General features: G+C 47.0%; 2 protein-coding genes across 2 annotated transcripts; one reads left to right on the forward strand and one right to left on the reverse strand.

The window, feature by feature from the left end:
* Nucleotides 1-29,426: 29,426 nt before the first annotated feature.
* Nucleotides 29,427-80,547, reverse strand: ANKRA2 (ankyrin repeat family A member 2). Its single transcript, XM_073584067.1, has 9 exons — nucleotides 80,408-80,547; nucleotides 69,871-70,224; nucleotides 63,067-63,225; nucleotides 62,807-62,872; nucleotides 55,053-55,150; nucleotides 54,832-54,957; nucleotides 54,674-54,740; nucleotides 49,382-49,462; nucleotides 29,427-32,183 (listed from the first exon to the last, which is right to left on the reverse strand). The coding sequence occupies exons 2-9, from the start codon at nucleotides 70,154-70,156 to the stop codon at nucleotides 32,128-32,130; spliced, it is 939 nt and encodes a 312-aa protein (XP_073440168.1). The 5' UTR covers nucleotides 70,157-70,224; nucleotides 80,408-80,547; the 3' UTR covers nucleotides 29,427-32,127.
* A 23-nt stretch (nucleotides 80,548-80,570) lies between these two features.
* On the forward strand, nucleotides 80,571-121,629 carry UTP15 (UTP15 small subunit processome component). Its single transcript, XM_073584066.1, has 13 exons — nucleotides 80,571-80,748; nucleotides 82,583-82,728; nucleotides 84,201-84,293; nucleotides 86,836-87,020; nucleotides 88,312-88,490; nucleotides 90,744-90,869; nucleotides 92,576-92,711; nucleotides 102,197-102,281; nucleotides 104,750-104,902; nucleotides 105,029-105,130; nucleotides 106,839-106,960; nucleotides 107,400-107,458; nucleotides 121,166-121,629. Exons 2-13 carry the CDS (start codon nucleotides 82,639-82,641, stop codon nucleotides 121,396-121,398), a joined length of 1,563 nt encoding a protein of 520 aa, XP_073440167.1. The 5' UTR covers nucleotides 80,571-80,748; nucleotides 82,583-82,638; the 3' UTR covers nucleotides 121,399-121,629.
* Nucleotides 121,630-128,891: the final 7,262 nt, after the last annotated feature.

Consider the following 128,891-nt stretch of genomic DNA (forward strand, 5'->3'; position numbering starts at 1 on the left):
TCAGAAATGTCTACAACTGAAAATCTGTTCTGCATATCTGTATGAGATTCTTCTTGCAGTGACAAGCATTCAGATGCTCACCTAGTAAAGTTGTGCAATTCAGACACGACACTGGTATGAGCCTATATAAATATGTTTACACGTGGAGCAGCTGACTGCAGTAGGAGAAAGCTGCAGAAAAATGTAACACTAGAAAAAAATGGTTCTTCATTGAGATGAGGCTGTTCAGTATCCCATATTAGAGATCAGTATGGCTCACAGCAGTCGGACCCTCAGCAGTTAGAAGGTTATCCTATGAAGAGGATAAAACTTTGAAACTTGGTACAAACCCTTTAAAGGGAACCTGTCACCCCCCGAGGGCATTTTTAAGTAAAAGAGCCATCTTCAGCAGCATTAAGGCTGCATTCTGTGAAGGTGACTCTTCTGTTTCTGACCCCTAGTAACACCAAAATATTGACTTTTATAACTAGATCCCCATACCTGTATTGCGTCCCATAGGTATGGTGTGTCCCCCTGTATCAGCCGCCTCCCAGCCGTCCATCATGCCCCTGTCTTGCGTCAGGGCGCCGCCTCCCATCCGTCCATCATGCCCCTGTCTTGCGTCTGATTTCCAGCCCCGCAATGCGAATACTTCATTACACACTGCGGGGCGGGATCAGGGGACTCCAAAACACGCAGGCTTGATGGCCTGAAGTCAGTTCCTGGGCAGCGCGCACTGCGCATGCCTGAGAACTGTTGTCACAGCGCAGGTGCCGGCATACAACACAGGAGGAGGTGGCGGCGCACAGGGGCATGATGGACGGATGGCAGGCGGCGCCCAGACGCAAGACAGGAGCATGGTGGATGGATGGAAGGCGGCGCCCAGACGCAAGACAGGGGCATGATGGACGGATGGGAGGCGGCTGATACAGGGGGACACACCATACCTATGGGACACAATACAGGTATGGGGATCTAGTTATAAAAGTCAATATTTTGGCGTTACTAGGGGTCAGAAACAGAAGAGTCACCTTCACAGAATGCAGCCTTAGTGCTGCTGAAGATGGCTCTTTTACTTAAAAACGCCCTGGGGAGGTGACAGGTTCCCTTTAATTTGTGATCCTACTCTAGCCCCCAAAGTAGCTATGTCGTAAAATTACTGTAATGTTCAGTTCATGACATTGGGGAAAAGTATTGCCCGATGTGCCCCTAAAGCTCTGATGTATGCTAAAGTTTAGGTATAAAAGAAAACACACAGTAAGTCAACTACACCTTTTTATACTGCAAAAAGCAAAAACATGGCTAGTTTCACACTAGCGTATGGCCGAGCTGCGGAGGGATGCGGCCTTCCTCCGTGAAGCTACGCCCACGGCCGCACCTCCTCCGGTCAGCTCCGCGCATGCGATGCATGCGTCCTGCGTCCCCTATCTTTATCACAGGCCGTCGCTGCGCTCAAAAATGCAAATGTGAAACTAGCCTTAGATCAGGGTAGAACAGTCAAGTAGTTAGAAGGTACCTGCCTGTTAGGTCTTAGGCCCATAGTAAAAAAAAATAAAAAATCAAATAGTCACTGCTGATCCATTTAGACTGGATTTCCACATTCAGGTTTTTTATACATTTTTTGAAACCAAAGCAAATTGTCACGGTTTTTATCTGTTCTGATGTTCCAAATTTAAGATTCTGTTCACATTGATGGCATCATTACTTTGTGATCCATAATGAACAAGGTGGATCCATTCCTGTTCTAAAATTAATTATAGAGTTACTGTACACTATTTGAGTAGAGAATATAGGCTAAAATTAACTTTTAAAGGGAACCTGATATCTGATACATGCTACCCGATCCGCAGGCTGCATATATCAGATACTGGCTGCATTATTTCAGCCAGGTATGTTTAACTCTGAATCCCTGCAGCATTTTCATAAAAACATAATTTAATAGCAGCTTTTCCTCCCCAGTTGTCTGAGTGACAGATCTCTCCTTGTGCATGTGTATATAGAAAAGAACCGAAAGAAGAGTGCCGAATCTGTGATCTAATTAATGTGGGACTGAGAAGATAAATATATAGATAAAATACCTTTATTAATAGATGGGTAAGGCCGGGGTCACACTAACCGACGCAAAATACGGTCCGTAGATTACATGCGTAATACGGATGAATGACCCCTAAACAGTGCTCCGTATGTCATTCGTAAGCAAGGTGTGGTCGCGTATTTTGCGCATGTAAGCATCCGTATGTAATCCGTATGGCATCCGTATGGCGAGATTTTCTCGCAGGCTTGCAAAATGGACATATAATGGAGCCCTATGACAGGGTTTCTAACAGAAACCAAAGAATAGATATAGACACATAGAATACATATATATATATATAAATCCAACAATGTAGACCAGCTCACTCCTGTGAACCACCTGGAACCTCAGCTGACCTGGTTAACTCCATTGTGCCCGGATCTGGATGTAGGAGTCCATCCATACAATTGTGAACAACGACAAAGCAAAGTCCAGCAATAACGTGAGCAATCCAGGATGCTGTTAAAATTTTTTTTCTTTTTATTCATAAATCCATTAAAATGCAATGGTCCAAGCAGTTCAAAACAGCAATAACGCAGGAAAGTCGTGCAGATATGACCGTGAAGAAGGCGGGTTCTACCGCTGAAACGCGTAGTCCTGGATTGCTCACGTTATTGCTGGACTTTGCTTTGTCGTTGTTCATATATATATATATATATATATATATATATATATATACATGTCATTGAGACACACAAATATGTATGGGGAATGATTTGACAAAAGCCGGCAATTGAATTAGCGGCTATTCTGCTATGAAGAACTCTGTGACATATAAATATATATATATTTGTGTGTCTCAATGACATGTGTATATATATATGTATTCTATGTGTCTATATCTATTCTTTCGTTTGTGTTATAAAACCTGTCAGTGTGAGTTTACTGTATAGCGCACTGAATTGCCGGCTTTTCTAAAGGACACCGGGTGCGTATTTCTCGCAAGTCACATGTGTGGTCCGTGTGTAATGCATATTTTTAGCACACCCATAGACTTGCATCGGCGTACTACGGGCGTAGTACGCTGACAATCCCAGCATGCTGCGATTGGAACGGACCGTAGAATACAGACGAGAAATATATGGCTGATGGGAGCTGTCCCATAGAGAATCATTTGTCCGTGTGTAATGCGTGCTTTTAACGCCTCTCACTCGTCCGTATTCCTATATAGTGTGACCCCGGCCTAAAAAATAGCACCGCATACAAGAGGTGACCACACCATACAAAAGTACATATATAAAGATAAAAGAAATATTAAAACCAACCCAAAGGTAACAGGGGTTATATATTAACTGTTTTTCACATGTGCCAGTTGGTAATAGAGCAAAAAATATATATCAAGGTGCTCTCTATCAAGATACCATGATTTACAAACAAATGTCAAATGAGTGCCTAAAATATAAAATTGATTAAAATCTAGACAGAAATGTGTGATACAATATTAATGCATAAAAATATACATATAAATAACAAATATAAAAAAGAAAAAGTAGGAGTGATGAATGTGTAACAAGTGAATATATAGTGAGATGAGCACAAATATATCAGACATAGGTAAAAATAAAAATAATAAACGTGAACTCTGTGCTGCAGGTCGTAAAGGTGCTGAGTGCAGTGAACCAATAACTGTCAGGATATTGAGCACAATATATTCAGCTAGAGAAAAGGAAAGTAGCTTTGACACAGTCAATGGTAATACTCCGCTTTAATCAAAAAAAGGGGAGGCACTGAAAAATCATATAATAGTAGAAAATCCCAATGTTACCTAAATAATGCAGCAGGGAGGTTGTAGTGCGGCACATACCCCGACGCGCATTTTGGAGAATATCCTTCGTCAGGGGGTGTCAGCATGTGTATATAGGAAGAGACCTATCTCAAAGGGAGCCGGAAGGGAAAAGCCTTCGCAGACCTGCGCTGTCTGACTGATCTCCCGTGTGGTTTTGTGTCCAGCAGCTATTAAACTATATTTTTCTCAGAAAAAATGCAGCTTTTCAGATTTAAACATACATGGCTGAAATCATGCAGACAGCATCGGATATATAATGCCAGTGGATCAAGCAGCATGTATCATCTGTCAGGTTCCCTTTAATCTATCTAATATCATTCAACTATTCAATCAAGTAAATGTAAAAAACTTATACAGTATCAGAGGCGTATCTAGGCTTCCTGGCACCCGGGGCAAGAATTTGGTTCGGCGCCCCCCCCCACACTAAGTACATATGCGACTTGCACACTTAGCCATGTACCCACGAGCTGCTCTCCCTAATGCTCTCAATGTTCAGTAAAAAACTGAGAGAAGCAGGAAGAGAAGCTCGTTGTCAAGTATGAAAATCGCATATGAGTGAAGTGTCTGTGTGATGACTACTGGAACCTGCAGAGCTGAATCCTGACATTGCAGCTTCTGAATTCTCACAACGAATGCACTGCACACTTTTAGGATTCTCCCGTACCGGTGGCAAGAGTACACAGTCATGTCAGCACAAGTATGTGATTTTTATACTTCTGTCCTCATTCCGACTAGACGTGCCCAGCCTCGCTCCGTTCATTTTCATTGAGTGAGGCTACACATGTCTAGTCAGCATGTGACCGCATGTATGTAAATTACCGGCACAAGAGAATCCTGACAGCGTTCAGTGAGCACTGTGAGAATTCAGAAGTCTGCAGTCACATAGAATGACTGCAGACTCCGTACAAACCTGGACAACCCCTTTAATGTTCCTAACAAATAAAAACATGAGAATAAGTCAGTATCACAAATAACATTTACATCCAAGTACCTTATAGATGACGTCTCTGCAGTCGTTCTCCTTTTCTTCTTCTTGTCCAGACCCCATGATGAGTTTTCTCATCCACAGCGGCTTCTGTAGACTTCCATCTTCTCCGGTCTTCTGCAGCAAATCTCCACAAAATGCCCTTAAAGATAGAAGTGTCATTATAATGCTCCTGAATAAAAATGCCTGCAATATACTGTCGCCTCACACTATTCCCCTCCCTCCTCTAACATCCCTCTGTTCACCATACTGTCTCATATATTTACCCCCTCACTCTCTATACTGTCTGCTCACAAATACCCCTGACTCCCTATACTGTGTCCTCATACATTAACCCGTTCGCTCCCCATACTGTCTGCACCCAACCCCCATACTGTTTCCTCATACATACTCTGTGTCCTCAGATCTCCCCACACACATTAAATCCCCCATCCCCACTCCAAATCCCTCACACACATTAAATAACCCCCATCCACACTCCAAATCCCTCAGACACATTAAATCCCCCCCATCCACACTCCAAATCCCTCACACACATTAAATAACCCCCATCCCCACTCCCAAATCCCCCACACACATTATGTACCCCCCACGCCAAATCCCCCACACATTAACCCCATCCCCACTCATTATCCCCATCCCCACTCCAAATCCCCCACACATTAAATAACCCCCATCCCCACTCCCAAATCCCCCCCACACATTATGTACCCCCTACTCCAAATCCCCCACATATTAACCCCATCCCTACTCATTAACCCCCCAAACAATAACCCCCATCCCCACTCAATTCCATCCCCACTCATTAACCCCCGTCCATACTCCCAATTCCCCCAACACATTATGTACCCCCCACTCCAAATCCCCCACACATTAACCCCCATCCCCACTCATTAACCCCCCACACATTAATTCCATCCCCACTCAATAACACCCATCCCCACTCATTAACCCCCCACACATTAACCCCCATCCCCACTCATTAACCCCCCACACATTAACCCCCATCCCCACTCATTAACCCCCCACACATTAACCCCATCCCCACTCATTAACCCCCATCCCCACTCTTTAACCCCCCCACACAGTAACCCCCATCCCCACTTATTAACCCCACTACACATTAACCCCATCCCCACTCATTAACCCCCATCCCCACTCTTTAACCCCCCCACACAGTAACCCCCATCCCCACTTATTAACCCCACTACACATTAACCCCATCCCCACTCATTAACCCCATCCCCACTTTTAACCCCCCACACATTAATCCCCACATTAACCTCATCTCCACTCATTAACCCCCCCACGCATTACTCCCATCCCCACTCATTAATCCCACTACACATTAACCCCATCGCCACACATTAACACCCCCCATCTTCGGTGGTTTCTTCAGCTCCACATTGGAGCACACTTACCACCAGTGCTGAGCGTTCACTCTGGGCGCCGGGGAGTGACGTCAGCAGTGTGATCACATGACATGTCACGCTGCAGACATCGCTCTGGCCCGGCGGTCAGAGCTGCAATTGTACTGGCGTCTATACAGACGCCAGTACAATTGTTCCCTGGGAGCCGGCACGCGCACCTTCTCTGCGCCAGCTGTCAGCTTGACAGCTGACACAGAGAACCGCTGACTCTCAGGCCAGGGGGGCGGCAGAACGCAGCCGCCAGGGAGGACACTGCGGACCGCTGCATTAGGCCTCTTTCACACTTCCGTTTTTTACAATCAGTCAAAATCCGCCAGGTTTTGAAAAAAACGGATCCGCAATTTTTTTTTGCGGATCCGTTTTTTTCCCCATTGACTTTCATTATTGGCGGATTTTGACGGATTACCGTCCGTTGCATACGTTTTTGTGTGGATCCGCCATAATGCTCTCTCTCTCTCTCCTTCCCGGCCAGCGATTCCTTTAAATTTCCTCATTTTGCGGATCCGTCAAAAAACGGATCCTGTGGCATCCGTTCACATCAGTTAAGAACTGATCCGCTTGTCCGCCTTTTTGGCGGATTTTAACTGACACAAAAAACTGAAGTGTGAAAGAGGCCTTAGGCGGCCTGACTGCACCCCCCTGCTGGCTGCGCCTGGGGCATCTGCCCCGGCTGCCCCCCCCTAGATACACCCCTGTACAGTATCGTCAGTAATAGACACCAAAAAGAGATCAATACACAGGCATATATATTCCAAGCACGTGTGCACCTTGGATATGACGCAGATAGGCTGTTGAGTCAGGCTAATATAGACACTGAAGGCAAATAGATATAGCACCGGATTCATTAGTGCATTTACTTTTGTTTTTTTGTTGAGTTTTTTGTGCTTTGTGCCTTCTTATGTTTCTACTTTACTTTTTATCTTTCCATTTGAGCCTTTTTTATTTCATTATCCCCCGGGCCATTTTCCATTTTTTTGCATTTTCGCTTTTTGCTCACCTTCTTCCCAGAGCCATAACTCTTTTATTGTTTGGTCAGTATGGCCATATGAGGGTTTTTTTGTGGGACAAGTTGTACTTTTGAACAAAACCATTGGTTTTAAAATATCATGTACTGGAAAATGGGAAAAAATTTCCAAGTGCGGTGAAATTGCAAAGAAAAGTGCAATTCCACAGTTTTTTTGGATTTCTTTTTTTGCCATGTTCACTAAATGCTAAATCTGACCTGCCATTATGATTCTCCAGGTCATTACGAGTTCATAGACACCAAACATGTCTAGGTTCTTTTTATTTAAGTGGTGAAAAAAAATCCAAAATTAGTAAAAATTAAAAATAAAATAAAAAATGGCGCCATTTTCTAAGACCTATAGTGTCTCCATTTTTGTGATCTGGGGCTGGATGAGGGCTTATTTTTTGCACGCCAAGCTGACGTTTTTATTGATCCTAATTTTGGTGTTTTACAATGTTTTGATCACCCGTTGTTGCATTTTATTGCAATGTAGTGGCAACCAAAAAAAACCATAATTCTGGCGTTTTTCATTTTTTCATTACGCCGTTTAGGTTAATTCTTTTTTTATATTGATAGATCGAGCGAATCTGAAAGCGGCAATGTCAAATATGCAGCGGTGCTCATAGCAATCTGGCAATGACCACAGAGGTGCTCATGTGACGGGGTCACCAATGGGCTAGTGACATGCTTCATGTAAGCGCGAGTTAATTACCGCTGACAGAGTTTGACAGTGGTATTTAACTAGTTAACAGCCTTGGGTGGATCGCGATTCCACCAACCGGGGATTCTGACGTGCATATTATTAATGCACATGTTGGAAAGGGGTTAAGCTTACATTTTTATGTTTTCTTTTTTTTTTTTTCTTCTTCTTTAGATTACCACTGTTGGCAGAGTTTAGTGTTTCCAGATGTTTTTGTCTCACTCAACATTTGCGACTTTTCGAAAAAGTCCCAAAATTTGGCATAAATGTACTCCAGTGTGATTTATTGTATGCCTGTAGCAAAAATGCAATTTTGCAAGAATTTAGCAGAACATGTGACCTTTTGTGCTAGAAAAAGTTGCAAAACATATTACAGACAGAGTCAGCACAAAATTAACAAACTGGGTGCAGCAATTTGATGAATTTGGTGCAAAAAATGTCAGCGAATACTAAAAGACAAAAAACAAAAGTCACTTAAAAAAATCGCAAACCATGAATATGTTTTAATTACAATGAAGTAATTATTTCATCTTACATATAATACATACTGTCAGCTGTGTAAGGCTGTCACAGTTAGTTGGGCGTTGGGCTGGCCGATGTTTTCTTTCCAACGTGGCACCAGGTTGTGACAGCATGACACTATGCAAACTTAGGACACCACAGCGATCCAAACTGTACTGTCTGGACTTATCAAATCCTGTGATGAACTATTGGTAGTGAAATACTTTTGGGAATTGGTAGGAACAAGGGGAAAACTTCCTGACTTCTGGGACCCGGGGGTTTGAAGAACTCTGTGTGAATGGAACGGTGGCCAATCATGCACACTGCTGCTCTATTCATTTCTAATGGGATAAACGGAGATAGCCAAGCACTGTGCTCAGCTAGTCTTCAGCACTCCCATAAGAATGAATGGATTGGTAGGGCGCATGATTGACCGCTACTCCATTCATATGGAGCTCTTCAGAGCCCCGTTGTCAGGATCAGAGCAGTTGGACCTCCAGAGACCAAGAAGTTATCCCCTATCACATGGATAGCGAATTACTTTCAAGTGAAAATACCTCTTTACTCTAACGGACTAGAAACATGCGAGACATAACATCTGGGACAGCCATATAGAGCAAACAGGATGGATCATATAAGTTAGTTGTCATTGTTGTTATTTGATTACTTCATATCTCTTTGCTCTCAATGTCCGGTAGCCTGACTCAATGGTGTTACATCTAATTGTCGGTGTTTCGGGTGACAGCTTCTTGCATGGAGTTTAGTGTTGCCTGAAACCAAGTAGTGTGAACTTTGCTTAGCACATTGTCTCCCACCAGACAAATCAGGAAATTCAACTGTGGAGACAAACCTACTATTGGTAAACCGTAAATCAACTTTACTGTTATTTAAATAATTAATAAAGTCTGGCACAACCAACACATGACGCGACCAAGCAAAAAGCATGTCGTCTATGTACCGACTGTACAAAACTAGATGGTGGGCAAAGTAATTATTGAAAATATGAAAATATATACAGTAGAAAATATGGCTCTCCTCACACCATCCAACAAATGCTAACATTTGTGAGAAGTGCAATTTCATCGAGGCTCCCTTAATCCCCCTCCCCCCAAAAAAAGTAAACATAAAAGCGATGATGTAATAAATAGTCAGAAGCCAATAGTAAGAATTATTTTAGTTCCTGAGAATATGAAGTGTAATTATATAGATGACGTTGGAAGGCAATTAATGCTTTATCAATCAGAAGACAAGGCTAGAAATATACCATATAGCATATTATGAAAGAATAATCAGAATGTCATTTAAAGTTGTCCATGGATTTAAGAACAGATGTTCTGTCCTTAAAAAGTACTGTAAGTCTGAATATTAGTGGTTGTAGATTGTTGAGGGACACAGTGCCTGAGATTATGGGTCATATGGGTGGAGGTCTATTTTAGGTACAGTAGACCATGAAAATGGATACTTACAGTAGACAGTAGGACATTAGTATGGACTGTGGATTTGGGGATTTAAAGCACGATTCTTCCACATAACCTTCTATTGTATATTCATTTTCCAACTGACAGAGTGACAATAACAGACGAGCTTTCAAATTCATTTATCAAAGGTGTCATCGAGACAGATGTGTGCAATCACTTTCTACATCATGAACATCTTTCTCAAAAAAAGTGTCTTTTTACTGTATCGTAACAAGCTTGATTAAATCAAGTATGGTGTGGAGAAGATTGAAGTCACAGCTTGAGACAAAATTCAGCCCTGTGACTAAGACCTCGATCTGCTCGACAGACAAGACAGTGGGTGTTTTTCCAATGCTACAAGCTGAAGGTCCACTATGGGATTGGCACCCTTCTCTCTTTTGAATGGTTATACTAAAGAGTTTTTTGAAAACAATAGAAACATGGTAAAGCCAATTTTTTTTTATCTATCTGTTCCTTATATCTAATGATATAGGGTTTTTTTTTTTACAAGAATTTTTGTTTTCTTTGTGACCATACTGGAATACAAGAAACATCAATAATATAAATGCAAACTGATTTTAAAAAAAAACCAAAACAGAATAATTTGATTAAATGTATAAAACAAAAAAACAAAGCTAAAACACATAATAGAGATGAGACATAACAGGTAAGTTAAAAAGAAGCGAGGACACCTAGTAACTGCTTAATAAAAAGACCAAAGTGGGGGCCATACTCAATGTTAATCATAATTAGTTATTTCATGACATGAATAATAGGATATAGAAACATATACCAAAACAACAACTATACAATTGTCATATATAGAAAGTGACCTAGCTACAACCAACAAATAAAGAACTTGTTTAAGTGTCTAAGCAGGCCAACTGTAAGGACACCCACATATATATCTATGAAAAAAGTAATGTGATACGCACAATCAAAATGAGCAAAAGAATAATAATAATTAAAAATGAGAAATGTCAGAGAAGGAATAGGGCAAGTAACCAGGTCCCACTGTGCCCGACACGCGGTTTGCCCTATGACGCATTACACAGTTACTAGGTGTCTCCGCTTCTTTTTAAACTACCTGTGACATCTCATCTCTATTATGCATGTTAACTTTGTCTTCTTGTTTTATACACTTAATGAAATCAGTTTTCTTTACATGTTAGCTTGCATTTCTAATTATCAGTGTTTCTCATTTGCAGTGTGTATTTAAGCCTTACTTTATGGATTGTGAGTGACTACAGTTGTTTATTTTTTTATACTGGAATACAATATCACAAACTTGATTGAATAGATCTTTTACTTTAGATAGATTAAAAGTTAAGTTTCAACCTATATTATCCATGATAAGTGCATTGTAAAAGAGGCTAAGGTGTTAAACTATTCAAGAAGAATCAAAAACGTACAGTTTCATTGTCATTAAGGTTGAAGGTAAACTTATGTCCATCGAGTTCAACCTATAATCTAACATGTTGGTACAGAGGAAGGCAAAAACCTGCACTAATAGCTCCAAATTGAGGAAAAAATTCCTTCCCGACTCCACATACGGCAATCAAACTAGTAATATTATATTTTGAAGAAAGGCATCCAGTGTGAACAAGAACAGCTAAATAACTACTTAAAAAGCAATTAGCGTCCAATAAACAGAAATTAAAGCTGTAACTAATAAAATACAATAACTATTCCTAATGATCTGTTACACAGGCATCTACAATCCATTCAGAAGAGTCTATGGAGTTATTTACTGTACTCACAGACAAAACCTTGGAGCCTCTATTATATGCAGCGTATGTGGCATATCACAGTGGTATTAGAGCCAGCTGAACCTGAACGCTGTCTTTTATCAAGTTCCCCTTGCGAAATGCTGCTGAGCTCCTCCCGGATTTCTACTTCTCTCCTTTCCTTCTAAAGTGAACACATTCAGAATTCTGTTTAGTGGCTGCCCCAGCAACCACCATGTGTTCTCACTTCCAGTAAATGCTGTAGTCATGCCATCTTCATATTGTAAGTCCTTTGGATGCCAGTCATTTATTGGTTGGTTTCCTTCTAGCTCATGTCTCATAATCTGGACTTTGAATTGGGTTGAATAACTACACAAGGCTGGAATGAAATGCAACCACTCAGCTACCTTACATCCACAATGATTGTATATTGCAAAAAAAATAAACAGGTGCAACCTTGAAGTAGTCACAAAAAAATCTATCATGGTTTGTCCTCATCCATAAACCAAAGTATAAAGGTATCTTTCTCCAAAGGATCTAATTCATCCAGACAGTGCCTTTTACACATTTTTTATGTTAAACTCACAAACTTAAATGTATTTTATTGGGCTCTCAAGTGATATACCAACACAAGGTACCAAGTATTTGTAAAGTATAAAGGAAATGATACATCATTTTCTAATTATTTTAAAATTCGAAAACTGAAAATTGTGACATGCATTTGGATTCAGCCTCCAGAAGTCACATGATTAGTAAATTACCTGTGTGAAAATTACTCTCAGTATAATTACAGCTGTTCTGTGAAGGCCTCAGAGGCTTGTTTGTTTGACAACATTAGGGATCAAACAGTATCATGAAATCCAAGGAACACACCAGACAGTCAGGAATAAAGTTGTTGAAAAGAGTTAAGCAGGGTTAGGTTGTAAAACATGAGCCTAAGGTCTAAACATCTCATGGAGGACTTTTCAATCCATTATCCAAAAATGGAAGGAGTATGACACAAATACAAACCTACCAAGACTTGGCCATCCAACTAAACTGACATCCCAAGCAAGGAGAGCAGTAAATGAGAAACAGCCAAGATGCACATGGTAACTCTGGAGGAGCTGGAGAGATCCACAGCTTTGGTGGGAAAATCTGTCTGGTGCTTCAAGAATCTATGGAAAGACTTAAAAATTACTGTTCTCAGACGCTCTCCATCCAATCTCACTGAGCTACAGCCAGTTGCAAATAAGAATGGCCAAAAATTACAACCTCCATATGTGCAAAGCTGGTAGCGAGATATCCCAAAAGACTTGTAATTGCAGCAAAAGGTGGTCTTACAAAGTATTGACTCCGGGAGACAGAATGCAAAGGCACGTTACAATTTTCAGATTGATATTTGTAAAATAATAAGAAAACCATGTATAATTTCCTCTATACTTCACAAACACTTGCTACTTTGAGCTGCTATATCACATAAATACTTACAAAATACTGTTGTTTTTTGGTGTAACAAGACAAAAATGTGGAAATTTAATGGAGTATGAATATACTTTGTCAAGGCACTGTACGAATTTCCTGGGATGCAGCAGTTCTTACAAACTGTTTTCTAAGCTCTTCTCAAATGCACCTTCGCACATCCAATGCTCCAGAGGCAAATATCCATTTGCAGCGAGATGGGAGCACATAATTTGGTCCACAGGCACAAACATAATGCTGGACCAAAGTGTCAATCAATCAGGAGAATCTAACTTGAGACAAACCCTTTAAGATTGTGTGTTGTTCCATCAGCCCAACATATCACAACTCCCATAAACTGAAATAGAAAGAGCCACATGCAGACGGTCACCCGTAGCTCATGTATTCCTTTCTGAAGTGGCAAATTACCTTAAAAAGATCATCAATGTTATTGAAAAATTAGAGACATGGACTGAAGAGGTTAAAGGTAAGAATGAAGCGGGACTAACCAACATTATTCTCTACATTTCCCACCTGAATGACCACCATAACAAGGATTTAGTTTGGAACTATTCCATACAATACATTCTTTTTTGGTTATGGATAAAGCACAGAACTCTCACTCATCTATTTCCAAACATTTTCTACAGTGTATTGTATGGTGTAATACAGTGTTCCCCAACTCAAGTCCTCAATAGCTACCAACAGATCATGTTTTCTGGACTTCCTTAGTATTACACAACTGACAATTCCATCCAAAGAAATCCTGAAGACATGATCTGTTGGTGGCTTTTAATGACTGGAGTTGGTTCACACTAAGATAATCATTTTATGTTTTTCTGCAGTCACAATAGCTTTAATCACAAACAATTCGCCATCTGCATAGGTTATCATACATGTCTTTACACTTGTGCTGAACTCCCACCATGCTCTTATGGAAATAGTGTCTTGCATGGCTTCAAGTGCCTACATTCTGCCTTCCACCTCCAAACATCTCATCTTCCTTGTAGATTTAGACCATGGCCCATACTCCACATCTTAGCTATCAACTTTGCTATGCAAGGCAATTTTTTATATTATTTCCTTTCTGTAGTAATGACTTCTTGTAGAAGAGGGATCCGGGGACCAATAATATTCCTCAATGCATGAATATACTTGGATGTTTTCGTCAGTCACATACAAAGAAAATGAATTGGGAAGTAGAGTTGAGCGAATATGTTAGGATATGGTCGCCGAATATGAATTTACCAAATTCCTGCCATATTGATACCCTATTCGTGCTGAATTTATGTTTGATGGTCGGTTCCGAATATATTCGGTCATTTCTACTCCCATCGACTCCAACGACGTTCAGATGTGTTTGGCAAATTTTGCAAAAACAATATTCGCCGCTAGAGTTGAGCGAAACGGGTCGAAAAATTTCAAAAGTCGCCGACTTTTGGCAAAGTTGGGTTTCATGAAACGAAACCCGACCCTAGGATGAGGTCGGCCACGAGGTCGGCGACTTACGCGCCAAAGTCGCGTTTCAAAAGTTTGTTTTGCGCTCTTTTTCAGCCAATCAGGATCCACGGACACTGTGGGCAACGTGATGACATAGGCAGGGGTCACCACCATCTTTCAGAAGGGCATGCAAGTGATTGGCTTGCTTTGGTGGGCGTCACAGGGGGTATAAAAGGGCGTGCACGCCGACCGCCATCTTACTTCTGCCGATCTCAGTATAGGGAGAGGTTGCTGCTGATTCTGTAGGGAGAGCGTTAGGCAGGGAAGAAGACAAAAAAACTGCTTCTGCTGCTAGCGATTTGGCCTGCACAACACACCAGTCACTGTGTGTGCAGTGCAAGGGGAGACTATATAGTGGTGTATCAGTGGTGTTGGTTGTTGGGCTGCCTTCTAAGGCTTCCTGACATTCCTGCATTGCTGTTTACCCACTGCTCCGCAAACTGCTTTTTTAAAAGCAATCCCAATTTTTTTTTTTGTCCTGCTGAGAAGAAAAAAAAACTGCTTCTGCTGCTAGCAATTTGGCCTGCACAACACACCAGTCACTGTGTGTGCAGTGCAAGGGGAGGCTATATTGTGGTGTATCAGTGGTGTTGGTTGTTGGGCTGCCTTCTAAGGCTTCCTGACAGGCTGGCATTGCTGTTTACCCACTGCTCTGCAAACTGCTTTTTTAAAAGCAATCCAATCTCCCTTATCCTCTAGTCACTTTGGTCACAGCTGTGCCATCGAGCCTGTCACATAGCGCTCAGATATTCATTGGGCCTCACACAATCCAAAAGTGTCCAGTGTCCAAAAGTGTGTGCAGAGATTCAAAATCTCCCTTATCCTCTAGTCACTTTGGTCACAGCTGTGCCATCGAGCCTGTCACATAGCGCTCAGATATTCATTGGGCCTCACACAATCCAAAAGTGTCCAGTGTCCAAAAGTGTGTGCAGAGATTCAAAATCTCCCTTATCCTCTAGTCACTTTGGTCACAGCTGTGCCATCGAGCCTGTCACATAGCGCTCAGATATTCATTGGGCCTCACACAATCCAAAAGTGTCCAGTGTCCAAAAGTGTGTGCAGAGATTCAAAATCTCCCTTATCCTCTAGTTACTTTGGTCACAGCTGTGCCATCGAGCCTGTCACATAGCGCTCAGATATTCATTGGGCCTCACACAATCCAAAAGTGTCCAGTGTCCAAAAGTGTGTGCAGAGATTCAAAATCTCCCTTATCCTCTAGTCACTTTGGTCACAGCTATGCCATCGAGCCTGTCACATAGCGCTCAGATATTCATTGGGCCTCACACAATCCAAAAGTGTCCAGTGTCCAAAAGTGTGTGCAGAGATTCAAAATCTCCCTTATCCTCTAGTCACTTTGGTCACAGCTGTGCCATCGAGCCTGTCACATAGCGCTCAGATATTCATTGGGCCTCACACAATCCAAAAGTGTCCAGTGTCCAAAAGTGTGTGCAGAGATTCAAAATCTCCCTTATCCTCTAGTCACTTTGGTCACAGCTGTGCCATCGAGCCTGTCACATAGCGCTCAGATATTCATTGGGCCTCACACAATCCAAAAGTGTCCAGTGTCCAAAAGTGTGTGCAGAGATTCAAAATCTCCCTTATCCTCTAGTTACTTTGGTCACAGCTGTGCCATCGAGCCTGTCACATAGCGCTCAGATATTCATTGGGCCTCACACAATCCAAAAGTGTCCAGTGTCCAAAAGTGTGTGCAGAGATTCAAAATCTCCCTTATCCTCTAGTCACTTTGGTCACAGCTATGCCATCGAGCCTGTCACATAGCGCTCAGATATTCATTGGGCCTCACACAATCCAAAAGTGTCCAGTGTCCAAAAGTGTGTGCAGAGATTCAAAATCTCCCTTATCCTCTAGTCACTTTGGTCACAGCTGTGCCATCGAGCCTGTCACATAGCGCTCAGATATTCATTGGGCCTCACACAATCCAAAAGTGTCCAGTGTCCAAAAGTGTGTGCAGAGATTCAAAATCTCCCTTATCCTCTAGTCACTTTGGTCACAGCTGTGCCATCGAGCCTGTCACATAGCGCTCAGATATTCATTGGGCCTCACACAATCCAAAAGTGTCCAGTGTCCAAAAGTGTGTGCAGAGATTCAAAATCTCCCTTATCCTCTAGTCACTTTGGTCACAGCTGTGCCATCGAGCCTGTCACATAGCGCTCAGATATTCATTGGGCCTCACACAATTCAAAAGTGTCCAGTGTCCACAAGTGTCTGCAGAAATTCAAAATCTCCCCTGTCCTATAGACACCTTGTACCTTGTTTTACATTACTATATAGTTTGTTGGATTTTGTCTACATTTCTACCAAAAATGAGGAAGGCTGGTGGAAGAGGCCGTGGAATTGGGCAGGGGTTGGCAGCTGGTAATGATGGTGTTGGTGGTGGATCTGATGGTAGTGGCAAGAGCAAAATAGGACCGAATGCAGGAGGTGTTGAGCCTGCGTCATCGTCTGGCTACATAAGGCCTCGAACGCTTAGTTTTCTAGGAGTTGGCAAACCGCTTTTAAAGCCAGAGCATCAGGAAAAAGTTTTGTCTTACATTGCTGACTCAGCCTCCAGCTCTATCGCCTCCTCTTCTTCAGTTGTAAAAAGTAAAAGCACTGAGTCGTCATTGGAGGCTCATGTTCATGAACCACACCTTTCCTTGTGTCCTTCACCCCAACCAAGTTTGAAGGATGACCCAGGCCATACTACTGATTACTCCATGGAGCTGTTTTCACATACCATGCCTGGATTATCAAGTGAAATGGTGAATTACCCAGGCCAAGATGAATCTGACATGGAGTGCACTGATGCACAGCCGCTGATGGATGATTCTGCTGGTACATTCACTCAGAGCACTACATTGTCCTCGCAGTGTACAGAGCCAGATTCTGACCCTGATGAGACTCAGGTGCCCCTTCCCGCACACTATACCACCATACACGGTGACACAGAGGAAGGTGCACATGACATAGAAGAGGAGGTGATGGATGACCCAGTTGTTGACCCAGATTGGCATCCATTGGGGGAAGAGGGTGCTGCTTCCAATAGCTCAGATGAGGAGCATCCACAGCAGACATCGACATCGCAACAGCTGTTATCTGGCAGGCCCGGAGCACTCCAAAGACAGGTTCCAAACATCAAAAGAGTTGCTGGACAGCTTGTCCAGAGGGTCAAAAGATCACAGCGTGCTAGGCCGCAAAATGTCTGCCAAAGTAGGAAGAGTGCAGTGTGGCACTTTTTTGAACAAAATCCTCATGATCCGGCCAAGGTTATCTGTAAGAAGTGCGCAAAGACCTTTAGCCGAGGGAAAAATCTGAAAAATTTGAATACCAGTTGCATGCTTAGACATTTAACCAGCATGCACTTGCAAGCGTGGACACAACACCAAACCTCAAGTGCCACATGTGCAACTGATCACAACGAAGGTAGTCAGCAACGCTACATTGTTTCCCCCACTGTAAGCCCACCGGTTAGCACAGCAGCAAATGTTGAGGTGTCGTTGCAAGGCCACAGCAGTCAGGGAATCCCACTGTTATATCAACGAAAGACTGATTCTAGGCCATCAGAAAGAACACCAACTCCATCACCATCATCAACCCTCTCTCAGTCCGCCCTGTCCACCGCTACTTCCACCATATGCAGCTCTCAAGTCCAGCTCACCCTCCCAGACACTATGAGTAGGTCAAGAAAGTACTCAGTCTCTCATCCGCGTACACTGGGTTTGAACGCCCACATTGCCAAACTAATCTCGTTTGAGATGATGCCCTTTCGGTTGGTGGAAAGCACAGCTTTCCGCGAACTCATGGCCTATGCAGTACCACGCTATGACCTACCCAGTCGCCACTTCTTCTCTCGCAAAGCCATCCCAGCCCTCCACCATCATGTGAAAGACCGCATTGTCCATGCACTCAAGCAGTCAGTGAGCGGAAAGGTGCACCTCACAACTGATGCATGGTCCAGTCGGCATGGCCAGGGCCGTTACGTGTCCATCACTGCACACTGGGTTAATGTGGTGGATGCAGGGTCCACAGGGGACAGCGGTGGTGGGACAGTGCTGCCTAGCCCACGGTATAGGAAACAGTTGGCTGTAGGCGTTCGACCCTCCTCCTCCTCCTCCAGAAGCGAAAGCTCGTCCACAGAGCACAGTCGTACGAGCACTCCATCTGCAGCTGCCACTGTTGCACACGATGTGTCCCCCTATCGAGCAGCTAGTGGAAAGCGTCAGCAGGCTGTGTTGCAGATGATGTGTTTGGGCAACAGACACACCGCCGAGGTGCTGGCCGAGTACTTGAAGCGACAAACTGAGTCATGGCTGGGCAGTGTACATCTTGAGGCAGGCAAGGTAGTTAGTGATAACGGCCGTAATTTTGTGGCAGCCATAGCCCTTTCAAAACTCAGCCATATACCTTGCTTGGCTCACACCTTGAACCTGGTGGTGCAGTGCTTCCTCAAAAATTATCCGGAGTTAACAGCCCTGCTCCAGAAGGTGCGAAGACTGTGCGCGCACATCTGCCGGTCACCTGTACACTCCGTTCGTATGCAGAAGCTGCAGCGATTGCTCCACCTTCCCAACCACCGCCTCATTATCGACATTGCAACAAGGTGGAACTCCACCCTGCACATGGTGGAGCGGCTGTGCGAGAGCAGAGGCAGGCCATAATGCATTTGTGGGAGGATACACGGCCAGGCACTTTGAGAGCAGACATGGAGTTGACAGGTGTGCAGTGGTCGAAGCTGAAAGACCTCTGTAAAGTCCTTCAGTGTTTTGAGGAATGCACACGGCTGGTAAGCGCAGACGACGCCATCCTAAGCATGAGCATCCCACTTATGCGTCTGCTCATGCAAACTTTGACGCACCTTAAGGAGCAGGCGTCTGCAGCCAATGTTGATGAGGAGGAAGAGGAGGAGGGAATCCTTGATGACATTCAGCCATTGTCTGCTCAGGGACCTCTCCTGGACGAGGTGGAGGAAGAAGAGGAGGAGGAGGAGGATGATGGGGATGATTACTTAGGGGAGGAGGATGCATCTCGTGGGGCAAGTGAAAATGTTGGCGTGGCAAGGTCTGGTACAGGGTTTGTGCGTGACTGGAGGGATGTGGATTTGCCAGAAAGTGCTCCTCCAACCAGCACTCGCAGTGCATCATTGACACCGGGAACATTGGCCCACATGTCAGATTATGCCTTGCAGATCCTAAAAAGGGACCCACGCATTGCCAAAATGATGAACGATGACGACTACTGGTTGGCCAGCATCCTGGATCCACGCTATAAAGGCAAATTACAAAACATCATGCCACAGGAGAACCTTGACCTAATATTGGCTAATAAACAAGCAACTCTGGTAAATCGGTTGCTTGAGGCATTCCCAGCACACAGCAGCGGTGATGGTTCTCACACGAGCCGTACGGGCCGGGGGCAGCTTGGCAGAGGTGTTCGTGGTGCACACAGCAGAAGTGGCGTTGGAGACAGGGGTTTCATGACAATGTTATGGACTGATTTTTCAAGTACCGCTCACACAACTGGTAATACTGCATCGATGGAAAGTGACAGGAGACAGCAGTTGTCAACTATGGTTACAAACTACTTTTCCTCCCATATCGATGTTCTCCCACACAGGTCATTCCCCTTTGACTATTGGGCCGCTAAACTGGACACCTGGCCTGAATTGGCACAATATGCCTTACAGGAGCTCGCTTGCCCAGCTGCAAGTGTGCTATCGGAAAGAGTCTTCAGTGCAGCTGGATCAATCCTGACAGAAAAAAGGACCCGTCTGTCAACCCAAAATGTGGATGATCTAACCTTCATTAAAATGAACCACGCATGGGTTTCCAAGGATTTTGTCCCACCTTCCTCTGATGACACATAGGGTGACAGAAAAATGGCTTGCTTTGGTCCACCTCTTCCTGGGACTTGACCTATTTCACCTTTTGCATCAGCTGAATGTCCAACATCAACATATGCCACTTTCTAAAACTCCCTAACTGTGCTGCCCCCCCCCATGGCCGGGGTCACCACCTAGCGCACGACACCGTGTGAGTGCCGTTGCCCTGGACAGGTGGATAGGCCGACTCTTGGGCGTGGGCACTGGTACAGGGTCCTTCATAGTGCAATCAAGTGTCTCTGACGGTGGTGGTGCACACCCGCCGTCAGACACACCGCCGTACTATGAGGGGCCCAGTGCCAGTACCGACGTAGTCTGGGCCGTCAAATCCATACTGTGCCTGACACCGTCTGAGCCTGCCTCCTGAGACATATATTTTGAATGTGTACGCTATCCATACATGTTATCCGGGGATACGGTACCCTTTCTAACCTTTGTGCAATCACGTGCAATCCATACTGGGCCTAACACCGTCTGAGCCTGCCTCCTGAGACATATATTTTGAATGTGTACGCTATCCATACATGTTATCTGGGGATACGGTACCCTTTCTCACCTTTGTGCAATCACGTGTAATCCATACTGGGCGTGAGAACGGCTGGCGAGCTGTTAAGCAAGCTACAGCACCTGTGGTTTGCACACGTAAGTTTTTCATTTTTTCAGGAATGACGGTTAGGCCTAATTCCGGAACTGCGGTTGACCTGCACTTACTGGGAAATCATTGTTCGCGGGTAATAATTGTAATCAGTGATCCCCATCACTAACGTTGTTCAGCGGGTTATCTGCACCTGTAAGCGACAAACGCTGGCCTTTTCAGTGTAGCGCACATGCAGCCACGGACATGTAAGGGCATGACACACCAGTTATTGGCCAATCTCATGTGCCAGAGCCTCACGTGTCCCTCTAGTAAGCCGGACTCGGACCGCGGGGCATGACGGAGTCTCGTTCGTTAATGGAATTAAGCTTGCAATGTGTGCATCTGTTCTGTAGCTGGCATGGTTGAGGTTTCCCAGGTGGAGTCGAATTTAACCGTAGGCTCCACTCCTGGTGGTGCCCTTCTGGACATTCCTTTAAGGTTCAGCTTTGCAACCATACTGCCCACGTAAAACAAACACTTTGCCTTCATGAACGCTGTTTGGAGGGTCATGACTCGTGGGAATAACGCCGCCCAATCAGTTAACCTGCTAGAGAGATCCTTCGTTGCTCCCAAGCATGACATCACACTCCCTAGGAAGAAGGTAATGCCACTGTGGCGACCGTACTCCTGGGGGCGACACAAGTGCACTGATGCCCAGCCACTGCTCGATGAATCTGCTGGTACATTGACCCAGACCACTACATTCCCCTCGCACGCTACTCGACCTGAATCTGACCCTGATGAAACTCAGGTTACCCTTCCCATATACAGTTCCATCTTACACGGTGACAAAGAGGAAGCTGCAGATGAAAGTGCAGGTTCGGCCCACCCGCCATCAGACACACCACCGTACTATCAGGGGCCCTGTGCCAGTGCCGTCGCCAACGAGTGGGCCCCCCCTGCTTGCCCAGGATCACAGCACTTGCAAAGTTGAAATACTGTGCAGTGAGATGGAAGATGGGGACGACGAGGAATCCAGACAAGTACAGGGATTCCCTAGCGAGGAGACTTATTTGATTGTTTTCAATGTTGGGACAGCAATTTTTGGGGAGCACTATACTCTGGAGAATGATAGATGGGGCCCACCATACACTGGAACATTCCAAAGGTGGACATCAGACACTGGAGCAGCATTTACAGGGCCCATTATACACTAGAGCATTAGAAATGGGGCCCATTATGTTTGGAGCATTATTTGGGCCCATAAGACAGTGGAGCTTCATCCATGGGGACCAACATATACTGTAGCATTATGTGGAGCTCATCATATACTGTTTCAAACATTATATGGGACCAATGATTCTGTATGGAGAAATAGATGGGCCTCGTCATGAGATGTAAAAAGTGAGGTATTTTTCATTGTACTATACCGCTATTTCTCTGCCGTATCGGAGCATGATGAGTTGTGGTATGTGTTAAAGGGGCGCTCTTTCGCCCAGGGCACATGAAAACCTGCAGCCAGCCCTCCCCCCCCACAACTTTAGCCAAATAACCCCCATTTTTCAGTGCGTAACTTGTATTATGAATTTAATTATTGTGACAAGCTTAAGTAAGAAGAATTGATGCTTTTGGCATTCAAATGGGCACTGTAGGTGTGTTTCCTGTCCTCCTCTCACTGCCGACTTTTATTCCCCATTGACTTACATTGGGTTTCGTGTTTCGGGACGACCCAGACTTTTCCCTATAATCGGACGATCTTGCTCGACCCGACTTTTGGAAAAGTCGGGTTTCACGAAACGAAACGCGACCCTAAAAAACCAAAAGTCGCTCAACTCTATTCGCCGCCGATCGTAATCAGAAACGAATTTTGAAACATTTGCTCAACTCTAGTGGTAAGATGCTTTCTTGGCTCAGCCACCCCATTATAGTGATTATTGGGGGCCCTAGTAATGGTCCATTGTGCAACAACCAGTTTTAATTTTTTTTTCTCTCCATATTGGGACATTTATGGTTTATCCACAAGATATGTCATAAATATCTGATAGATGCAACCAACATCTCTCCATTCATTGGGAAGGGAAGTTCTGGAAACTTAGATTGGTGGAGAGCTCTGGAAAAAACTGTTGGGAGGACATCATCTTACTTTTATAACTCAGAGATCACTTGACTTCCTTCGGAAACCGAAAACCACCTACATACATACATTACCACCTATTGTGAACCGGATAGAACTTAACAGTAGATTAGGGAATCCTATTTTCTTGGCATGTGTGGGTACCACAAGGTGAACAGAGCCTGCACCACCCAAATTACTTACTGTATGAAATAAAATCTGTTATGTAATATTACCGGGAAGAAAGAGTTCGTCATGCTCAATACACTTAAAGTCTTCTCTGATTGCACTGTCCAGAATGAGGATGTAATAATAATTCAAGGATCTAACAGATAAATGTTACATTGACGTTTATTAGCAACAGCATCATCAAGACACTAGAATTGGTGATCAGAATAAACAATATCATCCACCCGCAGAGGATAATGACTTTTCGACATGTGAATAAGATTTCGGTCAAGGTTTACTGCACGTCCCAAATAAATCCAGCACACCTGTACAAACCCCTGTAGTTCCAATTACCACTTTACCGGTCTTTGTTTCCTGTGTTGGGTTACTGTTGTTGCAAGTACTTATCAATGGTTCAGTGACCGAGTACAGACTGTAAGAATGAGAAGTGCAGCGTTGCAACATGTGATCTACAGGCGTAAGGGTATCTACGGCATCCTCCTCTTCAGCGAAGGGAAATACATGATGTAACTGTTTCATTGAGATTTCTCATTTCTCCAAAAAAGTGTTCAGAAAGCAGAATGAAAAGCAGTCACCATATCTGTGGATCTCATCACAACTGGCAAAAAGATGCAAATGGATATAATAGGCACACTACCTTTCTTGTGTAGCTAGATCATTGCAGCTTTGGATTCAGCAGACTAATGTCTGCTTTTTGCATGTTGAAGGCATGCGCAACCCCCAAACTTTTACAGAAGCGAAAGAGGGGCACATTTTTCGGTCACGTCCCTTAGCCACACCCATTACCTTTTGTTTTTCTACCCTGGCAGAAGGAGATGTCAGAAGAGGCATGGTGTCTCACTTTATTTGGGATGGTTGAACCCTATGGATTTACTTTATGTTTATAAACTCAGAGTTCTAGCAACCAGACCCTTTTCATTTTTACGCGTCACTATCTGAGGTCTTGCTATTTTGCGAGATGAGTGTGTTTTTTTAGGCCGGGGTCAGACTTACGAGAAGCTCGCCCGAGTCCCGCATCTTAATACCCAGCACTGCCGCCGGCACTCGTGACTGGAGTGTGCATTGCCACACGATGCAATACGAATGTTTTCTAATTATTCTCTAAGCTACGTGTGAACACGGCCTCAGCATTACATGTTTCTTAATTTTTTCTGAGTTTAACCCCTTTCTGACATTAGATGTAATAATCCATCCATGTGACCTGGGTCTATCTGACCAGGGACAGATTATTACGTCTGAGCGATCGCCGGCGCACATGGGTGGATTTTGCTTGTTGCCACCTCTGACTGGGTTATATATTTTTTCAAATGCAAAAAACGCAACCTGGGAAACGTCCCCCTTGTGCACATTGACCAAATGTTTAGCAGCACCCAAGTAAGTCGCATTCTTATTGCCGATATTGGCTATATGTTCGGCAATGCGCTTTTTTTATTTTACGTGTGGTGCATCCAATATACACTCACTGGCCACTTTATTAGGTACACCATGCTAGTAAGGGGTTGGACCCCCTTTTGCCTTCAGAACTGCCTCAATTCTTCGTGGCAGAGATTCAACAAGGTGCTGGAAGCATTCCTCAGAGATTTTGGACCATATTGACATGATGGCATCACACAGTTGGCGCAGATTTGTCGGCTGCACATCCCTGATGCGAATCTCCCGTTCCACCACATCCCAAAGATGCTCTATTGGATTGAGATCTGGTGACTGAGGAGGCCATTTGAGTACAGTGAACTCATTGTCATGTTCAAGAAACCAATCTGAGATGAATCGAGCTTTATGACATGGCGCATTATCCTGCTGAAAGTAGCCATCAGATGCCTGTTCTTAGCTGAGAGGAGTGGTACCCAGTGTGGTCTTCTGCTGCTGTAGCCCATCTGCCTCAAAGTTCGACGCACTGTGCGTTCAGAGATGCTCTTCTGCCTACCTTGGTTGTAACGGGTGGCAATTTGAGTCACTGTTGCCTTTCTATCAGCTCGAACCAGTATGCCCATTCTCCTCTGACCTCTGGCATCAACAAGGCATTTCCGGCCACAGAACTGCCGCTCACTGGATTTTTTTTCTTTTTCGGACCATTCTCTGTAAACCCTAGAGATGGTTGTGCGTGAAAATCCCAGTAGATCAGCAGTTTCTGAAATACTCAGACCAGCCCTTCTGGCACCAACAATCATGCCACGTTCAAAGGCACTCAAATCACCTTTCTTCCCCATACTGATGCTCGGTTTGAACTGCAGGAGATTGTCTTGACCATGTCTACATGCCTAAATGCACTGAGTTGCCGCCATGTGATTGGCTGATTAGAAATTAAGTCTTAACACACAGTTGGACAGGTGTACCTAATAAAGTGGCCAGTGAGTGTACTTAATCCCACATGACAAACAATAAATACAATATATTACATACCAGGTATCACAATGAAGTAATATCATATGATTTGCCATCTGAGGATTGGATTGTTTTTGTTCTGTCTAGCGCATGAATGCAAACATTGCACCTAGCTCCCGCACACCTGTAGAAACCAGAAACAGAAGCCAAGATCTGATAGAAGTCTGTCAAAAGACTCGGTGATGGCGAATTGCCCAAACTAAATCCCCTTTATGCTACGAAACTACAACCTGCACCAATAATATGCCGTAATTTCTCTTCCTGGTTAACCACTGGTAAGTACTTTTTAATAATGGAAAGGTTCAAGTCATTAGAATTTAAATATGTATGAAACAAAGAAAAATCAGATAAAGAACCTTGCCAAATGAACAATAAATCATCCACATATCTACCAGAAAAAATGATATCATTGCAAAACAAATTAGAATGTGAAAATAAATTCTGTTCCTCCCACCAAGCCACGTAAAGGATAGCTAATGTCGGGAGAACGTGGAACCCATCGGGGCACCAAGAATTTGCAAATAAAATTCAGAATTAAACATAAAAAAATATGTTTGAGTAGATATGTGAGTGATTTTATGATAAATTTTTTCAAAAGATCAGAATAGTTACTGTACTGATCCAGATGGTACAGAATGGCTTGAGCTACAAAATCATGAGGAATAGAGGAATATATGGGGACATTGGTTTCAGTCAATACCATAAGTAACGTACTCCACCGCAATGGTCTCCGTTCCAGACGAGCCCGTAAGGTACCTTTACTTTCAAAGCGTCATGTCAAGGCTCGTCTACAGTTTGCTCATGATCACTTGGAGGACTCTGAGACAGACTGGTTCAAGGTTCTCTGGTCTGATGAGACCAAGATCGAGATCTTTTGTGCCAACCACACACGTGACGTTTGGAGACTGGATGGCACTGCATACGACCCCAAGAATACCATCCCTACAGTCAAGCATGGTGGTGGCAGCATCAAGCTGTGGGGCTGTTTCTCAGGCAAGGGGCATGACCATCTGGTTCGCATCCATGGGAAGATGGATAGCACGGCCTACCTGGAGATTTTGGCCAAGAACCTCCGCTCCTCCATCAAGGATCTTAAGATGGGTCGTCATTTCATCTTTCAACAAGACAACGACCCAAAGCACACAGCCAAGAAAACCAAGGCCTGGTTCAAGAGGCAAAAAAGACCATTATTAGCTGTAATTGCAAACAAGGGTTATTCCACAAAATATTAAACCTAGGGGTTGAATAATAATTGACCCACACTTGTATGTTTAAAATTTATTAAAATTTAACTGAGCAACATAACTTTTTGGTTTGTAAGATTTATGCATCTGTTAATAAATCCTGCTCTTGTGTGAAGTTTGAAGGCTCTAACTTATTTGCATCTTATCAAACCTGCTAAATCTGCAGGGGGTTGAATACTACTTGTAGGCACTGTATGGAGTCCACAAACTGTTCTAGGAAAATCTGCGCTCCAGGAGGCAAATAGCGCTCCGTTCCTCCCGACTCTCTCCGTGCGGCTAAGTAGTACTGTACAGCCGCATATGGGGTATTGCCACGTGCAGTAGAAATTGTGGGACACATTTGGGTGCCATATTTACCCACTTCTTGCGTGAAAATGTAAAATCTGGGACTAAAATAAAATTTTGGTGGTAAAAATACAATTATTTTTTTCTTCACTGCATTCTGTGACACACCCATGGTATCAATATGATCACTGCACCCCTAGATGAATTCATTGAGAGGTGTAGTTTGCAAAATGGGGTCACTTATGGGGGTTTTGCTCTTCTGGCACCTCATGGGCTCTCCCAGTGGGTCATGGCATCTGCAAACCATAATAGTAAAATCTGGCACTCCTAGCCTTCTGAGCTTTGCACTGTGCCTAAAAAATATTTCCCGATTACATGTAGGGTATTGGCGCACTGAGGAAAAAATGGACCTCAGCTTGTTGTAAAAAAAAAAGTCCTATTATCCCTTAAAAAAAACAAAACTTGGGGCTAAAACAACTTTTTAAAGGTAAAAATGTAATTTATTCTTTCTTCACCACTTAATGGTATAAAACTCTGTGAGGTAAATGTGGTGTCAATATGCTCACTACACCCCTAGATGAATTCATTGGGGAGTGTAGTTTGTAAAATGAATTCACATATGGAGGGTTCTGATGTTCCCACACCTCAGTGGCTCTGCCAATGTGACATGGCACCCTCATACCATTCCAGCAAAATCTGCTCTCCAATATGGCGCCTCTTCCCTTCTGAGCTTTGCACTGTGCCTCAAAAGCAGTATTCCCCGACATATGGGGTATCAGCATACTTGGGGAAAAATTGCACAACAAACTGAATGGTGCAATTTCTCCTGTTACCCTTATGAAAATGCAAAATTTGGGGTCAAAATAACATTTTTGTGGGGAAAATGTGATTTTTTTTTATTTTCACTCCTCTACATTATAAACTTCTGTGAAGCACTTGTGGGTTCAAGGTGCTCACCAACATTAAAATACATTCCTTGATGGGGTCTAGTTTCCAAAATGGGGTCAATTGAGAGGGGTTTCCACTGTTTGGGCACATCAGGGGCTCTCCAAATGGGACATGACGTCCGCTCATGATTCCAGGAAATTTTCCATTCAAAAAGTCAAAATGCTGCTCCTTGCTTTTCAAGCCCTGCCGTGCACCCAAACAGTAGTTTTCTCTCTCATACTGGGTATCGGTGTACTCAGGAGACATTGCACAACAAATTATATGGTGCAATTTCTCCTGTTACCCTTATGAAAATGCAATATTTTGTGCTAAAAACATTTGCGTGGAATTTCTGTATTTTTACGGCTCAACGTTAGAAACTTCTGTGAAGCACCTGAGGGTTTAAGGTGATTTCTGGTTGCGGGGAACCTATCTAATGTGAATCCTCTCCTAGGCTGACGCCTGCATTTATGGGTAGGTAGGAACCTGCTGCAATTAAAACCACCAAGGGCTGGAGGGTGGAATGCTCAGTCAGAGAGCCAAAATACAAATAACAAAAGACTGTCACTTCCCAACAGAAAACTGGTGAGCACAGGTACAAACTAAGACCAGCCATCTCTATACCTAACAAAAAGCTGCACTCTGTAGTATGTTTTCTCTTATTTTCTAGAGCTGTAATACAATTCATATTTCATATTTACATGCTATAGTGCAACTTTTATTAACACTATTAAAACTGCTATTGCACGTGCTGTTTAGTAGTTTGAAATAGGGTCTCTCTTAAAGACCAGCGCCCGATCACCATCATTAATGATGGTTATGATAGAAATAAACGAACAGCGTTTAAGAAAATGGGTAAAATATATTAGGATATTATCACAGCTATAGTGAAATGTATAGGTGATAACTGAAAGAGATGTGCCCTGCCAGAAATAATTATATAAATTGTTTCTTGATTATGTTTTAGCAAACAGCTGAAATTCAAAACTTGTGTCACTGCCCAAAACGGTGTATCATTACACGCACATTCATTTATAAGTGTAATCACGACTATTTGATGTTAAAGGAGCCTTTGTTATTTTGTATGTATTGGAGAAATAGAATAATCTGGGTGCAATAGTGCTCGTAGCATTTTACATGTTTTGCAGTGGGTTCCTGAATATTTGTGCATTATAATGTGGCATATTTGTGAGACAGAAGATTTCTGTCCGATTCCCATAACTGCATATCAATGACACAAACACACTCAAGAAAAGGGTCTTTATATTGCATGTCCATCTGTAAGATACACACCGGCAATATGTCATCTGCAGTATATACACACACTACTATAAAGCAGTCATATATACATCTGAAGCAACATGGTCACACACGGAAACACATAAGACAACCAGAAGAGAGCACAAGACATTTCATATTACACAGCACTATACTATCTTCCTCTTCACGGTCAGAAGCTTCAGCGACATGGTATCGGTTTGTCGTCTATCTGGTAATGAATGCTAGTGTCTCTAGTCACTACATACAAAATACAAAGACTATTAAAAGTGCATTTTTCTAAAATACATAAATACATAATTTAATATTGTGCAACATTAAAATAAATAATAATGCATCACTTCGTTTCCATACAGTAAGTGATAAAAGTGTTGTTCATAGAGGAAGAAACAGGACAGGGTGGCGATGTAATAATGGTAATGTATAGCATATTTAATACTTGAAAATATACTATATGGTCAGGATAAGTGCAAGAATTAAAGGGGTTTTCTAATCTTAAATAACGGCCATCACTGCTAATTTGTAGCAATGAATGGGAATACACGAATAGTTGCTGCCCGTTAGTGGTTCTTCTCTCTGATTTTTAAAATGAGATTGTGAGCGCACCTTCTACATGTATATTCCCTTAAAACTTCATCTCATGATTCTTGGTGATGAATAATCTCAATATAGCATGTTAAACGTATGGAAATAATGACTGAAAAATCAAGTGCTCAACTTAAAATAGTTTTCTAGGGACACAAAATTTTCATAAATGCACCCAAAAATTTAAAAAAGGTTCTCCAAGACTGTAATAAAAATGGCCCCCCATCACATAATTCAAACTGCAGCCTGTCTTAGTCATGTATCGGGATAGGCTGCAGTCTGAAAAAACATTGCTCTCAAGACCTGCGTATCAATGACAGAGAACCTGTATCAAAAGCACACATACTGGTGAGCTGCAGGAGAAGAATGTGACAGAAAAAGTAATATATGTTCTTCTTGGCTGACTGACCCTGCACAAAAGGACTCAGGTTGGAGTAGAAATTCTCACTAAGGTATGTACTTACAACACAGCTCCTCTGTCAGTTGAGACATTTTTCGGAAGCAGTATATTTTCAGACTGCAGCCCAAGAGTAGGGTTGGCTGCTTTTTGAATTACATGATGGTGGACATTTTATTACATTCAAGGAGAGCCCTTTTAAGGTGATAAATATCTTATTTCACTTAACCTTTTGAATTCCCTCACTGTTCCCCTGCAGTCATTCATGCATATCTCTATTACTGACACATCATGTCAGCAGCAGGACCACAAATGTGATGCATCTTTAGAAACAAACTGTAGTTGGCTGTGATTGATCTGCCTTATTCACATAGGAAAAATATACCAGAATAAGTCATGTCACAGTCCTCTAAAAAGATAAGGTGGGTGACAGAAATATATTTTTACCGCTTTGGGTGTAAAAACTTTTTTTTTTCCCTTTCGACAGGCAGGCAAACTAAATAGTAAAATCATGAAGACGTCACAGAGGTTGGCCGTAAGAGGAGAACAGCCACCAAGCAGAAGTCCTCATCATGGCAGTCTTGGGCCGTCTATGTATTACAAGGGTCTTAAATGCTGGAGATGCAGTAATCAGGAAGCTCTTCAAGAGGTTGAGATAAGACCCCTTTAAATAAGCAAACTCCAGTTATTCATAAAGATTTAGGACACAAATGACCAGTCTATAATCTCCAAGTTTTGAGTCTACTGAGACGTACAGCACCATCAGACGATTACAATGAGAAAATGCCATAAAACTGTTCATGATGCGTCACTGGCATTGGTAATAATCATGAGGTCCAGGCTTGAAGTGTCTAGAAGTAAACTGGCTGTTATGCTATAGCGAGGGAAGGGGTAACTAGCTTTTATAAATGCATGACAACCTTCATCTAAGGTCTCATTCTTAGGTCAGATGTCATGGTCTGAGAATGGACCGTGATTCATGGACTGGCAGCAGGACTCCTGACCTGAAATTGTCAGCTGTATAGACATTTATGAGATAGTGAGACCTGTGGCCAGACTGGACATCAGTTCATACTCAGACCATGACCTAAAAGATGTGTGAACGCGGCCTTATAAATATGGGGTAATTAGGAGATTTTCCCCTTCAGTGTAGCAGTGAAAAACCTAAAGTGAAACTGAGAACAGAATGGATCAATCTATAGGATAATTCCTAGCCATCCATTTCATTAGTTGTTGAACCGATTTACTCCTAGAGCTAGTTCAGAAAAAGTTGCTTGCAATGTCTTATAATGCAGGTAAGTCAGATCATTGCACAACTCTGCATAACTGATATACATGGCAACCCAGTCTAAACATGTAACACTAACCGATAACCGTCTCCCCAGTAGGCACCAAATCTGGCAACTCAAATCTAATATTTCCAGTCATCTTTAGTCTCAGCTTTTACAAAAGAAAAAAAATAAGAACTGAGCGCTGAATGATTAGGATGATCACATGGGACTGAAAAGTTTCCTCATGCAGTGGATGATGAGATTCTGCCAGAAGCCGCTCTGTGTCCAACATCAGCAGGAAATATACAGTAAAAAGTGTTAAAACTTCATTCATCCAATGGTGAAAAAGGAATAAGAACACGTCACTGCATGATATAAACGATGCATATCTTCTCTCGATTGTATAAAAGTGTCCATTATTCCTTGATACTTTGAAGAAGGTGCAGAAGATGATTCTCGATGACTTGTTGAACTGAAACAGTAAGGAGAAACCTGTTAAGTATGCGGTCATAGGATGTAACACAGACACATCATATATCTGTATCTTACAGAAAAGAAATAAAAGGCAGGATATTTTATTAGGAAAAAAGTGTGGAAGAGTGCCTAACCCCCAAAAGAAGTTGTCTGGCTTTAGGCTACTAGTTGGCAGTCACTCTGCAAACTTCCTAGTTTGATAGAATATTTTAGCAATGGCCAACTGCACTTGGGAGGATCCATCCATGTTCCCCACCAGGCCCAACACACAGAATTTTGAGCTAAGTGGGACTTAGATATTATACACCACAAGCAATCTGCCAATACTTTCCCAAAGCCCAACTAATCAAGGGCATATCCAAAACATGGGCAATAAGTCCGCACCCTCCTCTCTACAAAGTGGACAACAGTGTTCAAACCCCAAGACCCATTCTATATAATAATTTTGAAGTCCTGTAGACCAATTCTGTCGATTCTAGCACGTCCTCCCACGCTTCAGTGAAAATGCTGCCCACCTTCCTCTCCCACTTAGCCCTGACCAATGCCATTGGAAAGATCAGAGATGGTTCCCAGAGCCCTCATTGCAAGTACTTAAAAAAAAAAGTCAGAATTATGCAACTTAAAGGGAACTGATCACCAGAAGAAACTATGTACAAATGTACTATTGACTCTGCCTCCCGAGTGCCCTCCAACGTCCATCCTCTAAAATGCTGAAATTGGGAAGCTGGAGTGGCAGCCTGTTACAGTAGCTCCTTCTTTGCTCTCTTTTTTTCTATTTTCTATTTTTCCTTTCTCTTTTTTTTTTTATTGTTACTCCAAAGGGACATTGCATTATGGAAAACCATAAGAGGACCTGGACCTTTGATGGACTTTTTACCTTGTTTTTACTTGGATCTATTGTGTTGGGAAATCCAGGAACTGAACAAGACCCTATTGTCTACTCCAGAGAAGCTATACTGCTGCTTAGGGATACAGCAAGGCAGCATGCTGCTAATAGACCAGAGGACATTCTACCAGAAATAAGGAACACTAAGAGAAGAGGTTGCAGAGCTGGAGCCCTCAGGAAAGCTAGAAGAAGGCGCTATAGACCTGCTCTTCCCTCCGTCATTATGGGCAATGTGAGATCACTTGGGAATAAGATGGACGAACTGTCGGCGCTGACCAGACATCATCGGGAATTAAGGGAGAGCAGCATGTTGCTGTTTACAGAGACCTGGCTCACCGAAGGTACTCCGGACACTGTTGTCTCGTTGGATGGCTTTAAACTCATTCGCGCGGACAGGACAAGGGAGAGCGGTAAGAGGAAAGGCGGAGGGCTGGCGATATTTGTGAATGATAGATGGTGTGACTCTAGGCACATCATGGTCAAAGAGCAAACATGCTGTAAGGACATCGAGCTATTAGCTGTGGGCATGAGACCTTTTTATTTACCGAGGGAACTATCGCATGTAATCATGATAGCTGCACATGTCCCCCCTTCTGGGAAAGCTGATGCCGCCACAGAGGTCCTACAATCCACAGTGAGCATGATGCAGTCCCTTCACCCCCAAGCACTCCTTCTGGTTTCGGGAGACTTCAATCATGTGTCTCCAGCATCCATACTACCCAGTTGCACACAGTATGTTACCTGCCTCACTAGAGACAACAAAACATTGGACTTGTTCTTTGCCAATGTGAGAGGGGCATATGCCTCGTCAGCCCTACCGCCCCTTGGAAGATCGGATCACAACCTAGTGCACCTCCAACCCGTGTACAAGCCACTTGTACAGAGAGAACCTGCTGTCACTCGCACAGTGAGGATATGGACTGAGGAGAGTGATGATGCTCTGAGAGACTGCTTTGAAACAACCACTTGGGAAGTGCTGCAAGATTCCTATGGTGATGACATGGATGGTCTCACACACTGTATAACGGACTACATTAATTTCTGTGTAGACAACACGGTACCCACAAAAGTAGTGAGGTGCTTCTCTAACAACAAACCATGGATCAGCCCCGGAATAAAGGCTCTTCTCAAAGAGAAGAAGTTGGCCTTCAGATCAGGTGACAAGGGCAGGCTGAGAGAGGTTCAGAAGGACCTAAAGTATCTAATCAGGCAGGGAAAGTCTAATTATAAGAGAAGGATTGAACTGAAATTGTCACAGAAAAGGATCCATGAAGTCTGGGAGGGTCTAAAGTCTATATCTGGGCATAGACAGACTGTCTCCAGGATGGTTGTAGATAAAGAGGGGCTTAATGAACTTAATCTATTCTTTAACAGATTTAATCATACAGTGGCTGCTCCTGCCCCTCCATACCATTCACACCTCTCTGCTACAATAACCTCACCCCCTGCTGCAACTTGTCAACTGAGCCAGGGTCTGCTCTTCACAAGTACCCAGGTTGCAAAAGAACTGAATAAGATCAAAGTTTTGAAGGCTGAAGGTCCTGACGGCATCAGTGCAAGGCTAATCAAAACCTGCGGGCACCAGCTGAGTGAGATCATTACATATCTGTTCAATATGAGCCTGAGAATGGGTATAGTACCACAACTGTGGAAATTATCGTGTGTGGTACCAGTTCCGAAGAAACCTTATCCGAAAGACCTTAATGACTATAGACCTGTAGCATTGACATCACACCTGATGAAGGTATTAGAGAGATTGGTTCTCACACGTCTCCGTCCTCTAGTGAGCTCAGATATGGACCCTCTCCAGTTTGCCTACAGGCCGGGCATTGGTGTGGATGATGCCATTATCCACCTTCTAGATAGGACTCTCTCACCTGGAGAAACCTGGGAACACTGTGAGAATAATGTTCTTCGATTTCTCTAGTGCTTTTAACACCATACAGCCAGGTCTACTGAGAGACAAGCTGGGCCTTGTTGGTGTGGACCTCCAACTCTCCACCTGGATCCTTAACTACCTCACGAACCGACCTCAGTTTGTAAAGGTTCGGGACAGTGTGTCAGACACAGTGATCTGCAATACAGGGGCACCTCATGGTACAGTTCTTGCCCCTTTTCTCTTCACATTGTACACTGCGGATTTTAGGTGCAACTCATCTAGCTGCTACTTGCAGAAGTATTCTGATGACTCTGCAATAGTAGGCCTCATCACAGGAGGAGATGAAAGAGAGTACAGAGATACTAACCAAGCTTTTGTGGAGTGGTGTCAAAGGAACCACCTTAGGATTAATTCCGGAAAGACCAAGGAATTGGTGGTGGACTTTCGCAAGGGCAAAAATCCACCAGTAGTGGTGAACAATCAGGGAAATGACATTGAGATAGTCGACACCTATAAGTACCTTGGTGTGATCCTCAATAATAAGCTTGACTGGGCCCATCACTTGGATGCAGTGTACAGGAAGGGCCAAAGCAGGCTTTATCTGCTCAGAAGGCTGAGAGCCTTCGGAGTTAGAGGGGCACTCCTTGCATCCTTCTTCAACTCTGTTGTGGCATCAGTCATCTTCTTTGGTGTGGCGTGCTGGGGTAGTGGCATATCAACCAGGGACAGGAATAGGCTGGACAAACTGATTAGAAGGGCCAGCTCTGTCCTGGGATGCCCCCTTGACCCAGTTCAGGAAGTAGGCGACAGGAGGATACTGACCAAGGTGAGCTACATGGTGCAGAATGATTCCCATCCCATGCATGAGACCGTGACAAAGCTGTGCAGTACTGTCAGTGACCGGCTACTTCATCCTAAATGTGAGAGGGAGCGCTATTGAAAGTCCTTCCTTCCTGCTGCAGTTAGGCTGTATAACCAGCACTGTCCAAAACGGAGAACGACCCAAACAGAGAACTGATAGATCCAAAGTTGTGACAGTCCGGTTACATTTTTTTTTTTTTTTTCGTATATGTACCTACCTACCGTCAATGTAATGCCTTTATGCATCTGTATCTGTACTTGTTCCTGCCTTGCTGCTGTAATGCTCTGAATTTCCCCATGGTCGGACGATTAAAGGATTATCTTATCTTATCTTAATACCACCCGATGTGAGGAAAGGCTAATCCCCCTGATTTTTAGGTAACTGCAGCTTTTCCAACTTTACTGTGGGGATCCCTCTTTTCCCACACTAAAGGCCCTTTTACATTTAGCGATGCACCAGCGATCCGACCAGCGATCCGACCCGGTCAGGATCGCTGGTGCATCGCTAAATGATCGCTAGTGAGCTTTCATACAGAAAGACCTCACAGCGATTCAGCAGCGACGCAGCGCACGATACTTACCATTCACACACAGCGATCCTGCGTCCTCCCGCCCGCCTCCACGCGTCGCTCGTCGTCACAGCAGGAAGTCTCAGCAGGAAGCGCCCGACGAGAAATGGAGCCGGACATTCTCGCGCGATCAGCGATGGACAGCGGGGGAGCCGGTCGCTGGTAAGTATCACACACAGCGATATCGCTAGCAATATCGCTATAACGTCACAAAACCAGTGACGTTTTAGCGATATTGCTAGCGATATCGCTTAGTGTAAAACCCCCTTAAATCTCTGAATATACAGTGGGTACAGAAAGTATTCAGATCCCTTTAAATTTTTCATTCGTTGTTTTATTGCAGCCATTTGGTAAATTCAAAAAAAAGTTCAATTTTTTTCCTCATTAATGTACACTCTGCACCTCATCTTGACTGAAAAAGACAGAAATGTAGAAATTTTTGCAAATGTATTAAAAAAAGAAAAACAGAAATATCACATGGTCATAAGTATTGAGACCCTTTGCTCAGTATTGAGTAGAAGCACCCTTTTGAGCTAGTACAGCCATGAGTCTTCTTGGGAATGATGCAACAAGTTTTTCACACCTGGATTTGGGGATCCTCTGCCATTCTTCCTTGCAGATCCTCTCCAGTTCTGTCAGGATGGATGGTGAACGTTGGTGGACAGCCATTTTCAGGCCTCTCCAGAGATGCTCAATTGGGTTTAGGTCAGGGCTCTGGCTGAGCCAGTCAAGAATGGTCACAGAGTTGTTCTGAAGCCACTCCTTTGTTATTTTAGCTGTGTGCTTCATTGTCTTGTTGGAAGGTGAACCTTCGGCCAAGTCTGAGGTCCAGAGCCCTCTGGAAGAGGTTTTCATCCAGGATATCTCTGAACTTGGCCGCATTCATGTTTCCTTCAATTGTAACTATTCATTCTGTCCCTGCAGCTGAAAAATACCCCCATAGCATGATGCTGCCTCCACCATGTTTCACTGTTTGGATTGCATTGGGCAGGTGATGAGTAGTGCCTGGTTTTCTCCACACATACTGCTTAGAATTTTTTTTGGTCATAATTCATCTTCAGCTCATCAGACCAGAGAATCTTATTTCTCATAGTCTGGGAGTCTTTCATGTGTTTTTTTTTAGCAAACTCTATGCGGGCTTTCATACGTCTTGCACTGAGGAGAGGCTTCCGTCGGGCCACTCTGCCATAAAGGCCCGACTGGTGGGGGGCTGCAGTGATAGTTGACTTTGTTTAACTTTATCCCATCTCCCTATTGTATCTTTGAAATTGATAAACAGAGATCTTGGGGTTCTTCTTTACCTCTCTCACCAAGGCCTTCACACACGATTGCTAAGTTTGGCTGGACGGCCAGGTCTAGGAAGACTTCTGGTGGTCCCAAACGTCTTCCATTTAAGGATTATGGAGGCCACTGTTCTCTTAGGAACCTTGATTACGGCAGAAATTCTTTTGTAACCTTGGCCAGATCTGTGCCTTGCCACGATTCTGTCTCTGAGCTCCTTGGCCAGTTCCTTTCACCTCATGATTCTCATTTGGTCTGACATGCGCTGTGAGGTCCTAAATAGACAGGTGTGTGCCTTTACAAATCAAGTCCTATCAGTTTAATTTAACACAGCTAGACTTCAATGAAGGAGTAGAACCATCTCAAGGAGGATCACAAGGAAATGGACAGCATGTGACTTAAATATGAGTGTCTGAGAAAAGGGTCTGAATACTTATGACCATGTGATATTTCAGTTTTTCTTTTTTAATAAAGTTGCAAAAATTTCTAGATTTCTGTTTTTTTTCAGTCAAGATGGGGTGCAGAGTGTACATTAATGAGAAAAAAATGAACTTTTTTTGAATTTACCAAATGGCTGCAATGAAACAAAGAGTGAAAAATTTAAAGGGGTCTGAATACTTTCCGTACCCACTGTATTATGCATTGTCTTGCACATACAGGATACATGGCATAAGGCACATTTTAATAAGGTTAGTTCTACCCAAACCCAATGAGTAGTTTCCCCCAAGTGCTTACGATACTTTATTCCTCATCTTGGTTCCCGGAGGGCTGAGATTTAAAGGGATAATCCTGTAGCTTTCTTATAATGTAAATACCCAGGTAATTAAATTTCTGTCTCTCAGGAATATTTGACAGACCCTCCCAAAGAGAAGTGTCCATAGTATCTATAGGAAAAAAAAAGCGGACTTTGACAAATTTATAATCAGTGCCAAATCTTTCAATTGTATCCAGTATATTTGGAAAGAAGAGGTTTGACTTATTAACAAACAATAAGTCATCGACATATAAGGCAATCTTTTACTGTTTGTTCCCATACTTAAATCCCCCTATTCCGGGATGTCTTCTAATAATGCAAGAGAAGGGTTCAATTGCAAGAGTAAAGGGTAATGGCAATAATGGGCAGCCCTGTCTTGCAACCCTAAATAGCTCAAATCTATCAGATATCCCCCCATTAGCCCTTGCTTTAGCCATCGTGGGCTGGTATAATAGCATAATCCATTTGATAAATTTGGGACCAAACCCCACCTCGTTTAAAACCGTCCACATATAACTCCGCTCCGTCAAAGGCCTTAGTGGCATCTAGGGAGACTTGCAAATGTATGAATACCCTACGTAAATTAATGGCCATTGATTGTGAAGTCATGAACCCAGTCTGGTCAGGATGAATAACCCAGGAGATGACCATACTCAGCAGTGCTGCCAGCATTTTCGTGAGGATCATGACGTCAGATGTGAATAATGATAGAGGTCTATATGAATAGGGTAAGTCCTTCTCTTTCCCTCTTTAGGAATAACCACAATTATTGTCTCACGCAGGTTCAAGTTCCCTCAACAAGGACGCATTATTATTCATTTTCAAGTATTTTTATCCCAATACCTCCTCAAACAGTTTGTATATTGGAAGGCATTCGACAAGGGTGCCTTGTCGTTGGGCATCTTTCCTCACTTCCTGCTGCACTTCCTCCAATGAAATTGGCCTTTCTAGAAATTCCCTAGCATTGTCCCCCAGCACAGGGAGACCAATCCCAGCTAAATATTCCGAAAGATCATGAGTGTCTGTCCATCTGAAGGCATCCTTCGGAGTCTCAAAAAATCTAGTAGATCCCAGAGCGAACACACTCAACTTAGCAGGATAGATCATGGAATATTGCAGGCGCATTGCACGCATTCTTCTTTTGATACAGTATCTAGGAACATGGCCCTCTTGTGCTGTACTTCCATCGAAAAATCTGGAAAGAAATCTTTTTCCCCCACCAAGACTAACATCTTGTTTCTCCCATGCCTTCCTCAGAATATTGTCTCAATCCTTAAAATGGAGGCTTTTAATCAGAATAGTCCCAGGAGGTTTACCTACTGGTCCTGGTCTCATGGGGACTCTGTGCCCTCTCCACTGCAAACAAAGGAGTGAGGGTCACTTTTCCAAAAATGTCAAGCTGCCATTTCTCAAAAAAACAACAAACAAACAAACAACAACAACCCTCTTTGGGTCACTCCCCTCTACTTTCTCCAGGACCCCAATCAGCCTAATGTTACTATGTCATTGATGATTCTCCAAGCTGTTGACCTTGGATAGTAGAGCCATCACCGCCTGGTAATGAGAGCATCCTCGAGCTTGCCGACTCTCCCCTCGACTTCCGTAGCGCGCTCCACAATCTTATGGACATTGTGTCGGATTATGGACATAGTTTCCTGGATGTGACCAACCTGACTGGTCAACACTTCACGTGTGGAATTGTTTTTGGTTACTGCATTAAAGACATCCAGGAGCAACGGGGATTCCCATAGGAATATATCATTAGGATTGCATTCCTTTCTCTAATGAATTTCTCCTGCCACCAGAGGTTCCTGAGAACACTGGGCCAACTCACTGCACCATCATCCTTCATTTCCTCCAGTGCTAAGGCTGAGTAATGGGATACTGTTGGGGATGTATTCTATGGCCTCTGCATAGGTATCACTGACCCCCAGAAATTAAAGGGTGAGCATTATGAGCAAACTTTCCCAGTTTATCTGCTATGTCCCCAGAGACATCTTTTTGCCTCTTCCTGACACATTGGAACCATCTTGGGACTCAGCTTGCAATCCTCCATCTTCCAGGTCCATCCTTTTGCTGGGGGTCATAGCAGCACCTCATACGCAGCCATTCAGATAGCCAGAGACGACTTCTCCTGAGCTGAAGCACCTTATATGCACAAGCGCCAACTGCAGGATATAAGTACTGGAGGCTTCAGGACAGTTCCCAGTGCTGCGTTCCCGCAGGATGCACATGGATGAGCACTGCACTCAGGAAGTGAGCTTTTCGTTGGCTTGAACCCATGGCACCTTCACACCAGGGTTGTTTTTTTTTTTTTTTAAACCAATATTTCTTTATTAAGGATTTTTTGCCGGGTACAAGGAAACAAACATAAAAGTTGAAAAAGCAACAGGTAACATTAAACATTGAAATCTTGATTTAGAGAAGTTACAAGGATAACTCTAGTCAGATATTTTCAACAACAATGAAAATAATCAAGATCCTAAACAGATTTAAAGAAGGGAGGGGGACAGGAAGGTAGGAAGGAGGGGAAATTAGGAGAAGGTAGGGTAGAGACAAGCTTGGTTTGACCTTACACTGGATAACTTTCGCGATGCAGGGGCCCACAAGACAGAATACAGGTTGTGTGAGTAGTTAATTTAGTGCAACCGAATTGAACCCCGAGGATACCCATGGGTCCCACCAGTTCAAAATTACATTTCTCTTGGCGAATGCATGTGCTAAGGTCAGTTCATGCTGAAAGTGAAGATTTATTCTGGCCAGTAGTTCCTGTTCGTAGGGGACAGAGGATGATTTCCAGTGCTTAGCTATGCAGAGCCGAGCAGCAATTAGAACATTGCACGCAATAGGTCTCAGAGAGATCGGAATTGACCCCAAATTTATGCCCAGAAGAGCCATAGGCCCCGAGAGTTCAAGTGGAATTTGAAGTACAGATTTAAGGATGGACTCTGTAGTGGCCCAAAACCTTTTTAGTTTGGGACAGAACCACCAGACGTGCTCAATTGAGCCCGTCTGCTGACATCCCTTCCAGCACAAAGGAGAGGACTGTTGCGAGAATTTGGATAAACGTAAAGGGGACAGATACCAGTTTAATTGTAATTTTTTTGATTGTTCCAGGTGATTGATGCATGCTGAGAATTTAGAGGAGTGGGTAGCTGCCTCCTGCCATTCCTCCAGGGATGAGGAGAATGAAAGTCGACGTTCCCAAATTTTCATATATGGGAGTTTTGCATTGTCTGTAGGGGTAATGAGGGACTTGTATAATATTGAAACACCGTGGCGATCCGGGTGATCAGGTTTAAAATACCGTTGGGGCGGGTTCTCAAGTGGCGAGAGAGACCAGGCTGGGAGTTTGCATTTGGAAAGGAGGTGGCGGATTTGGAGATATGATAAAAGCATGAGTGGGGCAGGGAAAAGGATGTGGAAATAGACATGAATTGTTTTAATCCAGAGATGTCAAAAAGGTTGTTTAGGGTATGTATACCTGCAATTCGCCACTTCCCCAAAGATAGGTTTGGAACCAAATGTTCTAGAGCCGGCAGGGATACATTTCTGTGCAGGGACGGAAAGTGTTTTGGTCCCAAGGCTGACCAAAGTTTTAAAAGGGACGACATTGTGTTCAGAATGCGGGGAGAGGTGTATTTTTGTAAAAGACTAATTTCGAGGAGTAGTTTGGTGGATCTGGATGGGGAAAAAAAAGATTCTATTTGCATCCAGAGATGAGAAGTGTCGTCTGCCCACCACAATTTGGCTGCTTCCAGTATGGCAGCTTGGTGATATGCTCGCACATCGGGAACTCCCAGCCCTCCCTTCGTGTAAGGAAGAACCATTATTTTGGAGGAGATTCGGTGAGGCTTGGAACCCCAAATGAATTTGCCTAAAAGATGTTGTAGTTGTGAAAGAATAGCACTAGGGAACTGAAGGGGAAGGCAGCGAAAGAGATAGACTAGTTTGGGGAGTATTAGCATTTTAACCAGTTGTATCCTAGCGATCCATGATAATATGCCCAGGGAGAGTTTATCTAGTTCTCTGCGAATGTCCTGAAGAATTAGGTCGCAGTTCATCTGAACTATTCGGTGGAGCTGAGTGATGAAAATCCCTAAATATGTGAAGCCATCTAGGGACCACGTAAAAGGATACAATTTTTTCAGATGTTCTTGGGAGATTTTGGGAATATATAGGGGGAAAATTGTAGATTTGGAGAGGTTCAATTTATAATAGGAGACAGCAGAGAAATCTGATAATAAACTTATAATTTCTGGAATTGAAGAGTCTATTTGTGTGCATGAGAAGATAATGTCATCTGCATACAGCCCAATTTTATGCTCCAAGGGGCCAACTTGAACTCCGTGGATGCATGGATTATTTTTTACCAAAGTAGCCAAAGGTTCCATTGCAATGGCAAAAATTATAGGAGATAGAGGGCAGCCCTGGCGCACACCATTGGTTATGTTGAATTTTTGAGATACAAAGCAAGATGCTCGTACTGCAGCTGACGGGGATGAGTATAAAGCCATGATGGCATTTTTAATTGGACCAGTGAATCCGAATTTGGAGAGGGTTCCGTCTATATATCCCCAGTGCACCCTGTCAAACGCTTTTTCAGCGTCCAGGGACAACAGCGCACTGGGGATTTTTCCCCGTTCTAGAATGTTGAGTAAATTTATTATTCGTCTCGTGCCATCCCTGGCTTGCCTTCCAGGTACAAAGCCCACTTGATCAGCCCCAACTATGGAGGGGAGTACCTCCATTAGTCTGGTCGCCCACACTTTGGCATATAATTTTATGTCACAATTTAGTAATGCGAAGGGGCGAAAATTGTTTGGGGAGGTTGGTGATTTCCCGGGTTTGGGCAGGGTGGCAATGATGGCTTCTAATCCTTCTTGTTTAACCTCGCCCCTGGACTGCCAGAATGAAAAAAGTCTGTAAAGGTACGGGGTGAGGATTGTATGGAATTGGGTATAATATTGAAATGGGAGTCCATCTGGACCCGGGGTGGAGTGTTTTTTAGAGGAGAGTATGGCTCGTGTGATTTCTTCCTGAGTGAGGGGACTATTTAGAAAGGTTAGTTGTGATGCAGAAAGAGAGGGGAGAGATATTTTGTCAAGAAAAGCCCTAATGGAGTGGGGAGAAGGCTGGGGTTCCTCAGGGTTGTCGCATAAATTGTAAAGAGACTCATAGTATTGTTTGAATTCATCCGCAATGTCTATTGGGTTACGGATAAGGGAATTGTCAGGTTTAATGAGATGAGAGATCTTGGCCTGACCCTCTTTCTTTTTGACTCTCCGCGCCAATAGTGCCCCGGCTCTATCACCCATGCCGTAAAACTTCGCCCCCAGTTTTTTCAACGCGTGTTCAGTTTTTTGAAGTAGCAGTGAGCGGAGTTGACATCTGGCCTTAGTTAGTTTGGTTAACAGGGAAGGGGTCGGGGTGCTCTTATGTAAGGCTTCAAGAGTTTGAATTTCCAGAGTGGCCGATTGCAAAGCTGCTGTATATAATTTTTTAGCCAGGGAAGCAAGTTTGATAAATGTCCCCCTAATGACCGCCTTGTGTGAAAACCATAGAGTATCATCAGAGACATCCCCAGTGTCGTTAATTTGAAAAAATTCAGAAAGTTGTTCTGTCACAGTGGCTGCATAATTGGGGTTGGTGAGCAGGTATTCGTTAAGCCTCCATTTTGCGGGGGGTCTGATGGCTTCAGCATCTGCCAGTTGTAGAGTGGTCGGAGCATGATCAGACCAAGATATGTTCCCAATTGTGGCACCCATGCAAAGAGGTAGTAGGGAATTATCTACTAAGATATAATCTATTCTGCTGTAAGTGTGAAATCGTGGTGAAAAGTAGGTATAGTCCCTTTCTCCACAATGTAAATATCTCCAAATGTCATGGTAATTATTTTCAGAGATTAGGGAGGCCAATTCGCCCCTGGAAATGGAGGTGTTTGAACAGTCCAGATGCTTCTGCATGGGGGCGTTAAAATCACCACAGATTAATTTAGAGCCCCTGACCACCGAATGCAGAATATTCAGGAATTTCCGAACGAATCTGGATTGACCCCTGTTGGGAACATACACCGAGGCCAATGTGTAGGGTCTGTTGTTGATTGAACAATTTAGAATGATGTAGCGCCCCTCCGGGTCCCGGAGGATGTCACCCAGCAGAAAGGCCACAGTATTTTTAATGAAGATGCCTACTCCGGCCTTTTTTGAGGGGCCATTAGCAAAGAACTGATGTGGGTAATTCCCAGAGTGCATTCTGTAATTGTCTTTTAGTAAAAGATGCGTCTCCTGTATGCATACTACATCACTATTAGATTTGATAAGTTGGCGCCACGTCAAGGCGCGTTTACAAGGTGAGTTAAGCCCATTAACATTAATAGAGTAAATAGAGACACTCATGATGACTCAAAAGAGATACCAAGAGATTAATATAAACACCAAATGTAAAGACCTTAATTAGAGAGTTGACTAATTAGGTAGCAATGTATTCGGGGAAAGGTGGGGTAAGAAGTAGGGTCTGAGGAGGAAGGAAAGGGGAGAACTAATTATTCAAAAGATAAACCAAAACAAATATTTCTCTTGACAAATAGAACTTCAGGTGAGTACTTCACACCGGAAAAGAGCGAATAATGATCACTCACAGGCGAAATTTCCGCCGGCTCAAAGATAGGAGACAGTCAGAAAAGCATAGAATAGTAGAAGAAGGGTACAGCAAAAGAAGGTGAAAGGTAGAATTAGTATCGAGAGAAAAACCGTGTAAGAAAAGGGTAGAAAAGAATGCGAGAAACCGAACCCACATAGAGTCCATGTAGATCTTCAGGCTGTCGACCATTCCGGATCGATATGGCGACCTTGGACGGCTGAAGGATGAGACAGATGTGTCGGTGCATTTTTGGGCAGATGCAGACCCCACTGGATGAGGAGCTTCTCCGCTTGTGCTGGGATGAGACAGACATGAGAGGTGTTGTCTTTGCGAACAATTAGCTTGGTGGGAAATCCCCAAACGTATTGGATTTGCTGATCACGGAGAGTAGATGTGAAGGGTTGAAATTCCCTTCTCAAAGCTAGGGTTCCCGGAGAGAGGTCTGCATAGACCTTCAGGTGAGCAAAATTTTGTGGCAGAGAGGGATTATCCCCGAAGGCGAAAAAAAAAGTCATCTTTGAGTTCGTAGAAATGAATTCGGGCGAATACGTCTCGTGGGAGGTTCGAATTAATGGAAGGAGGTTTAGGGACACGATGAATGCGGTCTATGATCATATCCTTTCTCTCAACTTCTGGCATAGCGGCTTTAATAAAATCTTGAAGGAAGGATCGAAGGTCTTTAGGTTGGATCGCTTCATCAATCCCCCTGATGCGGATATTGTTTCGTCGCGATCTGTCTTCCAAATCCAGAGTTTTGGTCTGCACTTTCTCTAATGTAGCTTGTAAAGACTCATGCGCATCTAATAAGTCGTTATGTGATTTAATTAGGTCTACCAGCTTGTTCTCTATTTTATCTGTGCGACCTCCTAGTTCAGCTACCTCTCCCCTCAGATCAGCCACCATAACCCTCATGTCTTCCCGCAGGGAGACTCTGAGGGAGGAGAGCAGCTTCTTCATGCTGCTGTGAGTTAGCGGGGAGTCATCCCTGTCTGCGCTTTTAGTATCCAAGGACGCACAGGAACCTCTGCGGGACGAGCGAGACGAACGGGGCGATGATGGAGCCATTTTAGATGATTCCGAGATTGAATGGTTTGATAAAAAAAAGTCAGTGACTCGTTTTGGTTGTCCTCGTTTACTTGACTTGGCCTTCCCCATCCGATGGTCAATGAGTGAAGCAATGAGTCACGCGAGTGTGGAGGTGCTGGTAGCCGTGGGATCTTTGTTCTAGCCGGGTTGGAACAGTGGGAACGGGGGCCCTCGCTTTATACAGGCGACATTGTACTCTGAGAGGTCACATGCTCAGAAAGTTACATTCCCAAATTACAGATGAGCAGGGGGCTCTTTTCAGAATAACTTCCTGCTTACTTGATTACTCCTTTTGACCTTGTCACACACCAGTGACTTATTAGGGCTGTTACTGCGAATTGTATAGTCCACAGGAGAAGCGAAGGGAAGGTGCACAGCCCCTGATTCCTCTTCTGTGCAAATACAGACACGCAAAGTCTATTAGAATAATTATGGGAGCTCAGCCCCTCTCCCCTCACTGCTCTGTTTATGTAACAGTGAGGGAAGGCTGACACAGGGCACCAAGGCTGTAGCTGGCCGCTTACTTGCAGGTTACTATGTATTCCCAGGTACTTCTATTGCAGTGCTTGATGCAAGGGGAAGAGAAGAGGTGAGCCGCAACTGTATTTATTAATATGAGAGCGACCGAGGCCGCCGGGGCGACGGCGCAGACAACGCCAGCAGCACCTGCCTGTCTGTGTTTGGTACGCCGCTTCTCCGGCTGCGGGGCCTCCGCCGGCGGCACTGCCAGTAGCCCCAACGTGATCCGCTGTGCCCCTAACCCGCTCCCCGCCGCAACCGCAGCGGCCACGGCTGTCGTTCAAACTGTACAGCGGCTGTTATCACGGGCGGCGCTCTGCTCCGGGTGAGTGCTTGGGGAGGGGAGGGAATGTGCGGCGTGTTTCGGGGATGCTACTCACAGGCTCCCAGGGTCCAGCTGTTAGTGGTGATGGGTCGTGTTTGAAGGATCCTTCTCGCTCGCGGCACTGGGACCCTGCGGTGTGGAAAGGGGGCAAACCGTGGCCGTTAATGATTGCAGGCCTGCCTCCTGGAGCTGGAGAATGCCTCCGCGTGCCGCGCTGTCTCTTCTACCGGATGATGGGTCGGGGGTCCTCCGTTGTCTTGTGCTGAGGCGTGGGTGACTTAGGCCTAAGTCCCCAGGGTATTGGAGCGTTTTGGCTGAAGGGAGCAGGCTTCTTGGATGCTGTATAAATTTAGCAGCCAGGCTTCAAGGCCTCACATAAGATGTAGGCCTCAGATGATATCTCGGCACTGGGTGGGTCAAAACTCCTGGTTTTGGACTCTAAATGCTCCAGACCATGTCAGATATAGTTATCCGATGGATGTACGTCAGGATGACTTGAATTAGTCGAGATGTTAGTTGGATTAGTGGAATCCTCACAGGAGCTCCCTCTTCCTGTGTCTCACATGGATGAGCTCCAGCGCCAAGACTCACACCAGGGTTGTTTTGACTTGGAAAAGGCGTCATCATCTACTATGGCAGCCAGCATCCACTTGAGTAAAACCTCCTGATGAACCGTACCATCTACGGGGAAACGCGTCGGGGTGCACCCGAGTCATGATAAGTCCTACCTTGGGGGAATATGTGTGGCACATTATTTTGCTATATCGCTTGTCTATCTATTAACCATGGGACTGTTTTGGTGCTGTCAGCATATGAAGGGTTTGGAGGACATCTGATACGAGAACTCATAACTATACTGAATTGCCTAATAACTGAGGAATTCTGCTGACATCTTTTGCTTAATACAGGTCTCATTTCAAAATGGTCATGTACTTTGGTTTATGCTATACCTATTGGGTGCCTATCTAGTTTCAAGGCTCACTTCACCTCTGCCCTTTTTGGACATTGTTTTCCCACCTTTTTTGTTAGGGTGAAATAGGGGAGTGAGGGAAAGCCTACGTTGAGTGGGGGCGCCAAAATCATCCTATTAGGGTGCCAACCTCCACGGCTAGGCAGGAATAAAGTTTAGCTTTATTGCAGGGTATCCTATAGGCTAGGGTTTTTTTATCCTATGGTATTATCTATATATACACCAGTTTTTCACTGGGTTGGTGTGTTTTTTTAAATTGAGATAAATAAATTTGAATTTTATAGGGAAATATATGTTCACTTGTTCAGTTTATTATTTCCAAAGAGATCCTTACTTGAGCTTGAGTTAAGTTTTGACTTGCCTTGTCCTCTTCACGCCGTCACGCGTCCCCTCACAACGCTGGGACACGGCACCTAAGATGGCTGCCCTAACCTCTCAGCGTGCCAAGAGCCGAAGTCCTCCTGACAGCAGCGCAGCAGTTCCCAGGCATCAAAGTCTCTCTCGCACATCACTGCTAGTAACTCTTCCCCCTCCTCCACCGGTATAGAGCAGTAATTGACAGGGAACATAGGTTTTTAAGCAGGAGATCTGTCCAGGATACCGGGAGCTCTGCTCACATGTGCCCACTCTGTATCAGAGCATGGCTACACCACCCAGCACCTATCCTAACAGGGATAAAAGTGCCTCATTCTGCTGACTAGTGCGGATTCGAGAGGATGGATCCCCAACAGATCAATAAATTATCCCATGGAAAGGTGACAACTTGTTTTTGCAGGACAACCTTTTTAATTTAATGCAGGTTTGTATTAAAATTGATCAAAAATATTTGCAGGTCTCTGGTCCAGCGGCCTCGTTGGTAGTCCGTGGCCACCAGAACCTCCTCCTACCTCCCAGCATCCCCAGTGCCTCTTCTGATTAGAAGCCCGGTGACTCTCTGCTCAGGCAGAAGCTCCCCCTGCGATCAGCGGATCACTACAGGACGGGCTGGTGAAAAACCTGACAATCAACTGATAGTGAAGGGAAAGCTGCAGTGGTTTCGGCTAATAATGAAAGATTCCCAAGACTTAATGGGATATATAGACAGGCTATTTCACAAATACCTGTATGAAGCTTGTTATTGCCATTGGGCAATGGGTTATTAGGTAATCTACGCAGCCATCTTGTGTCTAGATGTGTGTGAGATCTATTCATAAATCACCCATTATACAGTAAGGACATGTCCTCAGATAATATTTACAGCATGGCTTTCTATTGACTTAGTGACGTTACAGCATTTTCGCAATCTTGGCCACATACTGACAGGAAGGAGCATGATGCCGCGCTCGCTGCTTATATGGGAGGAAATACAATCACTTCTGTGTGCACAAGATGAATAGCTTTGGACCTGGACCCAGAGGGTTGTTTGCTGCAGGTACATAACTTACCACTCCTGTGGCCCAGAGCGACAGACAGGTCCATGGAGTTATATCCAGAGTCAGTCTCAATGGTCGGATCGGCCCCATTCTCTGCCAACAATAACATATCATTCAGCTAAAGTCAATACCAGGCTCAAAAAGTTTCCCAAAAATACTTTCCCACATAACTACCCACCTGTGACCCACTCTGTCTGATGGGTCTACCTGTATAATCTAAATTTTGTTTAACCATTTACCTAGTATTTAGGAACACAACTAAATCTGAAATTCTAAGTGATACAGAAACCATATTATACCGCCACACTTTCTGAGAGTAGACCCCAGCAGGTTGTGAAAAAGCCACTGACAACTTTCCAATCATCAAGGGCATTTTTTGTATCAAAGTGCAATGTTTTATAAAAACAGATAAAAATGTAATGTGCGTGGCTAAGGCTGACCCAAGCAGACTCAGAAATGTAGAAAAATAGGCAGTTTTTTCCTACATCTTGTATTTTCACCATGTCGGATTCCTTGGTCTACAGACGTCATGCCCCTTTACTGAGAGAGTGCTGCTGTACGAGTTTGTCCAAGCAGAACCCTAGATAAATGACACCTCCTAATAAAAAAAAGTAGCTCTACCGGGCCCATACAAGCTACCTATGCCTGGCTACATGCACTTTATTTTTATTTAATTTGCTTACATAGCACCATTAATTCCACAGTGCATTACAGACATTATCATCACTGACTACATTGGGGCTCACAATCTAGATTCCCTTCTAGGATGCAGAGCTGCATTCACAGCTACCTTGGGAGTTAAGGCCCCTTTACATTTAGCGATGCACCAGCGATCCGACCCGGTCAGGATCGCTGGTGCATCGCTAAATGATCGCTAGTGAGCTGTTACACAGGTAGATCTCACAGCGATGCAGCAGCGATGCAGCAGCGACGCAGCGCACGATACTCACCTTTCACACACAGCGATCCTGACGTCCTCCCGCCCGCCTCCACGTGTCGCTCGTTGTCACAGCAGGAAGCCGACGACAAGAAATGGAGCCGGACATTCTCGCGCGATCAGCGATGGACAGCGGGGGAGCCGGTCGGAGGTAAGTATCACACATAGCGATATCGCTATCACGTCACAAAATCGGTGACGTTATAGCGATATCGCTATGTGTAAAACCCCCTTTAGGAATAGCTGATAAGCACAGCTTAGCCAAGGTCTTACGACACAAAGGAATTGTAGATTTCATGTCTGGTGTAAAGACAGCATGTTCCAACATGGAATCCATTACTACAGAGAAGGCAGGGAATACTACATACGCTGGAAAAAATAAGCAAGTAATAGACATACTGTATGTGGAAGCCAAAAAATTATATCACATGGCTAAATAGATCAAGACATTGATCAATAATATGTATTGTAATCCCACATATACAGAACAGGACTATTTACTGCACATTTATTAGAAAACACCAAAAAGGCCAAGCAGTCAAAAAGATCTACACTCATCACTGTCCCCAATCTCTTCTTTGTCCTGTCCTGATCTGGCTGTACATCACTTCAATGACACTCTTAGAAGCACCCTTGACCAAGTAGCTCCCCTCACCCTCAGAACCTCCAAACACAGAGTGAAACAGCCCTGGCTCACATCGCAAACCCGGTTTCTCCAGCGATGCTCTAGGTGAGCTGAACGCTTATGGAGGAAAACACGTACACCAGAAGACTTCATACACTTCAAATTTATGTTAAGGACATATAACTCTGCCCTTCACCTCGCCAAACAGACCTACTTCACCACCCTGATCTCCTCACTATCCAACAACCCCAAGAAACTTTTTGACACCTTTCACTCCCTCCTCAGGCCAAAAGCACAAGCCCCTATCACAGACATTTGCGCTGATGACCTTGCCTCCCACTTTATAGAGAAAATAGACAATATCCGTCAGGAAATCCGCTCCCAATCACCAAATTCAGTGACTCCCATCCCTCCCTGCATTCCCCCTGGCTCACTCTCCACATTCGCTCCCATCACAGAAGAAGTAGTCTCCAGGCTCCTCTCCTCTTCTCGTCCGACTACATGCACAACCGACCCCATTCCCTCACATCTCCTCCAGTCTCTCCCCAGTCGTCACAACTCACCTAACTACAATCTTTAATCTCTCCCTCTCCTCTGGCATTTTCCCCTCCTCCTTCAAACACTCTATCATTACTCCATTACTAAAGAAACCCACCCTCGGCCCATCCTGCACAAACAACTACAGACCAGTCTCCAATCTCCCCTTCATCTCTAAACTCTTGGAGCGCCTGATATACTCACGCCTTTCCCGTTACCTCTCCACTCACTCCCTCCTAGACCCTTCACAGTCCGGTTTCCGCCCCCTACATTCGACAGAAACTACACTCATCAAAGTGACCAATGACCTTCTGACAGCAAAACGTAATGGTGACCACTCTCTGCTCATTCTTCTCGACCTTTCTGCAGCTTTCGACACTGTTGACCATCCTCTCCTACTCTCTAGGCTCCAGTCACTAGGCATTAAGGACACTGCTCTTTCCTGGTTCTCCTCCTATCTTTCCGACCGCTCCTTCAGTGTTCTGTTTTCTGGCTCCACTTCATCTCCTCTTCCTCTCACTGTTGGGGTACCTCAGGGCTCAGTCCTTGGCCCCCTTCTCTTCTCTCTCTATACGGCCCCAATTGGACAGACCATCAGCAGATTTGGCTTTCAGTACCATCTTTATGCTGATGACACACAACTGTACACATCATCCCCTGACCTTACCTCCGCTGTACTACAGAACGCCACTGACTGTCTGTCTGCAGTCTCCAACATCATGTCTGCTCTCTATCTGAAACTCAACCTCTCCAAAACTGAACTTCTTCTGCTCCCACCATCTACTAACCTCCCTAAATCTGACATTTCCCTCTCTGTGGGTGGCACCATAATAACACCCCAACAGCAGGCACGCTGTCTGGGTGTTATGTTCGACTCCGATCTCTCCTTCACCTCCCATATACAATCTCTTGCCCGCTCATGCCGCTTACACCTAAAGAACATCTCTAGAATCCGCCCTTTTCTCACCATGGAAACAACAAAAACTCTCACTGTCGCCCTGATCCACTCCCGCCTGGACTACTGTAATGCTCTATTAATTGGCCTCCCTCTCACTCGACTCTCCCCTCTCCAGTCTATCCTTAATGCAGCAGCCAGGGTTGTCCATCTGGCTAATCGTTACTCAGACGCGTCCGCTCTTCGCCAGTCGTTACACTGGCTGCCAATTCATTACAGGGTACAATTCAAAGTACTTGTTCTCACCCACAAAGCTCTCCACAGTGCGGCACCCCCTTACATCTCCTCCCTCATTTCTGTCTATCGGCCTAACCGACCGCTGCGCTCTGCAAATGACTTTCGACTAACCTCTGCCCTAATCCGTACCTCCCACTCCCGACTCCAAGACTTCTCCCGTGCTGCGCCAATCCTCTGGAATGCTCTACCCCAAGATATTAGGATCATCCACAATTTGCATAGTTTTAGGTGCTCGCTCAAAACGCATTTGTTCAGAGCGGCCTATCACATTCAGTAATCAAAGTCATGTTATGTTTGTGTGTGTGTAGCCCATTCACTATCTCCATCTAACCCCCACCCCCTGAAGATGGCTGGACCGTCATTGTAAATACATCATTGTAAATACAAACCTATGCTTTGTATCTCCCCCACCTCATTGTAGATTGTAAGCTCCACAAGCAGGGTCGTCTTATTTCGCTTTAATTATTGTATTGTTAACGTTGTTACTTATGACTGTTGTGTTTGAAACTGTTCAACTGTAAAGCGCTGCGGAATATGTTGGCGCTATATAAATAAAGATTATTATTATTATTATCCATAAAGAACAATATTTTATTGATATTACATATAAAATGTGCACACTTACAGTATATGGAAATAGGGGGATAAAAAATAGACATGCACAGTGGTGATGAGGGCCAGACACACTGTCAACACTGCGATGGGAAAAATTACCCAAAATACAAGGTAGTAAATAAAGGTCAGGGAAACATCTTTATAAATACATAGATCAATGAGTACATTGCAGAATCATCACATAGCAAATGCTACTGCCTATGATTAAACCAACAGGATTCCCTGACATGGTACAGACACAGAGCCATAACAGAGCTGGTGCTCAGAAGTAAATAAATGCCATACCAATTAGATCATTGCAATTCCCCTGATGGAGCTGTAGGCTCCGAAACGCGTGTCGGGGACAGGACTGACCTCACTGCTCCCAGGTAATTATACCGCAATGGCAATGATCTAATTGGTATGGCATTTATTTACTTCTGAGCACCAGCTCTGTTATGGCTCTGTGTCTGTACCATGTCAGGGAATCCTGTTGGTTTAATCATAGGCAGTAGCATTTGCTATGTGATAATTCTGCAATGTAATCATTGATCTATGTATTTATAAAGATGTTTCCCTGACCTTTATTTACTACCTTGTATTTTGGGTAATTTTTCCCATCGCAGTGTTGACAGTGTGTCTGGCCCTCATCACCACTGTGCACGTCTATTTTTTATCCCCCTATTTCCATGTACTGTAAGTGTCCACATTTTATATGTAATATCAATAAAATAATGTTCTTTATGGATCTTTTTGACTGCTTGGCCTTTTTGGTGTTTTCTACATACGCTGGAGTGTCATGTTCCCTGGAAGACCTGGAGTTAGACGGTCATGTCGGGTAAAGAATCGCAGGTCTTCCTTAGAGATGGTGTCATTAGTGTCCCATATTAAACGAATATAGTTTCCTCTGGTGCTGAAGAGGTTAACGACCCTTTCTAGGCTGATCAGAAGCATGAAGCCCCATTTTAGCAGCTTTTGATTTGGTCATTACCTCTTCCTATAAAAACTGGTCAGACCTTCTTGTCCCAGACGATGAAAAATATGTCTTCCTGTGCTGTGTGCTAAAGCTAAGCAGTTGCAATAGAGGTGTTGTAGTAGTGTTCTGTACTTTGCTGCAGTAAGGGTGTGTTTATCTCCTGCTCCCTGTTCCCATTTAGTTTATTCCTCCCTGTCCCTATCCTCCTCCTTATTGTTGGTCAGTGCCTTTGTATACCAGAGATTTTCTGTTATCCCTGTTTTGTCTGTGTGTCATGTTAACCTTACATTTCTGTCCCATGCCTCATGGGGTGGGGGAGGAGACAGATCAGGGTTTAGTAAAGTCAGAGACTCAGGCCTCTCTACCTTCAAGAGTACCCCCCGGGACAGGTGTAAACCATACTGCCACGTATCACTACACCCCAACATCGCTCAGATACTCACCTAGAAGAATTTTCACACATTTCACATGATTGCCATGGACGGCATATAACAAAGGCGTTCCTCCATTCTGTAAAGAAGGTGTAAGGATGTAGACATAGTAAATCTTTGTGCTCATCTTACTACATGCATTTTATTATACTTTCATGTGATGATCTTACCCAGTCGTACTCGTTCACATCCACTCCACACTCTACCAGCATTTTCACAATATCCGTGTAGCCCTTACTACATGCCAGGGACAGAGCACTTTCGCGACCTTTCCCGAGGACTTGAGGATCCGCACCCTTAATAAAGAATAGAGATAAGAGTCTAAATATATTTTTAGAGCTTTTTGTATTCAAAATGTGCAAATTATTTTAAAGCTCTTTCAATTTCTTACATTCTGAAGTAGAAACTCCACAACGGCGATTTGTCCGTGAGCTGCTGCCCACATCAGCGGTGTAAATCCTTCTTCATCCGTTAGGTTGATCACATTTTCTGGTAGGAGGTTAAAGACAATTTTTTTTCAGCAGACTTCATAGGTCATGAGTGCCAGCTCAGTGTGAGTTAAACTAATGAGACACCTAACCAATCCGCAGCTCCCCCCCCCACTGATGATCAGTCCCCCACACCGATCCTCAGCCTCACCAACACCACTAGGACTGCAGTAAGGAGTAGTATGAATGGAGCAGAGATGACACATGCATGGCACTGCACCATTCCGTGTCTATAAGGGCTGACGGAACAGGTTAGGCCGGTCTCACATTTGCGCTTCAGGGCGCAGCGACGGCCTGTGCATGGCCGGCGCTAAGCCCCGCCGGTAGCATGATGCTGCATGCACCCCCTATCTTTATCACTGAGGACGCAGGCCGTGCGCAGTAGGCATTTTTGCAGCGCATGCGTCCTTTTGACGGTGCGCCGACCAGCGCCAAACGCAACCTGTTGCAATTTGGTTGCGCTCGGCGCACCGTCAAAAGGACGCAGGCGCCGCCAAACGCATACTGCGCACGGCCTGCGTCCTCAGTGATAAAGATAGGGGACGCATGACACATGCAGCGTCATGCGCCTGGAGGCGGAGCTACCGGCGGAGGCGCAGCAGGGGGCGGGGCTTAGCGGCGGCCGTGCATAGGCCGTCGCTGCGCCCTGAAGCGCAAATGTGAAACCGGCCATAGAGACGTACTAAACCATTTCTGCCTGCCAAAGGCATCAGTGGACCACCTCTGCACGTGCTTTAATGTCACTCCATGTCACATAAATGGTTAAATTTGCAAAAGATTTGTGAAAACACGCAAATTTGCAATGTACTTATTGGAAACATGGATTTTTGTGAGTACTCACCGTAAAATCCTTTTCTCCGAGACGCTCATTGGGGGACACAGAGACTGTGGGTGTGTGCTTCTGCCGTCTGGAGGCCGACACTAAGTGTACAAAAAAAGAGTTAGCTCCTCCTCCGCCGCATACACCCTCGCCCCCCTAGGCCGGGCGTAACTCAGTTTAGTGCATAAGCAGTAGGAGAACGCGCCTTAAACTCAGGCAAGAAACTATATGTCTGAAAAAGGGGCCACCCTAAACCTTGTACAAGGATTTGTATAACTCAAAATAAGTAAATGCCAACTGGCTGATAGGGTGGGTGCTGTGTCCCCCAATGAGCGTCTCGGAGAAAAGGATTTTACGGTGAGTACTCACAAAAATCCATGTTTCTCCTTCGTCTCATTGGGGGACACAGAGACTGTGGGACGTTCTAAAGCAGTCCTCTGGGCGGGATCTTAGCTCACCCAATCCATGCTAATTTGCGCCCCTGATTAGAGGTGCGCAACTGCTGCCTGGAGAATCTTTCTTCCCAGGCTTGCATCCGAGGATGCCTGGGTATGTACGTTATAATGTTTGACAAACGTATGCAAACTGGACCAGGTAGCTGCCTTGCACACCTGCTCCGCTGAAGCCTGGTGTCGCAGTGCCCATGAGGCACCCACTGCCCGTGCCGAGTGAGCCTTGATCCCTGCCGGAACAGGCGTGCCACTGATTTGATAAGATTCTTGGACCGTCAGGCGAACCCATCTGGCCAAAGTCGCTCTGGACGCAGCGAGCCCCTTCCGCCGCCCCTCTGGAACCACGAATAGAGAGTCTGTCTGGCGGAATGGCGCTGTCCTTGTCACATACCTTCTAAGAGCTCTTACCAGATCCAGGGTGTGCAAAGCCTTTTCTACCCTGTGCACCGGTGCCGGGCAAAATGAGGGTAAGACAATGTCTTCGTTGATATGAAATGCAGACACAACCTTCGGCAAGAAGGGAGGAGCTGGCCTTAAAACTACCTTATCTTTATAAAAGGTCAGGAACGGCGGTTTACAAGATAAGGCCGCCAATTCCGAAACCCGCCTAATAGACGTTATAGCTACTAGAAAAACGACCTTTCTGGACAGGTAAGGTAAGGAGACCTCTTGCAATGGTTCGAAAGGAGCCTCCTGAAGGGCCCTGAGCACCAAGTTCAGGTCCCATGATTCCGTCGGCGCCTTATAGGGGGGTACTAAATGTGCAACCCCCTGCATAAACGTCCTAACCTGCCAGACGGAAGCGACTTTTCGTTGGAAAAGCACCGACAGGGCCGAGATTTGCGTTCTGAGCGAACTCGGAGCCAACCCTGCGTCCAGCCCTGCCTGTAGAAAAGCCAGTACGTTGGGGATCGAAAAAACCAGAGGAGCCACTTCACGATCCCTACACCAACGGAAAAAAACTTCCCAAGTTCGATGATATACTCTCGCCGAGGAAGGCTTTCGGGCACTCACCATCGTGGCCGCCACATCGCGCCTGAATCCTGCCTGTGTTAACAGCCAAGATTCAATGGCCACGCCGTCAAACACAGGGCCCCTAAGTTCGGATGGCAGATCGGCCCCTGGGACAGTAAGTCCGGCCGATCTGGAAGACGCCAGGGTACGTCCACCACTAGTTGAACCAGATCTGCATACCAGGCCCGCCGGGGCCAGTCTGGGGCCAGCAGAATTGCTGGAACCTTCTCTCTCCTTATTTTCCTGATAACTCTTGGAAGCAGCGGCAGCGGGGGGAACAAGTACGGGAGACGAAACTGGCTCCACGGGAGCACCAGAGCGTCTGCTGCGATTGCCTGCGGATCGAGGGATCGAGCGACAAACCTTTGTACTTTGGCATTCTCTCTGGATGCCATAAGGTCCACGTCTGGTGTCCCCCACCGTTGGCAGATCTGCTGAAAGATCTCGGGGTGCAGGGACCATTCCCCTGCCGCGACCCCCTGTCGGCTGAGAAAATCTGCCGCCCAGTTTTCGACTCCTGGAATGTGCACCGCTGAAATTACCACGCGGTTCTTCTCTGCCCAACGCAGTACCAGCCCGACCTCGCGCATGGCTGCCTGGCTGCGCGTGCCCCCTTGATGGTTGACATATGCTACTGCTGTAGCATTGTCCGACTGGATGCGCACCGGCCGGTGTCTCAGGAAACACTGGAAATGTTGCAGGGCCAATCGTATTGCCCGTATCTCCAGAATGTTGATCGGGAGAACTATCTCCTGAATGGACCACCGCCCCTGGGCTATGTGACCCTGGAAAACTGCTCCCCAACCTTGTAGGCTTGCATCGGTCGTCACCACCAACCATTGTTCCGGGGGAAAGGGTTTCCCCTGGACCAGAGACGAGTCGCGAGTCCACCACCGGAGTGAACCTCGGACCAGCGGAGACAACTTGCACCGATGACTGAGAGACAGCAGCCTCCGGTCCCATGCTGTCAAGAGCGCATGCTGAAGCGGACGGAGATGGAACTGGGCAAAAGGGATTGCTTCCATCGCCGCCACCATTCTGCCCAACACACTCATGCCGTACCGGATGGATCTGGTGCCCGGCTGTAGAAGGTTCTGTACCCCTTGCTTGATTTTTCGCGCCTTGTCCTGAGGGAGGATCACCAGCCCCCGGGAGGTGTCGAAAATCATGCCTAGGAACACGATTCTTTGGGCTGGAACCAAGGACGACTTGCTCCGATTGATCAACCAGCCCAGACGGGCCAGGGTATCCAGAGTGATACTGCCATTGTCCTGGCACTCCTGAAACGACGGCCCCTTTACCAAAAGGTCGTCCAGGTAAGGTAACACCGTTATGCCCCGTGCATGCAGGATGGCCATAACCACCGCCATTATCTTTGTAAAGACTCTGGGGGCAGTGGCTAAACCGAAGGGCAGAGCCACAAATTGGAAATGTCGTCCTCCGATCGCAAATCGCAGGAACCTCTGGTGTGGGGGAAATATCGGAATATGCAGATATGCATCCTGCACATCGATCGAGGCCAGGAATTCCCCTGGATCCATGGCTGCAATGACCGAGCGGAGGGACTCCATCCGGAATCGCCTGACCCTGATGAATCTGTTCAGGATCTTTAGATCCAGTACTGGCCTCACAGTCCCGTCTTTTTTGGGGACCGAAAACAGATTGGAGTAAAACCCCTGCGACTCTTCGCCCTGCGGCACTGGGGCGATGACCCCTTTGCGCTGTAGCGTCATTATAGCCTGTAACAAACTTTCCGCCTGCGAATCTGTCTTGGAAAGTCGGGAACGGAAGAATCGCTGTGGCGGCCGTCCGACAAACTCTATCTTGTACCCGGACGATATTAGTTCTGCCACCCAAGTGTCGCGTGTCACTGCGACCCAAACGTGGCTGAACCCTAGTAGGCGTCCGCCCACTCTGTCGTCCGTAGGTACGGAGCGCCTCCAGTCATTTAGCTGGAGGTTTTTGGGACCTGGCCCCCCTCGCTCTGGGCAAACGGCCTCGGCCTCTACCCAGCGGATTGGCCCTGTAAGAGGTTTGCTTTTCCCTACTCTGGCCATCGTTTGCGGAGGAGTATGCCCTGGCCGAAGTCCCCCCCCAGGGGCTACGAAAGGGTCGAAAACGCCTCTGCGTTTGCATGAATGCCGGGCAACTTCTCTGCTGCGGGAGGAAACTACTTCTCCCCCCTGTGGCTTCTGAGATAAGCCTATCAAGCTTCTCACCGAACAGCCGATTGCCCTGAAAAGGCAATGAGGTTAAGGATTTTTTAGAGATAGAATCCGCTTTCCACAGCCTCAGCCATAATGCACGCCTAATGGCGATCGCATTTGCTGCCGCCACAGCCGAACACTCGGCCGCGTCCAGTGAGGCGCTGACAAGATAATCACTCGCTCCTGATATCTGATTTGCCACCTCCAAGACCTCCGCGGGCAGATCCCTGTCTTGGAGGGCCTTATACAGAGCGTCCCCCCACGAAACCATGGCTTTAGCCACCCAAGTTGCCGCAAAGGAGGGGGCCAGAGCCGACCCTGCTGCCTCATATACCGAGCGGGCAAGCCCGTCCATGAGGCGATCAGTTGGGTCCTTTATAGAAGAAACACTGGGTATCGACAATAGCGATCTTGATGCTAAACGTGATACCGGTGGGTCCACTACTGGCGACTCTACCCAACCCTTATGGAGCTCAGGAGGAAACGGATACTTTGCTTGCAGCGCTTTTTGCATTGCAAAACGCTTATCCGGGTGTTCTCTATGTTTCTGGACTAGCTCCTCAAACTCCGGATGCGTGGCAAACCTTCTATGTGGTCGCCTGGATTTCTTGAAAGAGACCTTGTGACCTGAGGCTGTGGGCACATCGTCCTCGATCTCTAATGTCTGGTTGACTGCCTCAATGAGACTGTCCACAGAGTCCTGGAACCCCAGGCTTTCTAGATTCCAGGCCTCCTCCTCCTCGCCTTCATCCTGATCGCTCCCTGAGCTCAGCGACGGGGAACGGGATGCCCTAATACCCGCCGCCGAAGCCCCGGAGGGCCCGGCCGACGGGGAACGAGCCCTTTTGATATGAGCTTGCCTGGTACTGGAGCGACCTCTAACGGTTGGAGGGTCCTGAGACGAGGACGAGCCATCTTCCGCTGGCAGACCACCATCCTTGTTCCTGCCCGGGCCTTGAAGGGATTCAATTGCCCTTGTAAGGGACAGCATAGAATGCGATAAGGACACCGCCCATTCCGGGGGGTCCTGACCCCTGGGTTCAGAAACAGTGGGGGGCTCCTGGGCGCGCTCCGACTCGCAGGCTTCACAAAATTTACCCGCCTGTGCCTTTGGCAGCCTGACCCCACAGGACACGCAAACCGCGTAAAGGAAAGAGTGAGCTTTCCCTTTGGCAGACATACTTGCACAAGCTGAAGGCAGGGTAGAAGGAGGAGGAGGGTAACCCCTTCCCTGACAACCAGTGCGGTTCTCCAAACGGAGTTACACTCACCCACCGGCAGCGTCCCACTCCTGTTTGAAGTACCCCGGGAAACTCCGGATGCGTGGACGCGAGGTGGTAGGGCGGAAGTCTCCGCTCCGGGACCTGTGCGCCCGCCGTTCTCCACCCCTTGACCTCCAGGCCTCCTGCTCCTATACAGAGCGTCTCCCCATGCGACGTCAGTGGGCGGGACTTCCGGCTACCACCGGAAGTCGGCGCGCGGCCTCGCGCGATACTCACGGGCCTCCTCCTGCAGCGGGGGCCGCGGCCGCCGGCGGGCTTCCGGCCGCACTCCGGTACACGCGGTGTGCGGCGTCCGGGTGCAACGCCACTCTGGGCAAACGGCCTCGACCTCTACCGTTACTCACCGGGGCAAACTTGCGGTGCGCTCCAGGAGAGAGGCGATGGGCGAGCGGGAGAGACGGATCCCCCTAATATTAAAGGTGAGCAGGGCCATCCGCCGTGGGCTCCATCCCCGGCAAGGGGGGGGGGACTTCTGGTACCGGTTTCTTCCCCCTGTACTCGCCACGTCCAGTAACTAGATCGGCTCACCTGCGCCTCCAATTCAGCCCCTGGACTCACTACCAAGGGGTGGAAGGGGCCTCCATACATTGTTGTTGTAGGAGAGGAACAACGTGGAGGCTGACCCCTGGGTTCTGCTCACACGTGCTCGCCTGATGAAGTTATGGGGAAACCGTATCCTCTTATCAGGATGCGTTGCCCCTCTTTTAAAAAATAGTTGTCTGGCAAAAAGTCCCAGATGTGTCCCTCGGTGCGGGAGAGGACACGTGGAGGGTTACTCACACGTGGTCGCCCGTTGATGATTTGGGGAGATCGGATCCTCTCTATAGGATCCGTCGCCCCTGTCTTATCTTCATAGAAAAAGGAGGGAAGAAAAAAAAAAAAAAAGAAGAAATCTAGTCTGGAGCTCCAGACTGCGTGTGCCTCCATCAGACACTAAGCAAAAACTGAGTTACGCCCGGCCTAGGGGGGCGAGGGTGTATGCGGCGGAGGAGGAGCTAACTCTTTTTTTGTACACTTAGTGTCGGCCTCCAGACGGCAGAAGCACACACCCACAGTCTCTGTGTCCCCCAATGAGACGAAGGAGAAAATATCCTTTCCATTCTCAATGGAGGACATTTCAGTTTTGCTTACTGGTTACCAGTCTTCTAGGCAAGGAGCACAGCGCTAACAATATCTTCTCTATAGAGCTTGTAAGCGCTATTCTAAAGCATGCCAGGATCACTGAATCCAGCCAGCAAGCAAGCCACTGATGCTGCAGAGAGAAATCTGCCTCTGCTTAAGGTACTGTCACACTTAGCGATATCGCTAGCAATATCGCTATAACTTGTGACGTTATAGCGATATTGCTAGCGATATCGCTGTGTCTGATACTTACCTACGACCGCTCCCCCGCTGGTTATCGCTGATCGTGCGAGAACGTCCAGGACCGTTTCTCGTTGTCAGCTTCCTGTGGAGAGACGAGCGTGGAGGCGGGGGGGAGGACGTCAGGATCGCCTAGTGTGACAGGTAAGTAGCGACCCCCGACCCCTGCGATGTCGCTGGTGAGATCTGCCTGTGTGGCAGCTCACTAGCGACCACTTAGCGATGCACCAGCGATCCTGACCGCGTCATATCGCTGGTCGGGATCGCTGGTGCATCGCTAAGTGTCACAGCACCTTTACACTATGGGCTCTCATTGTCCAACAGTCGGGAGCACACTGCCCCCTACACCAGTGGAAGCCAGGAGGCAGGGAGTGGTGTGCTCCCGCAGATAATGAGCATAAACCTTTTAACTCCCTCTAGCCATTGTCTTGCAGCAGGAGGTAAATGGAAGACAAGATTGCCCAACTTTGAGAGCTTTTGCGGTAAGGTTCCTGGCCAGCAAGGAGTTTTATGCTTTACCCTGTTCAAGACGACTTGCCAGATACACCATCTCCCCCTGAGCAGCCAACTGGTGAACAGACAGAGCTGTGCAAGAGACAAAAACGAAGTTTATAGCATAGGAAACATGATAATTATAGTCCTGGATGAATTATCACCACATTTATATGGACAATAGCATCCTTTTAGTAATAATGCATATCCTGAAATAACAGGCCCATCTGCCAAGTGATGCCGCAGCAGAGGATATGACATGAGAAGATGGAGAACCGAGTACTCACAATTCACCAGCAGGGGTGTAGTGGACACCTCGTTGCCCCGATGCTTGTTTGTCAATGTGGTGGACTGCTTGATGGGGGAGAAATGCTTGGTGGTTGATGGGGTGTACACATGTCTGACCTGTATACCGGGGGACGGCGACGTGTGAATATTGCATTCAGCTGGAAAGTAAAGGAAAAGGCATTATTAAACAAATATTGTTTGATGAGATAAGATGACTGGAGTAATTATTAGGATATTACAACAGTGTTAACAGATGGTATACAACATCAGAAAAAGACCTATTGTGCAAATCAGCATTTTTTTTATTAATGATTAAAAAAAATATATATATAATTTTTTTTTTTTAAGAATTTTTTTCATATTATAAAATAAAATTGCAATGTTGCAATTTTCACACTGGCCAATGGGGCTGTTTTTGACTCGCAAATCCTGTCCTCTCAGGAACAGTTTTCAGCAGCCTCATGATGACAGACAGAATTTTAATTAACGAAAAGCTGCATTCTGTAATTCTATAGTATGCAAACATTAAATGTATGAAATTGGAATTGCATTACAGATCTAGATAACAGGAAAAAACGACGATATTTAGTGCATAAATTAGTCAATTCATGTATGTCCAGCAGCCATGACAAGGTGATCTTCTTTGCTGGGAACCTACTCTAATATGACTACTCTCATGAGCTAATATAGCCTACATTTATGTGGGTTGACAGTATCCTGCTGTAATTAAAACTGCCATAGGCTGATGTGTGGAGCGCTCTGTCAGGGAGCCTGTGTATACAAATATAAAAACACTGACAGTCACTTCTATATAGAAAACAGGTGTGAACAGGTGCAAACTAAGAGTAGTCACCTCCCTATATTCTCCATAAAAACGGAAGCGAAAAATTGCCATTGTACTCGTATTGTAGGAAACATCTGTCTTTATTTTCCAGAGTATCTTTCCAATGCTGCTGACCGACCAGAAATATCCGAGGAAGAAAAAAAAAAAAAAAAAAAAAAAGAGGTGGACAGGTACATCAATAATAAAAAGCTTTATTCCAAATACATATCCTTAAAATCCATACAAGGATGATGTGGTGCAGGAACCGCTCTGACTCGCTTCTGGTGCCTACTGCGCCCTTTGACATAGAGCTCTACATGTCAGAGGGGTTCCTGCACCACATTATCCTTGTATGGATTTTAAGGATATGTATTTGGAATAAAGCTTGAGGATTTTTTGCACTACCAGACATAACTAACAAATATAGTTGCACTCTGTAGCGCTATAGCATACAATCATGAAATATGAATTGCATTACTGCCCTAGAAAATAGGAAAAAGACATGAAGATACTTAGCACATAAATTGGTCAGTTCATTATTGAACGAACATGCTCAGATACCGTCTTATCTGAGGACGCCCGGGTGTTATCCTAGTATCCTGTAGTGCTCGTATATGCAACGACCTGCGCCAAATGCAATGTGTTGCATTTTGTTGCGGTCGCCGCACCGACAAAACGATGCATGCGGAGGCATCCGCATACATCAGCATGGCCTGCATACCCAATGCTAAAGATAGGGTACGCATGCCGATGGAGGCGGAGCTGAAGGGAGGAGGCGCGGCAGGGGGCGGAGTTTCACGAGGAAGTCCGCAACCCTCCGCAGCTCCTCCACACACTAGTGTGAAACTAACCTAACAGACGTGAATCATGCAGCTGCGGGGATTCAAACATAATATACAAGCACGCCCAGATGCTCGGATAAGATGTTATCAAAGCATGTTTGCTCATCACTACAATTACCGTATATACTCGTGTATAAGCCGACCCCCTAATTTTGTCACAAAAAACTGGGAAAACTTATTGACTCGTGTATAAACCGAGGGTGCACAGTGAGTGGCCCCAGTTACCCTGCACAGTGAGTGGCCCCAGTTACCCTGCACAGTGAGTGGCCCCAGTTACCCTGCACAGTGAGTGGCCCCAGTTACCCTGCACAGTGAGTGGCCTCATCATATTGCTGCTGCTGCTGCCTCCGTTACCAAAAAATAAAAAAAAATAAAAAAAACTGTATACTCACCTCCGTCGCTTCCCCCTGCTCATCAGCGTTGCGGGCTCTGCAGTGACTGTGCAGGCAGAGGGCGCAATGGCGCCCTCTGACCTGAATGTCACTGCAGAGGACGCAAGAGAGCAGAGCGACCCCCCCCCCCCGTTCATATTCACCCGGTCCTGGCGCTTGTCTATGCAGCACAGCCCTCCTGCTTGTTCCATGTTCTCAGCGCGCTGCTGCTCTCCTCCTGCTTCAGCGGTCACGTCGTACCGCTCATTAAATATGCGCATATTCATTAGTTTAATGAGCGGTACCACGTGACAGCTGAAGCAGGAAGGAAGAGCAGCGCCGAGAACATGGAACAAGCAGGGGGGCTGCAGAGGGTCCCCGCTGATCCCCCCCGGAATATGACTCGTGTATAAGCCGAGAGTGGGACTTTCAGACAAAAAAAATGGGCAGAAAATCTCGGCTTATACACGAGTATATACCAGGGCTGTGGAGTCGGTAAGCCAAACCTGCGACTCCGACTCCTCAATTTCCCTTACACCGACTCCAACTCCGACTCCGACTCCACGACTCCGACTCCCACACATATTGCTTATATTTAAGTGAAAAATTTATTGTAGTACAATGTGAACCTCAGACATTTAATCATTTTTATGATCCAATAATCAAGATATTTAGATAGAACAGAATATATATTGGTGTACTACCCGGTTTTCATTCTTTTTGGTACAGATAAGATATGGAGACAGATATGGATAAATGGATAGATAGAGCAGATTTCTAATCTGCTTTTGCTAATGAAAACATTATCTATGAGCTCAAAAACCTTTCAGGTGATGCAGTTTTTTAAAAAGATGATCAGCTTTTGCAGCTGAAAAACGTATCCTCAAAAAACACAGGAAAAACGCTGTGTGTGAATGTAGCCTTAGATCAGGAATATAACAGCCATTTATAGGACATTTCATAACTTTCCCAAACTCCTATGAAAAAATATTCAGCACATTCTGCATTGAATTACTGTACTCAATTTATTATATATTTTAGGAGTCGGAGTCGGTCCATTTTATACCGACTCCAACTCCGACTCCACGACTCCGACTCCACAGCCCTGGTATATACGGTATTTTCCTTTTATTTCTGTGATAGACAAACAGACAAATAGAATCTTATGGAGTGTGTCAAGGTGTTTGAAGACAGCTGTCGTACACAGCAAGCATATGCCTGTAACAGCAGCGATCAGCGCTAGCCTTTTAAATGCCACTATCAATCACTGACAGTGATATTTAAATAGCATGATCACTAGTGCACATGCTCATCAAGACACACTGGCCCCCCACGACGTGATTGCAGGGGATCAATAGGTTACCATGGCAGCCAGGGCCTCCTAAAGGCCCCAATCACTGACATTTTGGTACTTCTTTGAAGCTCAGTCTGTAGCTGAGCAGGCCACGATTATACTATACACTGCGGTATTGGAGTACATGGTATAAAGCAGAGGTCTCAAACACGCGGGCCGCATGCAGCCCAAGCAGGCATCTGCGGCCCGCGGTGCATCACGTCTCACTCCCTGAGGCAGGGGGAAGGCACGCATTCAGGAGCGGCGATCGCATTGGCTGTTCTGTGTGCACACACTGCACAGGACCTGTGATGAGGTCACAGGAGGGGGAGGAGTCAGGGGTCACATGATCAGGGGCCTCAGTGTGTGCAGGACGCTGCTGCTAGTTGTCATGGTACTGGATGAAGGTAAGTTTATGCATGGGGTCGCGCGTGTACGAGGTGGCCGGACGGAGCGGCCCCGCGCGTGTGCGAGGCGGCCCGGACGGAGCGGCCCCGCGCGTGTGCGAGGCGGCCCGGACGGAGCGGCCCCGCGCGTGTGCGAGGCGGCCCGGACGGAGCGGCCCCGCGCGTGTGCGAGGCGGCCCGGACGGAGCGGCCCCGCGCGTGTGCGAGGCGGCCCGGACGGAGCGGCCCCGCGCGTGTGCGAGGCGGCCCGGACGGAGCGGCCCCGCGCGTGTGCGAGGCGGCCCGGACGGAGCGGCCCCGCGCGTGTGCGAGGCGGCCCGGACGGAGCGGCCCCGCGCGTGTGCGAGGCGGCCCGGACGGAGCGGCCCCGCGCGTGTGCGAGGCGGCCCGGACGGAGCGGCCCCGCGCGTGTGCGAGGCGGCCCGGACGGAGCGGCCCCGCGCGTGTGCGAGGCGGCCCGGACGGAGCGGCCCCGCGCGTGTGCGAGGCGGCCCGGACGGAGCGGCCCCGCGCGTGTGCGAGGCGGCCCGGACGGAGCGGCCCCGCGCGTGTGCGAGGCGGCCCGGACGGAGCGGCCCCGCGCGTGTGCGAGGCGGCCCGGACAGAGCGGCCCCGCGCGTGTGCGAGGCGGCCCGGACAGAGCGGCCCCGCGCGTGTGCGAGGCGGCCCGGACAGAGCGGCCCCGCGCGCGTGCGAGGTGCCCGGACAGAGCGGCCCCGCGCGCGTGCGAGGTGCCCGGACAGAGCGGCCCCGCGCGCGTGCGAGGTGCCCGGACAGAGCGGCCCCGCGCGCGTGCGAGGTGCCCGGACAGAGCGGCCCCGCGCGCGTGCGAGGTGCCCGGACAGAGCGGCCCCGCGCGCGTGCGAGGTGCCCGGACAGAGCGGCCCCGCGCGTGCGAGGTGCCCGGACAGAGCGGCCCCGCGCGCGTGCGAGGTGCCCGGACAGAGCGGCCCCGCGCGCGTGCGAGGTGCCCGGACAGAGCGGCCCCGCGCGTGTGCGAGGTGCCCGGACAGAGCGGCCCCGCGCGTGTACGAGGTGCCCGGAGCGGCGCGTGTGTACGAGGTGTACGGAGCGGCGCGTGTGCACGAGGTGTACGGAGCGGCGCGTGTGCACGAGGTGTACGGAGCGGCGCGTGTGCACGAGGTGTACGGAGCGGCGCGTGTGCACGAGGTGTACGGAGCGGCGCGTGTGCACGAGGTGTACGGAGCGGCGCAGCGCGTGTGCACGAGGTGTACGGAGCGGCGCGTGTGCACGAGGTGTACGGAGCGGCGCGTGTGCACGAGGTGTACGGAGCGGCGCGTGTGCACGAGGTGTACGGAGCGGCGCGTGTGCACGAGGTGTACGGAGCGGCGCGTGTGCACGAGGTGTACGGAGCGGCACGTGTGCACGAGGTGTACGGAGCGGCACGTGTGCACGAGGTGTACGGAGCGGCACGTGTGCACGAGGTGTACGGAGCGGCACGTGTGCACGAGGTGTACGGAGCGGCACGTGTGCACGAGGTGTACGGAGCGGCGCGGCACGTGTGCACGAGGTGTACGGAGAGGCGCGGCACGTGTGCACGAGGTGTACGGAGCGGCACGTGTGCACGAGGTGTACGGAGCGGCGCGTGTGCACGAGGTGTACGGAGCGGCACGTGTGCACGAGGTGTACGGAGCGGCGCGGCACGTGTGTACGAGGTGTACGGAGCGGCGCGGCACGTGTGCACGAGGTGTACGGAGCGGCACGTGTGCACGAGGTGTACGGAGCGGCACGTGTGCACGAGGTGTACGAGGTGTACGGAGCGGCGCGGCACGTGTGTACGAGGTGTACGGAGCGGCGCGGCACGTGTGTACGAGGTGTACGGAGCGGCGCGGCACGTGTGTACGAAGCGGCGCGGCACGTGTGTACGAGGTGTACGGAGCGGCGCGGCACGTGTGCACGAGGTGTACGGAGCGGCGCGGCACGTGTGCACGAGGTGTACGGAGCGGCGCGGCACGTGTGCACGAGGTGTACGGAGCGGCACGTGTGCACGAGGTGTACGGAGCGGCACGGCACGTGTGCACGAGGTGTACGGAGCGGCGCGGCACGTGTGTACGAGGTGTACGGAGCGGCGCGGCACGTGTGCACGAGGTGTACGGAGCGGCACGTGTGCACGAGGTGTACGGAGCGGCACGTGTGCACGAGGTGTACGAGGTGTACGGAGCGGCGCGGCACGTGTGTACGAGGTGTACGGAGCGGCGCGGCACGTGTGTACGAGGTGTACGGAGCGGCGCGGCACGTGTGTACGAAGCGGCGCGGCACGTGTGTACGAGGTGTACGGAGCGGCGCGGCACGTGTGTACGAGGTGTACGGAGCGGCGCGGTACGAGGTGTACGGAGCGGCGCGGCACGTGTGTACGAGGTGTACGGAGCGGCGCGGCACGTGTGTACGGAGCGGCGCGGCACGTGTGTACGGAGCGGCGCGGCACGTGTGTACGGAGCGGCGCGGCACGTGTGTACGGAGCGGCGCGGCACGTGTGTACGGAGCGGCGCGGCACGTGTGTACGGAGCGGCGCGGCACGTGTGTACGGAGCGGCGCGGCACGTGTGTACGAGGTGTATTAAGTTTGAAAGGAATGCAGCCCCCCAGCTCAAATTTTTTTTTTTATGTGCGGCCCATTTACTCTGCCGAGTTTGAGACCCCTGGTATAAAGGATTAAATGGTTGCAGATTAAATTTCACTAGGACTTTCCTATACAAGTTTGGTATTGCCATAATTGTCCTGGAGAATGATGTCGCCAGGTCATTTTTACTGCACATTGAATGCCGTTAAAACAAAACCCTATAAACAATTGTGGAATTGCAGTTTCTTCACAATTTCACCCCACTTGGAATTTTGTTCCCATTTTTCAGTACATTAATGGTGCAATGAATGGTGTCATTCAAAACTACATCTCGTCCTGCAATAAACAGGTTGTCCTACAGCTAGAACGATGCTTCGACATCATATAAACCCTCTGCTGTACATTTTTGACTTTGGAGACACCATATTGATGCAGGTGATCACTCACCTTTAAATAGGACGGATGCTACTTCCAGGTCAGAGTTTACTTGATCTTGGATATTCTTACTGTCTTCTTCGTTCAAGGACTTGACGAAGCGAGAACAGACATTCATGTCAAATCTATTTGGTAAAATGAATTTCATTCCCATGGCTACATTCTGAGCGCTTCCTTCTTCTGGGTTGGACTCCATCACGTGTTCCACTTTGATGTCAGGCATGCCGGACAGACAGAAGCGTACACACTCTTCACCCGACAGCTCGGCCGAGCCCTCCAGATTGTTCAAGGAGGACATGGTTCGTCAGAGATTCATTTAAAGTCTCAGGTGTTAATTCTGCATCTTCAGATTGGGTCAACCTGGGTCTATAATTACGAAAAAAGAAAACATTGAAGTGACTAAGGCGCAATGCTTAAAGTGGAGGTCCAGAAATGGACCATGGCTGATCTAGCCATAGGAGAAGTCATCAATATGAGGTTGGTGAAGGTCTAACACCCAGCACCACCACTAATCAGCTGAAAACAACTCCAGCAGTAATGCTGCTACTCCCCCATTGAAGTGAATGGACTGCAGCACTGGGCAGTGGTCACTTATATCCAGCAGTTATAGGCATGAATTTCAGATGATGGGTGGCAGTCCAAACTCCGACACCTCCATCGATCTCAGAATGATGATCCCTCCCATGTATAGAACAATACAAAGGGCATATTCAGATATCCGTGGCAATCAGTCTGAGATCGGACCACCATGCACGGTCTGGCCACGGCTCTCCTGACGCGAATGTGATAGCTGAATAGACATATATGAAGCTGTCACGCTCAGGTCGGGAGAGCCGCGGCCAGACCGTGCATGGTGTGTGAGGTGCCAAGGGGAGAGGTACTAGAAAACAGGTATGTTTCTCCCCGTTTCATTTCATATGTCTCCCTGTACTGATGATGAAGCCAGTTTATTTCACTGTAATCCAGTCCTGGTTTCCTTAGTGATCAGCATGGAAAGGACTGGTAGTTCCCCCTCCACTTTTTCAATCCAGGTTTTGGTTTCCTGACTGGTCCAGCTGATATAATCAGGAGGAGCTGGGATCTCTCAGTCTATCTTGTCTGCTGAGCTGGGAGCTGACACAGTAAGATAACATGGACTTGTTTGCTGTTATATAGGTTTATTTTGTAGTTAGCCTGCTATTGTTAGTTAGTGGCCAGACGGCCTTAGACGTTTTATTTCATGTTTGGCATGTGTAACATTGGATAACAAGTGTGCACAATAAATATGCCGTGTCCATATTGCTAGTCTGCTGAAGTGACTTCATAGCCACACACTTGTGCCAAAGCAAAGATCCCAGCTGAGCTATCTATTCCCCACAAATGGTGTTTCGAATGCGGGCACTTGTGGCTGCTGGACTGTGACTGCAGAGAAAACGCTGTGTATGTCCTGGCTGAAAGCTTCTGCGCTTTTGAAGAGCCAAGAGTCCAGTAATATGGAGGAACTAGTGAAGCAGTTATTGCAAGCAAATGTGCAGCAACAGCAGACTAATACTTGCTTCCAGAAGGCTCTGGAGCAGCAACACCAGATGCAGCAAGAGCAGTTGGAGGCAATAAAACAGGCCTTGGTTCGGCAACCCCGAGATGAGGGAGACCGTGCACAAAGCGCTGCTAGTGCGCAGAAAGCCGTACAGAAGATTTTGCTTAAAATGACCGCAGACGATGATGTGGAAGCATACCTCACCGTGTTTGAACGTATTGCAGAACGTGAGCACTTACCACTGGACAGATGGGCTGAGGTAGTTGCTCCATTTCTAAGCGGAGATCCACAAAAGGCCTATTACGATCTGAGTGGAGCGGATGCTATGGACTATATCAAACTCAAAGGCGAAATCCTGGCAAGGCTGGGAGTAAACACGTATGTACGTGCACAGAGGGTGCATTTATGGAATTTTGTGGAGCATCAGCCAGCCCGCTCACAAATGCATGATCTCATCCATCTAGTAAAAAAATGGCTGCGACCGGAGGCTTTAACGTCCGCACAGATGGTGGAGCGTGTTGTTCTAGACAAGTACCTGCGGTCCTTACCCGCTAAGATCCAGAGGTGGGTTGGACAGGGTGACCCAACTACCGCTGACCAGTTGGTGAATATGGTCGAACGCTACAATGCTTCTGAAAGCCTACTCCAAGGGACGTTAGCACCCCACTGGCCCCCCAAGAAATCGCTGGAGAGTCCTGCGAAACCTACTCCATCTTCAAAAGAAGAGAACGTCACGATGAAGGGTAGCAGACCTACAAAGGACTATGGAGGTGGTACGGGCTCACATCAAGCCAGCAGACCTCGTCTGGGATCTCCATCGAGGAGACAAGGGCCTATACAATGTTGGTGATGTCGCGGGCTTGGCCATGTAGCAGCTAACTGCCCAATGACTACAGAGCCAATGGACTGTAATGCTATGAGGCGTCTTTCATTATATGAGCAGTCAGTCTGTGTGGCGGAGACCCTCACGGGAAATGAACAACACGTGTGCCATGTCGAGGTTGACGGTTATAGTGTGAATGCCGTCTTGGATTCCGGCAGTCAAGTAACTTTGGTACATGCCAATTTGGTGGACTCTAGCGCCCTAACGAACTTAACCGTGGGCATTAGTTGCATCCATGGGGATACTAAGAACTACCCCACTGCCTGGGTTACTCTTGCCACGCCAGTAGGGACGAAAAGACATCAGGCGGCAGTCATAAAGTCTATGGGACACAGTGTAATCCTGGGGAGAGACTTTCCCTTATTTTGGGACTTGTGGAACTTCAAAAGTGGCATGAACCCTCTAGTTGAAGACGGTGCTCCGGAGCTAGCCCCTGAACCATTGCAGCAAGACGACGGAGAACTCATCTCAGAGGAAGTACTAGAATCTGTGGACTCTCCTCTGGCTGTGTATGCAGGCGAGGCAGACCAGCTAGAGGATGTTTTTTGAAATGCCTGACCTTGAGGTGGCCCGTGGTAAGTTCGGGACCGCTCAGCACCAGGATCCCACTCTAGCAAGGGCGTGGGAAAACATAAAGGTCTCCGAGGGAAGACCATTGTACCCAGGGGCTCAAAACGAGTTCCCACACGTGGCGGTGCAGCAGGATATGTTGTATCACATTAGACAAGGTGCGAGGGGTGGTGGTAGAACAACTAGTGGTACCTAAGTCCTTTCGCCAGGTAGTTTTGGAGTTGGCACATAAACATCCCTTGGGAGGACACCTGGCGGTAGAAAAGACAAAACACCGTATTCTGCAACGTTTCTTTTGGCCGGGTCTAGTGGTAGACGTGACCCAGTACTGTCGGTCATGTCCTACGTGTCAATTGACCGCACCTATGTCACATTTTAGAAGCCCCTTAGTGCCCTTACCAATAATAGAGGTGCCCTTCGAGAGGATAGCAATTGATATAGTCGGTCCATTAGTTAAATCTGCCAGGGGTCATCAGTACATTTTGGTAGTATTGGATTACGCCACGCGTTATCCCGAAGCAGTGCCCTTGCGGAATGCCAATGCAAAATCAATTTCAAAGGAGCTGGTTAATATGTTTTCCCGCACTGGCATTCCGAAAGAGATACTTACGGATCAAGGGACCCCCTTTATGTCTCGTATACTTAAGGATTTATGTAAACTGCTAAAAATCTCCCATTTGCGTACCTCAGTATATCACCCTCAGACTGATGGTTTGGTGGAGCGCTTTAACAAAACCCTAAAGGGAATGTTGAAAAGGGTGGTGGATAAGGACGGGAGAGATTGGGATGCCCTACTACCATACCTCCTGTTCGCTATACGTGAGGTACCCCAATCCTCCACAGGCTTTTCACCTTTTGAGTTGGTTTATGGGCGGTGTCCTAGAGGCCTGTTAGATATTGCCAAGGAGACTTGGGAACAAGAGGTAACTCCTTATCGCAGTGTAATTGAACACATAACACTTATGCAGGACCGAATTGCAGCAGTTATGCCAATAGTTAAAGAGTGTTTAGAGCGCGCACAACATGCCCAAAGCACGGTATACAACCGAGCGGCAAAAACATGAGTCTTTCAACCCGGAGACAGGGTGTTGGTATTGGTGCCTACCATAGAGAATAAATTTCTTGCGAAATGGCAGGGACCATACGAAGTGCTGGAACGAGTAGGTGAAGTAAATTATAAGATACACCAACCAGACAAGAGAAAGCCCGAACAAATATACCACATAAACTTGCTTAAGGCCTGGCGGGACAGGGAGAGTCTGGTGGCAGGAGCTGCCCTTGAGGATGGGCCTCGAGGGGCACCACCTTCTAAGGTAAAGGACCCCCAGGTAGCTCCGCCAGAAGTGGGTATTGCAGACATGCTATCCGAAAGGCAAAAACGAGAGACCAGGGAGTTCATACAGAGGAACGCAGATATTTTCTCGGAACTTCCTGGCCGGACTCACCTAATTAAACATGACATTATTACTGATCCACAGGCGCGGGTACGGCTTAAACCATATCGAATTCCGGAGGCTCGGAGACAAGCCATTGCCCAGGAAGTGAAGAAGATGTTAGAGCTCGGGGTCATTGAGGAGTCCCGGAGTGATTGAGCTAGCCCTATCGTACTGGTGCCCAAACCCGATGGGACTATCCGATTTTGTAACGATTTTCGGAAAGTAAACGAAGTATCGAAATTCGATGCCTACCCGATGCCAAGAGTCGATGAACTGATAGAGAGACTGGGTTCGGCTAGGTACATATCTACTATTGACTTAACAAAAGGTTATTGGCAGATTCCCCTCACGGAATCAGCCAAAGAGAAAACTGCCTTTGTTACGCCCCAGGGATTATTCCAGTACCGAGATATGCCATTTGGGTTGCATGGTGCCGCAGCCACCTTCCAACGTCTAATGGATATTGTCCTAAAACCCCATGGCCAGTATGCATCTGCGTACTTGGACGACATTATTATCTTTAGCAATGACTGGGACACACATTTGTCAAAAGTACAAGCCGTCTTAGACTCCTTAAAAACAGCTGGGTTGACTGCCAATCCCAAGAAATGTACGTTGGGATTGGAAGAGGCTCGCTATCTGGGATATAGCATAGGGAGAGGCGTCGTGAAGCCTCAAGCCAATAAAGTGGATGCTATTCAAAATTGGCCACGACCGGTAACCAAAAAACAGGTTGGAGCTTTTTTAGGGATCGTTGGTTATTATAGGCGGTTCATCAAACATTTTGCGACCATCGCAGCTCCTCTCACAAATCTTACTAAGGGGTCGAAATCTGTCACAATAAAGTGGAACGCAGAAGCAGAGGAGGCCTTTCAGTGATTGAAAACAGTCCTCTGTGACCAACCAGTGTTGGTTGCACCAGACTTTAAACGGGAGTTTATTGTCCATCAGACGCCTCTGGGGTGGGCCTCGGCGCGGTTTTGTCTCAAGAAGTAAATGGCGAGGAACACCCAGTGGCCTATCTAAGCAGAAAGCTTACGAGAGCAGAAAAGAACTACAGTGTAGTTGAGCGGGAAGCCCTGGCTGTGAAATGGGCCCTGTGCACCTTGCGCTATTATTTACTAGGTCGCCAGTTTAGGCTAGTGACGGACCATTCGCCCCTAACATGGATGTCCCGGGCAAAAGAAGGCAATGCACGGGTGACACGCTGGTTCTTAGCATTACAAGGGTTTAAATTTTCCGTTGAGCACAGGGCGGGCACAGCGCACAGAAATGCAGATGCGCTGTCTAGAACGCACTGCTTGGTGACTCGTCGTGTCCGACCCCACGGGCTCGAACAGAGGAGGGGGGGTGTGAGGTGCCAAGGGGAGAGGTACTAGAAAACAGGTATGTTTCTCCCCGTTTCATTTCATATGTCTCCCTGTACTGATGATGAAGCCAGTTTATTTCACTGTAATCCAGTCCTGGTTTCCTTAGTGATCAGCATGGAAAGGACTGGTAGTTCCCCCTCCACTTATTCAATCCAGGTTTTGGTTTCCTGACTGGTCCAGCTGATATAATCAGGAGGAGCTGGGATCTCTCAGTCTATCTTGTCTGCTGTGCTGGGAGCTGACACAGTAAGATTACATGGACTTGTTTGCTGTTATATAGGTTTATTTTGTAGTTAGCCTGCTATTGTTAGTTAGTGGCCAGACGGCCTTAGACATTTTATTTCATGTTTGGCATGTGTAACATTGGATAACAAGTGTGCACAATAAATATGCCGTGTCCATAATGCTAGTCTGCTGAAGTGACTTCATAGCCACACACTTGTGCCAAAGCAAAGATCCCCAGCTGAGCTATCTATTCCCCACAGGTGGTATAATCTCGGATTGATTGGCACAGATGTCTGCATGCGCCCTAAGAGGGCACCACTGTATTCATTGGTTGTTTGTACATTTATTCTGACTGGCATCTACAGGATTTTTGGGGTTTGGCGGAGGAGGGTTGGATGTTACTCTATTGTTGGTACACTGTACTATTTTAAGTCTAATGACTTTTAAAGTGTTTTTCTCTCTGTCCATTTTGTACATTTATGTAAAAACATTATTTATTAATCTGGAGATCTCTTTCGTAATCCCATACCTCTTTTTCTTTCCCATGGACAGGTCAGTCCCGGACAACCCCTTTAACATTGCAGAACCCTCTAAACCTAAAGCCTGCCTTTTTTAAAACAGCTGCGGGGGACACAGGGGTTATGTTCTTAGGATTAAGTTATTTTAAAATGTTTTTTTTTTTATTTTAGAGCTTTATATGTTATATAATATAAATAAGGAAGCTCTAAACTAATAAAATCTTCTCAGGACAACAGCGAGAATATGAACTTTCTACAGACTCAATTCTGTTCAGCGGGAAGAATCCATAGAAAGCTTCCTTTATGCCTTTTGCATCTTTGGTGGATTATTTTCAGGCACATACAAAATCCCATGCAGGCTACACACTTGTATTTTTTCTTCCTATAGAGAAATATATAAGGGGGGCAAAAAAAAAAAACACACCAGGGACCCAAAACAAAGCTGACAAAAGCAAACTGCTGGTACTCAGCATCAGACATTTTTACTGACACATGGCCGAAGATTATTTGCAGCAGCTTTTTCAGAGAAAAAAAATGCAAAAACAGTTGAAAGAAGAAAATGTAAAAAAAAAAAAAAAAAAAGGTGGGTTTTTTTGGCCAAAACATCTTGTAAGAAACCACCCATGATCGCTGATGCCAAACAGATGCCCTCATGGACTGAATGTGCAGGGGGGAGACAATTTACATGACGTAGCTGCACAGAGAGCTGCAATACCAGGCACGTCGCATGCATAAGAGTGGCGCTGGCTTTGGAATAACCTCACACAAGCATGTGAAGATATTGACGTCTTATCTATATGTCCTACTCAAAACCTCATTCACATCACTGCTGATTTGTTAGAAGGTTTTGCTAAATTATCAGTAACAAATCTCTGAGTGGTATCACAGGGATTTTAGTGCTCGGTACAGGAAATCAGCGGAGGTGGAAGATCACACGTCACCTATGCGCTTGACTCACATTAGAATGTTATTTTAAGGCGCAGACACATGGCGGTATTTCTTATGGGCGGATCGCACTGCGCGGACTGGCCGGCAACTCTCGGAGCAGAACGTGACAGCTGTATAGAAATCCACCACGTTGTCACGCTCGGGTCAGGAGAGGCGCCGGGCCAGTCCGTGTAGTGTGATGCAATCCTCACACGAGAACTCCAGCCATCTCGCTGACCCCTAATTCTGGAAGTCCAGACATCATGGTGGTAAAAATTCCAAGAGAGCTAAACAACGTCTGAACAAACCTGTGTAGGGGTCCTATAAATCAGAGCACAGTGCACACTGACTGCACCTTTCTTTTCACCAACTATGGCAGCATGAGTAGGAGGATGGAACTGGATCCAACATGTTGCGAAAGGCTCACACATACGTATTTAGTATTACTATTAGTCCTCCACAGCCGAAAGGGAATGTGTCCTTAGAAAAGGCCCCATTTTTAACTTAGGCTTCTGTGTTACATTTATTTTTTTGTTTTCGATGTCACAATTTTAGTGAAAAAAAATATATATATATCGTGTCATTCCCACACTGGCCACCGGGGACATTCTAGAGTTGCACTTTCTGTTCTTGCATGAAATCCATTAGCAGCAATAGATTGATCCAACCCTATATTTTGTACTGATGCAACTAATGCGCCTACAGAAAGGTCATTATGAAGAGAGGAGGAGCAGGACAGCTGTGACATCGCCTACTGTGATTGGTGGATCCTGTGTTATCTGCTGTTTATAGCGCTGTTTACTGTCACTGTACTCCTGCCTGTGATGATAATGAGGCTACTGAAAACTCTTCACGAAAGGACAAAAAGTACGAGTCTACAATAACCTCAGTAAGCAGTTTGAAAATTGCAATAGTACTAATTTGGTTTTTAATACAGATTGTGAAAAAAAATAATTACAATAAAAAAAAAAAATACATGTAACACAAAAATCTGATGACACGTTCTGTATAAGTGAAGCCGAGATTTAATATGAATAACGGCTTTCATTCACACTCGGAGAGAAGATCTTTAAGCAGATCTCGCTATTTTCAAGTCATCTTTGGTCAGCATTTTTTTTGCCTGACAAGGAGGCATGTAAGGTCTAAGACATCTGGTTTTTAGGCTTCTTATTTATTGCACGCAAGTCAGTAAAAAATGGACCAATTTCCATCAGTGTACAGTATCCGGTTTTCATCCGCTTTTGGGTAATGTGCCAATCCATTTCTTGTATGCAAAATAAAAAGGAATTCCAAGCCTCTGATATCTATTAATCAGACAAGAAACAAATTGCAGATTCACGGATGACACTTCACTGACCCATTAAATTGGCGAGTTTGATCCATCACTTGAATCAAATTCGGATCTGCCTCCTTTTATTCATCTTTTTAAACACTCAATCTGCAGAAAAACACAGACCCGCAGATTGCAATGGGTACACTGAAAAACCACAGACAGAACATGTAAGGGAGAATGCGATGTCTGAGTTCTCTGTATAATGGAGACGGCAGCCATTAGTACCAATAGAGCGGAACCAGCACCAGCTGCATGATAAACACGACACTCCGCTACAATGGGCTGTGTAATTTATAATCTCGGCATCTTAAAGGGATTTTTCACTACTATTTGACCCCCTTTCATATGTCCTAATAATAATCGCTCTTCTAATCTATATTACCTAGGCTACTTCTACGAGTGCATCTCTGGGTGGGTCATATAACCCGTAAAGAGGCTGTTCACTACTTTAGCATTGATGACTTATCCTTGAGCGAACCCCGCTGATCAGCTGTTATAGGTCTCGGCAGCCTCCGCCCATTAGTACCCATTTGCGGAGCTGCCCATCTTCTGATAGTACCAAGCCTCAAGCACTACACATCTGCTTCCTATTGATCTTAACAGGAGGCTGATGTGCAGCAAACTGATACAGCCACTATGAGAAGAAGCGCAGCTCCGAAAGGGAGAACTTTTGGATGCTGCCGCTGACATCAATAACAGCTGATCAGCGGGGGGTGCCGGTTGTTGGACACTGACCAATCAGACATCGATGACCTATTGTAAGGATATCTCATCAATGCTAAAGTAGTGACCAACATATTTAATTGTCACGTAGCCTCTGCTTTCCGATTTTGGCACTAGAATCAAACAAAATTACAAAGGGAATAACTGATGAGGGCACAGCTGCCTTTAAATGACTGACAGGAGTCAAAGCATGCATGCTCAGATCGCAAAAATACAGTCCTGCTCTGCCTGGATCCTGCCGATGCTTCGGAGAACTGACCCCAGCTGGCAGTTAATGTGGTGTGCTGCTTGTCATTAGACAATATAGCCACAGCGTGTCAACTGCTGATGCACTGAATCCACGTGCACCATGCATCGCCGAGATTGGGCTTCACCCTCCTCCTCTGCCTGGATCCTGCTGATGCTTTGGAGCGCTGACCCTTCAGCTGACGAGCCCTGGGATAGGTTTTGTAGCAACAAGGTCGGCGCTCCACAGCATCAGCAGGACCCAGGCAGAGGAGGAGAGTGAAGCATGCTCAGACTGCGGTCAATCACTGAAAGATCGCTCCCCCTATCAATAACACCCTCATATCAGAAGAGCAGGACGCCAAGGCTCGGGACACAAAGGGTTACGTGACCCCCTGACAGCCAATCAGAGAAGCAGCGCAGGTGACAGCAGGATATACTGATGGTTAGGACAAGGGGGCCGCATAGTGACAGGAGACCCCCGGAACGCCTTACAGGCTGCAGTGGGTAACAAGCCGTCAGATACAGGCGCCGTCACCTCAACAGAAAGAAAAAAAACTCTGTCTCAGAATATGGCGACAACAACAACGGCTGCAGGAAATACTGATAGTACTGCGCACAGCATGGGACAGACAGAAGTGCCGGCTCCTGGAAGGAGCTTCCCCCATCACACCGGCCACTCCTGCCCGGGGACATCTCCACCTGAAGCCGCAGACGCGGCACGATGGTGACCCCCGTGTGCACAGGAGCTGGGGCCGCCCTCACCATCCCGGGGACACGAGCAATGCCAACCGGCACAGTCTCCCACAGCCCCAGCACTTACCTGATCGGAACGCTATTGTTATATTATTGACCTCGTCACTTCCCGTGTGACGTCATCCAGACGCGACACCCGGCCGCGGGCCTATCTGCTGTTCTCGGGCTCGCGGTACATTGCTGCTTCCGCCGTCCGTCCGCTCCGCGACTATTCAGTAGAGCAGTTCCGTCTGTTCTCAGTCAGAACGTCTCCCGGGCCATACAACCGGAGACGGTGACGTAAGATCATCGCGACGTTCCCGGAAGTACGTCATGAGGCAAGATGGCCGCTCGCGTGGGTGATTCCGGCAACGTGACTCCACGGTGGTGAAGTGGACGGGACGTGTATGCTGGTGCCGGGGCACTGGGGTATGTGACCGGAGGTTTAGAGCGGGGTTAGTGCCAGTCACACCGGCGCGCCTCACTGCGGATCACATATATTGCCGCCGTGTGATCACGTGGGGCAGCTGCTGCATGATCAGCCCTTGGGTAGCACATGGGCTCAGGGGGTCAGCACTGATACCGCTGCAGCGCTGGGGTCCTGGGATCAGATCCCACCAAGGACATCTGCATGGAGTTTCTATGTTCTCCCCGTGTTTGCGTGGGTTTCCTTCAGGTTCTCCGGTTTCCTCCCACACTGTAAAGATGTATTGATAGGGGATTTGCATTGTGAGCCCCAATGGAGACAGTGATGATTGTGTCCGTAAAGTGCTGTGGAATATGATAGCATCATATAAGCAATGCACAATAATAAATAAAGCCTGAGTACCCCCCTATACATCACCAGCCATGGGTGTACCCCCCCATCCCTCTGCATGACCAGCCCTGGGTACCCCCCCCCTCTGCATCACCAGCCACAGGTGCCCCCCATCCCTCTGCATGACCAGCCCTGAGTGCCCCCCTCTGCATCACCAGCCACGGGTGCCCCCCATCCCTCTGCATGACCAGCCCTGGGTGCCCACCATGCTGCTGAGCTAGTCTCAGAGGTGTAGCGTGATGTTGGAGGACCCCAGTATGTGCACAGAATTGCTGGTCAGACTGCACTAGTTCTGAGCGTCCTTTCCACCATATCTGATCAATGCCTGTGATGGGGGAAAGGTCATTTTACATGGGAACAAAAAGAGTAACAAGTAGTGTAGGGCAGTCCGGGTCTCTTTGGGGAACTGGGTCATGTGGATCCCTATTTAATGTGTGTTCACCCACAGTCTGATGATGTCCCGGTGGCAGGTGGGTGGGCTTTCATTTCCTTTGGCATCCATACATGTTGATTTTACTCCCATTCAGAGACTTCAGTGGCTCTCACTGGAGTGCTGGCTCACATCGTTCACTGAAGGTCCTGACCCATCGCTAGTGACAGTCCCATTCGTTTGCTCTCGCATGTCATGAGCACATGAAAAGATTTGATTAGCCAAAAGTGTGATGCTATTGGAGCTCTGGACCCTCCCATATGGTATTGAGCGACAGGGCCAGCATCCATCCAGGAGATCATCATAATCATCACTCCTAAGCAGAGGGACGGAATGAATTCAAAGGGTTCAGGACAATTCACACTAAGGGAACACCCAGCAGACACTACGCAGCTGGCAAAATGGATCTTCCTAAAATCACAAATTATCCTCTATCCTGTTCATAATTGACACTAACGTCGTTAATGAAGCAGAGTTGTGCATGCTCCACCTCTGCTCCTTTCATTGTTTTTAGAATAGGAATGCTGCAAATAGTGGAGCGATGCTCTCCATTTTCTCCAGCCTGTCCCATAACCAATGAGTGGGGTGAATGTTAAGGTTCTGCACCTCTGCTTACATCAAGACGTTCCTCTAAAGAGCCCCATTCTTGAAATTGCTGATGGATCCTGACAAATTAGCAAGTTATCCCTCTAAACATAGTATAGGGGGTCTCGTGGTTTTGGGGAAACCTACAAGTATGCATGACCACCCATCCAGACATATTATAAGTTCTTTACATGTCACCAGCCTTAATGGGGTCAGCAGTTTTGAGGGGTCAGAAAATTAATCAGAAATGCAGTTTCAAAAAATTCCATTCAAATAATCCAGTCTTCTCAAACCTAGAACTACAAGTAACACATTCAGATCCAGCTGATATTTTCCTCTTCTACATCTTTGTATGCACGGTATATTCAATTCACTGTTCTTTTCTGTGTTTTGTTACTTCTGTTCCTGACTCGGTTCTTTAAATGTTCTAGGTGTGTGGGGAAAATAAAATCAGAACCCATTACATTATAAAACCTGGCGCAAGAAGATGCCGTCATACAAGCCTGTTGCCATCCCCTTGTATCCTAAGCTCGGGGAGAAGATCACCCAGGACACTCTGTACTGGAAACGATACAAGGTAATGTTCAGAAGAGACGCTCTAATTGTCAGGAGGGTACAAGTGTGACACATATGTCATTACTCATACCTGAAGCTTTTACAGACTCATTTTGTTCACTTATTTTATCCAATTTCAGTTTTTATTTTTACACTTTTGCTTTTGTATCCAGCTTTATCTGAGCTGTGATGAAGCATTGCTATTTGATTTGTCTGAAATTTGGCACCACCTAATGAATAAAACGTCTTTATACAAATGTCTCTAATTTTAGAGCGTGATGCGGTATGTTAATCATTGTGATGACTGTAGTTTCTGTGATATGTCAGGGTATTGGTTTGACCTGGGATGTTCAGCAAGTTCCACATCTCCCTGTATATGCAGCAGATTCAGCATATACTTGAATATTTGCTTCTGCCACATTGCAGTTTTGTTCTCTTCCTGCAGTCTTATAACTTGTCTTGGAAGTCTAACTGCAATAGTGTTCAGATTCTGGGTACTGATGTGCAATCCATTTTGAGTTCCAAACTGTTCCATACCTTGCGTGCTGGTGTTCCTGATGTCATCTAGAGGGGCTCTTATAAGTGAAGCCCGTGCTGGCCACAAGAATGGAACTGAGCAGAACTGGGAATATATATTTTTTTAGCGGCCTTCAACTCGATCTCGAGCTGTGGTGACTTGAGAGATGAATGATCTGTAGGAAGATCGATCTCAACAAACAAATAGAATTTGGAACAAATCAAGCCAGACGTGATTCGAAGCAAAGATCACCAAGCTAAAACTTGTCTACTCTGGACACATCATACAAAGAGAGCATTCACTGGAGAAGGACCTTATGTTCGGAAGCATAGAAGGGAGTATATATAGGAATTGGAAAAAGACACGCATAGAAAAAGGAGTGGCACTCCCCACTGGTATGTGAATAACCATCACTTTACATTAGGAGCAGAGAATAAGCTTAATTTATGCGAAATAGCTTTTGCTCATTCACTCCTTGTCTTTGCTCCTCATTTAATGACCGAATAATGTGCTTGATTATTCACATACCAATGGTGAGTGCTGCATCTTTTTTCAATGCATTTTTCTTTTTGCATTTTTTACGCTGACCCTTTTTGAGCTGCGCACCACCTGATCTGGTCGCCCGCTCTGCCTTCTTGCCCTATGGTGTTTCTTAATCCAACGCTGAATGAATGCGGTAGCGGTGCCAGCATTTCTACCTTTTTTTATATTGGAATGGGTACAGCTGCTATTATAGGAAGACTGATGATAGTTTTGCTCGGTTATCACGTCAGACCAGCACACACCTCAGTGGCCTAGAACGCTACAGTAGGGGGCCTCAGGAATGGTGATTTTCATGTAATATCAGCTTTTAGAGGCAGGAAGGACTTCACTACTGGGTGAAGAAGTGACATTTTGTTTTCTACAAAAATCCATTTGATATGTAGTTTCTTATGTCGGCTGTGACTTTTTTCTGTCCTTTGTTCTGTCTTTATTAGACTCCTGTTCAGATCAAGGAATTTGGGGCTGTAACAAAAATAGACTTTTCACCATCTGAGCCATGTAATTACGCAGTCACAGCATCTACAAGGGTAAGTCGTAAATTGGCAAATGGTAGTAATATTTCATAAGATGAGACAACCCTTTTTCACAGCAGCCATTGCTAATTTTCCTCTCCTTGTCTACTAAAAGGCTTTTTTTGTAACTTTTAAATTGAGTGCATTTGTGTACCTGTCACCTACTTAAAGGGAATCAGTCTGCAATTTTTCATATGTAATCTCTTAACAGCAAGATTTAGGGGCTGAGACCCTAATTCAAGTGATGTCTCACTTAATAGGCTGTGTTTTGTTGTTTCAGTATAAACAGTGTTTTATCAGCAGGAGATTATCACTAGAGGACTAGGTGTTTTGTGCTTCCTAGTTAACTGCTCTGTAAAACCCCCCTCACCATTGATTGGCAGCTTTCTGTGTACACTGTTCATTGACAGAACTCTGCCAATCAGTGATGGGGGGCGGGGTTATACAGTGCACAGCATTCTTGAGCACTGCTAGATCTGCAGCAGAGGAAACTGAGACTGTATCCAAATGACAAAAAGCAGCCCAGCAAGTGACACATCGCTGGAATCATGGTCTCAGCCAGGGGCGTAACTACTGAGGTCGCAGGGGTCGCAGCTGTGACAGGGCCCCGGAGTGATTAGGGGCTCGCCCAGTCCAGCAAAGAAGCAGCTGGCTTCATGTGGGACCTGGGCTTCCATCACATCCTGCTCCCCCTCCTCCAGCATGGACTCGGTTATTCCTCCCCCTGAGCTCTGCACTCCACCCCCCAGTGTCTCACGTGATGGAGGATGAGACCTGCTGCCGACACCTCTTAGTGACCAGTCATGGAGCTCCGTGACTACAGAGTGCAGGGGGAAGGCGCGCATTCAGAAGCGCACGATGGCTGTTCTGTGTGCACAGGACCTGTGATGAGGTCACATGAGGGCAGGAGTCAGGGGTCACATGATCAGGGGCCTCAGTGTATGCAGGACTCTGCTGTGCTGTTTGTCACGGTGCTGGATGGGGTAAGTTTATGTGTGGCGTCAGGAGGGGTTTATAGTTTGGATGTAGCAGAGCCGCTACGGGGCGCAGGCGCGTGCGTACGAGGTGTACGGAGCGCAGGCGCGTGCGTACGAGGTGTACGGAGCGCAGGCGCGTGCGTACGAGGTGTACGGAGCGCAGGCGCGTGCGTACGAGGTGTACGGAGCGCAGGCGCGTGCGTACGAGGTGTACGGAGCGCAGGCGCGTGCGTACGAGGTGTACGGAGCGCAGGCGCGTGCGTACGAGGTGTACGGAGCGCAGGCGCGTGCGTACGAGGTGTACGGAGCGCAGCCGCGTGCGTACGAGGTGTACGGAGCGCAGCCGCGTGTATTTTGGCATGGCTGGGGCCCCATTTGAAAGTTCGCACCGAGGCCCATAACTTTGTAGCTACGCCAATGGTCTCAGCTTCTGCTTTTCCACAGAAGCAGTATACCAAGATCCAAGGGTTCCCACAATCCTCCCTTCAGTATTCTCCCATCCAGCAATCCCACCACAAGGTCATATCCACCTTCAAGCACCTCCTGTGACCGGAAACAGAGAAATGCCCAGAAGCTTTTTAGACAAAATTGGCGGTAAAGTAAACTTCCATATCAATACAAGTTCCACTCCATATATATACTCAAGAAATAGGAGAACAAACAGAGTAAAGGATTCGAGAGAGTAAAAAATTACAAATGTATTAGTCACAATACAGTCTAGATATAATAAATATAGCATAATGGCAGAACACACAACAGACACAAGGACAAAAGGTCCCGTGCATCATATCCTATACCAATACAGTCAGTCATACCACAAGGGGTTGTCATCCCGTTGAGAAAGCGGCCTGTGTGGACGTAAAACGCGCATCGGGGTCTCACCCTCTGTCCTGGGTCCATGCACATTCCTACTGTTAAGCTCCCTTCCTCATGTATGTTTATTTGCCCACTTGAGTTCTATATTTGGGAGATTTCGGGGCATAGCTTGCCTTTACTTTTTATACAGTCACATTGTGTCACTTGTGGTATGACTGACTGTATTGGTATATATGATATGATGCACAGGACCTTTTTCTCCTTTTGTCTGTCCTGTGTTCTGCTATTATGCAATTTTTATTATATCTAGACTGTATTGTGACTAATAAATTTGTAATTTTTTACTCTCTCGAATCCTTTACTTCGTTTGTTCTCCTATTTCTTGACCTCCTGTGACCGGTAGTATCATCTTGTCTCCAGCACACCATCCTTAAATTATCTTTAAACCCCTAAGACCAGTAAATGTGCATCCAGATCTGCTTTTCTGTTCCGGGCTACTCACAATATTCACCATTTTGAGTTGCGCTCTTCATAGCTCTTTGCTAGACCTGGAGCTAATGCACCAAGCTGGCAGACAGCCGCGAGCCACAATTCATGAGATCGCGAGCCACATGTGGCTCCTGAGCTACAGGTTGGGGACCTAAGACTACATAGAAAAACCTGCTGACAGATTCCTTCTAAGAGTAGGAAGAAAGAAAATACCACGTTTACAGCGTTGAACCTTCATCCTCATCAGTCCGGTTATTGTTGTTTTTCTTCTTCAGATCCACATCTATGGCAAATATTCGCAAGAGCCTATAAAAACTTTTTCCCGCTTTAAAGACACAGCTTATTGTGGAACGTACAGAGATGACGGGAGACTGCTTGCTGCCGGCTGTGAGGACAGCGTCGTGCAGCTGTTTGATATCAATGGAAAGGCGGCTTTGAGACAGTTCATCGGACATAGCAAGTAAGTGTCTCCTATGGTAGTTTACAACAACACTCTGCCGTCAGTGCCACCTCAGTGCCGCTCAGTAACCGGTGACAGCCCCACGTACTGTTGTGCGCTAGTATCACTGATGTCCTAGTAATATGAAAGGGGTTGTCCAGCTTGTTTAATATGTATACTGACTCTTATGATTTGTAGCCCTTTCCCTGCCAGGGATTTCTTTCTCGCTTTGTTCAACAAATCTCTTAATTCATGGTTGCCTTTTGTACCAAAGCATACCGTATTTTTCGCTTTATAAGACGCTCCGGATTATAAGACGCACCACAAATTTTGAGGAGAAAAATAGGAAAAAACTTTATTTAATAAAATGGTGGTGCCTCTTATAATCCAGGTGTCTTATTGCTTACCGGGGGGTGGTCGCTGCTGGAGGAGGCAGGAGTGGGGTGATTCTGCAGGCCTCAGGAAGGGATGAGAGGGTGCTCCGATGTGCAGCGCGCTGCCAGGGGGGCTCGTGCTGCTATCAGGGGGGCTTGTGCTGCTGCCAGGGGTCTGTCCTGCTACCATGGGGGCTCGTGCTGCTATCAGGGGGGCTCGTGCTGCTATCAGGGGGGCTTGTGCTGCTATCAGGGGTCTGTGCTGCTACCATGGGGGCTAGTGCTGCTATCAGGGGGGCTTGTCCTGCTGCCAGGGGTCTGTGCTGCTATCAAGGGGGCTTGTGCTGCTGCCAGGGGGGTCTGTGCAGCAGCCCGGGGCTCTGCCGACACTTACCGGGTGTAGGCCGCAGGGGTGTCCGGGCGTCTCCGGGTGTCCGTCGGCGCTGTGGGTGTCGCTGGGTGCCCAGCCGTGTCTCCACGTGCCCAGCCGTGTCTCCACGTGCCCAGCGGTGTCTCCGGTTTCCATCCTGGGGCTCTGCCGACATTTTGCGACAGGCCAGAGCCCCGGGGCTCCCTCTCGGTTCCCTCTGTATTAGCTGGCTCCGGCAATATGGCGGCCGCCGCCGGGGACGGCGCATGCGCTGATGGTGATCTCGGGACTGAGATCTCGAGGGATGAGATTTCAGCGCTGAAATTGTATTGATGGAGTGGGGGTGAGGTCCATTTTTTACGATTTCTGACTACAATGTCGACCCACATTAATGTCGACCCACTGATTTATCTTCTGAGTCGTCTTTGTACTGAGCAGTCCATTTCTAATGTGGGGTTGTGTCGATGGGACGTCGCTGCATCAGTGCTGGCAGCTACATTACTAGTTGGTAATATAATGCTCTTCAGATTCTCCTTCGCTGTACAGTATGGCCTTTGTGTTTCCTTAGAGCGGTGCACTTTGTGGATTTCACTGGGGATAATTTTCGGCTCGTGTCGGGCTCAGATGACTATGCATCCAAAATCTGGGACATTCCAAATGGCACAGAAATCTCTACCTACAGGGAGCATACAGACTACGTGCGCTGCGGCTGTGCAAGCAAGCTCAACGACGATCTGTTTGTCACAGGTATGCTGGATCCCCCTACTGCTGGACCACCTCGTCATTCCACAGATGTCTTGGTATATAACATTACACGCAGTAAAGACTGGCTTCTGATCTATGATTTCCAACAGTCAGCCTAGATTTGTGCCAATGTGATGGTTTACTGTATGTGCACACGTCTTTTTCAGGTGGATTCTGCCCGAAAAGGCTCTCAGTAAGTGTGTGTTTCCACGTTCAGGAAATGGCAGCGCTTTGGCTGCAGCTCTGCCCAAAGTGCTGCCCCCTTTTGTACACGCGGTGATACCGCATGTGTTCATTGAACCATGTGGAATCACCGCATACTATACATAGAACAGTGTTTATCTTGTGGAGTTGGAGTGTCTCTGCAAGAGAAATAGACATGCTGCGGTCTATAAAGACGCTCCGGATGTGCGTATCTGTGTCTTTGAACGCAAAGTGGAGATGGGATTTCATAAAATCCCATCCACTATGCTGTAACATTTGGACGCTGCGGCCGTACGCAGCATCCAATCTGCAGCATTTCCTGAACCTGGAAACATACCCTGAAGGTTAAAAATAACGAACACATGCACAGCAATGCCAATACAACAAATAAGACACAGCCAGCGTTTTCTTGCAACGTCTTCCTATAGCAAAGATGCAGACGATATAAGACACCGTGTGCACTTACCCTTATCTCACCTAGCCACAGAAAAGGAATAACAAGTATGACCCCCACAGTTTCTGGCAGTGAGTGACCTGAAATGCCTTATCAAAAAGCATAGTGGCCATGCCTGCTTGATTCTTTATGGGAATGATAGAAACATCTGAGCACTGTGCTCACAAAGAGTATGAATGAAGCGGTTACCACTCCATTTTGGTGGAGCTTTTTGGAATATTGCAGTTGTTGGATCACCGCTGATCTGCACATTATCGTCTATCCTTTCAGTAGGTGATAACTTTTAGTTTTGGGAAATAACTTGAGAATGCCCAATAATCTAAGGGCATTGTGTTCTAGAAATGAAGCTAAACACATTGATCTATCATTTGTAAGAAGAGATTCAGTATATCTGGTATTAGCAGTAAAGAGGACAGTCCTAATCCATGATTGACAGCACACCGAGATATCTGTCAAGGTAATGATTAGGACTAAGCCAAGAAAAAGGGATTTCACTGAATAAAATGTCTGTTTCTTCGTACATGCGCTAGTTTTTTGGGCTGTTCACATAGCCGGTAGCTTTTTTTTTTTTCGTGGACTGAAAGTTATAAAAAAAAAAAAAAAAAAAAGACGCATGTCTGATTTTGATTCCATTTGTGGATCAAGCTTACCCACTCAATGAATGGGCCAGCTACAGACCTGTACCGCAGGAGGAGCTTGAATAACTTATATCTGTTTTTTTTGGCAAGTGAGAAAAACACTGTTGTAAATCTGATCCCGCACACTAATGACAATTTGGCCTTTTTTTTTTAAACTTATGAGCAAAAAAACACAATGTGTCTGAATGAGACTTTAGACTGAAAAAATGTTCTTACAGAAGTGTCTGAGTCTGTTCTATGCCCCAATACTGTAGATTACAGTGATGGTCACATTGAACCGCTCTGCAGCATCTCCTTTACAAGCAGGAGCTATCCTGGTGACACAGGAGCAGAAGAATCAGTCAGCCGCATCATGTATACAATACACATACTGATTGGAGCGGACCCCATTCACTACATACATTGGTGGCACCTATCCAGATCAATGACATATGAGGAAAGGAGAGATGGAGACGTTAGATCTTGTTCTCCTGGGGGAGCTGTTTTTGACAGAGATGTCTGCTGTTGCTTCTTTTCGCATGATACAAGTGTGAATAAAGGAACATGTCTAATTCCATTAGACGCAGGCTCATTTCCTACTGCTGTTAGGCTGTGTGCACACGATGCGAATATATAGCTGATTCGCAGCGGATTTTTCCGCGCAGAGACGCTGCATATCCGCATTGTGATGTACAGTAGCCTTAAAATCAATGGAAAAAAAAAAACGCTGTGCAGACGCTGCGGATTTTTCCGCGGTACAAAATCCGCAGCATGTTACTTCTTTTGTGCGGTTTTCCACCTCCCCTGTCTCCAAATCCGCAGGGGGGAAACCGCACAAAAACCGCAGGAAAAATGGAAGGAATCCGCAGGAAAAATGCAGGTCATTTGACCTGCGGATTTCTTCCATTCTGCGCGGAAAAATCCGCAGGGCTAAAAAGTCCGTCTGCACTCAGCCTTATATCTGCTGTTATTATTTCCCAGGCTCCTATGATCACACTGTAAAGGTTTTTGATGCTCGAACGGAAAAGAGCGTAATGACCATGGAACATGAACAACCAGTGGAGAATGTCCTGCTCTTCCCATCTGGGGGGCTTCTTGTCTCTGCAGGTATGTCAAAAAGCCTGGCTGTTTTATGTGAATAGTCCTCTTCTATTTCTCATTCCACTTGTAGCCTAGTGACTAACAGCCAGCGACTAATGCTGCATGCCATTCCGGCCATAATATGTTTAGTCAAGTCTCATGATCTTATGTATAGCAAGGAGATCATATCTTGTAGACAAACAAGGAAGCCTTGAAATTGTAGATCGCAAAAGTCCAAAAATGAAATATAGCCATAAGATAAATGGAGTATTAGTTATCTGTTGTCATTTTGTTGCTGCCCTTCATGAAGAGCTGCTGCGCTCCCTACCACCAGGTGGTTCCACAACTGCAGCCGGGCCCATGCCCTTAGACTTGAGTTGGGTGGCACATCTGCTCATAAGCCTGTATGTAGAGGGAAAAAGTGAAGAGAGGGATGAAAGCTGTGGCCCCTTAATTCTAGGAATTGGTGCATGCTCCAAGGGTTCAATCTCCAGCAGATCATTAAGTGATGGGCATGTGCCAGTGAGATGCTGTTACTGAGGTAAAATACACCTTAAAGGCTGTGGGTATGTGTGACATGGAAAAATGATTTTTACAAATGTTAGTGGTTACCCTTAGTTCATTCATATTCAGACAAGTTTCAGATTTTTTTCTTTGAGTGTTTTTCCTGTAATTTAGGCTGGCTGTGAAGTCTGTGTGTTTCCAGGATGCATATGTCAGCACATCTATAGAATTGTGCTTGTATTATCTTTATGCGCTCTCCTTCTTTTTGTTATCCTGACTTCTCTGCCCTCCCTGCGTCTGTAGATGCTTCCACCTCTCTGCTTGCTGTGGAGATCTGTGCACAAGCGTCAAGAGCAGGAGGGCTGGCAGATTTGTAGCGTTTTCCTAATCACTAAGCTAGATACAGGACTTAGACACTCCGCAGTAGCACAATGGTAGAAAGATTTTAAGGAAGAATGTTTATAAAGTTGCTGAACTTTGTATTTAGGCAACAAATGAACTGAACCATAAAAAACCTTTTGTGTGCAAAAGTATATATAGTCTTTAAAGGGGTTGTCCACTACTCAGACAATCCCCCCTCAGTTGCTATATTCCCTCATCTAAAATAAAAACTGCCTGTTTTCGCCTCCACTGTCAGCACCATTCCAGAGACATCAGTGCCAAGACTCTGGGATCGTGTGGCGTTATGTCACGCAAGCCCTGCAGACAATTATTAGCCGCTTCACTCTCACTTCCAGTGGTTGAAACTGACACTTTGACTTTCCCAAAGGTTAGTTAGGGCTGAAGTCAGTGAGAGTGCAGCGACTGTTGATTGTCTGCAGGGCTTACGTGACATAACTGCACAGGAGGTGAGTGCGGGGCGGGCTGTTTTCATTGCAGACTGGGGTATATAATAACGAAGGGTTTGTCTGGCTAGTGGACAACCTCTTTAAGGCTTCCGAGAAAAATGGAGCACCAGAGAGGGGGTAATCGTGTCCAACTTTGCATACTATACAGAATATGTAAATGGGGTCTTTGGATCGTTCTCTGGCCCAAGCACCACATGGTGACGCATAGCGTAGACTGGAAGCATCCTTGATTTCACAATGTAGTTCCCTGACCCCAGTTCATTGCAATAATGTACCGCAGCACGTCATGCTGAATTATTACCTTCTTTAAGGGTTAAACACGACTTCAATATATGGTGTTTAATTGCTGATATTTTGCTCCTTCCCCCTTTCCTTCTTTAGGTGGTCGATATGTGAAAGTGTGGGACCTGCTTAAGGGAGGGCAGTTATTGGTGTCATTAAGAAATCATCACAAAACAGTGACCAGTCTGTGCCTCAGTAGCTCCGGTCAGAGGCTGCTGTCTGCATCGCTGGACAGGTAGGTCTCATAGTACATGGTTCGGCTGAAGCGGTGCTACAGACTCGAGACATGACTTCTGGGAGGAGTCAGTGCACACGCATGCCGGCCCTGTCCTACTGCCATAGGATAAGACAGAATAAAAGCACATGCAGAGCTCCAGTGGCTGAATTAACTCCTGCCAATAGATAATGTTGAGTGCTTATGAATTTGCAGAATTTTTATTTTTGACCTGGAACCCTAACATATACTTTGTCCTGAATTAACGGGAGTCTGTCGGTACAAATCATTGTTCAAATTGTGTCGAAACCCATTGCAGATATTATGTACTCAGATATGGTAATGGAGTGCTCGGTGCACTCTGGTCATGGCCACGGAGTTCAGTGCATCTTCCCATCCACTTGTTTTCTATTTCTTCCCTCCTCTAATACCTATAAAGCCACAGCTGTCAATCAAGGAAGGAGCCAGCTGAGATTGATGGAAAATAAGTAGGTGGGACCATGAAGTTGATCTGTCTGGCCACGCCCAGAGGTCACTGAGCTCCTAATTAGCATGTTTGAATAAAAAACTATTTCTGGCAAATCCAGTAATGGATTTGGACACTAAAGGTATGATTTATGTTAGGGCTATGTTCCCTACAAGGTGCTGTGCTTAGTTTGAACAGTCATTTTGTGACAGACTTCCTTTAAATTTCTTAAATTAATTTTTGTTTGCTAAAAAGTTTGTGAATATTAAAGTAATTAATGCGATTCCTTTTTTTGAGCAGAGGTTTTACATTGAAGGTCTGTCCTTGGGATAGGCCATCCATGTTTGATGCCCGCGTTTGGCAGCAGGCACTGGACTTCTCACACCCCTGTGGCTGTGCCTGGCACTGTAGCTTGGTGGCACGTGCTTCAATTTAACTAGCGGGGTTCTGAGGTTTAACTATCACTTAAAAATCACCGAAAATCACTGTAATCCTAATTTGTTTATATTTTTAATTTTTGTGGTGGCAGGATTAGGGCACGATCATAAAACACATTTCACATGTTACACCCTTGGTGTCACTACCGGCAGTACAAGGGGACATATGACCGTGCCTGGCTGTGATAGTTTTTCCTGTACTTACTTGGAGCTCCCCCTCTTGAACACAGACACAGAATTAGAAATAAAACATTTCCAAATATTGCGGCTAGAAATTCATCCTGGTGACATTTGTAAGCTAAAGCCGGCCATATACAGTCATATGTAAAAGTTTGGGCACCCCTATTAATGTTAACCTTTTTTCTTTATAACAATTTTGGTTTTTGCAACAGCTATTTCAGTTTCATATATCTAATAACTGATGGACTCAGTTATATTTCTGGATTCAAATGAGGTTTATTGTACTAACAGAAAATGTCCAATCTGCATTTAAACAAAATTTGACCGATGCAAAAGTATGGGCACCCTTATCATTTTCTTGATTTGAACACTCCTAACTACTTTTTACTGACTTCCTGAAGCACTAAATTGGTTTTGTAACCTCATTGAGCTTTGAACTTCATAGCCAGGTGTATCAAATCATGAGAAAAGGTATTTAAAGTGGCCACTTGCAAGTAGTTCTCCTATTTGATTCTCCTATGAAGAGTGGCATCATGGGCTCCTCAAAACAAGTCTCAAATGATCTGAAAACAAAGATTATTCAACATAGCTTTTCAGGGGAAGGATGCAAAAAGTTGTCTCAGAGATTTAACCAGTCAGTTTCCACTGTGAGGAACATAGTAAGGAAATGGAAGAACACAGGTACAGTTCTTGTTAAGCCCAGAAGTGGCAGGCCAGAAAAATATCAGAAAGGCAGAGAAGAAGAATGGTGAGAACAGTCAAGGACAATCCACAGACCACCTCCAAAGACCTGCAGCATCATCTTGCTGCAGATGGTGTCACTGTGCATCGGTCAACAATACAGCGCATGCATAACGCCTTTTTGTATGACCAAACAACTCAATCTTTGTTTCATCAGTTCACAGGACCTTCTTCCAAAATGTAACTGGCTTGTCCAAATGTGCTTTTGCAGACCTCAGGCGACTCTGTTTGTGGCGTGCTTGCAGAAACGGCTTCTTTCGCATCACTCTCCATACAGCTTCTCCTTGTGCAAAGTGCGCTGTATTGTTGACCGATGCACAGTGACACCATCTGCAGCAAGATGATGCTGCAGGTCTTTGGAGGTGGTCTGTGGATTGTCCTTGACTGTTCTCACCATTCTTCTTCTCTGCCTTTCTGATACTTTTCTTGGCCTGCCACTTCTGGCCTTAACAAGAACTGTACCTGTGTTCTTCCATTTCCTTACTATGTTCCTCACAGTGGAAACTGACTGGTTAAATCTCTGAGACAACTTTTTGTATCCTTCCCCTGAAAAGCTATGTTGAATAATCTTTGTTTTCAGATCATTTGAGAGTTGTTTTGAGGATCCCATGATGCCACTCTTCATAGGAGAATCAAATAGGAGAACTACTTGCAAGTGGCCACTTTAAATACCTTTTCTCATGATTTGATACACCTGGCTATGAAGTTCAAAGCTCAATGAGGTTACAAAACCAATTTAGTGCTTCAGGAAGTCAGTAAAAAGTAGTTAGGAGTGTTCAAATCAAGAAAATGATAAGGGTGCCCATACTTTTGCATCGGTCAAATTTAGTTTAAATGCAGATTGCACATTTTCTGTTAGTACAATAAACCTCATTTGAATCCAGAAATATAACTGAGTCCATCAGTTATTAGATATATGAAACTGAAATAGCTGTTGCAAAAACCAAAATTGTTATAAAGAAAAAAGGTTAACATTAATAGGGGTGCCCAAACTTTTACATATGACTGTATGTGAATTACACTTTATATACAGGAGAAAAAGACAGAAGTCTAAAGTGCTTCAAATATAACACTCCTTTTATTATTAATACATTCACTTCTGTATGGTGGACTGTGAATATGCCCATGCCAGGTATATTGCTATGAAGACTCACGCGTTTTCTGTCACTTTCGTCATCATTTACTGTTATGTTGTGAGTCTTTCAATTTTACTTGCTTGCACCTGATGTCGCCTCATTGGGGGACACAGAAACCATGGGTGTTATGCTGCTGTCCACTAGGAGGCGACACTATGCATAATCTGAAAAAGATTAACTATGGCTCCTCCTCTGCAGTACACACCCCTGGATGTCGTCAGCCTTCTCCAGTTTTTGCTTAGTGCCGCATAGGAGGCACACCTAAAGATTTTTTCCCTTTTTTATTTTTTTCCGTTTTTTTCCTGATGGACTACAGATGAAGAAAAGTGGGTCTCCTGCGAGACCCCAGGCATGGCTCCTTCCTCGGCCCCTATTATAGGGTGCCCGGTTGAAGTTGAGGTGGATATTCCCCATGTCGCTCCTTCCCCAGTCCCTTGGGTACTGGTTCGAAGTCGAGACCCCCCTCCTTCCCCAATTCCCTTGGGTTCTGGGTTGAGGTCGAGGCAAGGATGAAGCCCCTGATGGTGACAGCAGCACCCTCCCTATTCCCCCTCTGGGGGCATTAGGTTAAGACCCCTCAGGTAGGGCCTGTACAAAGCAGCATTCTGCGGCTCCAAAGCCAGGGACTTCCAGCCCAGCTGCGGGCTCCTGTAGGGGCCGGGGGAGAGTGCACGCAGACATAGCACACACAGACACAGGGCTCCTGTGCCCCTGTCTCTGCGGCAGCGCCAGCTCCATAGCGCTTCAGGGGGACCCCTCACAGGGCCCCGCTCCTGTTACTATCCCCACCGCTATCCTGCCTTTAGATCCGGGGGGTCTGGTTCAGATCCGACCCCCTCCAGGACATCCGCGCCGGCCTGGAGCCCTTCTGGGCATCAGACTTCAAATTTAGACCGCGGCTTCGGCCTATCTGATGCCGCCCCCCGGATGACAAATATGACACCTTACAGTGTCATAGAAGGGGCGGATCGAGACAGAAAGGGCGCGTTTTTACATAGCTCAGCGCGCCATTTTCAGCTCTCCGCCCCCCCTTCCTCTTCCTTCTCGTCCTCTCAGCGGCCATTTCTGGGTCAGAATTGCTGCAGGAGAAGGCATTGTGACATCAGCAGCACGTCAGCCAGTCTCCGGGGGGCACAGGACTGTGAATCTACGGCGCTGGACCTAGGGGCACACTGGTGGGGTAAGAACACAGCTGGGTTTTCTTACTCGGCTGTGAATCCATATTCCCTATAAGGCTCCCCTATAGGTTTCCTCTGCATAGCCACCCCTGTAGGGCCCTCTGCATAGCCAGCCCTTCTGCACTCGGTGCACTATGCCAGGCTCAAGGTACAAGAGAACCAAGGAGGACTGCTTTTATGCATTCTGCACAGCCTGTAAAACCACTCTCCCCAGTGGCAGCACGTACCCGCACTGCCGGGATTGTATCCAAAATACTGGGTCAGAACCCCAAGAGTCTCCTACCAATGCTTCAGCGTCTGCTACCACGCCGGAATGGGCTACTCAAATGTCGAAGTCTATGACGCAGTCCATAGATAACCTGACCTCCACATTACTCCAGGCTCTGCAGGGTCATGTCTCGGCTATGAGCATTACCCAGCAAAGGGACAGCTCCACTCAGGGACAGGCCGTTTCTGGCTCTCCCAGACGTAAGTGGACCCACAGGTCGCGTTCATCTGCGTCATCCCATAGCACACGGTCATCCCCCTCTTGGGAGAGACACCGTAGTTCCAGGTCACCTAGACCGTCCCCTACTAGGGACAGACAATGCAGATCTCCACAGCGATTCCCGGCCAAAGGAGACCTCTGCCCAAGTTCGCCCACCAGGGAACGCCTCAGCGATGCGCAGGATTCGGAAGGCATCTGTCACTCCGACAACGAAACGGAGAGGTCTCTGGTCCCCGGTACCCCTAGCAATGCAGCGCTAGTTCAGGACATTATCTCTTCCATCCATCAGGTGCTTGACATTTCTGATCCACTCCCAGAAGCCCCAGAACATAAGATTTGCTTTGAAGGTGATCTGAAACCGCCTAAGGTCTTCTCTAATCACCCGGAATTTCAGGCGATACTCACTAAGCAGTTTTCACAGCCCGAGAAGAAATTCTCCAAATATTTGGAGGCAAGGTACCCTTTCCCACAGAAGGACACCAAGGAGTGGACAGATCTGCCCGAAGTGGACCCTCCAGTCTCTAGGCTAGCAGCACAGACCCTACTGTCACTGCCAGATAGCTCAACCCTTAGAGACGCAGCAGACCGGCAGGTAGAACGCATGGCTCGTTCAATTTTCGAAGCGGCAGGGGCCTCCCTGGCTCCCGCGTTCGCTTCAGTCTGGGTGGCCAAAGCCATTCTGGCTTGGGCCAAAAATTTGCAGGATGGCCTCCAAGCTTCCAATCCTGAGCTGTCGAACCAAGCGGTTCAAATAGCAGTAGTAGCAGATTACATGCTTCATGCAGCTCTGGATTCCACAAGAGGTGTAGCGGGAATAGCATCAAACGCCATCACAATCCGGCGTATCCTTTGGCTACGGGAATGGAAAGCGGACGCGGCCTCGAAAAAGTCCCTCACACACCTCCCGTACCTCAGTGGGCGACTTTTCGGTGAAAAGTTGGACACAATGATATCCAATGCCACTGGGGGGAAGAGTACCTCTCTCCCTCAACTAAAACCTAAACGCACGTTCAAAAGGCGTAACCAAACATGATTCCGATCCTTTCGGAATTCTTCAGGCTGGTCCGTCTCGCGTCCAGCACAAAATCGTAACCGGTCTCCACGCAGGGACAACCCACGGGCGGCGCAGAGGCCGGAAAGGACCTGGCAGCCGAAAGCAGGCCAAGGCAAAGCCCAAAGGGAGAAAACCTCAGACTTTCTCCTCATCATGCCTCACGAACTCCGGAAGACATCCCACCCGTAGGCGGACGACTTTTACTCTTTCAGCAAGTCTGGCTGCCTATTACAGAAGACAGGTGGGTCAGGGAAATAGTGTCTTCCGGATACAAGATAGAGTTCACTTCCAGCCTACCGAACCGATTCTTCCTCTCTGTTCCCCCAAAGCCGCCAGACAAGGCTCGTGCCTTCCGCCACGCGGTTTCCTCCCTCCTTCAAGCATGAGTCATAGTACCAGTTCCCGCAACCGAGCGCTTCCGAGGGTTCTACTCCAATCTACTCCAGAAGGGTTCTACTCCAGAAAAGGAGGCAGCGTATGGCCCATACTGGACCTGAAACAATTCAACAAATATGTACGGGTTCGTCATTTCCGCATGGAGTCCCTTCGGTCCATCATTGCGTCCATGGAGCAGGGAGAATTTCTCGCCTCCATAGACATACAGGGCACATACCGATTGCTCCCGCCCATCAGAGATTTCTCAGGTTCGCTATCGACCAGGATCACTACCAGTTCGTGGCTTTCCCGTTCGGACTCGCCTCGGCTCCCAGGACGTTTAGAAAAATCATGGCAGCCACCATGGACGTTCTACACTCCAGAGGCATAGTAGTCTTTCCATACCTGGATGACCTTCTTATCAAGGCTCCCACCTTCAAGGACTGCGAGGTCAGCATTTCAATCACAGTCAACACTCTGAGTCGCCTGGGCTGGTTAGTCAACTTGCAAAAGTCATCGACTACCCCGAGTCAGTCTCTGACATTCCTGGGGATGCTATTCGACACCTCCAGGGGTCTGGTGCTCCTTCCCAGGGACAAGGCACTGGCTCTCCATCTGGGAGTTTGCATACTCTTCCGCAATCCCCCCCCGATCACTCCGGTTTGCCATGAGAGTCCTCGGCAGGATGGCAGCAGCAATGGAGGCGGTACCATTTGCCCAGTTTCACCTCAGACCCCTTCAACTAGCCATCCTCAAGTCCTGGGACAGGAATCTTTTCTCCCTCGACAGGGAGTTCCGGGTAACATCGAAAACCAGAAGGTCCCTGCACTGGTGGCTCAAGCCAACCTCGCTTGCAAGGGGAAAATCCTTTCTCTCAGGTCAATGGAAGGTTCTGACCACCGACGCAAGCCTGACAGGCTGGGGTGCGGTGCACCTACTTCACAGGGCACAAGGCAAGTGGTCAACACTGGAAGCGACCATGCCCATCAACGTCCTGGAGATTCGGGCCATCTTCCTGGCACTGAGAGCCTCTCATATCAGAATACAGTCGGACAATGCCACGGCGGTGGCATATATGAATCACCCAGGCGATGAGGGAAGTGGCACATATCCTCCACTGGGCGGAAGACACGAGGTCGGTACTCTCTGCGGTCCACATTCCGGGTGTGAACAACTGGGAAGCCGACTTCCTCAGCAGACAAGGAATGGACTCGGGGGAGTGGTCTCTCTATCCTGAAATTTTTCACCATATCTGCCGTCGCTGAGGGACCCCGGACGTGGACCTAATGGCATCCCATTTCAATGCCAAGGTCTCCAACTTCATGGCCAGGACACGCGATCCGCGGTCGCTCGGAGCAGATGCCCTGGTTCAGGACTGGACCCAGTTCCAGCTTCTGTACATTTTTCCACCCCTCCCTCTGATCTCCAGAGTCGTGAGGAAGATCAAACAAGAGGGAGTTCCAACCATCCTGATCGCGCCAGACTTGCCCAGACGTACATGGTACGCCGACATTGTACAACTTACAGCAGACGCCCCCTGGCGTCTCCCCGTCCGACCCGATCTTCTGTCACAAGGCCCGTTCTACCACCAGAACTCGGACTCTCAATTTGACGGCGTGGCCCTTGAGACCTGGGTTCTAACCCAGGCAGGGCTCTCACCGGACGTCATTAAGACAATGATCAGGGCACGGAAGCCAGCCTCCGCCCAGATCTATTACCGTACCCGGAGATCTTTCTTTACCTGGTGCTAATCTCACGGCCAGATTCCTCTCCCTTATTCCCTCCCAAAGGTACTTGGTTTTCTTCAATCGGGCCTGGACACCAGGCTATACCTAGGCTTGCTTAAGAGCCAGATGTCAGCGCTCTCTCAGTGCTTTTCCAGAGGCGCATTGCTAACAAGCCGAAAGTAAGGACTTTTCTCCAAGGAGTTTCCCGATTAGTTCCCCCCTACAAACGTCCACTGGAAACATGGGACCTCAACCTGGTCCTGACAGCATTGCAGGCACCACCTTTCGAACCCCTTAAGGAAGTCCCACTCCGCATTCTATCACAGAAGGTGTTTTTTTCTGGTGGCAATCACTTCGCTACGCAGGTTGTCTGAATTGTCAGCACTCTCCTGCAGACGGCCCTTCCTAGCCTTTCACCAGGACAAGGTGGTTCTCTGTACAGTCCCATCCTTCCTTCCAAAGGTTGTGTCCAACTTCCACCTCAATGAGGAAATTTCACTGCCATCCCTTTGCCCGTTTCTGGTTCATAGAGAGGAGAAGGCTCTGCATACGCTTGGCCTCGTCAGGGCATTGCATATATACGTGTCTAGAACTGCGCCCTTCCGGAAGTCTGATTCCCTTTTTCTTCTTCCGGAAGGCGGTCGCAAGGGTCTGCCGGCTTCCAAAGCTACACTTGCCAGGTGGATCAAGTCCACCATACAAGAGGCTTACCGCCTTAACAATTCTCCTCTTCCGGCCGGTATCACGGCACACTCTACCCGGGCAGTAGGGGCCTCCTGGGCCATTCAGCACCAGGCTTCGGCACAACAGGTGTGTAAGGCGGCCATTTGGACTAGCCTACACACGTTTACGAAACACTGCAGAGTTCATACCCAGTCCTCAGCGGACGCGAGCCTGGGTAGACGGGTTCTGCATGCGGCGGTGCCCCAAGGTTAGGGACCTGTCAGCACAATATTCGTCCATTCATCACCGTAAAATCTCTTTCTCTTAGCCTCTAATTGGGGGACACAGCTCCCACCATGTTGCCCTTACGGGCCGTTGTTATGGTTGAGTTCTCATATTGTTCTTTGAGCTTGTACATAGTGGCCTTCTTTCAGGCATGGTTATGTTGTTTCTGTTATGTTCCTCCTAATGCTTTTGCACAAAACTGGAGAAGGCTGACGCCGTCCAGGGGTGTATACTGCAGAGGAGGAGCCATAGTTAAATCTTTTTCAGATTATGCATTGTGTCGCCTCCTACTGGACAGCAGCATAACACCCATGGTTCTGTGTCCCCCAATTAGAAGCTAAGAGAAAGAGATTTTACGGTGAGTACACAAAAATCTCCTTTTTTCTTATATGTAAATGAGCTGTTCCGATCTGCCTCCAGAGATTTTTTTACATGAAAGGGGGCGTTATCAGTGTGGCATATGTAGTGACTGACAGTCTGCTCTCCTGATTTACATGTCTCACACTGGTAACGCCCCCTTTCATGTAAAATAACCTCTGGAGGCAGATTCCCATACAGATCGGAACAGCTCATTTACGTATAAGAAAAATGTGGCTTTCTCTGGAATAAGACATCAGATGGCAGATATCAAGGTGTCATTCAAATGGATGGCTTAGGAGGGGCGATCCTACTGACAGATTTTCGCTACTTTCTTAGTGTTTTGGAGGGTAATAAATAGATGTAATCCTCTCTAACTATTTACTACACAGTAATCTGATTTCAGTCCTTTCTCCTCAGGCATGTGAAGGTCTACAGCACAATGAACTACAAAGTTGTACATAGTTTTGACTATGCAGCTTCAATTTTAAGCTTGGCATTGGCTGTAAGTATGAAGTGTACACTAATATCTCATGTATGTGAAGGGTCTCTCATTAGAAACTACAAGTGGCTCTCGAATCTGCTTGTCCATAATTGTGTGGCACCCCTGAGGCTTCAGTCGCCACAGAGGTACTGCACCTTCTCCTAAGGTGTAGAGCCCCACCATCCAGGTAAGGTGGGAACTCCTTTCCACGCTCCACACCTGCACCCCACACACAGGATAGTTCAGTAGGGCCACCTATCAGCTTCAGGCTGGGGGTTAACAGAGCACCCCTTGTGGAACCCTGCTTCATAACACGAGATGTGCTGGGAGGCGGGTGGAGTAAGATGATACAAAAGAAGGGGAAGGTCAGGAAGAGGGAGTTCAGTCTGGGGTGAGCCCTAGAGAGAGAAGGAGAGAAGATGGATGTCTGAAGGACGTGCTGCAGCAGGTCCCAGTGATCTGGGCTGCTGGCACGAGAAAGACAGAGAAAGAGATTGATAAGATTGATAGCCTCACCTTCCAGAAAGAGAGAGAGCAGATCAGAACGAAGGAGAATAGAAGGACGGTGGGAAGAAGGTTGAGAAAGAGAAAGAACCCTTCCAGTCCAGAGCGCAAAGGCCGGGGCCCGGTCCCCGAGGTTGATCGCATCTTTATGTCCAGCAACAGACACCAGTGGAGTAGTGAGCCGCTAACACCTTGCTCCCATCATAGACTTGGGACACAACAGCACCTTATTAGTGAGTCGGGACTCTGGAGCTGGAGTTCCCCAAAGCAGGCTACAGCTGTCTGTCATACAAGTAGAGACTAGGAACACCTAGAGAGAGGCATTCCAGAGTAACTAAGTACTGGAGTGCTTCGCACCTAAAGGCGCATTGGAGGAGTCGTTCAGTCAGGTACATGTTGGCGGAGTGTTGGAGAGGAGAGCCTATCTTGCCTGGAGGTTGGCTGGAGTCCAGACCTGGAGAACACAGTGCGGAGGCAGGCGTGTGTGTGAACTGCAAACAGTGAGTGAAGCCTTGGAACCGCACACCCTGGTGTCCTCCAGTTATTCCGCACCACTACACCTGAGTACCTGAACCTACACCATCTACGCCTCCCCGCCATTATTCCATCTACACTGCCTTGGGACTACAGCTCCGCCTGTGGGGAGCTTCACCATCTATGCTGCACACACCATCAGTCCCAGTGGATCTGCCCACAGCGTCGGCCTAACGCCACACTTGCCGAGCACCACAGATGGCGTCACAAACTTTCCCTATAAACTAAACCACCATTGATAATTGGGAGCCCAGGGCCACAGACCGGGTCACTGCCGCAGTGACACATCCCCCTGATACCGTCCTGGTACCGAGTACCCCACAGCCCTGGGACACGAGGGCGAACCAATTGCAGCTGTCTTCGGACTTGTAGTAAGATGATGATAAAGCCATAGAATGGAAAATCTTTTACAGTCACAACATTTTGTAGAGGTGACTTGCAGGCTTATTCTAGGTAGTAGGAATACATATTCCATGTTCTGCAGTGAACCAGGGAGTGGATAGGTTTGACGTAAAGACCCTCGGCTTCCATTACCACCTATACAATCCGATCTACCTCTCTGCTGTCCAGAATCTGAGTGTCTATCAGCTATATTCTCCTTCTCATTATGCTTCCTAAAGCTCAGTGTGGACAAAACTAAACTCCTCATCCTCTCCTAACCCCCCTGATTTATCACAATAAATGACACCACACTTTCCCCTGTACCAGAAGTCCGCTGCCTCGGAGGTATCCTAAACTCTGCCTTGTCCTTCACACCTCACACATTCCAAGATCTTACTGCCACCTCCAACTCAAAAATATTCCAGAATCCGTTCTTTCCTTAACCCTGAATCTACTAAAATGTTAGTGCATTTCCTCATCTTCTCCCGCCTGGACTACTGCAATATCGTCCTCTGTGGCCTTGCTATGAACACTCTTACACCTTTCCAGACCATCATTAGATCTGCTGCCCGATTAACTCACCTCTATCTCCAAACTAGATATTTCCCCGCACATAATCTCCAGTCCTCCCCAGACCACCTTCTTCCACACTTGTACGTTCTTCACCCATACGCCTCCAAAACCTCTCCCTTGTGTCCCCCATCCTCTGACATTCTGTGCCCCAACACATCTATCCGCCATACTGATCCTTCAGATCGAACTTGAAAACCGTCTCCAAGAAAGTTTCCAGCCTGCAATGACCCCGCTGTCACCTCACCAACCTATTGTCTCTCTCCCCATTACCCCATAGACTATAAGCCCATGGTGGCAGGGTCCTCTCTCATCTCTACCAGTCTGTCATTGTTAGCTTGTACACTATACTTTAGATTTGTATCTTCTATGTAATCCCTTCTCATGTACAGCAGTCTGGAATCATTGGTGCTCTGAAAGTAAATAATATGTTAGTAATACATATGTAGAAGTAATGCTTAATGTCACAATGTAACAACATTAACTGATGCGTTTTGCAGCCTGATGATGAGATGATCGTGGTAGGAATGACCAATGGCGTTTTGAATGTAAAACATCGAAAGCCAGAGGATAAGAAATCACATGAACCAGCACGAAGGAAACATCCAAGTTACCGAATGTTTGTGAAAGGGAAGGACTACATGCCTAAACAGGTAACGTGGCAGATGATCCTGCAGGATAGGGAGACGGTGGAGAAAGGCTGCGTATGGAAAACTGCAGAAATGCATTTAGTTTAAGAGATTTTATACAATTGTCTTGATTTTCTGTGTTCTGTACAGGATGACTTCATTGTCAGCAAACCAGTAAGACAGCACTTAAGGAAATACGACAAGTTGCTCAGAGGATTCCAGGTGTCTGCAGCTCTGGATGCTGCATTAGAGGTAAGAAACCAGCTGGTATTGGGAATATACAGGGAGAGTCACTCCACAGAGGCCCTGAATATTCGGTGGCAAGTATCAGCAAGAATATTGATGGGGGGAGGGGGGTAGCAGTAATGTCATGTTGGATGTTTCCCCTAAAAGGGGGGAAGTCTGCTGTCAAATCCGATGAGCATGGTGGCCAAAGCTATTTTGAAATTACTCTGTTGATGAAAAATCACTCAGTTTCTCCGTTTCCGATGTGTGACACTTTCCTACATTTTGCTAGAAGTAACTTTCCATTAACTCTTGATAATTCAGGGGATTCACAAAGTGTTACAAAAATGTTGAGATACACATTGGTGTGCACAGTGGTGTCAAATAACCGAGAGATCCCTCGCCATACCGGCTTTTTGATCATGGAGTGAGTGTCTGTCCAGCTCATTGCTCCTATTCTAGGGCTTCCTGGCTTGTTCGAATTTCCATATACTGAGGAGCGCGTTGTTTCGCTTGGATTGCCTTATCTTAGTGAAGGTTATTACAGAATTTTCGGAGCCTCTTTCTAGTGAATCTCTCTGCACGTCTGGGTACGGTGTTGTCATATGCTTGGGTGTGTATTTCGGGCCTTCATTTCTTTCTGGACTGCTATCATTTACTATATATTTTATTCCTTGTCCTCTTTGTCTCTTTGATGAGATGTGAATGTGTAGAATACCGGATAATTGGTGTTCATTATAACCACATTGCCCTACGTCACTGATGCCCAACCGGTGCCACTGTGATTCATATGGGACCTGCGTAGCCTACGCTGATTTTGGATGTCCTAGCCTGAAGAGTGATGTGTTAGGCCTCTTTCACACATCAGTTTTTTGCCTTCAGGCGCGATCCGGCTTTTTTTTGTAAAACCGGATCCGGCAAAATGCAATGCCGGATCCGGTTTTTCCCCATTGACTTGCATTAGCGCTGGATCGTGCCGGATGGCATTGCGTTTCATCCGTTTTTTGCCGGATCCGGCAACTTGTCTCATTCCGGCGTCTGGAAAAAACGGCTACTGTAACGTTTTTTGTCTCCGGCGAAAAAGCCGGAAGCGCCGGATCCGGCGCTTCCAGCTTTTTGCTACAATGAAAGTCTATGGGCGCCGGAATGCGCCGGATCCAGAAAAAGACGGATCCAGCCACCGGATCCGGTTTTTTTTAAGTCTGCGCATGCTCAGATCCAATTGGCCAGCCCCCAGGAACAGAGACGGATCCAGCAAAAAAACGGATCCGTTTCTACAGTTCTCCAAAATTTATGCCGGATCCGTTTTTTCTAAAAAAAGCCGGATCGTGCCTGACGGCAAAAAACTGATGTGTGAAAGTAGCCTTACCCTGTGTCGGACATATAGTGGCACTGTTTTGGAGTCTGCCAGCTGCCAATCAGCAGAAAGACGAGGCTTTAGTGATCTTGTGGGCATTTCAGCTCTGCCATTACAGGCACAGGAGCTCTCGTGTGCTGGCAGCTGTGTGTGGTACCAAAGCTCAGTCTCATTCCCTCTTCCATGCTCCTGAGCCCTGTCATACTGCTCAACAATGACATGTTGGGTCGGGCGTTGCTGCCATTACATCTGATGCGATCACATAGCTGCTGTGGACAATGTCACTGTTACATTGTACCGCAGGGTCCTGTTCACACAATGTCTCTTGGAAGTCTCCAGTTTCTTATTCCATGATTCATTTTCCTATTTCTTACTTAGGCCAGAAGCCCAGAAGTGATTGTGGCCGTGATGAATGAAATTGAACGAAGAGGAACTCTTAAAAATGCCCTAGCAGGGAGGGATGAGAAACAGCTCTGCCAAATACTCACCTTCCTCATAAAGTACGTAGACAATCATTAATATTAATGGGGTTGTGCAGCAGAAGAAAAACATGGCCGATTTCATTCAGAAACCATGTCCACAGGTCGTGTGTGGCATTGAAGCTATTGCTCAGCCCCATTCAGCTCAGTGGAGCTCGGGTGCGATGCCAGCTACTACCCAGGGGCATGTGCGGCCATCTTTTCTTATCAAAGACAACTCCATTTAAATATTCACATCTGCCTAGAAAATCGAGTGCTACCAAAATGCTCTTCGCTCCTTCAGATTGCTTCTTTCTGCAATAAGGGAGCACTGTCGTCAGATATTTCACATATGATATCATGGCTGAATATGCATTTCATGCTTAGATGATCTTTTATTAGCACCGATTATAAAGAGATATGTTCGCTGCAGAAAATGTAAGTATCATTAATCGCCTTTTATTTATTTATTTCATAACAGGCACATAGTAGATCCTCGATTTTCATCAATCTTGTTAAATGTGTCAGAGAAAGTAATTGGTAAGTATGACAAGTAAGACAAAGGGGCTCTCTTTTAATTCCGTTTACCGCCACTGGTTAAACTGTAATTGGTCTTCTCCACCCTCTAAATACCAGTTTGTGCGTCCTTTAGCTCATGTTTGTTTGGCTACAATTATTCTCTTTCTATAGAAGAAGAAATATTACACAGTGACTTAACAGCTGTGGACAACTTTGCCTTCAAAAACCCATATATTTTACATAGGTTAGTAGTTGCCTGTAGTTAATAAAACAGCCACAAAGAAGCTCTCCTAGAAGCATAATAGGGTTCTAAAAATAATTAAAAACATATCCGAAGCTAATAAGAAAACACGAGCGTCACACGTAGAAAAATATAGAGAGGTAACTGGTCACCAGTAATAAGATGAAAAATACATTACAAAGGATCATAACTGTAATAAAAAAAATGTCAACGATGCAGATATAGGCAGGCTAGCTGAGAAACACAACATCATGAATAATGAGGGTCAGAACTTACATAGAGAATAGAAGTACAAAAGCATACTAAGCAAATCAAGCACATGGATAAAGGTGTATAAGAAGAAGCACAGCAAGCCTGCTAGAAGGAAAGCCAGGTAACAAGGCGCCACACCATGCCTGACGCATGTTTAACACCCCACGTGTTCTTTGCTCCTGTTTTTGTACTTACAGTGGGGAAAAAAAGTATTTAGTCAGCCACCAATTGTGCAAGTTCTCCCACTTAAAAAGATGAGAGAGGCCTGTAATTGACATCATAGGTAGACCACAACTATAAGAGTCGAACTGAGAAAACAAATCCAGAAAATCACCTTGCCTAATTTGGCGAGATTTAGTTTGTAAATTGTGGTGGAAAATAAGTATTTAGTCACCTAAAAACATGCAAGATTTCTTGCTCTCATAGACTTGTAACTTCTTTAAGAGGCTCCTCTGTCCTCCACTCATTACCTGGAGTAATGGCACCTGTTTGAACTTGTTTTCTCCTTCGTCTCATTGGGGGACACAGATACTGTGGGGTGTATGCTTCTGCCGCTAGGAGGCTGACACTAAGTGAAAAAAAGAAGTTAGCTCCTCCTCCGCAGTATACACCCTCGCCCCTATTGCAGGCGGAAATCCGTTTTTGCTTAGTGTCCTATGGAGGCACACACAGTCTGGATCTCTCCAGACTATTTTTTTCTAGTTTACTATGAAGATGAGACAGGGGCGACGGATCCTATTGAAAGGGTCCGATCTTCCGAAACCATCAACGGGTGAGCACGCATTGAGTATCGTCTCCGCGTATCCTTTCCCGCACCGAGGGACATCTCTGGGACTTTTCCCCAGACATCTATTTTTTTCTGTGTTTTTTATTTTATGAAGATAAAACAGGGGCAACGCATCCTATTGAAAGGATCCGATTTCCCCAAACCATCAACTGGCGACCACGTGCGAGTATCCCTCCACGTATCCTCTCCCGCGACGTGGGACATTATGCCAGACTTAGCCCTGTCCACCCCTAGGTATTGAAACCATGGGCTTGCACAGAGGCACAAGACTAGTCTGTGCGGCCCCCACTGCTCCACCAACGCTAGATGGCGGTGCTGCAAGGTGGCGGACGGTCCCTCTCCTCACCCCCTGAAGGGGTTAGATGGAGCTAGGGTGCCTGCACCGTCCTATTTTTTATCAAAGACCCCCTCACATACCTGCGCTGCAGGCCGAAGAAGATCATCGGTGAGGAGAGGGTCGGGGAGGGCTCCTGCGAAGATTTCAGGCTGGAGCCCACAGCCGCAGCACACCTCGCGGTGTCCACTAGCCATGCAAGAGAAGGGCTGGACCCGTCAGGACAGGAACACTGCGCCGGTCAGTAGCGCCACTTTTGGTACCGCGCCACCCCCCCCCCCCCCCCCCCCCCCCCGGTCGGGTAGGGGAAAAATTGAGGCCACGGCTTCGGCCGGAGCTAGGCCGCGGCCGGAGGTTCCGCCCTCGGGGCCGCGTGTCACTTCCGGCAGCCCGCCCCGCACTTGGCGGCGGTAAAAATCGAGGCCCCGGCTCCGGAGCACGGGCGCAAAGTGGGAGTACCGCCCCTAGAGCGATTTTACAGGCTGGTGCGCGTCACAGATGTCGGCGCGCGATTTAAAGGAAGCATCCAGGTCGGGGGGGCGCAGGACTGGGGTAAGTGCTGCCCAAGAGGCTACCTCCTCCCCATATCCCCAGCAGCGGACAGATACAGCATGTCCGAACAAAAGCAAAGACGCACACGTTCTTTTACGCGGCATGCATCTCTTGTCAGGCTGCGTTTCCACGGGCGCAGAGCAGCATTTATGAGAAGCCTGCGAATCCAAACGCGCCCAGGAGCCCTCCCCTGCGACCGCGACCAATGTGTCAAATGCCCCGGATTGTGCCCGATCACTGTCACAGTACATGGCGTCGCTTACGAGAGCAATAGAATCCCTTCAAGCCCCAGATAGGGGCAGGGACAGTGTCTCGCCGCCTTTAGAGGGAACCTCCACCTCACAGGAGCCTCCGGCATGCAGGGGCCACCCTCACTCCAGGCAGACCCGGGGGGAAACGAATCCACACGGTGTCGCCCAGTCCATCCGGTGCCTTCGGCATCCGTAAGGTCTTCTCGCTCCAAGTCACCAGTGGTTGATAGCGAGCAGACCTCAGATTGCGACTCAGACGAGCCCATGGACCTGGACACTCCAGGGTCACGTGAAACAGTGGACAGCCTCATAGAAGACATCAATCAGACCCTGGGGTTTGAGGATGATACCGCAGCAGCTACGGGGCGTAAAGTGGCATGTAAACGGGTGAAGCGGCTACACAGAATTTTTTTTCCTCTCACCCTGAGTTTGAGGACATAGTGCAGCGGCACAGAGAACGTACAAAATCGCATTTTTCTCGGGTTAAAGGGTACTCGAAACGTTATCCATTTGCTCCGGACCTCCGTAAACAATGGATGGAATCCCTGATAGTGGATCCTCCGGTTTCACGCCTGGCCACTAAGACCCTGTTATCTGTCCCTAGGGTTTCCTCGATTAAAGATCCCACGGACTGCCTTATTGAGAGCCTAGGTCGTTCAGTATATGAGGCGTCAGGGTCTGCACTCGCTCCCTCGTTCGCAGCAACTTGGGTAGCCAAGGCTATGATATCATAGTCAGAAACATTAAACAAGGTCGCGCAGGAGCAGGATCTACCTGCAGAGATCTCGGAGGTCACATGTCAGATGACGATAGCCGGAGATTATGTAATGAATCAGCGTTCAACATTTGCAGTTCGTAGCGCTACCCTTCGGGCTAGCCACGGCTCCCAGAGTGTTCACAAAGGTTATGGCAATTGTCAGGGCCACACTACATTCTCGAGGCATAGTCATCTTGTCTTATCTGGACGACCTCTTAGTCAAGGGCCCGTCAATACGGGCATGTGAGGAAGGTGTCAACATCACGCTAGATACTCTTGCCGCTTAGATGGTTGGTCAATGCAAAGAAATCATCCCTTGTGCCAGCTCAGAGGATCTCCTTCCTAGGAATGATCTTCGACGCTTGCTGAAGGTTGATAATTCTCCCTCAGGAAAGGGCGCTAGTCTCCGGCAGGGAGTCTGGACACTACGCCAACCAGTCCCTCATACCATCCGATCCGCGATAAGGATCCTAGGGAAAATGGTGGCAGCAATCGAAGCGATAACTTTCGTCCAGTTCCATCCTTCACCCCCTGCAGCACGCCTCGTGTCAGCCTGGGACAAGAATCCTTTCACGCTCGATCGGCGGTGCAAACTGTCCTCTCAAGTCAGGCAGTCGTTCGGATGGTGGATAACCAGTTCTTCTCTGGCCTAGGAGAAACCTTTCCCCCCATGTCATGGGCTGATAATGACAATCAACGTCAGTCTCCTCGGTTGGGGAGCGGTGTTTCGCCACCACACAACCCAGAAACGGTGGTCGCCACAGGAGGCACGCCTCCCGATCAACTTATTGGGGATACGAGCAATTCGGCTGGCTCTGCAGAAGTTTCATCACTTTCTAGCAGGCCGCCCCGTCCGGATTCCATCGGACATCGCCACGGCGGTGGTTTACATAATTTGTCAGGGGGGCACCCGCAGCAGAACAAACATGCGCGAGGTGGAGCACATTCTTCAGTGGGCCGAAGCAAACCACTCGGTGATTTCGGCTGTCCACATCCCGGGCGTGGAAAATTGGGCGGCAGACTTCCTCAGCCGGCAGGGTCTTGCATCCGGAGAGTGCTCTCTACATCCCGAAGTTCTTCAACAGATTTGTCAACTGTGGGGAGCTCCGGATGTGGACCTGATGGTTTCCAGAGTGAATGCCAAGGTGCCCACATATGTCGCTCAGGCCAGGGACCCGCAGGCATTCGCGGTGGACGCGTTGGTTCTACCATGGAACCAGTATCGCCTCCCATATCTATTTTCCCCACTGCCACTACTCTCGAGAGTCAGCAAAGGGATCAAGACGGAAGGGGGGCCGGCGATTCTGCTGGCCCCAGACTGGTCCCGTCGAGCGTGGTACGCAGATCTAAGGCAGCTGCTCGCCGATGTTCCTGGGCGCCTGCTAGAGCGCCCAGATCTACCGTCTCAAGGGCTAATTTGCCACCCGAACTCAGGGACCCTGTGTTTGACGGCAGGGCCGTTGAATCTTGGATTCTAACCCAGGCAGGGTTCGGGAGCAAGAAGGTGTTCTTTGCTTGATGTCGAGGCCGCGGTGTTTCCCAGCTAAGATTCTCGATCTCCAACATCTTGGTTTTTCTCCAGTCGGGCTCAGAGAGCCCGGATAGCTCAGTCGGTAGAGCATTAGACTCGGGCTTTGCCCCAAGTTTCCGCAGGAGACAAATGTCGGCCTTTTCCGTCCTGTTCCAGTGCAGGGTTGCTACCAATTTGCAGGTGAAAACTTTTCATCCGGGGAGTGTCCCACTTGATACCTCCCTATATGGTGCCGATGGACGCCTGGGTTCCTAACATGGTCCTAAGTGTTCTGCAGGAAGTTCCATTGGAACCGCTTCAGGATATCGCTTTGAGGTACCTTTCCTGGGAAGTTGTTCCCCTAGTGGCTATCACTTCCATCAGGTGGGTTTCAGAGCTGGCGGCTCTATCCTGCCGAGCTCCGTTCCTCACTTTCCATAGGTATAAGGTGGCCCTCAGACCAGCCCCTCTTTTTCTGCCGAAGGTCGTGTCCTCTTTGTCACATCAATGAAGATGTTGCTTTGCCTTCATTTTGTCCAGCACCGGTGCACCGTGTGGAAGAAGGCTCTTCACATGTTAGACCTGGTAAGAGCCCTCCGGAGGTACGTGTCACGTACGGCACCCTTTCCTCAGACGGACACGCTGTTTGTGCTCCCTGAAGAACGCAGGAAGGGACTCGCTGCTGCAAAGTCGACCATAGCCAGATGGATTCGTTTGACTATTCATGAGTCCTACCGCATTAGAGGCACGCCGATTCCGGCAGGGATCAGAGCGCACTCTACCCGGTCGGTGGGCGCCTCTTGGGCGCTTCGGCACCAGGCTTCGACAGAACAGGTTTGCAAGGCAGCAACCTGATCCAGCCTGCACACATTTGCCAAACATAATATCCATTCTCAGGCCTCGGCGGATGCAAGCCTGGGTAGAAGGACTCTCCAAGCAACGGTAGCGCACCTTTAAACAGGAGGTGCATGTAGCTTGGATCGGTGAGTCAATCTCCCACCCAGGGACTGCTTTAGGACGTCCAACAGTATCTGTGTCCCCCAATGAGACGAAGGAGAAACATGGATTTTTGTGGGTACTTCACCGTAAAATCCTTTTCTCCGAGACGCTCATTGGGGGACACAGCACCCACCCTATTAGCCAGTTGGCTCTTGTTTAAATGAATGTGTTTACTGATTTGATATAAGGGTGGTGTTTTCCTTTGGACATGTTGTACCTGTATTAAGGCTGATTTTTTTGTCCTCCTACTGCTTTGGCACCAAACTGATTTCCGCCCGCAATAGGGGCGAGGGTGTATACTGCGGAGGAGGAGCTAACCTCTTTTTTCCACTTAGTGTCAGCCTCCTAGCGGCAGAAGCATACACCCACAGTATCTGTGTCCCCCAATGAGCGTCTCGGAGAAAAGGATTTTACGGTGAGTACTCACAAAAATCCATGTATCAGTATAAAAGACACCTGTCCACAACCTGAAACAGTCACACTGCAAATTCCACTATGGTGAAGACCAAAGAGCTGTCGAAGGACACCAGAAACAAAACTGTAACCCTGCACCAGGCTGGGAAGACTGAATCTGCAATAGGCAAGCAGCTTGGTGTGATGAAATCAACTATTGAAGCAATAGCAAGGAAATGGAAATCCAGAGATCTTGCATGTTTTTAGGTGACCAAATACTTATTTTCCACCATAATTTACTAAATTAATTTTGCCAAATCAGACAAGGTGATTTTTCTGGATTTGTTTTCTGATTTTGACTCTAATAGTTGTGGTCTACCTATGATGTCAATTACAGGCGCCTCTCATCTTTTAAAGTGGGAGATCTTGCACAATTGGTGGCTGAATAAATATGTTTTTTCCCCCACTATATATTCTCTAGGGAAGTTCTGACACTCATTATTGATTTTCTTTATATTGATCTCATGATTTTTGGGAGTGTTTTTCATTAGTTTTGCATAGATCTATTTTTGGACCTATTGGTGGGTATTCTTTAGTTAAAAAATTGTCCTAACTTGGTCAGCAGTTTTCATTTGTTTTGAGATCCCCCCCCGATTGTAGTTTCTGATTTTCCTCTTGTTAGGAGTGTCTCTTCCAGCAATAAAGGCTGGATGTGAGGTCTGTGTGAATGCTGGGTGCTGCTGTCTTCATAAACTCATAAATCAGTCCAGCTTCTTATTTGTTCTTCTCGTTCCTTCTTCCTCATCTTTAGCCTGTTTTCTCCACACTCGCTGTGTCTGTAGATTTCTTTTCTGGTCTGATCATAACCCCACCCTGCAACTATTTTTAAGATCTGTTTCACACATCCTTGAAATTAGGACCGTGCTTGCTAATTGCCTCTTAAACATATGAGGCTGTTAAGTCAGGAGTCCCTATGGTTGGGCCAGGTTGTCCGATCTGAGCACTTGGCCTAATGCAGAGTCAAGTGGAGAGACCCAGCAGGAGCTCTGGCAGATCTGTAACATTTTAGTAGATCACTCAGTTAGATACAGGACTTGCAGACACTGCAGCAGCAAAATGGTAGAATATTTTTAAAGAAAACCATTTAGAAAGTTTCTTAACTTTTGCATTTAGGAAGCAAATGAACAACAAAATAAAAATTTCTCTATCGCCTCATTGGGGGACACAGAAACCATGGGTGTATGCTGCTGCCACTAGGAGGCTGACACTATGCACAGAAAAAGATTAGCTCCTCCTCCTAGGTATACACCCCACCGACCGGCACTAATTTCCTCAGTTTAGCTTAGTGTCAGTAGGAGGTGGACACGGGTCTTTCTTTAGACCCATAATCTACCTCAGTGTGCGTCATTTTTCTTTCAGGTTTCCGGAGGGATACAGAGTGAATAGTCACATCTGTAGTCCCTCAAAGAGACTATGAGTACGGCTTGTACTGCCACCCCGTATCCTCATAGCTCTCCACGGCAGGACCAAGAGCCTAACACGGGTGCGGTGCGTGTCAGCGATCCAGATGGTCCTCGTCCCCCGTCTCCCACCCACTCGCCTACCAGAGCCTGGTTTGGATGAGGCGCGGACACTCTTCTACAGGAATCAGCACGCTGGATGATGAAGGTACCTTTATTCCCTCAGGTTTACTCAGAAGACGGATCAGGCAAGGTAAGTATGAGGCCCCCGAGTCGCATCCTCCTCAGCAATTCAGGCACGGATCCTTTGGGAGCAGTCGCTGCGGCAGTGCTGCGAGGCCTCCGCGCCTCCCAGCGGCCGCCGCATTTAATCCTGGCCCCGGTTTGGGCCTTGTTATGCAGCGGCTTCGCCCCCACCTTCATTCTTAGGCGGGCTTCTCCCCCGCCTGGCCAGCGATCCTCGGGAGCGGTTGCCGCGGCAGTGCTGCGGGGCCTCCGCGCCGCCCCGCGCTGACAGGCGGCTGCCGCATTTACTCTAGGCCCCGGCTTCATTTCAGGCCTTGTCCTGCATCGCGGCCACGCCCCCGCCCTCATTCTTAGGCGGGCTTCTCTCCCGCCCGTGCTAGGCCCGCCCTCCGCCTGCTCCCCTGATATTATGCGCCCTGAGGCGGCGCTCAGCCACTGCCAATCCTAGCCTGTCTATTCCAGCGGGCGGTGCCATCTTCAGCAACGGCGGTTAGCTCCACCCATCCTCTTCCTGGAAAGCGCGCGCATCTTTCTCTACACCTCTCAGGCTGGCGCCATTTTCTCTGCCTGTCAGCCGGACCCTGTCTCTTCTGCTGTGGCCCTGCAAGTCCAGACGAGCCGTGTAGCATCGCTTACTGGGAGTATCTACAGGACACCGGACCATGAGTAGCTCTGCAACTGCAGACTGACACCTCCTCTGCCTCCTGTCCCAACCTTCCGGCACTGCTTCAGTTACTTCCTTCATTATGTCTAACTCTAAGCCTGACCGTGCTCGCCCTCCGGCCCCCACTTGCACTTTAGTCAAGTACTTTGCATGTTCTTCTTGCAATCGCAAACTTCCCTCAGGTCAGTCCACTCACCTCTGCCTCGACTGCAGCAATCCCATTGAGTCTGCCGCCCAGGAGCCCCCTGTTGTTCCACGTGAGAGTGAACCCCCCATCCCTGGCTGGGCTTCTTCTCTATCACAATCTGTGGCAGATCTTACCAGGGTGTCTCAGTCCCTAGTGGCCGCTCTTGATAAGTTGCCCCTAGACACTTCTGCAGGATCCAGCAGGTCACAAGAGGCTCAATCTGAGTCAGCCAGCATGAGCCGCAAAAGGCCCAGGCAGGATCTCCGGCCGGAATCCTCCCCTCGCCCCATCTCACCGCATAGTCCTTCCCAGCAGTCTACTTCCTGTGCCTCCTCACCCGAGTCAGGCGAAGCGTTCTCGGATGCGCCATCCGAAGAGATTTTAGAGCTGGATTCGGACCATACCGCAGACATGAAGGTTACGGTACAGAACCTCATTGCCGCGATCAACCACACTTTCGAGATCACAGACTCCCCTGCGAAACCCTCAGATCAGGAGGTTTCATTCAGACGGGCAGAAGCACCTTCCAGAGTCTTCGCTCCTCACTCTGAGTTTGACAAGCTCCTTACTAGGGAAAGAGAAAATCCAACCAGGCGTTTCCAAAGAGGTAAGCACCTCGGTGTGCTGTATCCATTATCTCAAGAGCTCACAGACAACTGGTCAGCTTCCCCCTCTGTAGACGCTCCCGTGTCCAGACTATCTAACAACACAGTCCTTATGATTTCAGGTGTTGCGTCTCTGAAGGATTCTAAGGACAGGATTATAGAGTCCTTAGCAAAGTCAGCATTCGAAGTGGCTGCTACAGTGCTAAGCCCGACCTTTGCTTCCACATGGGTAGCAAAAGCCATAGCTACTTGGGCGGAGGATCTCAGCCAAGGCATTCTTGATGGAGCCCAACCGGAACGTCTGGCCAAGCTAGCCAACCAGATCTCTCATGCAGGGGAATATTTGGTCTCTGCCTCCTTAGATGCCGCGTCTTGCGCAGCTCAAGCGTTGTTGCAATGCGGTGCACAATTTGGCTGAAGGCTTGGCAGGCGGATTTGTCTTCTAAAAAGTCCTTTACCAATCTGCCTTTTCAGGGAGCGCGTCTCTTTGGATCTCAACTGGACCAGATCATTAAAGACACTACCGGGGGTACAAGCTCTCTTCTCCCACAGTCCAAGCCTCGTAGACCCCCTCCAAGGCGTCAGTTTCGGCCCTTTCGGTCTTTCCGCCGCGTCGGCAGAACTCTCTTCCAACCAACAAAAGCCGCAAGCGCGCCAGGATAGGAAGAAGGTCTCCTTTAGGCCCACTCCCTCCTGGCGATCTCACTCCTCCCAAGGCAGATCCTCCAGATCCAGAACTGGACGGTCCACATCAGCATGACTATCAACAAAGTTACGAGGCACCTTCCCAGCTGGGCGGCCGACTCCTTTTCTTCAGAGACGACTGGCTTGCCTCGGTGGAAGACGCTTGGGTCAGGGAAGTTGTATCCTCAGGATACAAGACAGAGTTCATTTCTCGGCCCCGAGATCGTTTCTTCGAGTCCCGACCTCCAAAAGACCCCGCCTTAGTTCCGGGTTTCTTTGCATCCATCGCCTCTCTTCTCAGCTGCGGGGTGATTGTTCCTGTTCCCGAAACAGAACGATTCACAGGGTTTTACTCAAACCTGTTCGTAGTGCTGAAAAAAGGCAGCGCGTTACGGCCCATTCTGGATCTCAAATTACTGGACAAAAGGGTCCGCTTGCAGCATTTCAGGATGGAGTCCCTTCGTTCAGTAATCGCTTCAATGGAGGCGCAGGAATTCATGTGCTCAATAGACATTCAAAATGCCTATACGCATGTCCCCATCTTTCCTGGACATCAGAAATTCCTGCGTTTCGCTATTCAGCAGGACCACTACCAGTTTGTCGCCCTGCCGTTCGGCCTCGCCACCGCGCCCAGAGTGTTTACAAAGATCATGGCGGCGGTGATGGCCCTGTTAAGGATCAGGGGTCTCGTACCTCGACGACATTCTGATCAAAGCTCCGTCTTTTCCCCAAGCTCACCAAAGTCTTGCCATCGTTCTCGACACCCTGTCCAGATTCGGATGGCTCATAAACAAAAGGAAGTCCTGCCTTGTTCCGACTCAACGTCTGGTGTTTCTAGGCTTATTGTTCGACACCCGTCGATCGAGAGTCCTTCTTCCCAAAGAGAAATTGATAGCTTTGCGGCGAGATGTACGTTCGCTGCAGAGACCCCAGCTTCCATTCTTTCGATCAGCCATGAAAGTCTTGGGAAAGATGGTGGCGACAGCCGAAGCAATTTCCTTTGCTCTATTCCACTCGAGACTGCTTCAACAGGCCATTCTGTCTCGGTGGAACAGGTCTGTCCTTTCCCTGGATCGTCCACTCCGCCTCTCGTCTCGGGTCAAACAGTCCCTCAATTGGTGGCTGACGTCACCTCTCATTGCCCTAGACCGATCATTCCTTCCGATTCACTGGCAGATTGTGACTACGGACGCCAGCCTTCTCGGCTGGGGGGCAGTGTTTCGCAATCAGACTGTCCAGGGTCGGTGGTCGACTCGAGACTATTCTGCCGATCAACGTCCTTGAGATACGGGCGATTTATCTGGCTCTCATTCACTGGGAAAGGCTTCTCAGGGGTCTGCCGATACGGATTCAGACAGACAATGTCAACCACCAAGGGGGGACATGGAGCTCTTCGGCTCTAGCCGAAGTGGCCAAGAGTCTTCACTGGGCAGAGGTATCAGTCCCAGCGATATCCGCGGTGCACATTCCCGGAGTGGACAACTGGGCCGCCGATTTTCTCAGCCGCGAGGGTCTCGCGGTGGGAGAGTGGTCCTTACACCCGGACGTCTTTCATCAGATTTGCCATTGTTGGGGGACTCCGGACGAAGATCTGCTGGCGTCTCGCCTGAACAGGAAGGTCCCACAATTCGTATCCAGGGCCCGAGATCCTCTCGCAGTGGGCACCGATGCTCTCACCATTCCTTGGTCTCCATTCAAGCTTCCCTATCTGTTCCCTCCCCTTCCTCTTCTTCCCAAGCTGTTGAAGAAAGTCAAGGCGGAAGGGGTACCAGTCATCGCTCCGAATTGGCCCAGAAGGGCTTGGTTCGTGGACATCGTCAACCTTCTCGCGGACGCCCCCTGGAAGCTTCCAGACAGAGCAAATCTGCTGTCTCAGGGTCCAATCTGCCACCCCAATTCTGTGCCGCTCAATTTAACGGCGTGGCTGTTGAAACCGCAGTTCTGAAGCGGTCAGGTTTTTCGGATCGAGTGATTCACACCATGATCCGGGCTAGAAAGCCATTGTCTTCCAGAATTTATTATGGTACATGGAAGGCATATTTCACTTGGTGCGAGGCCAATGATGTTCCGCCCATGTCCTTTTCTCTCCCTTCTATCCTGGCGTTCCTCAAGGCAGGCCTAGAAGCGGGCCTTGCCCTCAGCTCTTTAAAAGTTCAAGTCTCGGCGCTTTCCATCCTGTTCCAGAAGACGTTAGCCTCCTGTCCGCAGGTCAAGACCGTTCTTCAGGGAGTGGCTCATGCGGCACCTCCGTACAGCGCTCCCATGGATCCATGGGATCTCAATCTGGTCCTGGAGGCTCTTCAAGGGTCACCCTTTGAACCTCTCAGGGAAGTCTCCCTATCCCTTCTCTCCTGGAAAGTGGCCTTCCTGGTGGCCATCACCTCCATCCGGCTCGTGTTGGAATTGGTGGCCCTTTCTTGTCTCCCCCCTTTTTTTGGTGCTCCACCAGGATAAGGTGGTCCTGCGGCCCCCACCTTCCTTCCTTCCTAAGGTGGTGTCTACTTTCCACCTAAATGAGGACATTGTTCTCCCGTCCTTTTGTCCGGGTCCAATCCACCCTCTGAAGCCCTCCTTGAAAAAGCTAGACCTGGTCAGGTCGATGAAGGTCTACCTGGCTAGGACGGCTCCCTTGCGTAAGACAGACTCACTTTTCATCATTCCAGATGGTGCGCGGAAGGGTCAGCCGGCCTCCAAGGCTACTATTGCTCGCTGGATCAGATCGGCAATTTTGGAAGCCTACCGGGTCAAGCATCGAGTGCCCTCTCCTGGAATTAGAGCTCACTCTACCCGGGCAATGGGTGCCTCCTGGGCGGTGTGCCACAGAGCCTCCGCGCTGCAGCTTTGCAAAGCTGCAACTTGGTCTTCGATCCACACGTTTGCCAAATTTTACAAGGTCCACACCTACGCTTCGGCGGACGCCAGCCTAGGCAGAAGGATCTTGAAGGCGGCGGTGGTGAGTTCTGAAACCTAATGGAAGATTGCTTTTCCCTCCCCAGGGACTGCTTTGGGACGTCCCATGGTTTCTTTGTCCCCCAATGAGACGATAGAGAAAACAGGATTTTTGGGTTGCTTATCGTAAAATCTGTTTCTCGGAGCCTTCATTGGGGGACACAGCACCCTCCCATGTTTTTCATCTCCTGTTCTTTGGTTGTTTGTTGGTTACAGTTGAATTGTCCGTTCTGTTTTTACTCTATTTTGTTACTTCTACTGCTTTCTCACTAACTGAGGAAATTTGTGCCGGTCGGTAGGGTGTATACTGCGGAGGAGGAGCTAACCTTTTTCTGTGCATAGTGTCAGCCTCCTAGTGGCAGCAGCATACACCCATGGTTTCTGTGTCCCCCAATGAAGGCTCCGAGAAACAGATTTTACGGTAAGCAACCCAAAAATCCTGTTTTTGGGTGAAGGCATACGTAGTAGTGATGACAAACGTTCTCCGATAAGGTGTTATCCGCCATGCTCGGGTGCTACCTGAGTGACTTTGGTGTTCTTGAATAATATGTTTGAGTCCCCACGGCTGTATGTTCGACAGCCGCAAGACATGCATCTGTGGGGGCTCGAACGTAGTAGTATTCAAGTGTGCTGGAGTCACTCAGTAAACGAGCATGCTCGGATAACACCTTATCGGAGCACCGCACCACTATGGTCTATACTTAAGATTGGCCATGAATTTGAATTCCTGGAAGGCAATGGTAGTCTTCTGATTCTGAGGCAGATATGCATATTTACAGCTGGGTTGGCACTGTTAGGTTTTGGGGCATTTCTTGAATGTGTGTTCATTATCCAAACATTTCCTTTTTTCTTTTCAGACATTTATTCTTCCATTCTAAACCAGTCATCTGTAGTGGATAAATTATTTCTGAAGCTTCAAGACACACTGGAAAAAGAAGTAAATTATCAGGAAGAACTCCTAGAAGTTTTGGGGATGATGGACACTCTCTTTGCTACAATGGCAAGCAAAATAACAACCATCTCCACAGAGACCAAACCAAGAAGTATTTCAGACGAAAAGAACATGATTGCTGTAAAACCCTCGTTATGATCCAGCCATTACCAGGGGACAGATATTTTTTTTATACCACTTTTAATATATTTTATATGGGATGGATTGATGTAAAGCAAATGTAAGCATTGTTTTAGATCCCATGTACACAGTTTCATCATTCTGAAGGTTGAGCAGTCACCGCCTTTTAAAGAAAAAGTTTGAGGCGACTTCGTTTTTACTTGGACTTTGTCAGATGGCACCATTGTAAATACAGATAAAAGTCCTTCATCTTCCTGTCTGTTGTTTTCAGTGGCATGTTGCTGGTTTTTCTCATTTGCTGTTGCAAAGAGCCCGGTACTGTCGTATGATGTCTGGACTAGGGGTAGGCTGGCACTGCCACATGGCTGAGTTTCTTCGGCCATTTTTGTAGCATGATAAAATAGCTGCCTCTCCGCAGTTTCAGGTGGTATCCACAAATAAGTTCCTGTTAGAGATGAGAGAGTCAATTCACAGGACCGTGGTCCAGCGGCCTCTTCAGTGATCTGCGGTCGCTGGACAGGAGCAGTGTGCACCGCTTTCTATGTCCCAGGACCCCTGGCACTTATGGGCTCGGCACAACATTAATTTTTTATTTCACAACGTTGTACTAGACCTACAAATCAGAAGAGGCTCATGTCTCCACGCGCAGCAGCCGCCATGGACTACTTATGTGGCCTCTGGACCACTATCCTGCAAGCAGATTTGCTCATCTCTTTTGCCTATTAGTTGTTCATAGGATACAAGATGCAAGATCGAAATCTGCTGAATGCTGCACTCGGATGCGGGGCATTTGGTCTCATCATCAAAATACTGACCTATAATTTCATAGTTTTTACGGTTGAGGGTAGATTTAAGCCAATCAAATTCAACCTATAGCCTAACATTGAATCACCAAGAAAATTAGAGTAACCAAAAACCACCAGCAGAAATAGAAAATGCAAAATGTATTTAGAAATTCTATCATATAAATTATAAACATACATTATATATGGATAGATATAGATAGATATATGTGTGTATGTATGTATATATATATATATATATAGAGAGAGAGACTATACAGAATATCAAAGTATACATACAGAGGAGACATGGAAACACGCAAAGAAAGGATTACAGTCTAATAGTTAAGCCACCATACTTGTAACTGTAACAATCATGTCAGCACTTGTCCCCTAGTGAAAAAATAGTAAACCATTCCTGATAAATTCATGATCTGATGTAGGCTATTTGATGCTAACCCATAATGTGTCTGGATCACAGAGACCCTCCTTGCTGCCCTGACACGCATTTCGCGTACTTGCTTTCTCAAATAGCCTACATTAGATCATGAATTTATCAGGAATGGTTTACTAGATTTTATCTAGGGGACAAGTACTGACTTGATTGTCTCTGTTTAACATAGTCTCTGTTACAAGTATGGAGGCTTTTCTAAATGCTTTTCCTCTCTTTGCGTGTTTCCATGTCTCCTCCGTATGTATACTTTGATATTCTATCTCTCTCTCGTTCTCTGTCTTGTAATTTATATGATACTGCTTGGTGGATTTTGAATTACTCCAATTTTCTTGGTGTTTCAATGTATGTAGGAGTACACCACCACTCCGATGTCCTTTTCCATATATAGGGAGACCACCGTATAATGTTTTCTGGACATGTTCTCTGCTTGGTTACAAAATTTGTGCTTTATGAATATTGCTTTAGTCTATAGCCTAACATGTTGATCCAGAGGAATGCAAAAAACCCCATGGGGAAGATGTTAATGGCGACGTATCTGGGGAAAAATTCCTTTCCGTCTCCACAATCAGACATAAGACTAGCTTCCCAGATCAACGTCCCATCACAGAATGTAGTACCCGTAATAGTATATTTTTGGAGAAAGGCAAACCAGGCCCTTTTTGAGTTTTAGTAGTTAATCAACCATTACAACATAATGTGGCAGAGAGTTGTATTGTCTCACTGCTCTAACAGTAAAGAATCTGCATCTGTGATTATGATTAAACCTTTCCTGTAGACGAAAACAATGCCCCTATGTCCCTGTCGCAGGCCCAAGTGTAAAAACATCTCTACTGCCCCCTCATACATTTGTGCATTGTAATAAGATCACCGCTAAGCTTTCGTTTTTCCAAACTGACTAACCCGAAGTTCGATACCTGTAGTTTACCCATTCCCTTAATAATTTTGGTTGCTGCTCTCTGCATCCTCTCTAGTATTTCCTTATACACTGGAGGCCAAAATTGTTCACAGCTTTGCCTCTATACAAGTCACTAGTGCAGCCACACTTAGAATACTGTGTTCTTGTCACCTATTTATTAGCCTTGGCAGCAGCTGCCTGACACTGGTCACTAAAGTTGTTTGCCGTCCACCCATACACTCAAGACTTTTTCTGTGACCGTTTTACCCAGTGTTTTACAATTTAGTACATAAATATATATTTTATTTAATCTGCCCAAGTGGATGACCTTACATTTATCTACATTAACCCCTTAAGTGACCAAGCCTATTTTGACCTTAATGACCAGGCCAATTTTTACAGTTCTGACCAGCAGGATTGTGTTCAGTAACCTACAGACAGTGTCAGGTTGGCGCCATTATACTGATTAAAATGATACCTGGGATTATGAAATCCATCTTGTGGCTGTTGTTTAATCTTTCTCTTCAGTTTTGAGTTTATTATACACTTTTGCTCCGGGGCGGCCTGGAGGAGGCTTCATGGAGGGGTCTTCAGACTGCTGACTGGTCACTTATCCCTCAGTGACCTGCCCCCTAGTTTACATAATCAATATTATATGTACATACTGAAGGAAAAAAAAACCCTTCTGCAGGTGGTGCCGGCCGTGGCAACATAATCGCATGTTTACTGTGTTAATAATAACTGTGCTTGAGGCTATTCTGAAAGTATATATATATATATGAGGTCACTCATCCTCATTTTCACAGTCTTTTACTAGGCATTGCTCCTACTAGCCAGTTTCCTACTCCACACTGATGAGGGGCAATACCCCGAAACAGCTGTCTGTGGATGGATACCATGTTTTGGCATAGGTGGTTTCCTTCATTGGAGACTGCCCTTCCCGTGGTTGTTCCTTCCCGGTGAAAGACCTGGCTAGTCATTGCTTGCGTTGAGAAACATGTGATGGTGTCTCCGCGGCTGATTGATTTACATGTTTTTGCATATTTCCCATAAGGGATGGGAGCATTGCTCTAGAATCACTGCGTTGAGAAACATGTGATGGTGTCTCCGCAGTGTTGGATGTTGATCTCCATGAGGTCACTCATCCTCATTTTTACTGTGTTAATAATAACTGTGCTTGAGGTTATTCTGAAAGTGTATATATATATATATATATATATATATATGTGTGTGTGTGTGTGTGTATATATATATATATATATATATATATATATATATATATATATATAAAAAATCTATTTGATAATGGCGCTGGCCGCTCCTACGCTGTAGCAGCTATCTGTGTATATAGAGGTGATCCTTTTGTGATCGCGATTATTCGGTTAATAACTGCAATCACATGACAGGACCGTAAAAAAACGGCCCTGATCATGTTCTCTAGAGTCTCAGCTAACCCCTGTAGCCAAGACCCCGGAGATTTTCCAACGCTGGGGGGCGCTATACCCTTATTTCGCAGCACTGAGGAATAAGTACCCTTAACTGCTGCTGTTAAAAGGCGTATCGGTGGTCATTAAGTGGTTAAACTTCAATTGCCATTTCTCAGCCCAAGCCTTCATGTTCTATGACTCCATTTTAATATATTTTCCTCCTTTGTGTTGATTACCCTGCAGAGTTGAGTATCATCTGCAAAGATTGAAATTCTACTCTGCATCGTTACTACAGGGTCATTAATAAATGTTGAAAAGGAGAGGGCCTAATACTGACCCCGGTGGTACCCCACTGTTAGCGGTGACCCAATCCAAGTGTGTTCCCTTAGTAACCACCCTGTTTCTGATCACTGAACCAGTCGTTAACCCAGTTACACATATTTTCCAATATTCCCAATCATTCTCATTTTATGTATCAAGCTTTTGCGTGGCACCATATCAAACACCTGCATTTCCCTGGTCCAGTCTGGAATTACCTCCTCATAGAATCTGATCTGATTAGTCAGACAGTACCGATCCCTCATAAATCAATGTTGATACTGGGTCATGAGGTTATTCTTATTGAGATACTCCAGGATAGCATCTCTTAGGAAACCCTTAAGGATTTTACCCACAGGAGAGGTTAAATTTACTTTTTGATTTGCTTTGGTAACGTGCCGACTAGAGATGTTCGGCCTTGCTCAATAGAAGTGAATTGAGTGAGGCTGAGTACATCTAGTCAGAATGGGGCCGGAAGTGTGCAAATCACATACTTGTGATCACTTGACCTCTCACTAAAGGCAGAAATATTGGATAATCATGACAGTGTGCAGAGTGTGTGCTGTAAGGATTCAGAAGTCTGCGGACACATAGAGTGACTGCAGACTTTTAGCATAAGACTGGACAACCCCTTAAATGAAAAGTAGTGCACAGGCATGCATTTGTATGTTTAATTATTACCTCTTGAGCGCGATTGGTTCCAGCATATGGTCTAAAGGCTAATGATTAGCTGGGAAACCCAGAATAAAGCAAGGAATTTTACATCTGTGCAATCTATCACCAGGGCTGTGGAGTCGGTATAAAATGGACCAATTCTGACTCCTAAAATATGTAATACACTGGGTACAGTAGTACACTGCAGGATGTGTTGTAGGAATTTGGGAAAATTCTGAAATGTCCTCTGTCTGTTCTGTACCTGATCTAAGGATCTGGGCTTTTACATGAGATGAATCTGTGCTGCACTTTACGTACATGCTTAGTATTGTCCAGGACTGTGGATTCGGGTGTCAGGGAAATTGAGGAGTCGGAGGTTTGGTTTACCAACTCCACAGCCCTGTCTATCACTGAGATTAAAATATTGAATTTTGCCTCAGTATGAACCTTAAGGACTTTTCTGGTTTAGAAAATCTAAATAGCCTTTTTTGCATTTATAAGTTTTTATGGAGGCTGCTCTTCATGGTGCCCCTATTCTGTAGAGCAGAGGAGGAATACAAAGACTGTTGCTCCTTCAGGCAGACCTGGTGTGGTCGTGGATTACGTGGATGATGCTTATTTCATTGGGTTTTGTGCAATGTGTAATTTCCCCCTGTGATGGTGCTGGAGAGGAACTGTATTCGGTGCCCTGTTCCTTCACAACTGCCCACTGCTCACTAGGGATGGCAGCAGCTGGATATCCTCTGGTCACCTTATCCAAGGTCCTAAAAAAAAAAAAGGACTGACTAGCGAAGCCCATTTAAAGGGAGTCTGTCACCCCATTTTAGCCCTATCAGCTGCCGGCACCACCATCAGAGGCTTATCTACAGCATTCTGTAATGCTGTAGATAAACCCCAGATGTAACCTGAAAGATAAGAGAAACACGTTAGATTATACTCACGGGGGGGCAGAGTCGGGTGTGGTAGGTGTCGCGGTCTGGTCCGGCGCCTCCCATCTTCTAGAGGTGACGTCCTCCTCCTTGCTTCTGCCTCGGCTCCTGCGCAGGCGTACTTTATCTGCCCTGCTGAGGGCAGAGTAAATTTGCAGTGCGCAGGCGCCGGAAAAGGTCAGAGAGGTCCAGTGGCTGCGCACTGCAGTACTTTACTCTGCCCTCAACAGGACAGATAAAGTACGCCTGCGCAGGAGCCGAGGCAGAAGCAAGGAGGAGGACATCGTATGAAGATCGGAGGCGCCGGACCAGACAGCGACACCCATCGGACCGGACCGAACGCCAGGGTGAGTATAATCTAACTCTTTTTTCTTATCTTTTAGGTTACATCTGGGGCTTATCTACAGCATTACAGAATGCTGTAGATAAGCCCCTGATGGCAGTGCCGGCAGCTGATAGGGCTAAAATGGGGTGACAGACTCCCTTTAATTTTTTCTCTCCAGTAATTGTGTGGCGTCTTGTTTTGTGATTGACAAATATAGATGTGAGAAAAAGGTCCTAAACTTTGAAAGAAAATCCTCAGCACAAGGATCTAAATTGAAGTGAAGGCTCAGTCATATTTCCCATGTCCTGGACATTACCACCTGTAATAGCCTTTTGAGCTTGTCTCTGCAGATTTTTTTTTCCTCCGCCAAAGCCCTAGAGTATTAAATTAAACTTTGTCCGATGACTGACAAAAAACTTTATCCTTAGTCTCTTTGCGAAACCTGGATCTTCACGTATTTGTCGGGCCTAAATATTCTGCAATGGCTGCCACATCTGTCCTGGGTGTCATTTATTTATGGCTCATATTTTTCAAGATGGCAATAATTTGCTTCCTTTATCAGTGTGTGGCCCCTGCCCCATGACATGTAAAATATGTCGTGAGTTTTACTAAGGAAAGGTTGTGCTGATTGGAATCCCCCCAGGGCAGCCAGAATTGCAGGTGTGAATTTTGCAATGGACTAGTTACCACTAGTGATGAGCGAACATGTTTGGATAAGGTGTTATCAGATCATGCTTCGGTGCTAACCGAGTAACTTCGGTGTGCTTGAAAAATATGTTTGAGTCCCAAAGCTGCATGTCTCGCAGCTGTTAGACATCCACAACACATACATGTCTCCTGTTTGTTGGGGTCTGTGCACACGTTGCGGATTCTGGTGCAGATCCGCAGCAGATTCTCCTGCATTGTACGGTACCATTCTATCCTACCGTAGGTAAAATAAAAAACACTGTGCACATGGTGCGGAAAAATCCACAGCAGAAACGCTGTGGGTTCATTTCCGCAGCATGTCAATTCTTCGTGCGGATTCTGCTGCGTTTTACACCTCTTCCATGATAGGAATCCGCAGGTGTAAAAACGCAGGTGAAATCCGCACAAAATCTTCAGAAAATCTACAGGAAATCTGCACTAAATCCGCAGGTAATTTTACCTACAGATTTAGCAAAATCCGCAGGGTAATCCGCAACGTGTGCACATACCCTTAGGCAATCCCTGCATGTGTTGCGGCTGTCGAATAGCCACAAGACAAACAGCCGCAGGGACTCAAAACATATTATTCGAGCACACCGAAGACACTCAGGGTTATCACACGAGCATCCTCTGATGACACCTTATTCGAGCACGTTTGCTCATTATTAGTTCCCACCAGTCCGTTGAGCTGAGTAGAAGTATTTGCATAATCTCTGGCAGGAGAGGTCTACTGGAGCTTGTCTGATAAAGATGGGGAACTTATCTACAAGAGCTTCTTACTAAATTAGAATATCATCAAAAAGTTAATTTATTTGAGTTCTTCAATACACAAAATGAAACTCATATTATATACAGTGGGTACAGAAAGTATTCAGACCCCTTTAAATTTTTCACTTTGTTTTATTGCAGCCATTTGGTAAATTCAAAAAAGTTCAATTTTTTATCAGTAATGTACATTCTGCTCCCCATCTTCACTGAAAAAAAGCAGAAATGTAGACATTTTTTGAAATGTATTAAAAAAGAAAAACTGAAATATCACA

The sequence above is a fragment of the Dendrobates tinctorius genome, unplaced genomic scaffold, assembly GCF_039654945.1.
Source record: "Dendrobates tinctorius isolate UK_male_01 unplaced genomic scaffold, ASM3965494v1 ptg000083l, whole genome shotgun sequence".
Lineage (NCBI taxonomy): Eukaryota > Metazoa > Chordata > Amphibia > Anura > Dendrobatidae > Dendrobates > Dendrobates tinctorius.

Bases quoted from the DNA above. Each gene is read 5' to 3' on its own strand.
- ANKRA2 (XM_073584067.1), bottom strand. From the start codon at position 70,156: ATGTCCTCCTTGAACAATCTGGAGGGCTCGGCCGAGCTGTCGGGTGAA. The intron at 55,151-62,806 runs GTAAAGCATAAA...ACCTCCTACCAG, and splicing joins GGCAAGTCGTCTTGAACAGG to AAAATGTGATCAACCTAACG. The intron at 54,741-54,831 runs GTAAGATCATCA...CCTTCTTTACAG, and splicing joins ATGTGAACGAGTACGACTGG to AATGGAGGAACGCCTTTGTT.
- UTP15 (XM_073584066.1), top strand. From the start codon at position 82,639: ATGCCGTCATACAAGCCTGTTGCCATCCCCTTGTATCCTAAGCTCGGG. The intron at 84,294-86,835 runs GTAAGTCGTAAA...TTTCTTCTTCAG, and splicing joins CAGTCACAGCATCTACAAGG to ATCCACATCTATGGCAAATA. The intron at 105,131-106,838 runs GTAAGAAACCAG...TTTCTTACTTAG, and splicing joins CTCTGGATGCTGCATTAGAG to GCCAGAAGCCCAGAAGTGAT.